General features: G+C 39.0%; 1 protein-coding gene and 1 pseudogene across 7 annotated transcripts; both read right to left on the bottom strand.

Annotated features, from left to right (window-relative positions):
• Positions 1 to 26,381: 26,381 nt before the first annotated feature.
• On the bottom strand, positions 26,382 to 30,925 carry LOC100730846 (serine/threonine-protein kinase PLK2-like; annotated as a pseudogene).
• A 30,959-nt stretch (positions 30,926 to 61,884) lies between these two features.
• Positions 61,885 to 141,977, bottom strand: Tbc1d30 (TBC1 domain family member 30). Of its 7 annotated transcripts, none has more exons than XM_063255074.1 (14): positions 141,452 to 141,972; positions 137,692 to 137,856; positions 96,257 to 96,318; positions 95,672 to 95,737; positions 94,196 to 94,321; positions 92,185 to 92,370; positions 88,546 to 88,714; positions 86,610 to 86,778; positions 78,909 to 79,014; positions 70,644 to 70,756; positions 68,668 to 68,807; positions 67,492 to 67,698; positions 67,279 to 67,338; positions 61,885 to 65,478 (listed from the first exon to the last, which is right to left on the bottom strand). In XM_063255074.1, the coding sequence occupies exons 1-14, from the start codon at positions 141,756 to 141,758 to the stop codon at positions 64,766 to 64,768; spliced, it is 2,589 nt and encodes an 862-aa protein (XP_063111144.1). In that variant the 5' UTR covers positions 141,759 to 141,972; the 3' UTR covers positions 61,885 to 64,765. The 7 variants fall into 7 exon arrangements, with proteins under 7 accessions (XP_063111144.1, XP_063111142.1, XP_063111143.1 ...); XM_063255072.1 differs by having other exon boundaries at positions 61,885 to 65,550; positions 141,452 to 141,971; XM_063255073.1 differs by lacking the exon at positions 67,279 to 67,338 and having other exon boundaries at positions 61,885 to 65,550; positions 141,452 to 141,977.
• Positions 141,978 to 144,179: the final 2,202 nt, after the last annotated feature.

The raw sequence follows: 144,179 nt of genomic DNA, 5'->3' as shown, positions 1-144,179 counted from the left end.
CGTTAAAATGATTCTTGAACGGTTCTCAGAAGCCATTAATATTGTCTCCGATTCTAGGTATGTGGTCAATGCTATGCAAGTGCTTGAGACTGCCGGTTTAATTAGATCCACTTCCACAGTGGCTGGGCTGTTCCTGTCTATCCAGACATTGCTTCAGAACAGACACCATAAGGTCTTCACCACCCACATAAGAGCACATACATCCCTGCCAGGGCCTATGGCACAGGGGAATGCGGCTGCTGATACTGCCACTCGCCCGTTATGGATTTTTACCTTACTAACACCAATCGAGCGAGCCCGTGCCTTCCATGATAAGTTTCATGTCAATGCCAGGACACTAGCAAACCATTTCCATGTTTCCAGAACAGATGCACGAGATATCGTGCGACTATGTGACTCCTGTGCCACATACAAACCTGCCATACCGATGGGAGTAAACCCTCGAGGTTTGATCCCTGGTGATGTTTGGCAGATGGACATCACACATATACAGGAGTTTGGGACTCTTAAATATGTTCATGTTTCCACAGACACCTGTTCTCACGTCATATTCGCAACAACAGAAACAGGTGAAAAAGTGTCTAATGTGATCAATCATTGCCTGGCGGCTTGGGCCGCATGGGGCAAACCAAAAATATTAAAAACTGATAATGGACCAGCCTATATAGGCAAAGCCTTCAATGAGTTCTACAAAATGATAGAGGTTCAATTAAAACATGGTATCCCATACAATCCCCAAGGTCAAAAAATCATTGAGAGGGCTCATAAAAGCCTCAAAAAAATTTTACAAAAACAAAAAGGGGGAGTAGGCCAAGGCCTGGCCCCAAAGGCACGATTATCCATGGCACTATTCACACACAATTTTTTAAATTTAAATAATGATAATTGCTCCCCAGCCGTGGAGCACTGCAACCCTTCCCCCAACCATAAAGGGTGGGTGAAGTGGAAAGATGTCCTGACAGGACAATGGATGGGCCCGGATCCAGTGGTCAGCTGGAACCGAGGCGCGGTTTGTGTTTTCCCACAGGAACCGGGACGAGAACCACTGTGGGTACCGGAGAGACTGACACGGGCGACAAAGCCCTCGACTGAAGATCAGACCTGCCCTACCGGAGATCCATCACAGACCAACCAACAAGATGAATAGAAATAGCGGTAGCCCGAAATGGACAAAAAGATCCTCAGGCATATACATGGCTCGCTCGCCTAGCCTACGACCGAGTCTAGGGACGGTGAGCTTCCCACACTCCTCCTCTAAAAAATTATGACATAGCTGGGTAGGAGAGTCAATGACGGGTAAGAGCGTACTCCCCCGGTGCGACTCAACCTAAGCCAGGCCCTACCCCATCCTGCACGTAAGCCGCAGGACTGTTAGATGCTGCCCAGGTCTAAATTTCTCTCCGAGGGGATTTCTTTACGGAGAGGAAATGAGTGCAAGCTTGTGTGCATCCAGGTTCCGTCCAGTTTGTGCCTGGCCCTAGAAAAAGGACGAGGGCCTCAGGGCCTTGGCAGACCATGGGATGGCCGACCAGGGTCTAAGCCAAGGACCTACGGTGGGCCTACGCATAGGGCATAAGCCTCTGCACCCAGTCCAGAAAGGGCTACGATGCGCACATTCATAAAAAATAAAAAAGGGGGAGATGTTGGGAGCCGCAGCCCCGAGCCCGGTCGCCTCACTTGGCGGACGTGAGGCCTGTAGTAAAGAGTAAAGCCTGAGGTAGATTACCCCTCCCATCGAGCACGTTAGTTTCCTGCTTACTGCGTAAGCAACCCGCTCAACAATATAGTCTGCCTGGCAACTGATGATGTTAGCCAATCAGCTTGCCTTGCTCACTTTAACATGATTGGACACTGTATCCGTATATATACTGGTGCCACCCCTGGGGGGGAAAAAGAAGCCCGGAAGTAGAAGCCCAGAAGGAGCCGCGGGGAGCGGACCAAAGGAGGCTTCAGCTGGGAGCGATCCCAGGGCAGGCTGTACGGAGAAGGAAAATAAAAGAAAAGGTTGTCCACTGCCAGACTTTGTCGTGTGTCCTTCCTGCCAGCCGGGAGCGGACATCGACAGGTTTTTTGAAGGATTCTTTTTTTCAACTTTATTGACATATAATTGGTAGATCAAAATTGTACGTAGAGTGTACAAAATGATGTTCTGATATATACATTATTGAATCCATCTCCTCAGATAGTCACATTTGTGTGATGTGGTGATAATACTTAGGATTGACTTTCTTAGCAAATTTTAAGTATACAATAAAGTACTATTAACTAGTCACCATGGTACACATTAGATCCCCAGAAATTATTAATCTTATAATGACAAGGCTATGCCCTTTACCCCATATCTCATTTCCCCCTCTGCCTCTGGCCCTTCTATTCACCATTTTACTGTTTTCATAATAAACTCAGGACATGGTAAGTAAGTAGTTTTCAAGTTTTAAGGATTAAGTGGCTGAGTTTCGTCTAAGAATTGATATGAAATGAGACAGAACAGCCTCCACTAAGACAAAACATTTTTTAAAAAACAGTGATTTCAACAGCTTTTCATACTTCCTTTAAAGGTCTCATCTCCAAAACAAAACACTGAAAAAATTCCTCATGTGTTGCCCCATTGTCAACACTCAGTGATGGAGGCACAAAGGACCTGTTGAAATGACCAAGGAGATGTGACTACCATTAACTACATAAAGATTTTATAGTTTATTCTGTATTTCAGATGCTACAATGTAATACAATGTCCACAAGAGAGCCTCACTTACAGAACCAGGGCTTTCCCTCTGTGACAGTTGAGCTCAACTGTCAACGTTACTGGCTTACTGTGAGCTGCCTAGGGAACTAGCAAAGCATACTTCTGGGTGTGTCTGGGTGGGTCATGGCAGCATGACCTTAAGTACTATCATCTGGCCCATGGCCCGATGCTCTCTGACTCCGTTTCTCTCTCTGCTTCATGGTTGCCATTAACTAAGCAGCTTTGCTCCATCCGCCCTTCCACCATGATGTTTCTGGCTTTGAGTCAGCTGACCGTGAACTGAAATCTCTAAAACTGTGAGCAAAAACAAACCCTTCCTCCTTTACATTGTGTATGTCAGCAGCTGTCTGGTTCCAGCAACAGGAAATGCAACGAATACACCTGCCTAACTCACCATGACATCAAGAGTGGCTGTGGCTACTACATGGACCAGCACAACTCAAGGCCTTCTACTATAAGTATCCCCTGGCTGGGCTGGGGCAGAGAAGGGCTGGGAAGCTCAGGCATGACCTGTCTCGCAGGATAAACTCAGGTTCTGAGCAAGGACTCCCAGACTTATGGAAAAGAGAATGACAGAGACAGAGCTACAAGCAGCAGGCCATTAGGAGATAAACGATATCAGGAATAGGAACAGTTGAAAGAACAGGAAATGCTTAGCCAGAGATGACAAAGTATAGACTGAGAAAGGTGAAAGGAAAGAGAGAGAGAGAAAGAGAGAGAGAGAGACTAACTCATTACATCTTTGAAGTTCTCCCATAAAGCAAAATGAAATGTGACCTATATATCATTTAAAGGACAGAGTTAACATTAATGAGTAGAAAGTTTAAAGAAGCAAGATTGGTCTTATAGGAGGAAAAATGTGCCAGATGTGTAGTTTTCCAAGATAATAATCTTGCCCCCTAGGGAATGTTTACTAAATTGATAGGGGCTTTTTTTGATTTTTAGTAATTACTGCTACACAAGTACATATATAAATACACATTTTTATTGTAAGTTTCTTTCCTGTTGCTTCTCCCTTTATATTACAGTTAAAATTACCACTTTTTAAATTATGTGTATAGTTGTTAGTTATCGATTTCATTTTAGAATAGAAAAGAAGTTGTCACCAACTATGTTGTGAAAATGGAACTTTGATTTTGCTCGCCACCGCTCTAGCAGAAAGGTAACAACCCATACGGTCGTGGTCAAATCTACTCTGCAAACAATTTGTTCACTGTTCTTCAAAATTTTGAATGAGTTGCTGACATTTGGACACTGAGAAATGCAAATGGGCTTCACTGCTGTTTGGGAAAAACTTGGACCCGTTTGGAAAGGAAGTTCACTTCTGTGGTACTCCTGATGTGTCCAGCACCTCTCTTCCTTCCCCCACTTACACTACCTGCTCAAGCTTTTAGAGCTCTGCATGTGATCCTTTCTCTCAAGCTTACAATAAATCAAACCGTAATCAGCCATGGGCTGGCATTCCACCCTGGGTGCCTGCTGACCTGGGCCACAGTGCAGGGAAGATTGAGTCACTGACTTAGGAAAGAGTTCTTCACTTTTCAGGGTTGGGCTGTTTGGTGAATCTCATGAACCCTAATCATGCTCTCCCCAGAAAATAATAGCCACACAAAAGATGCTACTAATTTCAATAGCTTTAGATCCCTTGTATTTTATCATTTCATTCAAAATTAAGATTCCTATTCTAATATGTAGTCAAGCCTATTTCCCACTCCAAATGTAAGTTAGGGAATTTTTTCTATGTGTACTCAAATAATTTTCTGATAGATTTCCTATAAGAATAATGAAACAGTGTGCTATACTTGTGGACAGTCAGGCAGCTATTGAACTCTGATTAAATAGCTGGTTCTTTGAATAAGACAAGTAAGTAACATCTAAAATCTGCTATTATGGGAAACTGCCTGCTTCCCAGAGGTCTCCAGCCTGACCACAGTCAATAAATAAAATCCACTGTAAAACCAGATGCACTCCCTCTCTAGTGACTTCTTAGGCCTATAATCAAATAATAAAGATAGAGATATCAACTATGCTAGACAGTGGACTTAAAGAAATGAAATTTGGCCACTTTATTTCTGGAGAATAAACTCCTTTAAACTAGTGCCCAATGATATTATTTCATTTTTATGTTTCTCTTACAAATGATCCCCCAGCCCTCTCCTGAATTGCCCCTTCTGATTTCTGAAGTTATACATAAAAGTGTTTTTAAATACACATTCTTATAAAAGCTATTTTTTTTCTCAGCAAGAAGAGAGGATTAAAAATACAGCATCAAGAAAATTACCAACAAGCCTTTAATTTGGCACATATTCTTCCTGTGATTTCAACCCATCAAACTACTATAGTCCCTGGACAAAATTAGAATCAGACATAACAAAAACAGAATATATAGAAGACTGCTGGGAACAGTCCTCAGAGACAATAAAAAATAATGCAATAGTAAAGATGAAAACTAAACTTTAAAAGTCATGCAACTCTATGCACAGAGCAATATAGTAATACAAAAATGGAAGAAAGATAACTACAAAAATTGGTTAATATTTCCTTAAAACAAAGCAGTGTTTTCACAAAGCACCTTTCATCAAGGCAATCTTATGACTTCAGAAAACACTGGATACAGAAATATTCTCCAAATTCAATAAAACTCAGTTGTGCCATTTAAAATAACTGCCAAGAAATGGGACATTCTGGGACAGAATCTTGGATCAAGCTACAATATTGTTATATCACTGTTTAGAAATAGAAAATTCAATTATGTTGCTGAATGGCTTGCCTGTTTGTGAATTACTAAAAGGTTTTTGGAATAGATGAGAACTTTCCTCTCATATCCACTCTCACCAAGCATGGGCACTTTCTCCATTTGGCACTCAGACACACACACTCCTTCACACAGAAATTATTCTGGCCAGAAATGCCTGTGCATGTGGTAAGACACAGAATTACAGCTTTTATTTTAAGCTTAACCCAATACCAAGTTTTATAGTGATAAGAATGTCCAGCAGTGGGTCTCAGGGAGACTCTATTTCTTTGTTGTTGTTAAGTTACATAAGCTTTGTGTTTTTCAAAAGTCAAATCAATCACATGTAAATATACTACAAAGAGAAGCAATATATTGATGAAATGGTAATCCACCTCCTGGCTACTACTAACTACTATGTATTCTAAAAGAACACAGTAAAATGAGACTCCTGTCCTGGAACAAATCAAAATTAGCCAAATAAAGTTAATGAGCTCTGTCCATCCAGTCAGGTTTTAAAAGAACTAATTTTACTTCCTTTCTAGCATTAAGGAAATAAAACTTTCTCCTTTTCTTGTGGATTTCTTTTGGACAAAGATATGGATCCAACCAAGATTAGGTCCTCCCTGGGTACACCATCTCCAGTGTCAAGTCCTTCTATTCTCTATACCCATAGATACAAACACCCATAGGATACAATCACCCATAAATGTCTGCAGCAAAGGTGGACTTAGAAGACACCATCTAGACGCTACACCCTCCTTTGTAGCCCTGTCTCTTGCACAAGACAAGTTAGGCAGTGGCTCTGAACCCCACATGTAAGAGAGGGAGGAGGAACAAGTCTTAGGGTACTGCATCATATCCTCTTTTCTAAATACCACTACCATCTATCTCGAATTTTCTACCTAAATGAGCTATAGGGGAAAATGACTCCTTTCAAAAGTGCAGATTCCATATAGTATCCCCAGTCCCAGAACCCAGACCCTTTCTAAGTGTGGGCCTGATTTAGGTGCTTTTCAATGGTGCTCACCACCTCCCCACTCCTGAAACCTGGAAAGTGGTTATGGGAGCCCTGTATTTCAAGATGGACTCATTCTACTCCCCCGTGGGGCTTCAAAGAGGAAGAAAGTCTCTAGAAAGGAACAGGGTGCAAGTCAGTATTTTGTCTCCATATTAAGCAGTTTTAACTGCCAAAGATGATTCTGGATGTTTTTTCTAAATCTAATATCCAACGAATTGATGCCTCGAGTCACACTTACTATGTGGCTTTATTTTGGTGAAGAGTACTCTGTCTCTCAATAGAATTCTTGGTGCCAGTAATCAGTAAGCAACTGGATAGAAGTCCAGGAATGACAAGATCAGACAAAAAGTCTATTTTGTGCCTTCCTTCTCCTCTCTTAGTCCTAGGTTCATTGGAATTGTGTTTCTATAAGGCTGGTGCTGCTGTGGATTTTTCTTTTAAAAATTATGCAAACTGGAAAAAAAAATCTGAGGGCCAACATAACTTCTTGGGAAGAACAAGGAAAAGACACAAAATCCTAGTGGTGCCGGAAAGACTCAGGGGCACATAAACTTCGAGGTCAGTACTGCCTAGAAGCTAAAAGAAATCATAATAAGACTTAGTTTCTTTTCATCTTCAAAGTCCTTCGTAAGCTCTAAATCACTCATCCTACCACACTACTGTAATCATGCAATTTGGCAGAAACAGAAGACCTTTAATCTCAGGATCACAAAGCAGTCTATAAATGCCAATTAATCCTTACAACTTTCCTGGGAGGTGATGGAATATCAACTAACTTACTTCATACATAGAGAGGTTAAGTGACTTGGTCCAACTCACACAGCAAATTGGCAGCAAAAATGAGTTGAGAAGTTGGTATGGAAATTCTGTTCCTTGGTTTGGACTTCTGAGGATCAAAGCCAAATCTTTATTTAAAGCACTTATGTGGTAGCTAACACATAGTGGATGATAACTTTTGAATGAATGAAGTAAGTTGGATATCCATATTTCCAGTTACCTGCTGAATATGTCTGAGTTCTATTAACAACCTCAACTCAGGCTCAAATTTCTTGTCCAGACTGACTCTCTGCCTCTTAGGTTTTCATTCATTCATGCTCTAACCAGAGCATTCACTCCAGCAAAGGCCTTTTTATGCTGTATAGATGCAGTAGTTTAAGCTAGGCATTAGCCTTCTCATGCGGAATTTACATCCAGAAAGAAGAAGACAGACAATAATCAAGAACACAAATAATATTGGTAAGAAGGATGATGTGACAATAAGCAAAGAGCAGTTGCTAAAAGTCAAATGCCCTTCTGTTGCCACTGCCAATACAAAGCAAGAACTGTATGCCAAGGCCAAGGACACTGAGAAGTAGTTTTTAATATGCTGGCAAACAAGAGAATGAAATTTTCACTGTTTTTACCTTCCCACAATAGACATAAAAACCCATAAGTCAAAAAAGATCTGGGGGCTGGGAATTTAGCTCAGCAGCATAAGCACCTGCCTTGCAAGCAGGCGGTCGTGAGTTCGATCTCCGGTACCGATAAAAAGTTTAAAAAAAGATCTGATCATTTGTCTTCAGTGATAATGAGAGAGAAACAAGACAGTGGTTGATGCTTCAAGGAGTTAAGCTAGGAAGGATGATGGTGGCCACTGAGCCCAAACAAGAGAAAAAGCTGGGCCCAGAGGCAGCCATCACCTGAGCATTGCCCAAAGGCATAGCACAACCCACATGTGCCAACAAAAACTGCTTCCTCCTTTATTCACTTGTCTGTCTGTTCATTCATTATAAATTACTATGTATTATGGGTCAGGCTCCAGATCATTCATGAGCCGAGATATCCTCATATACTCTCTTACCTCATCCATCTCTCTCCCCTTGATCATATAACTATCTGCTTCATAAAAGCTAATAAGACTACTAAGTATTAACCTCATGCTTTTCAGATCTTTCATCAGATCTCTCATCAGATATCAAGCCAACAACCCTCCTTCTTCTCTCCCTTCTTTTCTCTTCCCCTCTCTTCTCTTTTTTCTTGTCTCCTCCCCTCTCCTCTCTCATGCTTTTTAATATGAAAAGAATTAAAATGTGTTACATACATGTGCCAACTCACCACAGTGAATAAAATCATTATGTACTACAAACATGTACCAATAAAAATTTAATTTTTAAAAAAACATAAAAATTATTTTTATCCAGTATTAATGAAAAATGGGACAGATATGAATAAATTTTCAGTAACTATTCAGCACTGATTGCATTTTTTAACTAATAGTCGTTATCTTATAGCAGTTTTGGGGACATGGAAAAATTGAACAGAATATAGTAAAAGTTCCCACATAGTCCCTTAACATCCATCTCTCTTCCCTTGATCATATACCTGTCTGCTTTCATACAGAAGCTAATAAGACTACTAAGTATTAACCTTATGCTTTTCAGATCCCTCAGACTGCACAAAACCATTTAATAGAAGAACTCAAGTTATAGAAAGTCTAACTCCTGCTTCTCTGGCTCAGATTTCAGAACCAGCTGCATCCATACATGATCCCATTCATGTTTCCTGAGCCAAAATTGGCAATACTATAGGAGCAAACTTTAACATTCTTCTTGGGATCACTTCTCTTCCATCCTGGGCTTACCTAAGGGGTTTGAAGAAACAGTAGAGGAGTTGTCCCTCCAAGCTGAACTTCCTAGCAGTGGTACCAACAATCACTGGAGGTGTGCACTGCTGGTAGACTCAACTGTTGAATGATTTGATTTTTTCAAGGCACATAAGATTACCGCAGTGGACACAAGGTGTGGTTTGGGGAAGCAGCTTTGTAAAGGCAAACTCTAGTCTTGTACTCTCTTTACTCCTTCTCCAGCTCATTGCAGTCTCCTCGTTGAACCTGCCCCTCCTTTCTGGAATGTCTCTTTTTTTTCAGGTTCCTGTACAACTGTCCTAAGCCTGCTTTCTCATCTTCCTACCCTCACCTGCCATGGGACTTACTCCAGCTCAGTCTTTCTCACACTTGAGAAATACTTGAACAAATGTGGGGCTCATCCCCCAGTCTGAGGCAGAGCTGGAAACTGTCACCTTCTGTGATTGCATAGTATTAACACAGTTATGAAGCAATTTGCTTGGTTTTAGCATATTCACTCATAGGATAAAAACTGACTCCATGTTTTAAAATATTAAAACATTAAATACACTCAATATTTTACAATTAATAATAAATAACATTTTGAAATTAGAAAATCAAATTTTTAAATCTTTCACTGAATTCATGGATCTCCTAATAACTCATGGCCTTCAATTCTCTATGAAGTCCTCATAGAAATGAAGATGTGTTTCTCTTACAGATAACTACAGGGAGTCCCATGCTCTGTAGGATAAGAGTTACTCTGTGTGGTGGGGGTGTGCATGAGGAGGAGAAGGTGTCTGAATGCTTACTTTATCTAAGAATGGTTAAGCTGTGATATGTTTGTATGTTTTATGTATTAACTCTCCCACAAATTCTAGAAGCCAAGTACTATATTGTCGGTGCTTTCACTGATGAAAAAATTAAGACTTAGAGAAGCTGGGTCATTTGACCTGGGTCACAGTAAGCAGAGAACTCTTCTCTATGGCCGAAGTCCAGGCTCCTAATCTGAGCATTACAAGTGGTTGTTTCTGTCTCTCACTCGTGCCTAAATGAGAGACATTAGCACACTCGGCCTTGATTCTCCCTACCTTTATATCACCTCTAATCACTCCAGCAACAATTCTGAGCACCACACAAAAGCCCGGTTGGTGGGCAGGGTTTTAGGCACTTGATAACTGCTAATTACACATTTGTTGGCTTGTTATGAAAGGGCAAAATGTTATAACAATAGAAATGAGTGTATTATTATTTGTTTAAATTATCCTTATTGCTCCATTTTCCATTTTATGGATAACTGAATACTAGCTGAAACAAATCCAAGAAAACTGACTTTCTACTCTAGAGAATATAACAAAGAAATACAAAATAAGACCCATATCCACAAATAGACCCTCATGTTCATTTTCTAGCTCCCCTGACATCTGCTAACCTGGTAAATTTTTTAAGAAACTAATCTTCTACATTCTGTTGTGGAGATAAACTTTGGGGCCAAAACTGAGACTGATGAGAGGCTTCCCCCCTGGCTTGCAGTGGAGGGCTGCTCCTGACTACTCGGCTCCTTCCTGTGCTCCAGAGGTTCAGCAGGTGCTGAGGGATACCACGGATGCCCCCAGTGTGCCCTGAACAATAGCCTCCGCATCCCCCCTCTATCACTTGGACACCCTGCAGAGAGCCATGATTAGAAAAGCGTATGTTGCAACATGATTAAACTTGGTAACTTAAAGAGGCATTAAAGTCAGGAAATGAAAAAGAGATGAGCCGCCTTACTCTGCCTTTGGGACCCCAGATAGTGTATTTATATGGTCACCATGAGGTTAGCAACATGGAAGCGCTCAAGAGTTTGGCGCAGTCTAACCTGCATTTATCTCTTTTCCTGTTTTCCGGTCTAGAATCCTCTCTTTGGGGATCTCAGTGCTGTCTGGTGCTAAGGTTTCCAGTCAGAGAACTTCAATCTTCTCCCCGGAGATGCTCCTAAATAAATTAGGAAGTCCCATTCTCTGTTTTTACTTCACCTCACTGCCCCTGCCTGATTTGGGTAGAAACTAAGTATGTCCCTGCTTCGGTGGTTTACACCTTTGAAATATTTGTTGTCTGTTGTCATGTTCCCTGGAGTCATTGCTGGGTCCTGTTCTGGTTTTTTGGTTACTTTAATCTCTCCTCATAAATCAGTCCCTCTGTTCCCTTCATCATTTTTATTGCTTTTCTCTGAACTCTCTCCAATTTGTCTACATATTTCCAGTGTCGGGTGCCTGAATACAATTTGCTGGACTAAAAGCTATATTAGGAAGGACCTCATCAATTAATCCCCTGCCCTAAATATTTTCAAAGGGTCTTAGGCGTAGTTCTAAATATCATATTTTTTCAGCCCATTAATGCATAACAAACGTTGCTAGGACAACTTCATAATGTCATGAGGCCACATGTCTCAAGACACTCTTAAAAAAGAGGGTAACTTTTCACAGTCTTTTAGCACACAGTAATTAAACCAACTTGGAGGGCCCTATTTCACACCTTGGCACATTTTCTAATGCATGGGGTTAAAGGAAGATTCCAAAATATTTTTCACAGGCAGCCACACATTTAGGGAGGAAGACTGTTTCTAAATTGGCCCCTTAGGTAGGGTATACTTTCCCAGCAAAATTGCTATCTGTGTTTAAGGTCTGGTGTGAGTCCACAAAATATACCTAATCAAGTTATAAAATATCCATAGGAGTGGCCAAGAAAAGAGTAAAAAGGAAATCCTCACCTACTAGTAATAGCTGTATGAATGTGTATGGTAATTTGTCAAATGTGTATCCAAAATTTTTACAAAATACATGCTTTCTGGCCAATGGATAACCACTGAGGTTACTTTTACAAAGTTATCTTAAGAAAATAATTAAATAAGGAAAAATATGCACATACAAGATGCTTATCCAAGGATTATTTATTTATACTAGTAGGAAAATACTGGGAACCAGCTAAAGTTTTTTTAAAAGAGTAACATGGGTAAATATAATTAAAAAGAAAAAGTATATGAGTTGTATATACAAGGGCATTTAGCCTAGCATTATTTATAGCAATGGGAAAATATGAAACTAAAATTCAACATAGGGCAACTAGTTAAACAAGTTGTCACCTAGTTCCATATTTACCCAATAGGAAGATGCATTAAGTGAGGTACCGAAATATTCCCATAAAAATCATCAACCTCAGCCCTTGACCACATTCATACTCTCACAGATACTCTTCACCCACACTGAGCTACTGCCTGGTAACTGAGTGTTGATAAGTTCACTTTGGTGCCATTATGAAACACTGAATCATAGCTGGTGTTTCCACCACTTTTCCAGATTCCTGGCTCTGACAGAGAACAGTCATCTCAATTCCAGATGCCCAAGGCACACATCATCAAACAAGGAAATGGTTCTCTATTGAGAGATGATATTTCCTTCTCTGCGCCAGTGAAAGGTGCATTTCCATGTGGACATTCACTGCTATCAAGTGAGGCTCTGGCTCCTTGTACGGGCTATCAAAAATTCTTTGCATACGAAGTACTTGGTTTACCTCTAGGGAATTTTCCTGACTTTTCTCCCAAGTAAAGCTCTTCTCTCTTATCAGAACAAACAACTAAATTATGAAAAAGCTGAGAAGAATAAGAATAGAGAAACCAAAAGAACCATGTTGCTGCACTCACCTCAGAATGTAAATTCAAGAAGTGATATATTGGTTGGAATATACATCCCCACTCTTATAACATCCAATAAAGAGAACCAAAATAGTAATCAAGATATGATAGAAGAGAATTTTCTTAAACTAAAGAAGAAACAGTATCTTAGGTAAAAAGAATGTGCATAGTACAACAATATGACTTTATTTGGTGTCATGGAACTGTACACTTAAAACTGTACACTTTAGGGGAGAACATGGCGGACAGATAACAGCAACTACCGGAGGCTCTCTGAAAGACTCGGCTCAGAAGCCAGGAATGGTGCGGACTAAGGAGACATAAGTCGGTGGAGATATGCTCTGCTGACTCAGGAACGAACTGGGCTGAGAGAAGCCAACTTGGAATGCAGTCCTGGTGCTAAAACAGGAACAGAAAAGACTTGGTGTGGAGGCTAGAACCGCGCCATTGTAAGCCACGATTTGGGTTTCCCGTCGCGCGGCGGCTGGCTGCCTCTACAGCGGCTCGGCAAGGAGAGAGACGCGCGGAAGCTCTGAGAACGGCAATCTGCGAACGGCAGGGAGGTGTGCACTGACTTGTGGTGAGGTGAGTGAGAGAAACTGACACTCTACCACAGTTTGACTCCAGCAGAGGACTTTCTGGGCCCGGGCAGTCCTGCGGGAGCAGGGCACGGTGGGACTCCAGCCACACATCCCCCTCTCGGGCGGGATTGGTGAAAAGTGCCTGGCCTGCATGACGCTGCCGGCGGACCTGGTAGACTGTCCCAACCCAGATCCCAGAGCCGGGAGGGGAGACGCGTAGGCTGCCTGGTCCGTAACTCCCTGGTGCACAGCGGTGAGCGGGAACAACTAACTGGCGCAATTCGATCAGGCTGTGGCTGACTGGGAGAGAAGCTGGGCCTCTTATATAAGCTTGCATATATAAGGAACAGAGAAGAAGAGGCAGCATGGGAAGAGGCAGCAACAAGAAAGGCTCCTCAGCCCCCAATTCTGAGAAACAGGCAATAGCAGACACCACACCAATACACATAAGGCACCATATAGAGAGCCTCATAGACCAATTCAGGAATGAAGTTATCAATGACCTGAAGCTAGAAGTATGCAGAATAGTTAGAGAAATGCTAAGTACCACCCAAGAAAAAACAGGTGGTGGAATGGAAGAACAGAAAAAAAGGGGAGAATTGTTTGATGGAGAAAACAGAGAAAGCATAGAATACGTGAAGCAGGTTCAAAGGGACTACCAAGATACTAAGAAGTCTATAGAAGACTGGCATAACAGCTTGAAAGAAACTAAGGACAGACTATCTGAACTGGAGGGCAGACTTGTAATATGGGAGAATGAAATGAAAAACTTCTTAAAAATAACAAAGAAACAAACAGCAATAATACAAAGACAAGAAGATGATAAGAGGATCCATAACTTAAGGATTAAGAACATAAAAGAAGAAGTAGGGACACAAACAAGTGAACTACAAAAGCTACTCACAGAAATAATCCAGGAGAATTTTCCTAATTTAGCAAAAGGTAAAGATACTCAGATGTATGAGGCATACAGGACCCCAGCTACCTACAACCCAAACAGAGCAACACCCAGGCATATAATAATAAAAATTCCAGAAATTCAATACAAGAACAGAATATTAAAAGCTGTAAGAGACAAGAAACAGACCACCTACAAGGGAACACCCATCAGAATTACAGCAGATTTCTCTGCACAAACCATCAAATCACGAAGAGCGTGGGGGGAAATAATTCAAGCATTGAAAGATAATAATCTCCAGCCAAGATTGAGATATCCTGCACAACTGTCCCTGGAAATTGATGGAAAAACAAGGTGCTTCCAGGATAAAGAGGAACTGGGGGAATTTGCAACCACCAATTCAACTCTACAGAGAGTATTGCAGGATATTCTAAAAAAAGAAAAATACAAAGAATCCAGAAATAATGGCAGAGAGGCCACAACGAATGGAGCAGAGAACAAAATGAAGAAGACAAACTGACAGCTACGGACAGAAAAAGAGCTTAACAGAAATGAGGCAGAGAAGATTGGATGATAGGAACAGCTATTTTGGAGAAAATGACATCTTAATAGGTAATACAGATTTAGTATCATCTTGTTTTGAAGTCTCATCTAGCTTTTGTCCTTCTGTCTCCAATGGTCTAAATAGGCTGTATCTTATTGGATTTTATTATGTACGATAGTATAAGCAAAAACCTTTTAAAGACAAGGAGATTATACAGAAACCATTGTTCATTTTGTTAGTCGATTCTAAATACTCTGTAATGCTGTCATTCTCTTGAATGGTTTTACATTGTTTTGATATACTTAATGCTACAGTATACGAAGTTGTACTCAAGGATTTCAAAGAAAGAAACAATATGGTAACTACTTTTAGGTTAGGATTATCTGGTGGTGAAACACTATTCTGCTTAAATGGTTATGTTTTGATCTGCGCTGTTTCGTTGTTATGCCCTCTTTTATCTCAATCTCCACTCCATTATTTACTTTTTTATCTTTATCCTTTTAATTAAAGGAAAAAAATAGCAGGATATATTATAGTAACCCACTTTGACTTTTCATTACCTTGATTTAAAGCCCTGTATTACTCTCACCATCTGGTTTTTAACTGATGTTCCCCTATTCTGTTTTGCTGGATAGTATCAGGTTCGAAAGTTTAGGCATCAGCTGTGAAGATAATGAGATTCATTATGACGCCCATTCTTGTTGACTTTTGTCTACTTTTGAAGACCTACAATGTCTCCAATGTTTTGGCTTTGTCGGTTTTGTTCTTTACTGTTTTGTTCAATTGTATTATAACTAATGATATAGGCAATTCTATTAGAGATAGCGGGAGGCATTATGGTAACCATTGTTGATCACCTTGTATTATGTTTTTACATTATCTATTATGTCCACCCTTTTGACTTGACCGATTCTGTTCTGTTATGTCACATTTGGTTTTACTCTCTTCCAAAAAAGTAATAAGAACCGTGGGAGCAATGAAACCCAAAATGTGAAATAGTCATGGTACAAAAGAGAAGAAAAGAAAGTGCTCCAAACTATATAACTGCATGTATATTTAAGTGTATAAGATAGAAAATGATATCACAGAGTTTTATTGGATCAATGAACAGAACTGTTTGCAGTATCATTGATGGAATGTCCACTTTACAAGCTCTAATTTTGTGACTTGAACAATTATTTCTAAGATGACAATATGTAATCCATTAACTAGTGATTTCCTACTGTTCATTTTTTTTCTGTAAATCTGTATAACTTGTACCCTTTCCCTGCTTTTTTTTTCTTTTCTCCTTAAATAAAAATTAAAAAAAAAAAAAAAAAAAAACTGTACACTTTAAATGGTATGATTTGGGGCTGAGGATATATATAGCTCAGTGGCAAAATGCCTTCCTGGTAAACACAAGGTTGTGAGTTTGATCCTTGGTGCCAAATAAATAAATAAATAAATAAAATGGTGTATTTTACATTAGGCATATTTTATTGAAGCTTAAAAAATAGTACCAGGAAAAACTGTATAAAGTTGGATCCTGATTATATAGAATAGATTTATAATTCATTTGACCATGAAAAATATGCTAAAAAACTATTGCATAATATGAGTAGGTCTATTTCTTAGACATTAAAATTTCTGGTAATTATTTTTTTATAATTCTCTATATTTCCAAATTTCGTATAGTGAACATGTACTTATTTTATAATCAGAAGAATGCTATAAAATAATAGTTCTCAAATTTTGTGCCATCATACACCAGAGCCAAAGTTAAATTCACCATGGCATAGTTAAATTCTTCAGGCAAATAGAAGAGAGGAAGAGAAGTATGAAAATTGGCTTATGTAACTATGAAAGTCAAGTTCCAACCTCTACCATTTGCAAGCCAGAGACCCAGGAAAGCTCATGTTACAATTTGGTTCAAACTCCAAGTCTAAAGGCCTAAAAACTTGAGTAGCAGTGGAGAGTGGCACAATGAGTTAAGTCCTTAGTTCAAGTCCAAAGGCCCAAGAACCAAGAAATCAGATGTCTGACAGTAGAAAATGATGTCCCAGCTCAAATTCAGAGAGTGAATTTACCCTTCCTTTGCCTTCTTGGTCTATCTGACTTTCAGTGGAGGGATAAGCCTCCTTGATGAAGTTAATCATCTTTACTCAGTCAGCAAGACCTTCACAAAGACATCTAGAAAATAATGTTTTACCAGCCATCCACATATTCCTTAGCTCCATCAAAATGACACATACAAGTACCATCACAATGGCCCCTACCAAGACCCACTTGAACCATTTCCATAATTCCTTGACTAGTGGATACGATCCTTCCCACCCACCTTCTCTGTGTACTACCACTGGAAACAGAGTTCTTCTGAAGTATAATACAGAGGAGACATGACTTATTACCACTTAACATATGCAACACATAGCCCACCCTATTCCTGCTCCTTTCTCATATCAAAGCCTCGGTATCCCCTGAACCCTGCCATGTCCTTGAATTCCACCCACCCCACATCACTTTCTTTGGATGAGTTCGCGAATGATGTTGATTTGTAGGCATTAGAGATGAAGAAGAGTTTGAGATGTGGAGAAGGGTAAAGGATATAAAATCTTTCTAGGAGGGAATCTCATTAAAATTAGAGAGCATATATATTTGTAACTTGAGCTAGGAGTGATGAAGCTTAGGGGATGTCTTAGTTACTTTCCTCATTGCCAGGGCAAAATACTTGACACCACAAGTAAAAGGATAAGTTTATTTGGACCAAAAGTTTGTAGAGGTTTCAGTTCATAGTCCCTGGTAGGATGGCATGTGGGATAGTCTTTGGGAATTAGAGACATATCAAAGGAGAAGCTCGCACGCGCGCGAGAGAGAGATCCTTCCAGGTCAAACATTCAGCAATCCACCTCCTCCAACCAGGCTTACCTCCCAGTACCACATTTAGCTATAAACTCATTGGTGGGCTAATCTGTTGATAATAATCAAACCTCCATAATCCAATAACCTTCCACCTATGTAGTATACAAAGCTTTGGGAAGACATCTAGGTATAAATCATAACAGGAGTCTTGAAATAAAGTAGTGCTTATCTAGAAAGCATATTGTTTTCACCTTGATTGTACATTTAGCTATGGTAGTATGGGTAAGGTTGATAACAATACCAAGAAGTTCTAAGAAGCTGTCTTTGGTTCACCCCACTCTAGTTTCCTGCTGGCTGGTCATTGATTAGCCCAGGCATCACTTTTCCCTAACGTTTTTTCCAATCCAACCACTTGCCCCTCTTCTAGATTTCATAACATTTCAGGCACACCATGACCTAAGAACTTGTTACACTTCACTCTGTCACTTTCCTTTGCTACCCTGACACTAACCTGCAGCTTCTTCAGGACAAGGGATGTCTTTCATTCTGCATCCTGAACACCATGCACTGTGGGTGGAAAATAACAAGGGTTTAATAGTGATTTTTAAACAAATAAATAAATGTTCAAAGAAGAATTAATGTTGTAGCTGATTCATTTCAGGAACCCACTGGTTACAAAGGTCTGCTATTCTTAAAATTCCAGCACCAGAAAAACAACAGGCTTTTTAAGTAATAAAAAGTTACCAGTGAACAAGCACGTGAACCAAACAATCATTAAATGAATTAATTTAAAACAAGCCTTAGGATAAAAGCTGAAATCAAACAACACAAAATATGAATATTCAGTTCCTTAGATCTGAAGGCACATACCAGGTAGCAACAACATTAAAGTCTCAAAACCTAACAAAGATGAGGATGGGATTTGTGGATCTCCATTAAATGGCTGTTGTTCCATGAGCAAATTGTGGACTCATCACACATTCTTCTCCATGGACTGCTCAATAGTTTTCTCTTCCCTGTTTTGAGTATTAGCACCACTGGTATTTATTGTCAAACAAAATTTAATTCTAACTTACACAGTTTCCGAAAAGTAATAAATCTTGAGCAGTGAGCAGAATTATCCATGCACAGAAAGTAGGTAAAGAGGTACAGTAGGTAAAGTGTTATAGCCAGTTTTAGAACAGGTATGGAGGTATGAAGCTGTAGGGTGGGTTGTGGAGGAGTGGACACAAGTTCAGTAAACACTGCAAGGCAGAGAAAAGCAGGATATGAGGGCGGAAGACCTAGGTAAGAAATAAACTGAGATAACATAGTATGCTAAAAAGGATCCTGAATTTCTACCTTGACAAGAACGGGGAAGCGTGAACGGCTTTTAGACAGGAAAATGATGTAGACAAAATGGTATCTAGAAATAGAGAAGGAAGTGAAGGAAAACAAGTTGGAATCAAATAAATGGCTGCTGCAGTAGTCCACCCATCCACTTGCCTTTGCTGTGAAACTTAATTATACTCTTACTAGTCAGCTTTCCTGTTGCTAGGACAAAATATCTAACACCAGAAATTTAATGGCACTGTGTCTTAGTTACTTTTCTCATTACAGAGATAAAATAGCCAACACCCATGGTTAAAGGGGGAAAGGTTTATTTAGCCGACAGTTCATAGAGGTTTCAGCTCATAATCAACTGGCTCCAAAACAGGGTGGCACATGTAAGGGGCAACAGTTCATGGCAATGGATGACAGCAAAAGCAAGCAAAGAGGGACAAGCCTCTTTTGGTCTCTTATATTGTATGCAAGCTACCTGCTCTAAGGCAGGTGAAGCACTCATACCCTTAATCCCGGCATTGGACCATGAATTAATCACAAACTCTAAATTCAGTTTCCCCCCAAAAAGCCTACCCCACTCATGACCACATGAGGCTTTGGGGGGATATCCAGACACAGACCATAACACATCCCCACAATCCAGTTACCACTCCAGAAGCTGCTTAGTCCAGTTAGGGTGACAATAAAGATTAGGTAAAACAACCTTCAAAGCAACACAAAATAAACTTTGTCCTAAAAGTTAAAAGTAACAGAATTTGTGTTGAGTTGTGCAGATTTGTGCTGAAGAATTCTCGGAACCAACTCTGGTCCTTTTTTGGAAAAGATAACACATATAGCTATCTTTTAGATTGTTTCAGTTTGGCTCAGGTCATCAGAACTACCTCTGGTTCAAGAAGCCAATGCCCTAAATTAATTGATCCCATGATCTGTGCCTCAATCTTGAATTGGATTCGGAATCATTTTGTCCTGAATCTGCCTTGTCCTTGGTCCTGAGGCACTTGATGTGGTCTGGAAGCACTCAAAACTTCTGTCAATTTTCTGATACTTACCCCTGTCTACTTTATTTGTAGAGGATTTTTCTCTTCAAATATATTTTAGTACTAGTTGTCTCCAGTCTCTTTCTATTCATTCTATCTTAAATCTGCCCATCATTTACTATACACTGAAAGTCTTTTATCAAGATGCATATTGTTGCATGCATACTGTTAAATACAATGATAAATGCTCAATTTCTAATTTATTTGATTAATCAGCATTTGATACACTGCCTCTTTGATACACTTTCTCTTGTGCTCCTTCTGGATCCCACCTACAAGTATTTTCCTGCTTCTATCTCTCAAATGCTACAAAATCCCATGCTCAGTGCCTGGTCTCCAGTTCCTCATTTGGAGACCATTTGGAAACAAAGTTTTCCCCCAACTTTGAAACTACTGATATTTTGGACTAGATAATTCTTTGTTGTGGGGACCTGGGCTATTAATTGGAGGATATATAGTAGCATCTCTAGCCTCTGTCCTCTAGAAGCCTGTAGTAGTGGCTCCCCCAAGCTGTGACAATCAAAAAGTGTCCAGATATTCTGGAGAGCATCACTATGCTCCAGGTCTCTAGGAAATTCTCCTTGAATGCTTTAGATCTTAGTGCCCTCTTCGAATCTCAAGTTTTAAAACAATATCTATATGCAAATGATTGCCAAATTTTAACATCCAGTTCAGATCACTCCTAAGCTCCAAATGAGAATTTCCTATCCAAGTATTTTATTCAAAATCTAACAGACATCCCAAACCCAACTTGCAATTTTGTCTCTCTCCACCTTTCTAGTTCCTCAAAATAAAAGTCATGGAGTCACCACTTGTTTTGTCTTTTTTTTTTTTTCTTTCTTAACATCCTGCCAACAAATCCTTCTAGCCCTGTCTTCCAAATACAGAATATAGACACTTCTCACCATCTGCACTATCATTTCCCTGGTTCAAGTCCCCATGAGTTCACACCTTGGTTTTTGTCGTAGCCTCCTAAAAGGCCTTTCTGGTTACATCTTGTTTATTCCCCCACAAAGTGGTCAGAATGAGCTCTTCAAAGTGTCAGATAATGTTACTTCTTGCTCACAACCTTTCAATGTCTTCTCATTTTGGAAAATACTCAAAGTTCACACAAGGACATGCAAGTCCCTATGGAATCTGGTCCCTTATTACTTGTCTGACCTTAAAAACTGACGCTCTTGATTAACATTAACTTCAATGAGAAAGATGAGGGGAGCAGTCATGAAAGGAAAGATCAGGAGCTCTCACATGTCCAGAGACATCATGTAAGCAGTTAAATCTGAAAGTCTTGAACTGAGAGAGAGAGAGAGAGAGAGAGAGAGAGAGAGAGAGAGAGAGAGAGAGAGAGAGTTGGAGGCTAAAAGTATATTAGAAGTGTTAGTGTAGCTATTGTTTTTTAAATGGGCCTGAAATTGGTCAGCAATGGAGTAGATATAGATAATACAGATCATGGGCTGAGCTCTGAGGTACCCAAATATTGAAAAGATGGGAAGAAAAGGATAAGCCAGCAAAAAAAGATGGAGGTTGGATAAAAACCAAGAAGTACCTTGTGCTACAAGCTAAGTGAAAACATTCTATCAATGAATGAAAATCTGTGAATCAAAAGTTTATCTGTAAATTTGAATTCTTCTTAGAGACTTGTGGATAACACATGCATAACAAAATATAGTGCAAGGTGTATTTATTTCATCAACATGCTTGTAATTAACCAAAACAAGTAATTAAGGACCAAAACTGAGGAGTGGAAGATAGCTGTCCCTAACCCTAAACTTCATCACAGCAAGATCTTTTCAATGTATAATTTAATTGTGTAATTTTAAATGTGTAATTTTCTATAACAGTACATTATTTAGTCAAATTAAAAGGTTTCACCCAAGATTTATTGAGTTGGTTAGTTCTTTCAGTGATGCAGGTTAGTGTTGATCTGGCCAGTGGGACATTCCTGGTTACCATACCAAAGCATAAACAAAACCAGAATTGGAACTTGGGTCAATGTATTCATAAAAAAACAAAAAAATGTCTAATGTATTTCTTGCTTACAGCAGGTAAGTGACTTCTTAGAAATATTTACTTCCCCATAAAACTGAGGCTGCCTAGTCTTTAAAATCACCTTTTTAAAGTAAGAGCTCCAAGAGATTATTACTCAGAAAGGACCTTCAATTCAAATAACTGGGATTGAGAAATGAAAATCAGCAGAGCTTCGTTTATGTAACACGCATATGCTTTCATACTGTTTCTCATTTCCCTCCCAAACACTATTATTTTGCAAACTCCTTGTACATCACCACATATCCATGCATACAAAATTATACTAAAAATTTGGAACTATGTAATCATTTTGAAATTTTTAAAAGACAATAAAGAGCCAAGCTGTTTTACTCATATTTCTTGATACTGAATCAGACTGCACAAAAATTAGTCAGAGCCATCTAAACTTCCTGTAGAACAAACAAGCACAAATAGTCACGTTTTAGCAATTAGTATGAAGTCAGAGCAGGCATACATTTCAAATCTGTGACTGATACAGCCCTGGAAGAGTCAATGAAACTCATGAAATGTGCATTGAGGAGTCTGGAATTTATATCAGGGGTGATTAAAAAACTGAAGGGAGACAAGTTGGGGCTTAATATAAAATGTATCTTCTGACACAGGCCAAGTAACCCCCAACTAGGGATCTTAGCACAGACAGTGTTCTAGTAGGAGAATGTCTTACCAAAAGAGTTCCAAAAAACTGCTTGCACTAAATGGGACTAAAATGATGACTTCTAGAGCTCTTTCAGTTCTGCGGCCCCTGAAACAGATGTCAGGACCTACAGAGGACACCTTCATGGCTATGTCAGGATACAGTAGGCTCTCCTGCTCTTCTCTCCCAAGCGAGCCACTACTCTGCATGCTATTCTTCACAGGGGGGTTATTGTTGGACCCAAGACTGTAACTTTATCTTTTGTGCAGCCAGGACACCCACCCCATGGACATCTTATTCTGATAGTGTGTCTTTCACAGAACATCAGTGTATATGCCCTAAATCACCTGTATCATTTGCTTTCCTTCAGCATGGAAACAAAACTTGCAGCTTGTGTTAAACAAAATGTTTCTGAAATCATCATTTAAAAAATACTGCTCTTTGGGATCTTTGTACCTGAGTGCTTCTTACTCAGTAACCAGGTCCATATACTTTTTTAAATGTAGAGAATGGACATGGTGGGACAGAAGCAGCAATCCGACCTTTCTCTTCACACACACACACACACACACACACACACTCACTCACACACTCACACACACACTCATCCTTAAAATGTTTGTCCTCCCTAGGACTAAGGCGTTTGGCAATGTTCACATGAAGCAACAGTGGCATCTAGTGGTCATGTGGGTCAATCACACACAGTTCAAGTGAGGAAAACAAAAAACAAACCTCTTGACGCTCCTTTTGTAACTCATACAATCTTATCTGAAGGAAAATAAAAAAATTGTGAAAAGTTGAAAAATATAAAGATTTGGAAAATAAAAAGCTTATTAAAACATAGAGTGCTTAATATTGTACATGCTGACCCCCGCCCCAAAGACTAACCTATACCAAAGATCTGACTATGGATTCATTCACCAATTATTTGATATGAAATCAGGGTTCCTTTCATTTTTGTGTGTGTGTTTTTTTGTATTCATTATTGCCAACAATTTAAAATGATTAGTATAAAAATATGAACATTTTGGTAATAAACATTGCTCTTTGAGCTGTAATAAATATTTATTAGCGAGGAATGCTCTTCTCCAGCCACAAATGTATCTAAAAATAAACAAACATATATATATATAGCCATAGTACACAGTTAAGCAGCCGCAATCTGCACCAATTACAGCCTTTATATTTTTAAAAATTTTTTATTTTAAAGAAATAAAATAACAGAGAACAGAACAGAGCAAATCAGAACAGAACAACGAAAACAACACAGCACTTCACAACCAGACAACCGGATATCAACAGTAGCTACCATAATGTCTCTTTTCTTTGACATACTTGAGCATACCTTCACACACAATAATATCAAACATAACAGTATAGTATGAAACCATTCAAAAGAATGAAAGCATCATAAAACTTCAAAACCAAATAACAGGAAATAAACAATGGCTACTATAATATCTCATTTTCCTAAAAAATTTTGTCTATACCATCACACATAATAAAATCAAAAATAAACCACAATAGGATAGAACCAATCGAAACAGAACAACAAAAACATGGTAGAACTTCAAAGCAAGATGATAGTAAATCAGCAATGGCTACCATACTGTCTTGTTTTCTTCAAATAACTATTCATAGCATCACACATAATAAAATCAAACAAAACAGAATAAAACCAAGCAGACTAATGAATGAAAGACTTCAAAGCAATGTAATAGGAAACTATACTTACCATAAAATATCCCATTATATTCAAAATAGCTGCACCTACCATCTGACAGCATAAAATCTAACAAAACAAGACAGAACAAAGCCAAACCTAACAAAATTATGTAAACAATGCAAGAGTTCAAGATAAGACAATAAGAAACTGACAGTAGTTTCCACCTTTCCCTCCCAGATATTTCCTCCCCTCTGCTCTTACATTGACTATTTGCTTTTGGATCCCTTTAACTCCTTCTGTTTCTTACGCTAAGGTTCACACATATGAGTTCAAACTGTTTCGGCCATGAACATGATCTTCAGTTGCATTCACTTATCTACAGGAACCTTGAGATTATTCTACTTTATAGCTGGGTAGCTTTCCACTGCATGGAAATACCGTATCTTTCTTATCTATTCTGTGGTTGACGGGCAAGTTACTCTTGCTTCCTTTTTCTCCTGTCACATGAAACAACTGTTTTCTCTCCTCTGATTTTCAGTCTATGAATTTCTTTTCCAGTTAAATGTGTTTCTTGTGTACAGAGTATTGATGGATCCTGTTTCTTGATCCACTTTCCGTTTCTTTTTATTGCTGACGTGAGGCCATCTACATTAATGGTTACAACTGCAATACATTGGTTTCTTATTTTCCCATCAATTTTGAAAGATAGTTTTTGCAGGACAGATCAATCTGAGTTGGAAGTTTTCTTTCAGGGTTTGAAACACTTCACTCCAGACTCTTGACTTAATGGTTTGTGTTGACAAGTCTGCTATGATGCAGATTTGACTGCTTTTACAATCTCATGAAGTGGTTTCCTTACTTCAGTTGCTATCCTCGCAGAGATTTCAGGTGTGTGACTTCCACTTTCTTCTATGATTGCATCTCCCAGACTTATTGTGTGTGGGCTGGAGGTCTTAGCTTGTCTTTTGCTCCTTTTCCTTGACATTATCCTGGATTCCTCCCAACAGGCTAGTTGTGGGGCCCCAAGCACTTCCCCTGTTGGCTGCCCCTAGGCAGTTTAGGGGGATGGGACAGGCACCTGGGTTCCTCTAATTCCAGATTTACAGGGAGATAGCAGGGTGTGGAGTATGCTTCTAGACACTGTGGCTTTGCCAATGATCAGGGATGCATGCTTCTCTCAGCCTGTGTGTCTACACTGGGACTCCCATGATGGTGACAGACACATAGGACTGTGTTTGTCTGATTCTGCTAGTGAGTGATGGCTGAGGGAACCAAGGGCTTCCAATGATGGCCTACAGATGCACAGGGCTTACCTGGCTGTGTGTCCCTGCTTCTGCTGGCTGCCTGCAGGAAGGAGCCTTCTGGTGGCAGCTTCCTGAGGGTAAAGGTGGATCTGCTGGTTCTCTCTGCCCACACTGGCCACCTGCAGGACATGGCCTTTTGGTGGTGGCACACAGCAGGCAGAGGTAGATCGGTCTGTCTGTCTCAACCTGCACTGGGTGCATGGAAGAAGGGGCCTTCCAGTGGCGGCACTCGGCAGGCAGAGCCAGATCTGGTTCCTTGGCCCATGCTGGGTGCACAGAAGAAAGGGCCTTCTGTCTGAGTGGTGGCGCCCAGCAGGGAGAGGCCAATCTCCTGGTTCTCTAGGCCAGTGCTGGGCACCCAATTACAGCCTTTAAACAAGAGGAGAGCCCTTCCCCTTCAGGAAGTATATTCACAGTTCCAAGTCTTCTGGCTGAAATGCTCTCAATAGAGAGAAGAGTCAAAGCACCTTTCTGCAAAATGATGTTTTAAAAAACCTTTTACATCAGGTATCTCAAGGAAAACTACACTTGTGGATTGTCCAAAGTGAAGACCTGTATATCTCAGCCTGCTCTGGTTCCACCAGCCCAGCAGGCCACAGAGGGACTGTTTTGTACCACCAGCTGTCTGTCTTCTTCAGTGTGTTCTAGATCGCTCCACTAGCTTCCCTGTTGATCTCACAGTGGAAAAAAGGGAGTCCCACAGCATCCATTTGAAGACTTTTTCTGTTATATCTCTATAAAAGTATGTTCTGGGCATATTCCACTTGAGTTTTTAATTCTAATAAACAGCCAGACATCAACAGAGTTGCCAGTCTGAGTTGAAGATATCCTGTCTTCACTGATCTAAGTGAGAAGGTATTCTTCATTTTGGCTGCAGATGATTATTTTTTTGTATGATCATGGTAAAAATTCACCTGAAAGGTGCCATCATTGAAGAGCATCATTAAGGCCTTATCAGATTTTAGCCACTGAAGCAGATAGAATTGAGGTCTTCGAATATCAGTAACACTTGGGAGATCACCACCATCCATGAGGCTCTCCTCCAATGTAATGTGAAAAGTATTTTAGTACCATCACTTGACTAATGAATTGTTTAGGGGCATCTGTTACTGGAAACACAGCATTGGCCAAGTTCTACATAATAGTGAACTACTTTTTGTCCAGAAGGAAGCTCATGTGAGCACCATTATTGAAAAGGACTCCAACTGTGTGGTTTTGAGAGCTAACAGAGTAGCTGACCCGTTTGGTGTACAAAGCTGTATTTGTGAAAGTAATTGACCTGTTTGGTGACCCACTGAAATGGTGTGCTCAGCTGCTCTTTGGGAATGGGGTCAGCTCCTAGCATATTTTCTAGACATCCCCAAAGGACTCCTGCCACCCTGTGTACAGTGCTTCCTATCGTACTATCTTCAAGGCATCCACTGCTGCTGCAGCAGCTGGCAAGCATCCTCTATCATCGAGTAGTGCCACCAGTCTGCTGCTTGTTTTCTACTGCAGGTGTTCCAGATCTGGCCACTGTAGTGGTCGGTGACTGTGGCTCCTCATCTGCCCTATGTTTGCTTGGTTGCTAAGTTACCGAAGTCTTTCAAATCATGCCTAAGTTTGTAAATTTCTTCATTTTCTTTAGACACTACTGTGTGTATCAATATATCTTGTCTTTCTTGCCACCAAAAAGAGTAGCAGCAGCTTTTCAAAAAACATTCTTACCTGGACTTTATAAATGAAAATCCAGAACAGTATGACAACAACTAGAAGAAAGTCTGTCTGGAGTGAAGCCCTGCAAAAAACAAAAACAAAAACAAAAAAAAAAAGTCATGTCAAATGATGTCATCCAAACTGGGCTGACCCTCTGAGTTTCTGGACATGCTATTGAGTGCTTAGCAGAAGCCAGCAATGAAAGTAGCATTGTACACCTTGCTTCTCTTAAGCACCTGTAAGTTTCTTTCAGTTTTGTAGTTTCAAATAGAGGCCTTCTCAGCAGCACTGAATGCATCACGCAGCCTAAAGCCCAAATGTCTGATTCCCAGTCGTGCCCTTGTTTGTTGAAGACTTTGGGAGAAAGATAATTTGAAATAATTTGAACTACCACATATTGTTGTCCTTCTGAGTTCCAAAGTTTGGGGTAGCTACCAAACCCTAAAGTCTCCAACTTTTGGTTCCATGGCTTCATTAATTTAAAACCAGTTCCCTCGTTTGATATCTCTGTGCAAGATTTCTTGGTCATGAAGGTGTTTCAGTTCAGACACAATTTGCCTGAGGTAGTATGGGACTTCAGGCTCTGTCACACCTTTCTTGCTTTTAATATGTGAGCTGTGGACCTTTTACTGCAGTATTCCAAGAGGAGGTAGATACTTACTTTGTCCTCAAAGCAGTGGTGAAACTGCCGACGTGTTTATGACGAAGAATTCTGTGAAGCTCTATTTCTTTGTCAATCTGTTCCCTTTGGTGGCTTTTGCTACTCTGCAGTGAAGAATAATTCTTGCAGTGTAGACTTTGTTGTTTGTCAAATCTGTGACTTGACAAACACTTTGCAAAACTACCCTTTCCCAGCACTTTACCTCGGCAGTAGCATTTCCTCGTCGTGGGATCTATGATAATCCGTGGGATCTCGGGTCCCGAGTGGTGGTGATGGGGTGCGGAGCCGCTGGGGGCACCTGGGCCTGCGGCTGCAGCTCCTGGGGCGCGGGCTGCTGCGGCTGCTTCTTCCAGCGCGCTCTGCGGTCCTCGCCCAGCGCCTGCTCACCATCCTGGTGCCCGCGCGCAGTGCGCGAGCCGCCGGCCGTTGGCCGTTGTCAGGTGTCGGTTGAACCGCACACGAAGGTCTCCGGGCTGCGGCACGCACCGTCCTAACCTCACTCTAGTCTAGCTGGGCCAGGCTTCCTCTCTTGAGTGCAAATCCAGTAAGTGGTTGCTAGCCTGCGCCACAAATAAAAATAATAATGATAATAATAACATTATCACACAGTGTTCAGTTTTTGCTTACTAAATGGATGTGAACCTTAAAATCTCATGAAACAAAATTACTTCCACTGATTATTTTTTTCTCTTACACTGATTTCTCTAATTCTATTCACCAGCCTCTTTTTAGTGATTCCGTTTTGTCAAGTCTTTCCAAAGCTTTTATATTTCATAGAGACTGCACTCTTGATACCCATATTTCATGTTTATGAAATATCTGGCACCTGATCACATATGAATGCTCTCAACATAAACTGGACCAAAGGAAATGGAAAAGTAGTCACTCAGGTAGCGCTTATCTATGCCCAGCTCCTTCTTAAAATGGGGACGGGGAAATTTCAAGGTCCTTAAATGTCTGCCTCATGCTGCCTGCTTCCTTTGTCCTTTCCTGTGGTCCACCTCCCCACACCCCCTCGTCTACGGCACACTCTTCCATTTAAGGAGAGCTGTGACAGACCCTCCCTTTGCTGCCCACTCCACCTCCCCACGCTGGCTTTGCATTTCTGCTTCATCTTTGCTCCACCCCCAAAATGGGAAATTCCTAAGTGACCACTTGCTGTACGTCTTGTCCACCTGTCTCTCTTTCCCTGCTGAACTTTAAGCCCCTTGAGGTGAGGACCCTGACCCACCTGAGAGGTGAAGCTGCAGAGAGCTTGCCTGCTGTGAGAGTGCTGCTGTCAGTGTCACCAAACCCAGCAGTGGTTCATTGCATCACCGGACCATCACAAAGGGGAGTTTGTGTCACTATTGGATCCACTAAAGGAGGATCTTCTTGACTGTATGTTGTCTTCCCGCATGAGAAACAGTCGTGTCGTCTTGGATTCCAGCTCAACTTTGTGAACTCAGCTGTAACTAAGATTTTCCAATTCCTAAATACCCCCTCAGGTCTGCTACCCCCCAGCAAGTGGCACAGCCCACACATTAACTACGGAAAGTGAAGGAGACAGCTCAGGCCTCTCTTACTTTGCCAGTTCGTGCACCAAAACACCCCTCCAGACTTAGGAACTGGAAATGTACCCTACATCTTTAAAATCCCAGCAAATGTGGCCATAGAGTTAGGCAGGTCAGTTGCCTTTTAGGAGGTCCTTAAGTGCTCTTGGCAAAAAGAATCAGACAATAAAAGAGCCGTTGTACTAAAGCAATTACTAAGGCAACAGAAGAAATTGAAAGGAGTTGTTTGACTTTATGCAAATATGCAACTATTAAAGGCTAGTCTGCCTCAGGGAAATAAAATTTGATTCCTGTTTTGGGCAGAAAGAAATACTTGAAAGTTTTTCTGTCCACCCAGTCAAATCCAAATCCGTGTGCCTACTAGGCCTCTTTGGCATTCACTTACTAATGTCCATCAGCATGTAAATTTTTCCTCAAATTAAAAAATCTTTTCCTTTTTAATTGAAACATGATTCCTACTCTTTTTCTTTTCCATGCCATTAGCTGTACCTCTTAGTGGTTTTTAGCTTTCATTTTCTACAAAGGTTTGGTTTCCAGGCTCCTCCCACTCTAGATTTTTCTAACGCACCCAGCTCTTACACTGAAGAAGTTAAAAGGGGAGTCAGCTCTCCGCCGGCTTTTCCAAATGTTAGAAACCCCACATAACAGTGACAAACATTGGTATGACATACCCCATCACTTATCGGTAATTCCAGCTGGGTTTTTTTTTAACTCCTGTTTAATTTCAATAAAGACAACTCATGTCTAGGGAAATTCAAGAGAATTGGGATCATAAATTACCGATAGGCAAACTTTACCTCTTTTATATGAGCCCAAGACAAACAGCATACAATCACAAGTACACTTTAATGAAAGTGAGACCTAGTCCTGAGGCAACACTGGGCCACGCCCCAACACCTACCAGGAATAATAGCCTCTTGGCCAGGAGGCAGCGGGGTTGGTCAGGGCCTTTCTTGTCAGCCTCACTCCTCTGGTCACCTTGGTCTAATTCTACCGCATTGCTCAGAACTTGTCTTTTGATAACAATGACATGTCGGCTCCTAGAGAAACATGAAGAGATTAAGGATGGATTGCATTATTCTAGAATCTAGTTGCCTAGGTGGAGTGTATCACACATGGAGGCCAGAAGTTGTCCTAGTCCAATCCTGGCTCAGAGATGAAGAGACATGGTCTATGGTACAGTATCTTCTCTGGTTGCTCCCATTTTTGCCTCCTCTGATTGTGTTAAACTATTAACTGTGGGAAGTGACTGTGTGAGTACAGGTAAAAAGGCAGGCTGCCAGACCTAGAATTAAAGGGTTAAGGTAGTGAGCTGCAGCCACATTCCCCAAAGCTTTATTTACCTTCTGCCCCGGTAGCTCTGTGACATGGAAAAAGTTATGTGTACTGTCCAAGTTCTAGGTTTTTCATTTGTAACATCAAGGGTATCGATACCTACTTCTATGAGAATTAAATGAGGTAACCCATGTAAGGCTGTTAGCACAGGGCCCCTGATGCAGGATGAACTCAATAAATACTAGTCACTGTTATCTTGCATATATTTTATCATTACTATCCCAGAGGCAAATGGCTCTCAAACTTTTTGGTCTGAAGATTTGCTTACAGATACACTTAAAAGTTAAAAAAACACTAAAGAGTTTAATAATGATGTATATTTTGATATTTGCCATATGATAATCAAACCTAAATATTTTAATTTGTAGAAAATTATAATTGAATACAGAAATGATGTTTTCCAAAATAAAAAAAAAATCAGTTTGATGGAAGAATGGTCATACTTAATATTTTTGCAAATCTTTATGTCTGGTTTACTATAATACAGTTGGCTTCTCATATCTGGTTTTGCATTCACTGTGCTTTGATATCATAAATCATGCAGCCTCTGAAAGACTCCTAATATGCTCATGAGAAAATAAGTACTCGAAAAGGCAATTACCATTTTCATGTTATTATGAAAATATTTATGACCTTATGGATTCCACAAGAGGCTTCAAGGATCTACCACACTCTGAAACATAATAGCAGCAGGAATTTTTCTGATGTCAGTATCAACAAGATTGTCACAGGTCCTAAATCAGCTTATTGTCAGAATCTAAGAGGATTTTTACAGACTACAAGACCAGTGAAATTGGATGTCAAAACACAATTGCTGGTGCAAACATGACTCCTGTGCTAAGGCAGGATATATACATATAATCACCCCAACCCCACAATGTGCTCTCTGATGCAGAACTCAGATCTAGGCCACACACAAAGTCAGATTTGTTTTTTGTGGGTTCAGTGTCAGCTTTGGGAGTCACCCAGGGGTTGGTAGAACACACTTCTGGGTGTGTCTGTGTGGGCTAAGAAGGAGTGGCTCTGGAGTCCATTTCTGGTCCCTCAGTCCTACCTCTCTGCACTGTCCCTCTGCTCTGCTTTCCAGCCACCGTGAATTCAACAGCTTTGTTCCACAGTATCCTTCTACCATTAGGCTTCTGCTTTGAAGCCACAGAATGAATCCCCTGAAAACGTAAGCCAAATTAAACCTTTCCTTCTTTACATTGTGGCTGTTGATTATTGTATCCTAGCAACAAAAAAGATGATTGATATAGTTGTAACAATTTTGTTACTGGAATCTACCCACTTTTCTGTATTTATGGTAATCAATCATTTTTGCTCTGTTATTTGTTTTCAGTTTTCAAGTTTGTTCACTTATTTCAATTTTCAAATTTGATAGCCAATTTATAAAAAATGTTTACTTCTTTAAATTCTTTTTTTAAATATAAAATTTTAAAATCTAGTTGTTGTGATAGTTTCTTTATTATTTTATAGCATTAAATATTTAGGAGTTTGTTTTGCTTTGGAAAACTTTAAAAACTTTTTTTGTTGAGTAAAAACCTCTGAAATGGTTTATTTGCCTTTCAAGATCCTTAAGCATAACATACGCGGTCACAATTACTATGTCTTCTGCTGACATTCAAAACCATATATCATGCAAACTTACAAAACTGTTCGTTCTCTACACCAACAGTCAATCTGAAAGTAATTTCCAGAGATTGTCTCTAAGACTGTTTTCAAAAAAGGATGAACTGGTATTCTTTGGAACTGGTGGTTTTTCCAATGAGAGTTTTGAGTGCACAACTGTGTTTTCCTTTCTCCAATACTCTCCAATGCAGACTATTCTTCCTCCCTAACCCCTAGCTAGTTCTAGAAATTTGAAGGAAGGTCAGGAATCTAACTCAGAAGCACAAACACCTGCCTAGCAAGCACAAGGTCCTGAGTTCGATTTCCCGTACAAAAAAAAGAAACTTGAAGGAACTAGGAAAAAACCCAACTTAGTAAAAGAAAATATAAAAAAAAAATCAGAGGTAGACATAACTACAGGATTAAATGGTTGCCCTAGTGGGTTTTGGTCTCACTTTGGTCCCTTTCCTTTCAATTTCCCTAGTTCTCACTTTTGGGATGGCAGTGTTTACCCTGTTAGATGGGAATGTTTGTACATTGGCAGTGTTTAACTTTCTTTCAGTTTTTACAGAAGCTCATAAATAAAAGCTTGCCTTAAATCTTGGAGGAGACTTTGGACTTGGCCTTTTCAGCAAGGCTGGAACTGTTAGGACTTTGGAAACTCTTAAATGTGGACTAAATGCATTGTGCATACATACTCATAAGTCTTTGGAGGACCAGAGGAAGACTGTTATGGTTTCTATCTAGATGTCCCCCCAAAGCCCAAAAATGGGCAACTGAAATAAATAAACATAGTGCTGCAGCTGTAAACGTGTACCACAGTGCCAAGTTTGTCTTTTAAAATCAGCTTAAAATTAGAAAGAAAAAACAAATGAAAGAAAGAGAGCGAGGGAGGGATGTTTCTCAAAAGAAGTATAAATGCTCAATATACATGAAAAATGGTCAACATCTCTGGCCATTAAAGAAACACAAAATAAAATAATACAGAGATTTCATCTTGCTCCATAAAGAATGGCTATCATCAAGAAACCCAGTAACTTCAGCAGCAAAGAATTCCCCTTGCAAGTGCAAGGTTGTGAGTTGGATCCCCAGTACCAAAAAAACCAAACATCCAGTAACAAACGCTGGCAAGCTTGTGTGATAATAGGGAGACAGATCTTTTGCAAATGGAAAAGGGAACAAGGGATGGAGGGAGGGGGAGACAGGGACATAAAAGGAATTAAGATATACTATGTACATGTACCAACCCTCCACTATGAATGTAATTACTCTGTATGGCAAACATGCACTAATAAAAATGAACATCTAAAAAATCTGAAACACTTGAAATCCTGAATTTCACAAAAGGTAGCCATTTATTATTATCAGCATATCCATATAATTAAAAAGTACAGATTCTAGAGTCAGGCTATCTAAGTCTGAAACTATCCACTGAACCTACTAACACAATGATTTCAGGCAATTCACTGAATTTCTCTGCACCTCATTTCTCACATCTGAACAATGAAGATAATGGTACATACCTCATTGGATGATGGAGAAGAATAAATAAGATAATAAACATGGAATACTTAGGACAGTGCCTATCCATTGCAAGAACTCAATGATTACTGGCTCTTACTTGCAGCTTTTACCTCAGAATGACATCCCTCAGATTACCACAGATGTAAATTCTAACCTCATAATAACCAACTGCTATGGTTTATGTCAGATGCCCCTCAAGTCTCATGTAATTATGGATGTGGCTGAATCTAGCATTTGTGATTGGTTCATTGTCTAGCCCTCAGATTGGTGGTATGAGTGCTACACCCACCTAGGGGTGGAGCCAGCATACAGTATAAGGATGGGAAGAATGCCTGTCTTTCTCTCTTTTGCTGTTTGTGCTTTCTGTTTGCAGCCACCATGAACTGCTGCCCCTCAGCCATGTCATTTTGCCTTGGAGCCAATTGTCTATGGACTGAAACCTCCAACTTGTAAGAAGTAAGTCTTCCTTTCCCTAAATTTGAGCATCAGATACTTTTTCTCAACAATGAGAAAGAAAAGTAACTAAGACACCAACAGATAGGGATAAATCCCTGGAATTAGAATAGAAATGATTGATAAATGTGTTTTACATGTTGTGATGGTTAATTTTGGTTGTCAAATTGACTGAACAGAAAGATGCCCAGATAACTGGTGATACTTCTGGGTGTGTCTGTGTGAGAATATCAGTATGTGAGTCAGCAAACTGAGTGGGAAGGTCCCTCCCTGAATATGGAGGGCTCCAAAAGGATGGGGTTTCAGGTGGAACAGAAAAAAGTAGAGGGAGTATGTATGCAATCACTGGATCAACCATTCTGAAGCAGGTATTTTTTACTATTGCTATTGCTTGTGGACTAAAACTCCAGATGATTCCTAGATTTGCACCAGCCAATCTCCATTTGGCTTTCAGGCCTTCAGCTTTGAACCAAGACTATACCATTTGTCCCTCTTCTTCTGAGACTTCCAGTTTCATATACTGAGTAGCTGCCAATTTTCATGATTCTCCAGTCTACTGATAGCCATTGTGGAACTATTTAGCTCCTAACAATGTAAGCCCATCTATGATATCTCCACATACCATTTATCATTAATAAATTAATCCACCAGAAAGTACATATATTCTATTAACCCTGCTCCTCTAGATAACCTTTATTAATTCAACAGTCAAAAGATAACTGACAAACCAATGGCTCACCGAAGAAATTAAACAGTAACTATAATTAAATGAGAATGCTGATACAACATATTAGAAATTATGGGACACAATGAAAGCCAGTCCTATGAGGGAAATTTATAAGGGTGAATACCCATATCAGGAAAACAGAGCGAGCTCAAATAAATAACTGAATGTTCAGCCTCAAACTTCTAAAAAAAGACAAGTTCACAGCTCATATGAGAGAGGAAATTATAAAGATCAGAGCAGAAATTAATGAATTGAAGACTAAGAAAACAATATGAAAAATCAACAAAATGGAGTTGTTTCTTTGAAAGATTAAATAAAGTTGATAAAGAGTTTACCACCCTTATTTTTAAAAAGGAAATAAATGACCCAAATAAATGCAATTAGCAATGAACAGGTTAAAATCACAATGAGTTCTGCAGAAATCCAGAAGATCATCAATGCCTATTTCAAGAACCTGTATTCTAATAAGATGGAAAACACAAAAGAAATGTACAGATTCCTAGATACATAAACATTACCAAAGCTTAATAAGGGGAAATAAAAATTATAAATAAATCAATATCAGTCAATGAAAATGAGGCAGTACTAAAAACCTATCAACAAAGAAAATCCCAGGTCCTCATAGATTCACTGTAAATTGTACAAGAAATTTAGATATCTACTAGCAGTACTCTTCCAACTTTTAAATTGAAAGGGAAATATGTCTCATTCCTGAAAGCAAACATTACCCTGATACCAAACCAGAGAAGGATCTAACCAAAAAAGAGAACTACAGGCCAATCTATCTAATGAACGTAGAAGCAAAAGTCCTCAGTAAGACACTGGCAAATGGAATGCAGCAAATCATCAAGGTTATAAACCATGACCAAGTAGGATTCATCCCCGTGATGCAATAATGACTCAAAACACAGAAATCAAAAAATAATTGCTAGGGGCTGGGGATTTAACTCAGTGGCATAAGCACCTGCCTTGCAAGCGCATGGTCATGAGTTCGATTCCTGGTACCAATAAAAAAAAAAGATAAGTGCTAAAATTAGAAGAATATCCCAATTCATATCACAGATGCTTTTCTCAATGCATAATGAATTCATTAATCAATAAGAAAAAACATCAAATGAGCAGATTATGGACAAAGGACATATAAATGACTTCAGTATATGTCAATCTTATACATATTTGAATATATATTAAATATCTTGTTTGTTTGTAAAATTTTTTATTTTAGGAGTTCCAGCATGCTGGTGCTGGCCTGGGGAGAGTTTAAGATCATTGCTCCCAGCAGTTAGGTGCCTGCCCAGCTTCCTGAAATACTGGACTAGGCTCGGGAGGTTTTATGGGCCTGACTGGACCATGCCAGCAACCTTCTTTCAATCTGGGGACCTGAGGCCACATGAGGTGAGTTCCAGAATGTCAGCGCTAGCTTGGGGAGAGCTTTGGACCATCACCCCCAGTGGTTAGGAGCCCGCCCAGCTTCCTACAACACCGAAGGTGGTATGGGAGGTCCTGCAGGCCTGACTGGGCCACACATGGCAACCTCCATTCAATCCCAGGAGCCAAGGGCACAGGACATGATTTGCAACACACCTTGGGGAAGTTTTGCAACATCGCTCGCAATACGAAAATATAGAAAAATGACAAGATGAAAGACTAAAATGCAATCTCAAACCTCCAACCCAAGAAAGCCTAGGAGCCATGTACATAGAAGAAAATATAAGCCATATACCTGAAATGATATCAACTGAAATAAAGAAGCAACTCCAGGAAGCTATAAAAGAACTCAAATCAGAAGTAATCTCCCAGGTAAAAGAAGAAATGATAAAAGTAGTGAAAGAAATGCTCAACACATCTAAAGAAGGCACAGTTAAAAAATTAGAGGAACAATATAAAAATGGAATCACGGAATCAACAGTATAAGAAACAACAGAATCCATAAAGAGATGCAAAGAGATATACAGGAAATCAAAAACTCCAATGAAAGTTGTAAAAACCACATCAATGAAAGTGAAGATAGAATTTCAGACCTCGAAGAAAAGATTGCAGCTAGTGAATAGGAAAGGAAAGATCTTTTAAAAATAACAAGGAATCAGGAAGTGACAATTCAACAACTTCAAGATGACACAAAGAAAAACAATATAAGATTGATAGGGATAAATGAAAAAGAAGGGGACAACATAAATGATGTCAAGAGGATATTTAGAGAAGTAATAGCTGATAATTTCCCAAACATGAGATTGGAAACTGATATCAGGATCAGTGAAGCATATAGAACTCCAAATAGCCAAATAAAACTATACCCAGATAGCCAAAATAAAACTACACCCAGATATATAATAATCACCATCCCAGAAACCCAACATAAGAATAGAATATGAAAAGCTATTAGAGAGAAAGAACAGAATGCCTGTAAATGAAAACCTATCAGAATCACAGCAGACTTCTCAACACAAACAGTGAAGTCAAGAAGAGCGTGGAGTGAAGTATTTCAGATCCTAAAGGAAAATGATTTCTAATCCAGACTGATGTAGCCTGCAAAACTGTCCTTCAAAATGGATGGAGAAATAAGATACTTCCATGACAAATAACAGCTGAAGAACTTCATGATCACCAAACCAACCCTGCAAAGAATACTGAAAGACATTCTAGGTACACACAGGTAAAAAACCACAAAGCAAGGCAGACAAACAGAACAAAAAGATAAAGATGCAACAGCAGAAAGATAACATGTCAACAATGAACCAACATATAACAGTTATAACCATTAATGTAAATGGTCTCAATTCACCAATTAAAAGAAACAGACTGGCAGAATGGATCAAGAAGCAATATCCAACCATATGCTGTCTACAAGAAACCCATCTAACCCAACAGTACACTCACAGACCGAAAGTCAAAGGAGGGAAAACAACACTTCATGCAACAGGAACCCCAAAAAAGTGGAGGTAGCTATTCTGTTTGCAGACAATGTGAACTTCAAACCAAGAATGATCAGAAGAGATAAAGAAGATCACTACATACTAGTTAGGCTAAAATTTCAAGAGGAAGAGATAACAGTCTTAAATATATATGCACCAAATTCCAGGGCAACCAGCTATACAAAGCAAGTATTAACAGAAATGAAAAATCAAATAAGCAATAACATAATTATAACAGGAGACCTTAACACACCATTGACACAAAGGGACAGATCAACCAGACAGAAAATCAGCAAAGAAATAATAGAACTGAATCACACCTGTGAACAAATGGACTTGATAGACATAGAGTGCTCCATCCAATAATATCAGAATATAAATTCTTTTCAGCATTACATGGAACATTCTCTAAAATAAATCGTATACTAGACAACAGAACATACTTAAGTAAATGAAAGAGAATTTATATTATCCCTTGCATGTTATCAGATCGTAGTGCCATGAAACTAGAAATTTATGATAAAAGGAACTGCAAAAGCTCCACAAACAGATGGAAACTGAATAATACACTCAAGCAAAAAGTGTGTCACAGAGTAAATTAAAGAAGAAATAATATCTATAAGCAAATGAAAATACAAATACAACTTACTGGAATATGTGGGATGCAATGAAAGCCGTCCTCAGAGGAAAATTTATTGCCACATCAGGAAAACAGAATGAATACAGATAAACAACCGGATGCTACACCTCAAACATCTAGAAAAATAAGAAGAGTCAAGCCCAAAGCCAAAAGAAGGGAGGAAATTATAAAGATCAGAGCAGAAATTAATGCAATAGAGACTAAGAAAACAATCCAAAGAACCAATGAATCAAAGAGTTAGTTCTTTGAAAGAATAAATAAAATTGATAAGCCCCTAGCCAACCTTATTTAAAAAGGGAAGAAAAAACTCAAATTCATACAATAAGGAATGAAAAAGGCGAAATCCCTACAGACATCAACTCCTATTTCAAAACCTCTACTCTCAAAGGTTTGGTAACACAGAAGAAATGGACAGATTCGTAGAAACATATGAACTACCAAAGCTGGGTCAAGAAGATGTAAAACTTCTGAATAACCCAATTTCTATTAATGAATTTGAAAATGTAATTAAGTCCTTACCTACAAAGAAGAGCCCAAGCCCAGACGGATTCACTGTGGAATTCCACAAGAAATACAAAGAAGACTTAATGCTGCCACTTCTCAAACTCTTCAATGAAATCAAAAGGGAAGCAATCCTTCCCAAGTCATTCCTGGAATCAAATATTACTCTCATACTAAAACCTGAGAAAGACCCAACTAAAAAAGAGAACTACAGGCCAATCTCTCTAATGAACACAGGTGCAAAAATTTTCAATAAAATATTGGCAAACAGTATACAGCAAATCCTCAAGAAGATTATACAACAGGACCAAGTGGGATTCATCCCAGGCATGCAGGAATGGTTCAACATACACAAATCAATAACTGTAATCCACATTATCAATAGAGCCAAAAGTAAGAATCGCATGATCATATCTACAGATGCAGAAAAAGCTTTTGATAAGGTCCAACACTCATTCATGATAAGAACCTTACAGAGAACTGGAATGGATGGTCTTTACCTCAATATGATAAATGCCATCTACAACAAACCAACAGCCAACATCATATTAATTGGCCTAAACCTTTACCTTAAAATCAGGCACAAGACAAGGATGTACCTTAACACCACTCCTATTCAACATAGTACTGGAAATACTAGCAAGAGCAATTAGACAAGAGAGAGAAATAAAAGGAGTAATGATTGGAAAAGAGGAAGTTAAATTATCATTATTCACAGATGACATGGTAGAAGATCCCCAAAACTCCATTGAAAGACACCTAGATATAATAAATAAATTTAGCAATATAGCTGGATACACAAAGTCAACACTCAAAAATAGGTAGCATTCCTGTATGCTAACAACAAAATTGCAGAGAGACAAATAAGAGAATCCACATTCTTCACACTACTATCAAAAAAATTAAATACTTAGGAATTAATCAAATGAAAGAAGTAAAAGATCTATTCAGGGAAAATTATAATACCCTGAAAAAGGAAATTGATGAGGACCTCAGAAAATGGAAAGACATCCTTGTTCAAGGATAGGAAGAATAAATATTGTAAAAATGGCCATTCTCCCAAAATTGTTATACAGATTCAATGCAAGCCCAATAAAAATACCACCAACATACCTCATAGATCTGGAGAAATCACTCCTAAAATTCATCTGGAGCCAGAAAAGACCTAGAATAGCAAAGACAGTCCTAAGCAGCAAAGGCAAGGCAGGAGGCATCACAATCCCTGACTTGAAGTTATACTACAAAGCAACTGTAGTAAAATCAACATGGTACTGGAATCAAAACAGAACCAAAGATCAATGGAATAGATTAGAAGATACAACCACAACTACTAACACACTTAACCACCTTATCTTTGATAAAGGGGCCAAACAGGTTCACTGGAAGAATGACAGTCTCTTAAATAAACGGAGCTGGAAAAACTGGCTCTCCTTATGCGGAAAACTAAAACCAGACCCATGCCTATCACCATGTACTAAAATAAAATCTAAATGGATCAAAGATCTAAATATTAAAACAAACAATAAATCTATTGGAAGACAAATTGGGTAAAAATCTTGAAGACATAGGAGTAGGTAGAGAATTCCTGAACAGGAATCAAACCGCATGGGAAATACTTCCCAGAATCAATAAGTGGGGTCACCTCTTTTAAAAAGTTTCTTCAGGTCAAAAGAAATCACCAGCACAGTGAAAAGAAAACCCCCAACTGGGAAAAAATCGTAGTGAACTGTCCCTCAGACAAAGGACTTCTGTCTAAAACATATAAAGAATTAAAAAAAATCAGACCCCCAAAATTCAAAGATCCAATTCAAAAATGGGCATCTGAAATGAAAAACAATTCTTGGATGAAGAAATACAAATGGCAAGAAAAAACATGAAAAAATGTTCATCATCATTAGTCATTAGAGAAATGCAAATTAAAACCACACTGAGATTCCATCTCACTCCTGAAAGAATGGCTAGAATCAAGAAAACTACCAACAACAAATGCTGGAGAGGCTGTGGGGAAAAAGGAAGTCTCCTGCACTGTTGGTGGGAGTGTAGACTGGTGCAACCACTGTGGCGGTCAGTCTGGAGATTTCTCAAAAAGCTGGGATTGGAAGTCCCATTTGTTCCAGCTATTCTACTTCTAGGCATGTTCCCAGAACTGAAAGCATCATACCACAGTGATATATGTGTACCCATGTTTATAGCAACACAATTTGTAATAGCCAGATCTTGGAAACAACCTAAGTGTCCATCAACTGAGGAATGGATAAAAAATTTGTGGTATTTTTATACAATGGAATACTACTCAGCTATGAAGAATGATCACATTGAGATATTTATAAATAAATGGACATAGCTTGAGACCATACTCATAAGTGAAATAAATCAAACTCACATATATGAATACCAAATAGTTTCCCTAGTGTAAGAAATGATATGAATACATAAAAGTATGTGGTTATCATGATTCCCCATTATATTGCTTTGAAGGCTTATAATGTTTTCACTCATTAATTGGAATGGTTTTATTCTGGGTTGTTTGATTTTATTGTCTGTGATGGTATGAACAGCTATTTTGAAGAAAACAAGACATAATAGCTAGTGCCAATTTAATATCATCTTGTTTTGAAGTCCCATGAAGCTATTGTTCTTCTGTCTTCATTGGTTTTATCGTGTTGTATCTTATTGGATTTTACTATATGTGATAATATAAACAAAATTTTTTATAGGCAAAGAGATAATATAGAAATCATTGTTCATTTTCTGTTAGCTGGTTCTAAATACCCTGTAAAACTTTCATTCTCTTGAATGGTTTCACACTGTCTTGATATGTTTGATGCTATAGTATATGAAGTTATACTCAAATACTCAAGGAAAGAGACAGTATGGTAACTACTATTATGTCGGGTTATCTTGTGGTGAAGCACTATATTGCTAAAATTGTTCTGTTCTGACCTGTGTTGTTATGTTGTTATGTCCTCTTTTATCTCAATCTCCCTTTTTAAAAATTTATTTATTTTTTTATTATTTTTTACTTAAAGGAAAAAATAAAGAAGCAGGATATATTATGGTAACTTTTTTGATTTCCTATTAACTTGATTTGAACCCCTGTATTGCTCTCACCATCTTGTTTTGACTGATTTTACTCTATTCTGTTTTATTTGATAGTATCAATTTTGAGGGTATAGGCAACTACTTTGAAGGCAATAAGATTCACTATGATGCTCATTCAGGTTTGACTATTATCTTCTTTTGAAGTCATGTAATGTCCCCAATGTTCTGGTTTTATTGGTTTTGTTCTGTACTGTTTTGTTTAATTTTATTATACCTGATGATATAGTCAACTCTCTTTAAGGTAGCAAGAGGCATTATGGTAACTATTGTTGATCACCTTGTATTCTGTTTTTACAGCATGCACTATGTCCATCCTTTGTTTTGACTAATCCTGCTTTGTTTTGTCACATTTGGTTTTATTCTTTTCCAAAAAAAAGTAATAAGAACAGTGGGAGTAATATAACCCAAAAAAGTATAATTGTTATTGTAAAAAAGAGAGGAAAAGAAAGTGCTCTAAAGGATACAACTGCATATATGTGTAAGTGTGTAAGATAGATAACCATAATACTAAGTTTTTGTTGGAGCGTTGAACAGAACTGTTTGCAGTCTCACTGTTTGAATGTCCACTTTGTATGCTTTAATTTTGTAACTTGAACAACTATTTCTAAGATGACAATATGTAATCTATTAACTAGTGATTTCTTACTGCTTATTTTTTTGAAATTCTGTATTACTTGTCCCCTTTTTCTGGTTTTTTTCTCTTTAAATAAATTTTTTTTAAAAAAGCTGTTAATTTAACATTCAGCATTTGACACACATGACAGTGAACTGTAATTTCTAGAGGACTTTGGCAGCACCACACTTATGTACTTGTTTGCTACCCAAGTGGCCTCTCTCTTGGGTTGGATCTAGTCATGGCCTGCAGTTTTTCTCAGTGGACAGTCTACATTCCTGGCATCTCCAACTTCCTGGGGTCTCCATCACATCTTTGGCTTTTTCTACAGTTTCACACACTGCCCTCTGGAGTTCTCTTTGCCTGGCTTCCCAGACCTCCTTGAAATCGGAGTGGAAGCCTCCATGACTCCACAGTTCTTACACTTTGCATGTCAGTAAAACTAGCATCATGCAGACAACACCTGGCTATAAGTGGGAACAATAGCCAGGCTCCTTTGGACCATGATTTCAGCAAGCTTTTAAATCATATAGTCAAGTATTCACAGCAACAACCTTACTTCTGTACTAATTTTCCATGTAAGTTAGCTACTTTCCCATCTTCAAGACAAAATACTCAACATCTGAAATTTAAAGGAGGAAAGGTTTGGCTTGTGATTCCAGGGAATTCAATCCATGGTTGACTGCTGCATGGCAGAAATAGCATGGTAGAAAGGCTCGGATGTGGAAATGCAATCATCTCATGGAAGCCGTGAACCAAAGAGAGAAAAACACAAAGAGCTGGGTACAAATATCTACCCTTACAGATTATGCCCACCAATGACCCACATCTTTCAATCAGGCACTACCTTTTTAGTATATTCAACTAGAAAACATCAGTAGATTTATACTCATGAGAGTATAGCACCCTCATGATCTAATTATCTTCTAAAAGCCCCACTTCCGAGTACATACAATTCTGGGGGAACATTTTAGATCTAAACCATATTATGCTACCACTTATGAAAACATATGTGTGTTTATGTGAATATGATTGTTGATTCATTAAATATCTCTGGAAGGATGTAGTAATAGTGATTTCCTGTGGGTAGGAAAATTGGGCTCCTAAGGAACAAAGTGTGGTGTGAGACCTAGTTTTCTCTGTGTGTTTTATGGGTACATTTTAATTGTTTTATATAAGTATTACCTATTTAAGGTAAAAATTGAGGTCTCTGGGTATATAACTCACTGGTAGAGTGCTTGCACAGCATGTGCCTAGTTTCAATCTCCAGTACTATATTTTTAAAAAGTAAACACTGAAATAACTTTTCAAATTTTTTGTTTCTTAAAAAATACTGAAACCACTTAGCTACATGATCTCTAAGTTTGACAGTGATTTTTAAAGTTATACCAACTCTACCAAAGTAACTTTGTATACTACAATATGTACAAATAAACAAACCAATATCCTTTTTTTAATTCCAAGTTTTATTTTTGCCATTTGAAAAATGTGCTAGAAATTCTGCTCCATAGCTGTACATGCAATGTGAATTTTAAATCTTTTCTGCATCTGTTAAATTCTGTTGCATATTCATGTGTGGAGTTTTTCACTTAAGTTTTATGTAACCCAATTTTTCTCCCAAACCTTAGCAACATTTTAGTTCAGATATGGTTCCTGCAACAGCAATGATTCAAACACTGTCCTCAGAATCTTTTTAAAATTTTATTTTACTAGTACATGTTAGCAATTCACACAGTTTGCAGTCATCTTGGGGAGTGCTACAGGCACATATTACAGCTTCTTTATTTTTCCAATCCCCTTCCCTTCGCTCCTCCCCACCACTCCAATTTCTCTATCACCTTTTACATACGTGTTGATATTATAGTCTTAACTCATGTTATAGCATATATCTACATTAATTAAAGTTATTAGAATCCTGTACACAGCACATCTTTATTCCTCTCATTTCCCTTCCCCCTCCTCCTCACCCATCATCCTTGTTCCCTTGGACCACCTCTCTACTGGACAAGATCCACCCCCTTGTACCTTTCTATCCACCCTTTATCATTTTCTTTGTTTGTACTTTGCCTCAAAGGAGAGATACTACATGGTATATGATATTTCAGCTTGTGTGTCTGATTTATTTCACTCATAATTTTTTTAGGTACACCCATCTTCCTAAAGACACTTTAAATTTGTTGTTCTTTAGAGCAGAATAATATTCCTTTTTAATAGAGACCACATTTTGTTATTCCGTCATCAATTGGGTATGCAAGCTGCTTCTTAAATTTAGCTATTACAACTCGTGCCGCTATAAATATGTATCACTGTATGACTCAAACTCCTTGGGAAAGATATTTAGCAGAAGAATAGCTGGGTCATATGAAATTTTTTTATTTTAATTCTTTGTTTTCTCAGAAATTTTTGAAACAAGACCTATAAAGTCCCATTTTGACATGGGAAAAACCAAAGAGCTGTCCCACAGCTCTGCCCAACACTGCAAGTCCCTGTGGGACTTGTCCCTGCACTCACCATCACATGGCCCTAGAGCACTGGTGGTGAACTTGGCCTATGAGCCAACCAGCTGGGTACCACTGAAAGCTCTGAAAGGTTCATCATCATTGCCCCAGAGCCGTCTCTGTGGGAAAGCTGCATGGCTGCCCAGAGAAGGCAGAGCAAGCACCACTCTGCTTCCATTACACTGTTAGGGAAACACCACCTCGGCGGTGAAGGATGAAACAGTGCTTCCTGTTTGCTTCCAGTCACTCTCCTCTCCTCAGCCCTGAATGCAGATGGGACCAGAAAAGCAACCAAGGCTAGAGCAGAGACTGCTGGAAGATGGCAGAGTGTTAAACAGCAATAAGTCAACCTCTCCATGACTCAGAATCCAAACACTGGAAAATACCAAACTGGAAAAGAAAAAAAGGAGGTAGATTTCTGGGAGCCAGGAAGGATCTGAAAGGAAAATCGGAGACTACAGACAGACCCCAGTACATACCAGGAAGGACCAGTCTGCACTTTCTTTCTGGCTGCTGACTCACAGTAAGAGAAGGGAAGGTCAAATGTACAGAAAGGCACAGTGAAAGTGGGTACCTCCAGAGTCTGGGGAGAAAAGCACCAATGGAATGGAGCAGAGGATGCTGTGAGCCACAACAGCTGGTGAGTGACTCCAGTCCAAGCAACTGGAGGGTCCCCTGGAAACAGCACTTGGTCAGACAACGTTTTAGGAATAGGCCAACTGAGCTCAGGTCTCAGAGCAACCCCGGCTTGGATTCACCTCAGGTTTCCCAGGGTTAAACACCCACAGTGACTGGTGAGGGACAACCCTTGGAAGATGTCCACAGTCAGGCATTTTCTATCCAGCAAGAGAAACCCAGAGTGCTGTGTAAGATAAACCACTCAGGCCCCAACCCCAAAACTAGAGGCCATGATCAGGCTGATTTGAAAGTACCAGAATCAGAGCCTTGCCCTCATCCTGCTGCCATTTTGCTGGGATTATATAACAACCCACCATAATCCTACTGCAGGCATGCTGGGATCATCCAGGATGTAGTTGGGCTCTGCCTGCCTCCTTTTTCAACCAATGAGAGCAGAGTCACATCCTGAATTAGGCACTACCATAAAACATTAGGCTCCAGAATATAACTACAGCCTTGAAATCACAGAGAAATGTCTTTTTATTTTGTTTTTGAGATTTTTGGGGGAGTTGGGGGTTGTTTGGTTTTTGTTTTCATGAGTGTGAACAATTTTTAGGTTTTGTTGTATTTTCCTTCTTTCTTTCTTTTCTATCTTCTTAAGATCTGAGTAATTTTTTTTCTTTAGAGTCAGGGTCTCACTATGTCGTTCAGGCTGCCCTCAAACTCGCTACATAGCCCAGGCTGGCCTTGAGTTTGCAGCAATCCTCCTGCCTCAGCCTCCTCAGTGCTGGGATTATAGGCATGCACCACCTTGCCCAGCTGTGCATCTTGCTTTTCCTTCTGCCTTGCTTCTAATCTCTTTTTCTTCTTTTCTTTCTTTATTTTTTCCTCTTTTCTTCTTTAAAGTTTCTCCCCTTAGGGTAAAGTCACTTTATTGAATTTTTTTAGATCTTATACCAGAAGCTGAGGGCAACAAATTAATAGTGATCACAGTTTTCCATTTTATTATTTGTGCTTGATGTTATTGTTATTACTGAACATACTATTTTAGCCGGAGTGACATAGTTATGATCAATTGCTCTTCCTTATATGCCAATACCTAGATGATCTGGGAATCAGAAATAATACTACAGTCTAGGACCAAAGAACCAGGCCAAACAAGCCTAATTTCTTAATAAATTGAACCTGTCATCCATAATAAATTGAAGGGGCAAGATTCTGGGACACACTTAAAAGCCAAAAACCAGCCATGCCTAGAAGATACCTCTGAAAAGTAGTCATTTCCTAAAGAGGTCTCAATATTAGGAATAAAGCTATCTACCATAAGCAATTTACAAGCCTCAATGCAGAAAAGAAACAAAGAAATAGAAAATGAAGAAACACAGAAGCAAGATGCAACCAATAACCTGCAACTCACCCAAGACAAATCAAGGGCACATTGAAGTGGAAAATATCAAAAGCCACCCAGCTGTAATTTATGAAATAGTAGCAGCAAAATAACAAACAGATGAATGTGTATCTGGACAAAACCAAAACAGAGATAATTAAAGACATGATGGCCACAGGGAAGGAAATGGTTAGTGAACCCCGAATAGTTCAGATTTTTAAAAAACATAGGGGTTTGGAAAAGACATGTAAACCATGTATGCCCAACATAGAAAACAACTAGATCCCATAAAACTGACTCACAGAAATCCAGGAGATAAAAAATTTCTACTGAAAGTATATGTAGTAGAGAAAACTAATATAAAAATAGATCAGATCTAGAAGACAGGGTTGTCATTGGGAATCATCAAATGAAAGACTTCTCAAAAATAGCAAGTGACTACCCCCCAAAATAAGTCCAACAGTTGCTACATAATGAAAAGAAGACTAATACAAGATTAACTGAAATCTATAAAGAATCAGAAAATAGCACAAAAAACATAAGAAAATCTGTCATCGAAGTAATAGCAGAAAACTTCCCAATAATGGAAAAAGAATTTGAGATACAGATAAGTGAAGCACAGAAATCCAAATAGTCATGATCAGAAAAACATTATGCCAAGGAATATATAGTCAAGATTCCAGAAATTCAACACAAGAACAAAATACTAAAAACTGTTAGAGAAAAGAAACAAATCACATGTAAAGGAAAAACCATCAAATCACAGCAGACCTCTCAACACAAACCCTTTAATTAAAGAGAACTTGGAGTGAAGTGTTTCAAACCCTGAAAGAAAACAACCTCCAACCCACACTGACGTACCTTGAAAAATTATCTTTCAAATTGGAGAAATAAAATACTTCCACAATAAAGAACACCAGAAGAAATTCATGACATCAAACCAACATTCCAAATGTTCTGTAGTATATTCCAGAGAAAGACAACAAAGATAATTCCAAGAGTCCCAACAGAATGGATCCACTAGGCAAGCAAATAAACAGAGGAAAAAGAAAAGGAACAAATAATAGGAATATGTAATAATGATGAGTCAAAACACAACAATTATAACTATCAATGTTAATGGCCTCAATTCACCAGTCAACATAAATAGATCGACAAAATGGATCAAGAAACAAGATCCAGCAATATGCTGCATACAAGAAATACATTTAACTCAAAAAGAAATGCATAGACTAAAAGTCCTATTCCATGCAGTAGGAACCTGGATAAAAGGGGTAGCTATTATACTTGCAGACAAAGTGGATTTCAAGGCAAGACTGATCAGAAGAGACAAAGAAGATCTACATACTTGTTAAAGGAGCAATCCAAAAGGAATAGATAATAATCATAAACATACATGTGCCAAATATTTACACATCTAACTCTATAAAACAAACACTAATGGATATAAAAAATCAGACAAGCCCTTATACAATTGTAATGGGGGAACCTCAATACCATGCTGCCACAAGTAGATAGATCAAGTAGACAAAAAAAAATTAACAAAGAAATATCAGAGCTGAGTCAAACCTTTAACATAGTTATAGTATTCCACTCTACAGAAATAAAATACACATTCTTCCCAGTGGCACACAGGACTTTCTCCAAATAGCCCACAAATCAGCTCATAGAATATGTTTTAGTAAATGCAGGGAAATTATAATTATTCCATGCATATTATCAGATCATACTGCAATGCAATTGAAAATCAATGTCAAAAGAAACCATGAAATCTGAATAAACACATGGAAATTAAAGAACACCCTCCAGAACAATCAATTGGGTCATGGATGAAATTAAAGAAGAAATTAGACAGTTTTCACAGTTAAACAATAATGCTAATGGGACACAATGAAGGAAGTCCTATGAGGAAAACATAGCAATAAACTTCCATATCAGAAAAACAGAGTGAGCTCAAATAAATAACCAAATGGTGAATCACAAGAGTCTCGAAAAAGAAGAACAAATTAAACCCAAAGCATGTACAAAGGAGAAAATTGAGGGCTGGGAATTTAACTCAGTGGCATAAGCACCTGCTTGGCAAGTGCATCGTTATGAGTTTGATCCCCAGTACCAAAAAAAAGGAGGAAATTGAAAAGATCATAGCAGAAATTAATACAACTGAGACTTAAAAAAGCAATAAAAGAATCAACAAATTAAAGAGTTGGTTCTTCAAAGAATTAAATAGACAAAACTTTACCCAACCTTATCAAAAGAAAGAAGAAAGAAAGAGACAGAAAGACCCAAATCCATGCAATTAGGAATGAAAAGTGCAAAACTCACAATTGATCCTGCCAAAATCCACGAGATCACCAATATCTGCTTTGAGAACCCATACTCTAATAAAACACAAAAGAAATGGACAGATTCCTAGATATATATAAATTGTCATAGCTGAATCAAGAAGATATAAAAATTCTAAATAACTCAATATCAGTCAATGAAATTGAAGTAATAAATAAAACAAAGAAAAGCCCAGTGCTTGGTGGATTCACTGCTGAATTCTATGAGAAATTTAAAGTTAATCAGTGTTCCCAAACTCATTCCTGAAAGCAAACCTTCTCTGAGAAACCAGAGAAGGATCCAACCAAGAAAGATAACTATAGGCAAACCTTTTTAATGAACATAAATTCAAAAACATTTAATAAGATACTGGCAAACATAATGCAGCAAATAATCAAAAAGACTATATACCAGGATCAAGTAGGATTCATCCCAAGGATGCAGGGAGGATTTGACATACACAAATCAATAATATAATACACCATATTAACAGAACCAAGGACAAAAACCACATGATCATCTAAGTATACCCCCAAAAATTGATAAAGTTAAATACCCATTTATAATTTTTAAAAACTACAGGTAATTGGAATGGATGGTCCTTAACTCAATTTGATAAAGCTGTCTATGACAAACCAACAAGCAACATCATACTAAAGGGTCAAAAACTGCAAGCTATCACTCTAAAATCAGGAACAAGACAAGGATACCCACTATCACCACTCTTTTAAATGCAGTTCTGGAAACATTAGCCAGAGAAATTAGATAATGGAAATAAATAAAAGGAACATGGATAAGAAAGGAAGAAGTTAAATTATCATTCTTTGTGGATGAGGTGATACTTTACATAGAAGACCCCGAAAACTTCACAAAAAGACTCCTAGAATTAATAAACAAATTTGGCAGTATAGCAGAGTACACAGCCAACACTTAAAACTGAAAAGCATTCTTGTATACAAATAACAAATTGACCAAGTAAGAAATAAGACTTTTCATAATAGCATCAAGAAAAATGAAGCAGGAATCAATCTAACACAGGAAGTGAAAGACACTAAAACTACAGTACTCTGAAAAACAACATTAAAAAAGATAAGGGAAAATGGGACGTATCTCCTGTACTTAGATAGGCAGAACCAATTCAGTGAAAATAGCCATACTTTCAAAAGTGATATACAGATTTAATCCAATCCCAAAGAAAATAGCAATAGCATACCTCATAGAACTAGAGATTTCCTAAAATGCATATGGAATCAGAAGAGACCTACAGTAGTAAAAGCAATTCTGGGCAATGAAGACAGGCAGGGAGCATCACAATCCTCCAATGCTATTTTGACAAAACAGCTTAGCACTGGGAAAGAAATGGACCTGAGAATCAGTGGAACAGAATAGAAGAGGGAGAATCAATTCCAAGCACACTCAGCCACCTTGTCTTTAACAAAGGGATTAAACGCCTTCACTAGAAGAAAGATAGCCTCTTTAAGGAATGGTTCTGGGAAAACTGACTTTTTACATGCCGAAAATTGAAGCCATACCCGTGTCTCTAATCATTCACTAAGCTAAAATACAAATGGATCAAAGACCTAAATATTAAAACTAAGACAATCTGCCAGAAGACAGAAATAGGTAAAACTCTTGAAGGTGTAGGTGTAGGCAAAGACTTTTGAACAAATCTCTGATCACACAGGAAATACTATGAATAATCAAAAACTCGATTCATGTCAAATTAAAAGCATTTGGATAGCACAAGAAACCACCAACAGAGTGAAAAGACAATTCACAGAATGGAAAAAAATTTTTACCAGCTATTCCTCAGACTAACACATAGAACTTGAAAAAAATCAGACCCCCTCAAATTTAAAGACCCAATACAAAAGTTAACATTTGAAATGAATAGACATTTTTCAGATGAAGAAGTACAAACATCAAACAAATATATGAAAAAGTGCTCAACATCACTGGTTATTTGAGAAATGCAAATTAAAATTCTATTTCACTCCAAAAAGAATTTTTATCAAGAAATAAGCCAATAACAAATGCCAAGGAGGCTGTAGGAAAAAAGGAGCCCTTTTCCATTGCTGGTGGGAGTAAAAACTGGTACAATCACTATGGAAAGCAGTATGAAATTCCTCAAAAAACTAAAAGTAGGTTCTGTTATAAATTATATATTCCTTTGCACCCCCCCCCCATGTAATATGGATGCAAACAAATCTAGCACTTATGATTGCTTTGTTGTCTAGCGCTGGGATTGGTGATGTAAGTGCTCCACCCACCTGGGGGTGGAGCAATGATATGATGTAATGGTGGGAAGAAAGTGTGTCTCACTCTTTTGCTTTCTTCTTTGTTTTCACTTTTGCTGTTTGCAGCCATCGTGAATGGCTGCCCTGCCAAGCCATACTGCCTAGGAGCCAACTGAGTATGGACTGAAACCCCTAAGAACTGTAAGAAATAAACCTTTCTTTCCTTCATTTTGGGCATCAGATATTTTGTCTCAACAACTAGAAAAAAGTAACTGAGACAGAATTTGGTCCTGAGACTGGGGTCATTGCTGTGCTGTTCCCTGGCCATGTGGCTTAAGAGTCTTGGAAATTAATTTGGAAAGTTTTTGAAAGACTGGCCCAAAAGACAGTGTATGCTGTTAAACTATATTGGAGACTCTGGTCGGGGCCTGGAAAATCAGAGTACTGATGGAAATGTGCCAGTTCAGATGACACTTTACTGAGAAGGACTGTATTGGCTGCCGGAGTCCAGGTAGTATATTGTGCTTTGGCTGAAAGTTGTTCCGCATTTTGCTTTAGAGATATTACTGGGTGGCAGGAAAATTTCAGTGCAGCCTACTGTTGGGACGTAACACAGTTACGTCCGAGAGCTTTTGACCAGATCTATGTTGGAAATTTAGAGCAGAGAGCCAATAAAGTAATTTAAAATATTTGTCCAGAAAAAAGGCTGTAGTGGAATGGTGGATTGCAAAGATGAAACAGAGAAGAACATAGTTGTTTAGAAGAACAGGACAATGGAAAAATGAATTGAAGTCTTTCACCTGAAGGGAAGAGTATATTTTAATTGCAGGAGATCCTTATATTTTAGTCTTGCCACGCCATGTTAAAAGTTAATTGGAAGTAAGCACTGTGATTGTATTCTTTTAATTTGATTTTAATGTTCTTTTTATGTTTGTAACCAGATTAATTAATCAAAGTATTGTGTTTTAATGTTGACTCTTGGTCACCCTTCGAATATTTTGTTTTGGGTACAAGAATAAGTGTAAAAAGAATTGTACATATGTAATTGTTGTATTAATGTAAATCTGAATAGACCAAGATATGTTAACTTTTACAAATCTGCCACTAAAGACTATTTAAGGAAATGTGTATTAAGTTGATCAAGGGTGGATTGTTATGGATTAAAAACTGGTGGTCAACTTAACACCAGCTGAATGAAATCAGTATGCAGCTACATGTAGACAGCCCACCTGAGGAAATTTACCAGCATAAATAGAGATGTGGAGAAGGAGAAGAGAGGCACTGAGACCTTGTGGGTTCTCCTACATGTTGCTGTTTGAGCTGCTGGTTCTTCTGGAGGAGCTCATCATGACTAGCTTCCCCAGTGTGTGTTCGACCATTGTCATCAGAGGAGCTCAGGAACTTGTTGGTGAGAGTGGCTGTGGTTCACTTTGGGGAACTCTGGTCCTTATATTGAGCATCACTTCCTGGCTCTGGAGGGGAAGACATGTGCCTTTTAATCCCCAAGACAAACGTCATGCTGGCTTTCTGACTTATTCAATTGTTCTTACCGTTGGAGGAGCTTGGGACCTCTGTGTCACTGAGGGTGGCCATGGTGCTTTTCAGGACAGCCCTGGTCTTTATTATGAATATGACTTCTCAGCTCCAGCATAGAACCTTCAACCTATCAGCACAGCTCTTTCACCCCACTGGCACAGACTTTTTAGCTTCCGCCTCTGACCCTTAGGCTTTCCCAGATCTGTAAAACAGATTATCCTTCTCATGGACTCTAGACCTTCAGTTGGACTTGTGGGAGGCATTATCATAGGCTCTAGGTCTTCATCTGGACTCATATAGGACATTTCTATGGTATGCAGGACCTTGGCTGAATATTCTGAGTCTTTAGTGTTGTGGACAGATTTCCTGCACTTTCTTGTGTTTAACTCTGGGTGACCATCATAAAATAGTATTATAAATTCTGTATCCTGATTGTAATTGTTCTCCTCACAAGCCCTGACTACAATAGGTTCCATTTGAACTAGCTGTTCCCCTTCTAGGTATCTTCCCAAAAGAGTTAAAATCATCACACCACATAATATATGTTTACACATGTTTATAGCAGCACAATTTATAGCTAAATCTTGGAAGCAGCCTATATGCCCAACAACAGATGAATGGATAAAGAAAATGTGGTATTTATATACAATGGAGTACTACTTTACTATAAAGAAGGATAAAATTGAATCATTTGTGGGAAAATAGATGCATCTTGAGACCATAATCTTAAGTGAAATAAATGAGACATTCAAATTTACATATTGCATTGTGTCTCTTGTGTGACAAAACCAAAGGGTAAGAGCACAATCAATAATAAATATTGGGAAATAGGAGTAACATGTTCAAATGGAAAGGGAACCAAGAGAGAGCAGGGAAGGGGGAGAAAGGAAAGGGAAAAGTAAAAAAGAATAGAAAGAAAAAAAGTGAAAAAACAGCTTTTGTAAATGGGAAGGGAAGAAGGGTTATAAAGCAGAGAAGGTAATGGGGAAAAAAGAATCAAGATATATCATGTACAGGCACGTATTCCTTATGATGAATGTGATCTATAAGTATGATAAGTATGTACTAGTGAAAAAATTAAGGGGCCAGGTATATAGCTCAGCAGCATAGTGTTTGCCCAGCAAGCACGAGGTCATGAGTTCAATACTCAGGAACCCCCCCCCCAATAAATAAAGCTTGAAAATACTAGTAAAACAAATTTCAAATTACATTTAAAAGAAAACATGCCATAAAAAAATAAGGCTGGACCATTTCACCCTCAGAATCATCACTCCTTGTGGGAAAGGAAGATAACAAACCAAAGAAGACACCAAGAGCTTTATGGAGGAGCCCACTTCATAAAACCAAAGCAGTTCGCTGAGTCTATCATTGCTCTGCACCTTGTTATCACAATGAGGAGGATAGAGAGAAAAATGAGAGAAACTCCATAACGTTTACTGTAAAGCAAAGATAGCACTGGCTCTTTGTTAATGATATATTCACTATTTTGTCTTTTAACCTGTAATCTTTGTAACACTTAGTGCCATTAAGAATTATTTTATATTAATGATAGAAAAATTTGACCAAACTTACTCAAATCAAAAACTGGAATGTTAGCTGATACTGTATATGGTAATGAGATGAATTAGCTTCAGACACCCTCTGTACCAGGGTTCATGTGTCATGAAGAAAACCTGAATTCTCTATTTCTTATCTATAGAAGTCCAGTGTTGACCCTGTTTTCCAAGCTCTTCCCTCATGGTTATAGGATGGCTGCCAGCAGCAATTCTGGTGGTGTTATGGCTGGATGACCCCCCACCCCATGCAGTTATAGGGTTTTTTCAGAGGTGGTTGAATCTAGAATGTGTGATGCTGGGATTAAGGGTGTGTGATTAGTAAATCACCCACTGATTGGTTTGGCACAGTTCTAGCTAGGATTAAGAATGTGAGTGCTACCCTTAGCCCCCCCTGCATACACTGTAAGGGCCAGAAAGAGTCTTGTCTCTTCCCCTCATTGCTTTCACTGTCCTTCACTGCCATGAATGGTTGCCCCTCTGCCATGTGCCATGATGCTTTGGAACCAGCTGATTATGGACTGAAACCTCTACAAATTGTGAGCTAACCTTTCCTCCTTTAACTTTGGGTGTTGGGTATTTTGTACCAGCAACAAGTAACTAGAACAGGGATCTTTACCTTCCCAGTTCAATTCCAATAGCCATGAGTCTGCTTCTCTGAGAGTTCAAAACAAGAGCCTAAGAACTAAGTTTTTTTTACTTGTATGCTGTCTGAGGGGGAATCACAATGGCTAGGAGGAAGAATGCAGAATGGCTGAGCTCAGGCACACATTCTAGGGCTCTCAGTCTCACAGAAGTAAATGAACAGAGGCGAAGAGCCAGATCTCCAAGTAAATGAGAGCACTGTTACCAAAGGAAGGTAGTAAATGCTAAGCAACAAAGATATCAGATGCCAACAAAGAACATGGGATCAACATTATTCTCGTTGTACAGATACATAAAATCAAGGTTCCAGGTGTTAACTGCTCAAAGTCACAAAAGGGAGGATGGTCATGAGTTCAATGTATCTCCTTGTTAATGTGTATAGTAAGACTGAAAAAATAGGTACCTGTTTTCTAGGAAGAACAAGGAGGTGCTCTAAGCAAAGACTTGTGAATACACAAGAGGCACAAGGATGTTGGGGGAGCATGGAGCTCAGAGAACGTCAAATTACAACTCATATATGCCAAGTGCAATAGTTTGAATATTAAATGGTCCCAAAAACTCATGTGTTAAAAGGAATGACGTTATTGAGAAAAGGCAGAAAATTTAAGTGGTGGGACCTTTTGGGAGATCTTCAGATTACTGAGTGCATATGCTTGAGGGATCTGTCTTTCCCTTTCTTGCCTTCTTGAGCTTTCTGGCTATGAGGTGAGCTCTGCTCTATCACACAATCCTTGCCAAGATGTGCTGCTTCAGTTCAGGCCCAAAATCAATTATGGACTCAAATCTTTTAAATAATGAGCCAAAATAAAACTTCTCATTTTTGAAGTCAATTACTTTAAGTCAATTTTTATTTAAGGGATTTGTTGTAGTTATGCAAAGCTAACATACAAAGCTATAAGTGAACATCTCAAGTCCGATATCAGACAGGTTCAGACTCAGCTATTTACCAGCTAAGAGCCAGTGATAAAGGACCACTCATCTCACCTTCATCATTTCTCATGCTCATGACACAGTGCTCTTGAGGGAGTATTACAGTATATATAAAGGAGCTGTACAGTGCCAGCATAGAGAAGCTCAGCAAATGTTTGATGCCATAGTTCCAATGTTCACAAAATACAGTGATGGGAAAAATGGAGAAATAAACTGGGAAGTGATCCATAAGACTGATCACGCTGAGAATTTTATCTTTTATCCTGCAGAAAAAGATGATGAAAGAATTCAAGGGATAACCTGATCAACTGTTCATTTTTAAAAGAAATGTGAGCTCTCTTCGCTCATTTGAGGGAACATCAACTTGATCTTGAACTTTTCAACCTCCAGAAACGAGAAAGAAATGTCTTTTGCTTAACACTCAGTCTATGCTATTTGGTTGCAGCAGCATAACTAAGACACTCAGCATTAGGAAATGGCCAGCAAAAAAATGCATGAAAGCTGATTCAGCACCTCGTCTTCCAAAATCCATGTAGTCCCCAGCTGAAAAGACAGGCTGCCTGTGTGAAAGAACCAGAGATAAAGCTCTGTATCCAGTCACCATCTAGAAGGAACCTCTCATCCACAGCTACATGCCTGTAATTCTATGACTCTAGATTTTGCTGGTTTAATAAAATTTATGGTATTAATAATTTCTATTTCAGTGACCCAAACAGTCATTGCATTACTATCTTGTAGATAAACCATTATTCACTTGACCATGTTCCCTGTTCTCAGATGTTTACTTTATTTCCAAGTTTCTACTAGTAAATGTAATACTTTAGTGAACACTTTGAACTTAAAATTTTATCGCAGGCCAGGGACATAGCTCAGTGGCACAAGTGCCTGCCCAGCAAACACAAGGTTCTGAGTTCAATTCCTGAGACCAAAAATAAATAAAATAAATTTTTATTGCTATCATTTCCAATTCTAAAAGATCTAGAATTCTTTGATGGAACCTAATAATGCCCATTTTCTTGAGTTCAAGATAGCAAATCTCAAGCACTGGTCACAACAAGGTACAGGTTATGTGAATTCTGACAAGAACACAGGATGGAATACCATTCTCTAAAAATGGTGGTGTAGAAGTGCATTTACTAGAGAGACAGCTTAAACTAAATATATCTATACCATTATGTAGATAACAGTATATATACATGCATGTATGAATATACACATGTATAAACAAAAGAACAAATTAAAAGGACCTGTGCCAGAATATTTATGCGTTCTTGTGTTTTCTAAGTGTTCTAAACCATGTTGCTTTTCTAATTAGGAAAGATGTTTTAACCCAACCTCAGTTGGGTTCTGGTAAAGATGGTGGATAGATAACAGATAGATAACAGCAGGCTATAGAGGCTCCCTGAGATAGATTTCAAAATAACACAGCGTGGGGAGTCCCAAACAGAGGGAGATGAATATTCTCGATCCAGAAAGAAACTAAGATGGGAAGAACCAATCAAACATACAGTCCTGGTACTACTATTGGGAACAGCTAAAGGCTCAGTGCCCCTGCTGCAGCACCCCTACTCACGTGGCAGCGACTTACAGAGCTGCCTGAAATTCTACCACTTCAAACCACTGGAAACACAGTCACACTGAGGTTGGAGGTCAGTGAGCTGAATGGAGAGCTGAGCTGGTGGGGAACCTTTATCGATCTGCGGTGAGGACAGGAATAAAACCATTCCACAGAAAAAGGGGCTCCAACAGACGATATTCTGGGACCAGGCAGACTGGCAAGAACAAGGAGCAGCAATGACTTCAATCAGTTTCTCCCTTCTCAAACGGGATTGGTGGGGTGTGCTTGACCTGGGGTCATGCCTGGGGCTGAGAGCCAATAGTTTAGCCCAAACCAATTCCCTACACCCGGAGGTGTACACTAAGCAGTGAAGGCCTCAGCAGGTTGACTGACCCGGAGAGGAGGGGCCAGCATATGCTGCCCGTTTGCACCTCAATAGCACCCTGCAGTGGGCAGGTCCATCTAGCCAGTGCACTTCAGAAGAAGAATTATAACCAACAAAGAAAGAAACTGGGGCCTTCTACATACACCTGAGTGGGAGAAATAAAAAATATGAGAAGAGAAAGCAACAAGAAAACCAACCCTGAGAACATTGATCCAGGAAAGGTAAATACAAAGGAGATTGATGACAGCAAACATACAATATCAGGCACAGCACTAGTGGACATAAAGAGATATATTCAGGATCTCATAGATGAGTTCAAAAGTGAAATATTTAACCAAGTAAAGCAAGATATAAATAGAATAATAAAAGAAATGCTAAGCACATATCAAGAAGACACAGATGGAAGAATGGAGGAGCACAACAAAAGAGAATTGTTTGATGAAGAATATAAAGAATACATAAGAGTATATGAAGCAGGTTCAAAGAGATTATCAGGAAATTAAAAACTCCATTGAAAGTTGGAAAAACTGCTTGAAAGAAACTAAGGATAGATTATCCAAACTGGAGGAGAGGTTTGCAATGTGGGATCATGAAAGGAAAAAATTTCTTAAAAATAACAAGAAAACAAGCAGTAATAATACAAAGGCTAGAAGATGGCAAGAGGATTTATAACTTAAGAATAAAGAATGTGAATGAAGAAGCAGGGGTACAAAGGAACTACAAAGGCCATTCATAGAAATAATTAAGGAAAACTTCCCAAACATAGGAAAAGGAAATGATATTCACATGTATGAAGCATTCGGAACTCCAGCCACCTACACCCAGAAACAGATCTACACCCAGGCATATAACAATCAAGATCCCAGAAATCCAATATAAGAACAGAATATTAAAAGCTGCCAGAGACAAGAAACATTACTTACAAGGGAAAGCCCATCAGAATTATGGCAGACTTCTCAACACAAACCATCAAATCAAGAAGAGCCTGGAGTGAAGTATTCCAAGCCCTGAAAGAAAATAACCTCCAGCCCAGATTGATGTACCCTGCAAAACTATCTCTAGAAATTAATGGAGAGACAATATGCTTCCAAGACAAAGAGGAACTGAGGGAATTCACAACCACCAATCCAACTCTACAGAGAATACTGCAGGACATTCTAAAGAGAGAGAAAAGCATCAGGATTCCAGGAACAGTGGAAGAAAGGCCTCAGTTAATGGAGCAGAAAGCAAAATGAAGAAGACAAACACACAACTAATAATGGAAAAAGAGCACAACAGAAACTAGGCACAGAAGATTGGCTATAATCTCTAATAATCTCTAATATAGATGGCCTAGATACACTAAATTTAAAAAAAGGAACCACACGTAGAGTAGATCAGGAGGTAGGGTCCACTGAGATGCTATTTATAGGAAATATAATTAACATGAAAAAGAGTACATGGACTGAAAATCAAATATGAGAAAACAATGCTCTATGTGACAGAGAACCAGAGAGTAATATGGGCAACTAGACCATTATTTGTGGATAGGTTGGAAAGACAGGCTTTAATAGGTAAAGGAATACAACTAGAGATCAAGCCCAGGAGAGAGGTTTGGAACCACTTAGGTAAATAGCAGGTTGCCTCAATTTAAAACCGAGGGTGTTGGGGAGACTCAAAAATGCACAGTATTCCCTGGGGGAGTGGAAGGAGAGGAACAGTCTTTAAAAAGACAGCAGAAGATACAATTAATAGTGTATCAAGAATCAAAACCCATATTACTCATACCACTCTGCTTAGATAGAACTTATGCTGTCCCAGTTTGTCTACAAACCCTAGATCTGATGGCACAGACAGCCATCCCAAAAATGTCAGGATATAGCACAGTAATCATCTTTAATTTCCTATTAACTTAATCTGGAGCCCTGTATAATGTATACTGTTATATCATGACTGATCTTAGTTAAATCTGGTTTGATTGCTGTTTGTTATCGACAGATTTTATTCAAAACTGTTATAATTGATAGTATCAAGTCTAAGCGTATAGACAACTATACTGAAAATGACAAGATTCACTATGATACCCATTCTGGTTTGATTACTACCTGTTTTTGCAATTTAACACTATCTACAAAGTTGTGTTTCTATCAATACTGTTATATACTGATATATTCAATTATACTATATCTGATAATATATCCAATTCTGTTGAAGATAACAAGAGATAACACAGTAACCATCGTAGAATGCCTTGTACAGTGGTTTTACATGTCTTTTTCATTTTATGTATCTATAGGAATATGTTCTGTTCTTTCCTACTTGGTTTTGTTTCCCCCTCTAATATAGAAAGAATAGAAACACATGTTAAGACTCATGCATTCGTAGAGCCTATGAACAGTTTATGAGAACTGATATTATGACACGTGATGAAATGAACAAATACTTTGAAGGAAAAAAAGGGGCACTGCGGTACCCAGTGCTGACTCTGGAGTGTTACGATGTGAAATCCAGCAATATTATTAATCTTCATTCAGAAGGATTTTAATCTAATAAGTTTTGTTAGGTCTCAACATAAATGAAGATATGGATAAATGCATATATAAGTGTACAGGATAGATAACCATATTACTAAGTTTTTGTTGGATAGTTGAATAGAACTATTGGCAATCTCACTGTTTGAATTCCCACTTATATGTTCCACTTTTGCATCTTGAACAATTATTTGTAAGAGGACAATATGTAAACATCAACTAGTGATTTATTAGTTTATTTTTTTCTTTGAAATTATGTATTATATCTACCCATTTACTGCTTTTAGTCTTTCTTTAAATAAAAAAAGATTTAAAAAAATAAATGTTACCTCAATTGATTTCTGTAGACAGCATAGAAAGTAGTTCAGAACTGTATATACGAAGGGAGACAGTACCAACTGTATGCTTGATTGCAATTCTCTATTCATGAAGCTAAATTGCATTTATTGGTCTGTTTTATCAAAACAAAGGAAATTTAGATCTAAAAATTAGTTTATATATATATATTCTGTTTACATTCAGGAACCAGCTATTCTGCCTCTTTCTGAGCAGGCTGTAGGCCATCCTGCAAGTCAGTGATCAAGTTGGGGGAGACAGAGCTTACTGGATTGGTTCCTTGGTTCTTGTGACCAGGTGGGAGCAGGGCAGGGAGGGACAGACAAGAAAAGGAAGAGGGGAATGTCTCAACAGTGTTTCATGCATGTGCTTGGATATAAAATAGCACAACCACCACATTGAGAATCTTTATGCATATATTTTTGTAATCAGTACAGTTCTTCAAAAACAATGACACACACACACACACACACAAACCAAAAAACAGAATACAATGTTTCAAACAGTTACATCCCCATGGTCAACATTACAAAGTAGATTTAGATTATCTAGCAGCTTTTAAAAGAGGATTGAGGTGCAGAGTTGACTCTTGGAAAAAAAGTGCCGAGAGGGTACAGACCTATCTAGAAATAAACTGCTACTTGTTAAGTATTTCTAGTGTTTTCACACAGTGTCCAATACACAGGGAAGATAGCAAATCCATACTGGCCTTTGTACATGCTGTGTGGTAGATGCTACTCATATTTCTTTATTTTGTAAAGTAGGCAAGGCTCAAAATTTGATCAATTCACATTGATTACTTGGTGCAGTGCATGCATGTGTTATTGGTACAGACTGTTTTAACAGGAATTAGGTGGAGTCTAAAATTCTGACAAAGTCATTTTTGTCTTCAAAGGCCTTATCTTTTTCACTTGTTCCATTCAACCAGGACTTACTTATTCCAAACCACATGTCATCTCATCCATCGCTTTCTCAGGAAGACCTATTCTGGGAAACAGAAGAAATACTGACAGGTCACAGCATGTGGTGGCAACACTAAGACAGCAGGCAGACAGCTCCGTCTCATTATCCACCTCCTACATTCAGACCCTCAGGGAGCCAGGGGAGCTGCCTCTAGAGAGGAGAGAACAAAACTCTTTTGAGCCAGATATCCCTCAAGGGAAACATGACCAGTCTGACTCACTAGGATGGGATAAGGGGTGCAATTATGAGGTGAACTCATTCTTATCTTAAAGGTTAACAGATGGAACCATGTCATTTGCTTAGCTTTGGAAAATGCAGCCGGTCTCATCTTGTGGGGGCAGTATGAAAAGTGAGCCCACCTCTAACTCCCACACCCTTCCCAAAAAGCAGGCTGTGGGTGTGGCTGCTCGCTGAGAAGCTGCACACTGACTTCAGATAGCACAGAACTCAAGGCCAAAACTGTAATGGCTTATCAGTCATACTTTCCATCTTCCATTCCTCTAGAGGTAAAAATACCACAAAGAGGATAAAATGGCTTTTCTCAGTGTATATGTCACTTTTCTGTTTTTCTGTTCAAAAAAAAGCCCACACAACCACATTCTATTTTACTATTTTAAAAATGCCTCTCTCATAGTAAAAGTCCCTTCTAAAACTATAGCTTTGGCTTCAAAATTAACAAATCAATTAGTTCAAATCAGTATTGACTGCACTGACAATATTCCTGTAAGCAATGCCAAGGTCTTCCAGAGATGATGATAAAGACGTGAATCTATTCCAATGATGGTGGAAAGAAGACAACTGAAGAGTGAGCCTTTTGTTCAGCCAGAGGACAAATGAATTAAGTGATTTTAAAATGAACTATCTTTTCAGGACAAGGAGGTCAGAGCTGGTTTTATGAAATGCTGTCACAGGATTCTGTACCATATGGAGAAAGGTCCTTTGAAAGTCAAGGGGGGTGGTGGTGTGGGGATGGCTTCCCCGTCTTGGTTTGTACAAGCTCTGTAGTCAGTGCATCTGTCTACAAAGAGCAATAAACCTGCCTGCTGAACTGCAGGAACCGTGGCTGTGTCACATGGGAATATCGGGAGTATTGACCTTGAGTAACTCAAGTGCTACTTCACTTCTGTGTGGCTCAGAGTTCCCAACTGCATAGTGTAGACAAGAGGTGCTATCTCTGACCCACTGGGACCAGGACAGGAGTGGAGTGGGTGAGAGAGAGCTAGAAAGCACAAGGCCTTCTCCGGAGAAAGGCAGTGTTCAAGTAACAAAGTAATCCACTCAAAAAGCACAAAATTCAAGTAACAGAGTCGCAGTGCTGTGTTCTGGCTTTTGGGCAGAGACAATGCACATCTGTCTTAGAGAGCTGGCAGGAAAAAGAGCTGCATGGCTGAGGATACAGAAAAGGCTCTGTGCAGAGCCTATCCAGTCATCTGCACCACCGAGGACCAATGTTCTCCTTGAGAGGAGAGAATGAATCTTGGGAAAAGCTTAGTGGAATTAGCAAGCCATCCACAGCAAGTACTTAATGCATATCCCATTTATGATCTTCAATATGGTTATCAACCTAAATTTCAACAGTTGAAAGTCTTTCTTCATTTTGCAGGTAGAAATAGAAAGTTTTTAAAAAAGCTATCTTGATCTTTTCACCTACATTTTAGCAGAAAAATAAAAATCAATTTGGCAGGGGATATAGTTCAGCGGCACAGTGCCTACTTGGCAAGCATGAGGTCGTGAGTTCAATCCCTGGTACTAAAAATTAATAGATAAATATCAATTCGGTGACAGGTACTGAGGGAAAAATTCACACACGCAAACAATCACCCCACTAACAGTGCAGGAAGAGAAAAACCAGGAATTTTTTGCATCTAAGAAACTTACTTTCTTTTTACAGTTTAAGTTCTAGCAAGCTGGTTTATACATGCTTAAGTAGTAATAACACCAGAGAACTAGAAGGTTTGGGAGGTATTGTTACAGGGATTCTCAAAGGTGCTCAGAACAGAGGGACAGAAGAGCATGTAACAGTCTGGACATAACCTTTTCTAAATATTTCACAAGGAAGAATTGGGAAAACTTCACACTTGAAAACCACAATATTTATTTCTCCTGGAAAAAATAATCCAAGAATCCATTTTATCAAGTAGATGTGAAAACATCTCTAATTTAGCTCCCACTATAGAACTTCCAAATCCTGTTTCAGAGGGCTATTGTTGCTCATCTCTGAACCTCTACTCATGTTCATCAAACAAATGAAACTGCAGCTGGAACTCCCAGGTCCTCGTGCCAAGGTAAGTCCAGCCTCAAAGTCGCCAGGAGACATCATCGTCTCTTAGTGCCACTGCTTCCACTACTGGATTTGCTGAAGCTCCTGCTCATCTGAGGAAAGTGCACAGTTGGAGTTCTTTCTGTAGGGCCATATAATCCCAAATTCCTGGCGGTGGCTGATTTCCGCAGTGGTTTGACACTAGGAAAAGGACTAAAGATGGGTGTTTTTGAATGACTGCCATGGGAAGGTTTGCTGGTAGCTTTATTTTCTCCAGGGGCACTGTATGGCTCTGGAACATTCTGCTGGCAGAGCGGGTGCACCTTGGCTTCGGTTTCAGCAGGGGCATCTCTTTGGTTCAGTTCCAAAGCTTCTAACTTCACCTGAACTGCAGACACATCAACACCAGCATGCCCAAACGCTGGCTCTGGAGACTGCCCTTCAACTGTCCTCATGGTGCCCTCAGAATTACTGCCTTCTCTTTCAGCGGTTGCTGCACAGCTGGAGGAGAAGTCTTCCCCTGTCCCCAGGCTGTTGGTTTTGCAGCCCTCATTCTGCTCCTCTATTAGCCCTATGGTGTCACCACAGCCCAGGTGGCTCTTGGTCCTTGGCATGTTCTTTTTGTGAACTCGGATGTGAGTTCGCCATGGAGAGTTGAGCTTCGTCTTAAGGTCTTCATAGTGGACAGGAGACCCTTTGCCTCCTGCATGGCCAGGAATGTGGATGATTGCATTCTTGGCAGCTCTGTTTGTCATCTTCATCTTCTTCCCTAAAAGAAGGTGGTTTATAACCGGAGAATTGTTTACCTGAGAAGGAAGAATGCTGGTCACTGGCCCTTTGTCTGAAAGAAATATTGAAAGGTTGTTATGAAACATACCACAGAGAAACATGTCCACCTTGAACCACATGAAGATCCCTGTCCCCTCCCATATTCCTGCCCATGTACTCTCACATTCCGGTAGGCCCATGTGACTGAGGACAGCAGAACTGAATTCAACCCTAGCACTGGGAGAACCAAGTCCCCTCTCTTCAAAGAGGACACTAGGAGGGGAATTAAAAGGGAAGAGGGACTCTGACTTCCTTATTATTTTAACGGAAGCCCACACTCCTTAAACATTTGTTTTCATAGAAAGCCTTTGTTTTTTATTGACAGAAACCTCAGAGGTCCGTGTGTGTGTGTGTGTGTGTGTGTGTGTGTGTGTGTGTGTGTGCGTGTGAGAGAGAGAGAGAGAAGGTAGAGAAAGAGAGAGAGGGGAGAGGGAAGGAATAAGGGGAAGAAAGAGGGGGAGAGAGAGAGAGAGGGAGAGAGAGGGGAGAGGGAGAGAGAGAGAGGGAGAAAGGGAGAGAGGGTCTCAATAGGTAGTTTCAGCTTGCCTCGAACTCATGGCAATGCTCCTGTCTCAGCCTCCCAAGTTCTGGGATTACAGGCATGTGCCACCACTCAGGGATCTTATATTCATAAAATTCTTTTGAAAATAAGATGATAGGGCTAGAGATATACCTCAGTGGAATGGTGCTTGCCTGGCAAGTGCAAAGTCTTGAGTTTGATTCCTAGTTCAAAAAAAAAAAAAAAAAAAAAGAAATGACCAACACTATGACCTAGGGCTACCAGCTGTCAACTTCTAAGAAATAAGATAAGAACACACCAAACACATGTTATGAAGTGAGAGACAGCAGAGATGGACAATACTGAGAAACTCAGTGGAATCATACTGCTCAGTCCTAGAACTAAGCATGGAAAACCACTTCTGTGTTCTCAATGGATTTTGGAAGTTAGTTGACAACTGGAAATCACTGTGGTTCTGATGATTTAATGACAAAAAAGGAAGTGTATGTGCAAGTGCTTTAAAATTAAAGTGTTTCCACTATTTAGTTTTTTTGTGACTGTTTTCCTTTTAAAATACATTATTAGCCTATATCAATTTTATAAAAGTCTGAGTATCAATGCAACATTTTCATACATGCATAAATCATCTTTTGATCTATAATGGCTTTTTTAATGATTCAGGATAAAGCCAGAACCTTCAAGAGTTACCTATTTCTCCTGGAAAGTGAAAGTAAATTCAGTTTTTATGTCAGATCAGTCACATGCTCACAAGCCACTTAAAAACATGTCAAATTTACGTCTTGGTTAATTTGGACAAGTATGATTTTCATTAGGATATTTAGTTAGAATAAGAATAATCACTCCCAAATCAGCATATATTCACAATAAAGCAGATTATTCAGAGATTTTCCAAAATAAAAGAAAACATACGCTTGTAAATCCTTGGAAAAGAGCATTTCCAACTGCATTCTAATTGTCTTCTTGGTACACTCCCAGAATACTGCTAACCATCAGTGAGCACAAGCTTTTTAATGTTTTTCCCCCATTTTCCCTGCTCACAACATCTGTTATATTACTCCCAAGTGACTAGTGTATAGTTTAATTTACTAGTGCACAAACAACTAAATTCTACTGTCAAATGCATGAAATTTCTCAAGTCCAAGGATTGTAGGGCTTTCCAAAATTCTACATCATTTGTCAACCCATCTCCACAAGCACACAAAATAAGTATGTGGTTAATACCATTGGTTGACTGGTCCTTGGGCCCTATAAGGAACCCATGAGTTTTTTCTTCTTTATAGCCTAATAAAATACAATTTTAAAATGAGATGTTAAGTGCACTATGATCTCATGCCAGCTGAATTTATGGATGCTGAGCTGCAGTTGGTAATCCTGAGGCCTTCACTGCACAAGCCGAAATCAGGATGAAATTGACTCACACAAAGAGTCCATTACCTGCCCTGATATAGACCTGATGGACCTGCTGCTGCTGCTTCTTTTTAATTCGCGAATACTGCCGCTTCAAAGCATTGATGTCTGTGGTCATGCGTTCCATCATCATGCTGTTGAATGCTGCGTGGTATTCACTTCGACAGGAATTGATGGCTCCTGGACTCAGCTCTGCAATGTTGTTGGATGTCAGACTCTGGTCTTCACTGGCCTCTGCACTCAGGAAAGAGTGACAGGATCAAACAGGAGTTAATTACACTATAACCCAATGTAATACCTTAACCTCCGAGAATTCAAAACCACAAAAATGTCCTCTAGAATTTGTCTAGTACCTATTTGGATTGGCTTCCATATTTTCATATTAGCCTAACTGTGGGTCACAACTGAGCTTTGTTGGTTCACTGATTTTGTTACTTCTGTGTTTATTATATACACATAAGATCAACTGCTTCTAGACAAAATCAATGCCATTTCTGAAATTCCCTTAGAAAAACACCAGATGTCTAAAATTACTGTGCAGATCCTCATACAACTACGTGTGGATTTATAAAAAAAACTGGCAGTTTGTAGACGTTAGACAGTCATGAAAAGTGCACTTTCCTTAAAATAAAAATACTGACACATTTTATAAATGTATGGAGCTTTAGCACACTGTATCACAGGAAATGGATGTTTTTATTCATTTAACCAACATTTCCTGGCTGCTTCCTACATCTGATATGGTTTATGTTCCCGTGACATCAACAACTAGTAGATTCGTCCCTTAAATAAAATTGTGATTACATCCAAGAAAAGAAATTATTACTGTAGTGAGAAATAATTACTGCACAGGACAAAGGGCAGAGGACCAGGCTTCTCAAGTACAATATGTGAATCTGGCCTGGACCCAGCTAAAAGATTAAGGGATTTCAATTATTCAACCTCTGATAATATCCACTGTTCAGATAAAAGCTGAACATCTCAAAAATATACTTCATTTGTTACTAAAATCACTTCTCCCCAGAGAAGAAAATAGAAAGAGGAATGTTACTTTATATAAAATCAATGAGAAAGACTAATGCTCAGATGTATAGAAGTGATGGTGCCATCCCGGAGCACATAATTTCACAGGATACAGGAACAATATCTTGTTATAATGACCCAACACATCCTGATGATCTAAATTTACAGCCTCCAGTTCACCTTTAATCTGTTTTTGGTACTTCTGAAGTTCAGGCACCAGGAGCCCAGTGAAAGGTCCGAGACACCCCACCGCATTAGCAATTGCATCTTCATCCTCTGGCTCATTCTCTTCATCACTATCTCTGACCTTACCACGCCGCCTTGGAAAATAAGAGGAAATAAACAGTCAAAAAATAGCGATATTTTTAAAAAATAATTAATACTGTCACCTGGTTTAAATGTCATAGTTATAAAATTTTAGGACTTATTAAAAGTCTTACATCCTGGCCAAATTCTGCCCCGTTTTTGCCCTACCTAATTCCAGCAGGTAACATTTATTATCAAGTTCTTAGGTATTCTGCAGTTTATCTATGCACAGATAAGCAGATATATCGATATAGCTCTTTATCCTTGATTTGCATAAGTATTAACATATTATGCAAACTCTTACATTTTGCTTTTAACCTTTCCGTATTCATAGAGGTTTCTTACCCTTTTCTATGGTTGTATTTTACTTACATAACTTATATATGGAACCAGGCTATTAATGGTACTTACTTAGTTTCCAACATTATTGTAGATAACACAACAATAGATAACCTTATGTATACTGTGTTTTTTATGTGTAAAAATAAATCTGTGGGATACATCATAAAGATAGAATTGCTGGGGCTGGAGATTTAACCCAGTGGCATAAGCGCCTGCCTTGCAAGCAGGCAGTCATGAGTTCAATCCCCGGTACCGATAAAAATGAAAAAGACAAAAAAAAAAAGGATAGAATTGCTGAGACAAATGATATCTGCATTAGTAATTTTGGTACATACTATTCAGATTGCCTGTCAAATCCTTTAGCAATTAACCTTAATGTATAAGAGTAGGTATTTCCTATAGACTTTTTTATTTGATGGTGCCAAGGATTGAACTCATAACCTTGTGCTTGCCAAGCAGGCACTTATGCCACTGAGCTAAATCCCCAGCCCAAGCTTTTGAATTTTTGCCAATATACAGATAGTAAAACAGAATCTAGTTTTAGGCTACTTTTCAGTACTGATGATGTTGCATTTTTTTATGCTGCTCAGTCCTATTCTTGCATCACTTTTCCATTGGGTGACTATTTCCTCATTGTTTTCTAGGAATTTTGTACATTAAAGATATTGGTTTCTATTTTGTGTATAAGTTAAAAATACTTTTCCACAAATATTTTTTAGTCTGTTTATAGAGGTTCTGTTTCGCTCTGTTTTGGCTTTGTTTAGGTAGAAAATTATTGTTAAGTACTTGAATTTACTATTTTTCCTTTATTTTTATTTTGAATAATTAGTAAGGTTACTCAATTTTTTTTTCACCAGGAATTGAATTCAGGACCTTGAGCTTCTCAGGAAGGCACCATGCCTCTGAGCTACATCTTTGATCCAAAGGCCACTCGATTTCAAAGAACTAGAGGAAGTTTTCCACATTTTTTTTCTATTCATTGTTTCATATTTTCCATTTAATACTTTTACCCATATATGAATATAGAATGTGAAGAATTATTCTTTATAATTAATTCTCATTGGCCCAGTGCTAGTTCCTAAATTATACATTTTTTCACCACTGATTTAATATACTAATTTTTCATTTCTTAAATTGTATATATTTGTCAATTTCTGATCTTTACAGTAATTTAAATTAGTTCATCTGTACTTTTCAACACCAATTCCACATAATTTTAATTATTGAGATTTTAAATAGTTTGTGGGTTTGCTAAACATTCCTTCAATTTATGTTCCAAACTTCTTTGGAAAGAATTTTGGTTTTTGTTTTAGGGACGTTTTAGGATTTTGTTTTGTTTTTTAAAATCTCCCTTAAGTTTAAATCAAGACATTTGGAAAAGTTATTCAGCTCTTAGGTACCAAATTACTTTGCACATATTTCTAGGGCTTAATACGTACTAACTTACAATAATAATCAAGACATTAACTCTTCCCTCATGAAAACAACAAGGAAAAAGAAAATCTTACCCAGAAACCGAGGTGGCTTTCACAGCAGCTGGAAATGGTGTGATGTTGTAGGTGTACTTTTCCCTCAACTCTGCCAGTTGTGGAAAAGGGAATGGAGCCATTGAATACACAGTCTGAAAAACAAAAGTAACATCAAGTCTGAAAAAGGAGCCCTAAACCACTCTTATCCACCTCAAAAGATAATTAAAGTGCATAACGTTGAGGCGAAGAGACAGATACACAGCAATTGAGAAAAATTCCATACACTTTAAAGACAAAAATAACATTGAAGATTGAGCATCCCTAAAGCAAAATCCAGGATGCTTCAAAATCCAAAATTTTTGAACACTCATATGATGCCAAAAATAGAAAACTGCACACCTGACCTCATGGAAGAGATCACACTCAAAAATCAAGTGTATTAGAGATACTCTTTAAAGTTACCATCAGGCTATTTTTCCATAAGGTGTGCATGAAACATAAGTGAATTTCATTTTAGATCTGGGTCCTATTTTCAAGATTTCTCATTGCATATAGGTAAACATCCTAAAATCCTAGCTCTGAATGACTTCTGGTCCAAGGTCTTCAGATAAAAGATACCAAATCTGTACAAACATAACAGGGAATCCTCAATCAATGCCCAGTTTAACATGACTGGGCTAATGAAACAGTCTGGCTTGTCCCAGTCATTTGAAAGATGGGGGAACTCAGAAATCCACAATGCCTGTCACCAGTCTAACGAACAGTCCACAAGTGTCCCTCAAATATAGTCCTTGTTTTTCAGTGTCTCACTGATTTTTACAGACATTTGTGTCAGCTTTCTGAATAACACTCTCTCATGGATGATCTTGTGATCAACTGTTAAGTTTTCTCCAAAGATATCGCCTTTCTACATGTCTGTAAATGAATTCTAAGTGAAAATCGTTTGCTGTTATTTTTAAAGGAAAAGAAAAAAGTGACAAGGTGTAAAGCACAGGCTGTCAAAAGACATAATTAAAACAGGGAAAGCATCTGCACTTAACACTAACACTTCAAAACCATGTATGAATTCATCAGTTAGAAGAGAATAATCCTGCTTGCTCTTTTGTGTTTATAAAAATTTAATAGCCCCAAACAAATTCCTACAATCCTTCAGTTTCTTGCTGACTAGAAATGCATACTAATCATACTCTCATTTTGTCTGTGAAGCCAATTAATTATCCTAACAGTTTTTTGGGAAAATACTTTTAAATGGTATTTTTTTCTCTTAGCAGAACTGTGTCTCTGAAGGCTTAAGACATCTAATATGTGCAGGGATAGGACCAGGAGGGCTCTGCAGGGACTCTTCAGTCACTTTGCAGGTCAACATCACCACTGTGACAATCCAGCCCAACTCTGATTCTATAACATCCTGAACATTTATCTGACTGTCCCCAACTTCGTAATAGTTTCTTTTTGGGGAGGAGGGTCTTTTTGAGACAGGGTCTTGCTATGAAGTTCAGGCTGGCCTTGAGCTCACTTTGTAGCCCAGGCTGGTCTCAAAGTTGCCAAGAGTGTGCCATCATGCCCAGCTTTCTCACTTACCATACCACTTACCACTTTACCATACCACCACAAAATTCCAAGCAAGTATTGGCTAATACTTGCCAATTCCTTTCCTTCAATTCCTCATGCTTATGGAAACAAAGCTACAGTTCACAGGGACCACAGATCGTCACCTCTGAGCTGTCTTATCACATATGCTACATACTTGAGTAAACCCCAAATGCTGAGAACCAGTATAAATTTACTAACACTAAAGTGTGCCTCCAACTCACAAAAAGAAACATCCTGTGACTCTCAATAGCCTGAAGGGTGAAATTACATCGATTTCCACTCCTCCTGACTTCCTTTTCCCCACCCGAAAAACGAAAGGTGTGAAAGTCCAGGGTCATAGCCACTTCTGAGAGGAGAGAAGCTCGTAAGATCAGAAAGAAGAGTATGAGTGTGTTCACTCATAGTGTTAATATTTTATTTCTTTAGCTTCATGGTGGTTATAGAGGTTTTGTTATGCCGTTCTTTAAGAATTTTATTTATTTACTTGTTTGTTTATTTGTACTGGGAGTCAAACTCAAGACTTCACGCCTTGAGGCAGGCGCTGTGCCACTGAGCTATATCCGTCAGCCTTGGTATGCTACTCAATAAATTCTGTATGCCTGAAACACTTCATATAACTTTATTAATAATGTTGTCAGAGTGAACTCTCATGCTCTGAGTCTGCAAAGCTATCCAGTGGCTGCCTTGCTATCACTGCAGATTTCTTCTCTCCTTCCTATGACCAGTCTTAGCCGTACCACACCCTTTGGAGGGGAAGGAAAAAACTTTAGAAACAAACCTCAGTTCCTCTCCTGAATCGGCAGCATGGGCTCGAATGGATTGACCATCATACATGGAATGTGATTCCACAGCTGGACCAAGAGTCAACCCATTCCCTCACTCATGTGATTTCTTTTTTCTTAACAGTTGAATAACTTGGTTCAGACATTTAAGAAAACCATATGATTTGGATCAACTTTTAAAAATGAGAAAACAAAACAATGAGACTACTAATGCTAGCAATTTAAAAATTCCTTATAAGTAAGATGTCTCACTAAAGACAAAAACATGGAGTGTCCAGCAGAAGATGCACCTGTGTTTTAGATTTGCTGGTTTTGAAACAAGGCATTCAGATAATTTCTTTGTCCCAGCTTTGCAATGGAAGAATGAGAAGCACCCTCGTCCCTTTTTACTCCATTCTTTCCTAGAGCAGACAGCCTGGGCTCTAAGCACACTCAACTTAAGACCCCGATGAGACAGAAAGAGAAAACAAAAAAGCAAGAGAGAGCAAGAGATGGTGAGGGAGGGAGGGAGGGAGGGAGGAAGAGAGAGAGAGAGAGAGAAAGAGAGAGAGAGAGAGAGAGAGAGAGAGAGAGAAAGAGAGAGAGAGAGAGGAAGGGAGGAGACGGCAGGGGAGGTGGGGGCTAGCTCCCTTTTCTACTTCAGGTCTTCTTTCCTCTGTTGTTTACTTGTGGCTAGTCCTTCAAAGAAGCAATCAGTATTTCTGAAACAAACTTGTTTATCGTTCTTCTTTGCTTATATTCATTCACTTATTCAAAGATCTCACATGTCTGAAGCACATTTGTTCTATGTAATTTAAGTATCCCTAGTTCACCATGACAGCACTCTGGGTACATAAAAACCTCTAGGCTTCCAACTTACAAACTGGAGATTTATAACAGATTCCAAGAAAGAAATTTTACTAAGCTCTTAGCGCCAAAATGGTACAGTAATAGAATCTTAGGGTTCCAAAGGAATTTAAACATAATTTAGCTCAACCTCTCTCCCACGCAAGAGCCTTTTCAAGCACATCTCTAACAGATGGCCTCAAAGGCGCTGCCTAAACACTTACAGCTATGGGCACACACTATTCTGCAGGGCAGATGGATTCAATTTTTGACTGAACTAATTAATCAAACATTGTCCTTGCATTGGACAAGCATCCACCTCCTTGAAATTTCCAACTCATCACTGATGGAAAACTGAAGAATTGGGTCCAAGGGCAGCTCCTGTCCCATGGCACATAACAGCTGCTTCCAGAAAACAGTAAACTGTGCTTTTAAGGCACATGTGATCCTTCTCATAGAAACTTACAAATTTTTCTCAATATTGCCCTCAAGGAATTTATCAAAGATGTCAAAGATCCTGCTGAAGTCCAGATACACTACCTCATCAGTGTTCCAATTTCCTACTTAACACTGCTGGTTTTTAAAAGCAAAAATTGGCCTCTATTAATTAGAAGAGTTATGTGATTCATAGCGAGCAGCACCGTATATTATTAACTTGTGTATGTCACTCAGAAGACAGAGAATCAGGAAAAACTGAAGAGGAGAGCCCTTTCATCTCATCAGCTTGAAAGTACAGACTTTACATTCAGCCCACATTTTTCATCTGGAGTCATTTCAAGTTTGTTGACAGATTTATGGTCCACCATAGCCAGAATACAGTCACTGAATTGTTTTTTTTTTTTTTTTTTAAGAATGAATTTGGAAAACAGTGGTTTAAAATGGCATTCACAATTTCTAGTATTCTAGATGCCAAAGAAAATGACAAGTCTATTTACTATCTGCAATTCCAACATACATTTAAATAGACATTTATATTTAGGCGCTGTTGAAAAGGATTTATATTTTTTTTTTCATTACTGGCACGTTTTACAAGAAACAAAAATATACATTGTAAGAAAATTAGGCTTAGTTCATCTTCATCCAGATGTTTTCCTTGACACACTTTAGAAATGCTACTAAAATGGCATCTAACTAATTATCCCACAGCCCATAATTCTCTCTCTAGAATTCTCTTAAAGCAGGGTAAAGAAGTCGTTCTTCTTCCTGATATCTAATTAGAAACTCCTGGAGAACAAAGATAGTAACCAACATCTCATTAATTCTTTTTGCATTGTTTAAATTCTAAGTGAACTGAGATGTTCCTTATTCTTCTAAGGAGGATTCCTTCTTTTAGAAAGACATCATTGAGTAAGGTGGAAAAGTACATTGCTCAGTGGGGAAAAGCATTACCCCAGGAGTCCTGGACATAGGTCTCAGTCCTGGGTCAGCTACTAGATAACTAAGAAACTGGAAGGATGCTCACTTCCAAGTCTGAGTTTCCTGTCTGTAAAGTGATAGAACTAGATGAGTTGACATTTAAGCTTTTTTAAAGCCAGTTTCTCTAACTGATGTAAAAGCACCTGTATCAGACATACCCATGGCCCAAATATCTACATTTCTGTATACTCCAGAAATATTATACACAGCTTGAACACCAATGCCTGAAAATCAAATGTTTTAAGATTCTGCATATTTACTGAGCAAGCAGTTATATTTTTAGCACTCTGTTGGGTGTTATAGAAAAAGTAATATGAAGCCCCTTTCATCAAGAAACTTGGGTCTTCTCAGAGAGAAAAAATTAACATACTTTGAAATTACAAAACAACATCACCAAATCATCTGCAGTTAGCATTAAGCCAGCTGTTGAAAATCTTTAGTCAGGCAGAGGCATTGTCAGTGAGGGCGGAGACAACGGAGGATGTAGGGGTGAGCAGGGACCGGGTGGGCACCTGGGGTTCTCACTGATACACCACTGGAGAGCACCAGGGCTAACAGCCCTGGGCAGGAAAAGAGCTATGGCCAGCAGGCTAAATTCCAGTTACGAAGCAGCAAGGGACACCTTTGGGTTAAGGAACAGGACAGCCAGAGAACACCTCCAGTGCATCCTGAAAACAAGCTCACCTGCTCCCCACAGTAAACCTCCTCTTACTCCCAAGCCAGACGTTTTCAGGTTTTCCTCAGCCCCCATTCCTTCTCCCACACCGGTGTATCCGGTTTCCATGACCACATCCAGTCAATTTCATTTTCTAAATATTGTCTCTGTCCTGTTGTTTACCCCTCACAGCCTCCTCACAGGCCTTCCTGCTGTCGGGCTGGACCTTTTCAGGCCCATGCTCCACAGAGCTGCCCCGCACAGCGGATATAAAATACCACTCAAGCCGAGTCTGGTAGCACACATCTGTAATCCCAGCATGTGGGAGACTGAGGCAGGATTCCAAGTTTGCGGCCAGCTTGAGCTGTACAGTGAGACCCTATTGCAAACAAAACAAAACACCACCTACAACATTTTCATCTTAAAAATATTTCAGATCCACAAGCTCCTCTTTTTTTCTTTCGAAGGGTCCACAGAAGCCCTAGAACACAGTTTCATAACCACAGCCCTAAGATCAAATCCAACCTGCCTCCAGTGGGCTTCAATCTTCCCTAACCCAAGCCCTGAGAGCCAGACTCCTTAGGGTGTCACTCACACACTTTACAGCATCCCGTCACTATGCCTGCACTCCAGCCGTCCCTTCACCACCAGCCACTGTCCCTGTGTGCTCTGCACCAGTGCCTCCAGCAAATATCCACATGCATGTGCATGCACACACATGGAGCCCCGGCAACTCCTATTCAGTTTTAAAGATAGAAACAGACATTAACTCCCTCCATGGAAACTTTCCATACTTCTCTCCATCCTGCCCCTCTCTCCCTGCCTCTTAGGCATTAGGTCCTCTTTCCACCTCGGCCCCCAGCACTTCCCTTCCTCTGTACATCCCACTCTGTGTTATGGGGAACTGTGAGCCCGCTGGGGGAAGGACTCATATCTTCTTCCCATGTGTATCCCCAGAATCTGGTTCAGCACCTGACATTTGCAGACGCTCAATAAATATTTGGAGAAGTTAATATAGATCCTAGAAAACAAAGCTGAGACATTTTATTTCTAGTACTAACAGAAGGCTTCCTTACATGGCACAATGAAAGGACCAAAGCAACAGTGTGCACAATGGCTGCCCCATCGGGATACTGACAGTATTAGGGAAGGGACAAGGAGGGAGGGCTGCCACCTGAAAGCTTCATGTAAATCAGCAAACACCGACTGAAAAAGAACAGGCAGAAAACTAACCAGAGACTCTCAATGGAAGTTTGCTTGCTGAATAAACTTAACGAGCTAGTCTCATAAAGACAAAGTCCGAAGGGCAACCTCTGCCCTCGAGGAAATTGCACTTTCACTGAGAGAATAAAATGAAGTACTGAATTGAGATAGAATATGACGACAGTGCTCAAGATATGACAAATAAAATATTCAGTGAAATGGAAGATGATTTTAGTTAAGATCATGAGAGAAGTCTGATGAAGGAGATAGTATCTGAACTGAAATTTTCCCAAGGAAGGTATTTAAAGGTAGAAGCTTGCTGAGAGCGCAGAGTATAAAGGAGATGTGTTTCTAGGTGTTTCTTCAAGCACGGAAGACAGTTTAGCTTGATAAGACTGGGACAAGGGTATGGGAGGAGGAACAGGAGCTACGGTTGGAAATGGAGATCAAAATGCAGTCAGAAGCACTATGTGGTTAGCTGAGAAATCCATGCTGCTTTGTACATAGGGAGGAGCCACGGGACTTTCATCTAGGAGGGACACGGTTGCTCTCTCAGAGTCCTACTTTGGGCATATAATTCTGGCAGTTCAGCAAGATATGCGGAAAATGCCAGGCAAATATGTAGGGCATGGAATTTTGCTTAGTGTAAGGCACTTCTCTCCAGGAGAGTATGCATGGAAACAATGACGACCCAGGAACTGCAGGAAGACTAGAACATAAATGCAGAGTCAGAAAACTTCCTCCCTTGAGACAGACTAGAAGGAAGAAGAGATGACAACACAAAGGAACATGGAAACAACGAGAAAGCTCTGGAAAGTTATGCCAGGTGGTTTTTCTTGAGACAACAGATTCTGAAGAGCAGCCAGGAATACCAGAAAGTAAGTGAAAGAATGAAGATCCTCCCCGCTTCTCAAGCCCCAAATCAGTACCTGAACCCTAGTTTTCGAGTTTGTTTTGACTGGACCGTAGCACTCAAAAATGACCTCAGGCATGAAACCCAGCATAAAGGTGAAGAAAAAGGAAAGAGATATCCCAGAAAAAGAAGTGGTCAAAGGTGTTAAAGGAGAATAAGGGCAAAATTATGTCTCAGAACCTAAAGGAAGGGTGGGCATGGCCGCCCATGCTTGTAATCCCAGCACTCCGGAGGCTGAGACAGGAGGATTGCTAGGAGGTCAAGGCCAGCCTGAGCTACATAAGCAAGTTCAAGGTCAGCCTGCATTACATAGCAAGACCCTGCCTCAAACAAACAAACGAATCAATGGAAAACAGAGTATTCATAAGTCTGCCATCTTTTTTTAATGGTCACTGTCAATTTCAGTGACTTGTTGAATATGATCTTGAGATATAGTAAAATCCCACAAAATAACAAAACTCTTCAAGTCTTCCAACTGAAATTTGTGATTTTTAGTAACCTGAGTTGAAAATAAATCAAAAGGCTGATTAAAATAATCTCCTCTTTTATCCTCAATAATTTCTTCCCAAAAATAATTGTTTTATCCCATAACTCTCTCTTTAAGGAAATTAACAATCAGATTGAGAATAAGCATCAAGTGATTTTATCCTTTATTTTTAGTTTATTTTTATCTTAGGCTTCATGATTTTTAAGCAACATAATTTGATAGAGAGTCCCCACCTGGGCATGATGGCACACACATGTAATCCCAGAACTCGGAAGGCTGATGCAGGAGAATTTCCAAGAGTTCAAGGCCAGGCTAGGCTACCTGGAGAGTTTAGGGCCAGTGCCAGCCTGAACTACAAAATGAGACCCTGGAAAAAAGAAGGTAAGTACCCAGACCTGCCACATCTAGTTTAGACACGCTGCCCACTCACCTGCATGAGTTCATGGCTTTGTAGAAGGTCATTCTCCAGCATCTCCTGGGTAAGGTGCCCCATAGTGCTATAGAATTCATCTGCGGTTTCACAGCATTCTATCTGCCTAGATGAAGAAAGGACAGAGAAAGGATTTGTTTAGGGCGCTCATGTTGTATAACACGTACATGCTGTAAGTATGAGTTGTGCTGTTTCCTGCCATCAAATCAATCAAGGTGGCAATCAATAAAAATCAAACTCCTGGTCACATTCACATATAGCATGCTATATCTGGAGAAAAGATCAAAATACTAAAAGCAAGCTAGGAGCAATGGTGCACATCTATAGTCCTATTCAGGAGGCTGAGCAGAGAAAGGGTTGATTGAACCCCCAGAGTTCAAGCAGCCTAGGGAACACTGCGATCTTATCTCAAAATGAACAAAGTAACTTGGAGATACTTGTTACAGAATGATTTCCCATTTTCCCCACGTAGCTCTCCCAGCCTCATAGTTCCACTGTGGTATCTTTATTCTTTCCACGCACACATTAAATACATCAGAATACCAACCACTGAACAGTAATCACATGCAAAGAATTGGCTACCAAAGAACAATTATCCCCCACAGTGAACCTGCTGGTCTTAATCCAAAGTGATATCATTAGAAGACTGAAATCAGACCACAGTTGAATTAAAAGGTGAAAAATACAAGAACCTTATTTGCATATATCATCAATTCACAGAATGTTTTCACAGGCAGAACTTTCTGAGTTCTTCTCCAGGAAAAATCTATCATCCGGTAACACTGTTAGACAGGTTTGACTTTAACCTCTCCTTTAAAGGAGGTTAAAAAAAAAAAAAAAAAGAAAGACTCCAAATAAAAGAGCACTAAGTATTTCTGCTTCCTCTATCACAATATTGTTTGCATAGGACATTTCTGTTTACCAACCAACCATAAAATATATGCTTTGACATTCACATTAGCTGGGTGATTTTTCAGTCATCCAAAAATAACATGGTGATGGAAAAACCTCTGGCTCCAAAATGTTTCTCAAACTCCAGTGCCACAATCATGTAAACAAATACAAGAAATAAAGAACTGAAGTATTAATAAAAAAAAATACAGTACAGCATGCAGAAGTAAATTAAAAGTGGTTACATTTACACCAAGGGGTGAAGAAGAGAAAAAATACTTGAGACAAGTTTTGAAAATTGCTCTTCAGGATGCAAGGAAGGAAAAGACACAGATGCAGACAACAGCTGACTTGTACTGGGCCAGCAAGTAGCTCCACAAGGCCTGTGAGGAATCACTGCCCAGCCAGAGGGAGCCAATGAGAGCTGAGGTTAGAGAGCTGCAGAGAGCAGATCACAACGGCCTCATCTACTAGCAGAGCCATGGCAGAACCAGGGCTGGAAAGGCTGTGCTCTTGGCAAGATCACTGGGAAGGTGACAGACTGGCATTTGGGGTGAAGAGTGACTGGCATTGGCATCCGCCCAGGAGACTGGTGGAACACATCTCTCCAGAGGTCTGGGTGGACCACTACACAGCCTTGGGGTCCATGTCTGTTCCTCATTCTTCCTCTCTGACATTGCTTCCATGCTGTGCTTCCCAGCTGCCATGAACTGAGCAGCTTTACTCCTCCAAAGCCTTCCACCACGCAGTTTCTGTCTTGGAATCTGCCAGCCACCACACGAATCTACTTAAAATATCAGCCAAATCAAACCGTTCCTTTTTAAGTGAGTGTCCAGCAATAGGAAAGCAGATAAATACACATGGCAAGAGTGGGGAACAATCAGGAGACCGGAGAGCACACACCACGATAGCGCAGGTATGAAGCAACAAAGCCATATGCCCAAAGAGTAGAACACGTAAGGGAAAAGGACATGTAAAATATGTTAGTGAAGAACTCACGGTCTACAACTCACAGTCCAGCGAAAGGAAGAAATTCCGAGCTGCAGATGTAAGGTGAATGAAGAGATCCCAGGTATAAGCACATGTAAGGTGCTTATATTATTCAGGCATACAACAATTAGAGATTATCTACATGATGCTTATGGTTTTCTAATAGAATTTTTGTGGGGACTATAACAACTTGGTGAAGAAAACAAGAAGTGAAACTCTAGGAATCAGGAAGGAGACGACAGAAAAACCGGAAGCTACGGAGAAGCTGGAGAAACTGAGTAGGAAGCAGAGAAAAGAACAAAGCAGTGAGAAAGGCTAACCCCAGATCCCAGGGAAGAGGACCTGCCTTCAGTAACACAAGGCAGAAGGGCAGCAGCTCCAGAGAGAAACAATGGGCCAGCAGCACTAGCCCCGAGACAAGCCCATGGTTATTACACACTGCAACAACAGTGTGGGGTTTTGCTCTCAAAGTGACTACTTCTGTGTGGAAGGCTACATTGGAGAGGAAATCCAGTGTAGCACCCACCATGTTTGAGAGTGTTTAATCAAGATCCATTTGGGGACAGGGTTATCTGTTTCAGATTGAGAGAAAAACAGAAAAATCTACACTTCAACATTTCTAGTCTCACCCTATCACCAAGATTTGGTGGAAGATGGCCACAAAAGACAGTCATGAAGAGGGTGCAAGCTAGACATAGAGTCCCTGAGAAGTTTAAGCTCAGGCTGGAAAGGCCATGAGGATCCTGGTCTGTGTGGTGAAAAGCCAGGACACTCCTGTGGTTTTAAGAGGAGGCTGGGTCTGCAAGCGCTGGCAGTAAGTCCAGATTCCCTGCCCCCGCCACACTGCCTACACCCAGCACGCATTCAGGGATCTGTCTGCTTGCTCCATCGGCCAGTGTAAACAAGGACACACCTCGGTAGGGATGGTTGCCATGGTCAGGGTGTATGAACAAGGGCGGGGCACTTCACAAACACACAGGCCACAGATAGGCAGAGAAAGCTGTGACGGGACACACCGGGGAACAGGGAGTAGCTACAGTGAATTCTAACCACACGGTGGACATCACTGACCAACCACAGCCAGGAAAGGCAGGGCAGGATTCAGCACTGACGCAAAGTGTGTCTTAGCAGAGCTTCACAGTCCCTCCCCGAGACCTTGGAAAGAAGCCACTCATTGAAAATCACAGAGAAATTATTTTTGCACTCCTCTCTCTATCTTCACTGGATTTTAAGCATTTAAAGTTTTATTGTTCTCTTTATTTGGCTATTTTTCTTGTTTGTTCTTTTTTGTTACCTTTATCTAATTCTGTCAGTTTTATTTTATTTAATACAATCCTTTATCTTACTTTACTCCTTCTAATATTCCTTTTATTTTTCAAACTTTCTTTCATTTTCCCTTTCCATTTCTTTGATCTTTAACAGTATTACTAAGTTTTATTAATCTTTAAATATTTAATTGTCTCTATTATTGAATCCTCTTATATGTTAATGGTGGTATAGTTGGTGCATTGAGTAGTTACTTCCTATATGTCAATATTTGGTGTATTTTGTGTGTATGTTATAATTACAGATCTCCTCTGAAGCTAAGGGATGTACAATGGTAGCTTCTATTGGCTCTTGTCAATATCCAGTTTGTCTTTGATCCTGCTCTTGCCAGGGTGGCATAGTTGTTCCTTAACTGATTTTTACTGTATACCAATATCTTGTTTGTCTTTGTGCCATTAACAATGCTGCAATTCATTTCCAAAGAGTTGGATGCTGAGCCAGTTACACTGCAACTTCCCCTTCCCTCCCGAAATTGATAGTGGTGGTCAGATCTTGGAACAGAAGCCAAGGCCTATGCTAGTCACACCTGCAGTGCATCACTGGAAAGCAGACACCAACCAAAAAGAACTTCACACTGGGAAATATCTTTGTCCAATATTACTGACCTCAATCAACAGAAAACAACAAAATGCCTCCCAAAACTCACAACTCCTCCAAAGTTAATTCATGGGACAGTGATAGGGAGGAAATCAAAATCCAAGCAGCTGAATTACATGAAATGATAAAAGAGGAGACCAAAAACAAATCAATAAGTTACTCAACAAGCTCCAAGATGATACAATTAACAGATATTGAATTTAATAACAAAGTGATGAGTTAGCTTATAGAAGAAGACACTAATAAAAAGATAGCTGAGCTAAATAAAATTAAACGAAATATCAATTACCAATTTAGCAAAGAATTAGAGTCCATAAAAAGGTACCAAATTAGAATGGCAAGAGATAAAAAATATTTTAAAATATGTGCAGCAGAAGTAACCAACACAAGAGCAGTATCAGAACTAGACAGTAGGACTGATGTTGGTGACCATACACCAGAGATATCTCTTTTTTTTTAAGAGAAAAAAAAAACAGCAGTAAAAGTGTACATTGTCATCCTAGAAACAGTTGTCCAAATTACAAAATTAAAGCATTCAAAGTGGACATTCATATAGTGAGACTGCAGACAGTTCTGTTCAATGATCCAACAGAAACTCAGGAATATGGTTTTCTATCCTACACCCTTAAATATACATGCTGTTATGTCCTTTAGGCCACTTTCTTTTCCTCACACCAGAGATATCTTAAGAACAACAAGAGAAAATATGGAAATGGATCAAAAAGTCGCTACATGATACAAAGAAAACCAATCTAAGATTAACTAGAATGAAAAAAAAAAACAGAAGATAGCACAAATGGCAGTAAAAGAAACAAAAAACGTATTTGCATAAATAGCAAAAAACCTTCTAAGTATGTGGAAACAATGTAACATACTGGCAAGTGAAGCTGTAGCCACAGCAACCAATCAAGAAAAAGAAACAAAAGGAATACATATATGAAAGGTATATAAACACTATGGGAAGAAGTCAAACTTTTCTTATTCATGAATGACATGATCCTTTACATAAAAGACAAAAGTTTTCACCAAAAGACACCTACAACTAATAAACAAATTCAGTAAGACAACAGGATGCAAAATCAACACAAAAAAATCAGTAGCATTCTTACCCATTAATAATGAACAAAATTAAGAAACCAGTACCATTCATAATAGCATCAAGAAAAATTAAATTCTTAGGAATTAACCTACCAAAGTGAAAGACCTCTATAACAAGAACCATAGTGCTGGAGCTGGAGATTTAGCTCAGCAGCATAAATGCCTGCCTTGCAAGCAGGCAGTCGTGAGTTCGATCCCCGGTACCGATAAAAAGGAAAAAGACAAAAAAAAAAAAAAAAAAAAGAACCATAGCGCTGTGAAAAAGGAGATGAAGAGGATACTAGAAAATGAAAAGATGCCCCCTGTTCCTGGGAAGGCAGAAACAACATTGTCAAATGGTCTACTTCCAAACTGATACACAAGCTTTCAGGCAATCCCAATCAAAATGCCAGTAGCATTACCCTAGAACCAGAAAAACACCTAAAATGTAGATCGCCCCAGAAGAGATCCAGAACAGCCAAAGCAATCCTGGGCAACAAGAGCAAAGCAGGAGGCATCACAATTCCAACTTTCAAGTTATATTATGAAGCTATGGTAATAAATGCAAACACACTAGCACAAAAATAGCAGCACAACTCGTAATAGGTAAGTCCTGGAAGAGGCCTATGTGTCCATCAGGGGATGAATAAGAAAATATGGCATTTATACACAATGGAATAGTACTCTGATACAAAAAAGGATAAATCTAAGTCATTTGTGGGAAAATAAATGCACCCAGACCATAATATTGAGGAAATAAATCAGATACAGAAGTTTAAATATCACATGATTTCTCTTATATAAGAAATCAAAAGTGCAATATAAAGAGCAAAATAAAAGATAATAGGAAACAGGGAGATAGATGTTTTGCAAATGTGAAGGAGACCAAGAGTAGGAGAGAAGGGAGGAGACAGGGACATAAAAAGAATTAAACTGTGTTATATACATGTATCACACCCCTATGATGAATGCAATCATTATGTGCTACACACATATAGTAATAAAAATTAAAAATTTAATGATATGAAACATTCGAAATCCTCAACTTAAGAGTAGCTGCATATTATCAATAAACTTGCACAGTTAAATGCACAGATTCTAGAGGCAGAATGTCTCAGTTCAAAACCAATCGATTCTACCTACTAACACAGAGACTTCAGGCAATTCACTGCACTTCTCTGAGCCTCAGTCCTTATGTCTAAAAAATGGAGGTTATAACAGTGTGTACCTCACTGAATGGTGACAGTGAAAAATAAATGAGTTAATAACATACAGGAAATGCTACGGGCTGTACCTCTCCACTGCAAGAACTCAGTGATTACTGGGTCTTACTGACAGCCCCCGTACTTTTACTTTAACACTCTGACATCTTTGGGATTGCCATGAAAGTAGATTCTGATCCTACAGATAACCAACAGGTATTAATAAGACCAGCCTCATCTCTTTCCTCCTCCTCATCAACTAACATACAGGGGACCATCACGGACCTACCACTCAATAGAGTGTTTTACTATTTTAATGTCATAAACTAGTTACCCAAAAACCACAGGAAATATCAAAGCTCAAGAAGTTTGCAATGTGCAGAACAGTTTTAAAATGTATAATTACAGAAGGATGTAGATATGGGAAAAATGAAAGAAGAAATAAATAGTCCCATACAGATGAATATATTGGCCTACCCAAACACAATATAAAATATGGTAAAGGATACAGATTTATGATGTTTAAGAATTATACACATGGCCGGGAGTGATCACATACTCCTATAATCCCAGCACTTGGGAGGCTGAGGAAGGAGGATCGTTGCAAGTTCAAGACCAGCCTGAGCTACAAAGTGAGCCCAAGGCCAGCCTGAACTGCATGGTAAGAGCCTGTCTCAAAAAGACCAAAGAGGGAAAAAAAGAATTATACACAATAGTGATTTTTAAAATCCCAAATTTGTATTTGGTGGATCTTTCTTTGTTAAAAAAAAAAAAATCCAGGTCTTCCAGTAAAGGAGTAATCATCAATAAAAAGACGAGTTAGAAAGTTTCTGAAACACCGTCAGTGCTCATTAGTTTCTGACATGTTGTACATGGGTCACTAGGAAAGAAATACTGAAAACTGTCTGCTTTTCAAGTTACTGATTCATTCCAGTGTATCTTCCATTACCCAAAATACACAAAGAAAAGTATAATACACGAGGAAGGAGTGGAAATGCCCTCTTTTTCAGCCCTGCCACACAAAGAAAAGTATAATACACGAGGAAGGAGTGGAAATGCCCTCTTTTTCAGCCCTGCCACTAGTAAAGAATATAAGTAAAATCTATGTTTTGGCAGAACCAGGTTTCAACATACAAGTCATTCTTGATGAAAAGAAAGGCGCCCATACGGTCTACTCCTAACTATGTACCAACCACTTCATACAGATTATCTCAGTTCTATCACAGCTCAAAGGCAGAACAAGATAAATACTAACGATCCATCAAAAATACAAATTGCATTATGAATCAACAAATCCACCTGCTCCCCATAACTTCCAGTTTCTCCTCCACCTGGGTACCCTTCTTTCTTCCATGAGTGTCCAGAGAGATACCAACAAGGACACAGTGAGCTACGAGGAAAGGGAGATCCTCAGGCCTGAAGAAGTCTCTCCCTTCCCCGATTCCCTCTGTCCCAGAACAAAGAGCCAGCTGAGACTGGAGGTTAAAGCAGTTCAGTAAAGTTCACGACTTTCTCTTTTCTTCACACTTAAATATCAGTGCTTTACACTTAAATGAGCACAAAAATCGCTTAAGGTTTTTGAGACCACAGAACACAACAGAAGTGGGAAATCACTTACTCTCCCAGTTTTGCCCAGATGGCCAGAGACACCCTTAGGATGATTTCTGAACCTTCAAAGAAGACTGAGTCCCAAATCTTTAATACTGTGTGATTCGGGAGACATGTGGCAAAGAGAGTCAGAAACCACTGCATCGTGAAGACGTTCGTGAGTGGGGGTTCGTATCCACCTGCAACGAAACAACACACCAAGTTCCTCCGAGTTGAGCAGCCTTAGGACATGCAAGTATTCTTGCTTTTTTCAGTCTCCCACCCACCAAAAATGTTGTATTTTACTGATTGTTTTCTTCATTCTAATTCCCAATTGCCCTCTTTTTTTCTTCCATATTTTTGGAAGAACATAGGCAGTTTTAATAAAATCTCAATAACATGAGCGTCACAGTTTCTTTATAAAAACTCAGAAATCTTAACCCAAAACATACTCTGGCTCTACCTATTATTAGATACTGAAAACCAAGAAGAAAGTTTTCCTCATCAAAAACAGAATAAAAAGACAATATTTTTAGCCTTGCAAAAGCCATTAGCTTTTTAAACTTTTTAAGCCTACTTTTATTCAAATGTGGCTGATAAGAATAACCCTGTTCACTATAAATTATCCATTTCTTAATAAGTGTACATAATTATTATATCACAATGGACTTTTAAACTAGAAATCACTAACAGAAAGTTAGCTGGAAAATTCCAAAAATATTTAGACATAAAACAACATTAAATATAAGACATCTTGAACTAAATTATACAGTTTAAACAGAAAGATTTGTGGCCCAATCCGTTTTGAAATTTCTGAATTCATTAAAGGCACAACACTGCTTCCCACTTCCTGTGATAAGTGAGCATTTTTTTTTTTTATTGGTACCAGGGATGGAACTCACAATCGCCTGCTTGCAAGGCAGGTTGTTATGCCACTGAGCTAAATCCCCAGCCCCAATAAGTGAGCATTTTAATGAAATAAAAAATTTAGCTTTTTAGACTGATCAGCCCTCTCAGTTATAATCAGTATGCACAATTACTCAAGTGGAAGCAAAAAGACCTGTTTTGCTGAACTCATTTTCTTCTTCCTTACCTTTGAACAAAAACACCAGCTCAGAGACTAAAAGCCGAGGTTATTCTCCACAGCCAAATACGTGGCGTTTGGGAGAAAATGTGTAACTCAGTAAAGTGTGTCTGATTATAGGACAGGTTAGTCTGGTCTGTCTGGTAGCATTATGAAATCCATGTAGCTATACAATTACACTACACACCAAATTAAAAGATATTATTTCAGTGGCTTCATAGAAATGTTAGAGACATCCCCCTGCTTAAAATTTCTGCTGTATTTTAGCCAAGGATTAGATCCTCAAAATCTTTTACTATGTTCCTACATTTAAATGTGTGGGTCAGACAAGACTATGAGCACATGGTCTACAACAGGAACTGGAAACCATGTACCAGAAATTTAGCAAACTTGTTTTTTAATTCAGAGCATAGCCACAGAAAGGCATGCAGAAGGTCTATTTACTTAGCCCAGTTACTCCCAGAGCTACTCTTCCATAACCTCAGTGGTTCTGGTAAAGCTGCAGTATAAAATGCAACCTGCAACTTCACTATAAAGACTTCTTGTCTGTGACAACTTGTCTGTGACAACTTAGACAACTATATAGTCAGACCTGTAAACCGTTCTTCTTCTAGGGTACAATACACCCTGTCAGTTTTTGATCTAGTACCAATGGAGTTTTAGGCTTTTGACCAACTTCCTACGCCGTATCCAGTTAGGGGTTCAACATGTCACCTTGTATATTTTCAGTTTTGTTTTTATGCTCTAGAGTTCTATTCACTGCACCAAATTCTTACAACAAAAATACTTGGAAATGTGTATTTCCATTTAAGTTTAAGCTTATGGAGTTGAATCAGAGAAGCCAAATATTTTCAAAGATATAATAGCAATGAATCATCTGTACCTCCACTTTCTTTGTTTGCAGTTCTTTGAAGAGTATCAAGGTGCTGAGATAACTCAGGGAGCTTCATTCTCAAGAGATCTCTGAAGACAGCCATATCCACAGATAATGCTTGGAGGTTATTGACAAAATAGCTTTCAGGAAGTACCTTGTCAATCAGGTAAATCATAATCTGAAGAGAGGTAAAGAACAAGACTGTTTGCCTTATGAGCACAAAGTCATGAGTTCAAACCCCAGTACCAAAAAAAAGAACAAGACTGCTTCATAACAACTAGGATCCCAACATATCCTAAAGAAAAAGAATGTATTCAAATACATAAAAGACAGTTGCCCAAAACACAGTATTCTTCAAATATGTCAGTACCAAATACTTTTGGATTTTTCAAAGCTTACCTACACCCTGTGTAAGCAACGGGAGGCATAATTATCTAAATAACTCAGACCTAAAGTCTGCTGCTGCTATTTAAAATTCTTAGATGAGCTGCAAGACCTGAGTTCACCCTGTATAGCTATGATTACACAACCCTCAGCCTCACTGAAAAGTGAGAAATTTCAAGCAGCATCAGCAGGCAGCAGGGGCTTCAGGACTGGCTCCTGGGTATCAGCAGTTCTGCAGCCTCCATGAGCTGGCCTGCCATAAAACACCCACACTGAGGCAGGCCTTGACATTTACTTCCCATCAACCTGGGTTATTAGTGCAACTGGGTTGGCCCCGTCCATTTTCCTCTCCTGGGAGAATGCAAATAGGCGTTGTTAACGGTGCTTTTTAAAATCTGCATTTCTTTCATAAAATTGTCACACAAATTCTTCAAACTGCTATTTTCATTTTGATTTTTTCTACTTGTGCTACCTTTTCTAAAATGTAAAGAACCACTAGAATGGTCTAGCAAAACACATGCCAGTTTTGTACCTTTATCCTCAGTCTTTTCCCTGTTAGCTGGCTTCCTCGGTCTGCCACTTCCTAAAAGACCAGATGACCCCAAAAGGACCAGAAAAAAAAATATGAGCAAAATCATAGACTGGGATATAGCTGTACGATAGAGCACCTGCCTAGCACGCAGTTGAATCCCCAACATCTCAAAAAAAAAAGAAAATCATAGCTGGCTCTATATGTTGGTGGAGAAGTAGCTGTCTCACAGTTTCTTACTCTCAGAATTCTACAAAATTCCATTAAAAAAAAAAAGTTATCTTCTAACCCCGCCACAGACCCATTTTTTCCCTCACTCAGTAGTGCATAATTTCTACTTTTAGGATCCTACATTTGTATATAAGGGCAGACTCCTGAGAAGGCCCTTCTAAGGCTTTTGCTCCAGGAGTGAGCAGATCTTAGCCTTTGGTTAGGAGAGGCTGTACCTGGCCCATGCATCATCATCACCTGGAAACAGCAGAGGAGGAGCACAGTCAGCACATGTAGAGGGAAGAGGTCCCCGGGGGGACACAGTAGATTCTCGGTAGAGAGCCCTGGTGGGAACCCAGTGCTCCCAGATCAGGAAACAAATTTATAGGATCATGAAGCAAAACTTCAAGGTAATGCTCTGTGGATTATTGCACTTTTCACCTAAGGAGAAGTTATATGGAACCATGGAAAATACTTTTTATTAAGGACTTATGAGCCCCTCAGAACTACATGAAAACAAGAAAAGTATTTCTCCAATTAGCTTAGTGATTCTTATGACACAATAAAATTCTCAGTCTAATGTCATCTCAAAGTCTAGCGTTAAGACCTAAGAGCCAGCTTGCTCACTCTACCCATTACTGAATTCCAAAAGTCAAATCTTATGTCTTAAAAATAATAAAGACATGTAATGGGAGAGCTTTAAATGCTTAAAAAGGAATTAGAAACAACATAGTTACTAAGGAAAAACAGTAAGTGCCAAAAAGCAGGAACACAGACAGCCAATAATTTCCTCAGCACCACAAGTCTCCTTTGCATATTAAATGTCTAACCACAAGGTCTATGCATTCCAATCCATGGTGCTTTTTTTCTTGGAAACAGAAAGAATATTTAGTTTCCCAGCTTTATCCGTCTTTTTGTGTGAATTTTTAGTTTCTCGGGTAGCACTGAGTCCTTTCAGGATCTGATTGGCACATACCCTTCATCCCCAAACTTCCTACCTCCTAACCTGAACCACTCGTGTCAATTTTTCCACAGAATAGCTCCTATTTTAAAGTCATAAAAGTGACACCTAGGAGGAAAAAAGAAGGCTAATGCTGATAGGTTGAATTTAAAAATTGCTTTCTTAACTTAAAATGTTTTAAAGTCATGTATTTGATTCATCACCGCCTTTCTCTCTTCCCCATCCCTGTTGGTGAACAAATAGCTTCAAAGCTGTTTCCGTAAATACATAAATAGGAAAAGTGAGATGGGGAAAACAGATTTAAATTATATCAGATTGTATTTACTTTTAAATCTATCATGATGTGTATAAAATCAGGAATAATATTTGTTTATTTTTCCATATCACATTAGTCAGTGGTTGAGACTATCACAGAAGTATTTGCTGTATTCAGAGTTGGGTCACAAAGACCAAATATCTATCCCACACATCACAAACATTGTAAATAACACTAGTTTAAAGGTTCAAATACGAATTGGCAACACACACTGCCCTAAGAAAATAAGGCCATATGGCATTGGAAAAGCTTTGTTCCTCATAAAGATTATTTTAGTGACTCACCAAATTGCCTTCAGACCTGTAAGCTTACATTACTAATGTTTCATCTTAAAGTGGTTTCAGAACAATCTTTTCATTAATAAAGGTTTGAGGCATCAAACAGTAACAGATGATATAAGTCACATCCGTAACTTTCCTCCATGTGGACATCTTCTATAGACACTCTCAGACCTCCTCCTCCATACCTTTCTCCAAAAGTGAAAGAGTAAAGGAACCAAATAGGACAGTCCCAACAGAATCAAAAATAACCAGCAGAAGAGGCAGGTTTTAAAATGACCTCCAGTGATCCCTATCTTCCAGTGGTCACAATCACATAGTCCCTTCTGATATTTGGCTACAAATTTGTAACAAAGTCTTCTGCACTGCTTGCTCCATTTAACTCTCTTGCTCACTCTGAGAAATTCCAGCCACCAGGTTTTACAGTGCTCAAGGGGCTTATGTGACAAGGATCTAAAGGATGCCTCCAGCCAACAGCCAGGAAAAAAACTGAGACTCTCAGTTCAACAGCCTGTGAGGAATCAAGTCTCACCAATAACCACATAAAAAAATTTGGCAGATACCACTCCCCGACACCAGTCGAGGGTTCAGATGAGACCATAACCAAAATTTTGAATGCCACAGTGAGGTGACCTTGAGCAGACTAAGCAGTGCCCAGATATGTGGCTCAAAGAAACTATGAGGTAATACATGTGTGATGTTTTAAGTAGCTAAACTGTTAATCCACAAATGGGTAATTAATATAATATTTAATTTGTTTTAAATAGCAACTTGACTGACAAGTGAGACTATACTGTCCTCACAGTTTGCAGCCACATCAGTCTTTATTTGATATGGTCTTAACTTAGGAGAGACGCAATCACAGGGAATCACAAAAGCTCTGAAGACACCTTGGGAAGGGGAGAGGCATATGAGCAGAGAATGTCACTGTAAAAGTGTTCAGTTACTTCTACCACAGCCTGATACTCACTTTCAGTGCATCCCCTTCGTTGCCCTCCATCACTTCCAAAATTAGTGCAGCCAAGATGTTAAAACCTTGGCAGTACCCAACATTCTTGTTCCACCGAGCATAAGCCAGAAGCACCCGCTTCAACACAACCCTGTCCTGCTCAGCCTCCTGGCCACAGTAAGAACTACAGCCTGTCCGATGAAGGTCCTAAAAAAGAAGGAAGCAATTTTTAAAAATAACTCTCAATACTCCCCGCAAAACAATAATACCTCCTGTTGTCTACTCATTTAATACAATTAAATTATCAACACGACTTTTAGTAACCTTTTTTTTTTTTTTTTGCTTTGATTTAAATTTTTCAGCACTGGGGAGTTCATGCTACATAGGGCCTTGTGCATGCTATTCCCAGCCTCGATTTTAGCTTTCAAAATGTATGTGAAAGTTATAGGCATGGGCCAAACAGTTTTTTATTTTTTAGGTTTTTTTCCTAATGTTTTTAATATGTTGAGAGAAATGTACAAGGAGTTCATTCAAGCTAATTTTCCACTTAGTGTTTCCAGAACTAACACAAAAAAGTGATTCGACAAAAATTACACCATAATTTACATACAATTATAGTACAGTACTGATATATGAAATATTTGCACAAATCATTTCAACATATATAGAATGTTAATATTATTCTTTTCTACACAATATGTATATATACATTTGTTTGAGACAGGATCTTACTATGTAGTTTAGGCTAACCTCGAACTTGCAGTTATCCTCCTGCCTTAGCCTTTTAGTGCTGGGATTACAAGCCTGCATTGCCAATGCCTCCCTTCAAAAATATGGTATATGTAGCTATTAAAACTCTAAATATTAAAGAACAAAATAAAAATAGCAAAAAGGTATCTGAACTATAAAGAGGCAGAAAAATCACTCCAAATTATTTTATAAATTTATGTAAGAAGAGAAACATTTGTGGGCTTTAATATGTAATGAGGGCAATATCTATAATTTAGTTACTGAGCAGACTCTATGATTTTCAGGAGCTGAAGTCATTTTACTGACATAGCATTCATCCCAATGAGCAAATAAGAGATCGTCTTAATAACATGATTATAAAATGTTCAGTGTTTTAATTTACAAGTTAAACAGAAAGAAAACACTTCAGATATGAAATACTTGTCTCTGTAAAACCTGTTCTGAAATTCCAAGTGAACAACTGAAATGTGAATAATGCAAAGGTTTTCAGAATGCCATGTGAAATGCTACACTTTTTTTAGCATTTGACAGAAACGGACCAAGTTAGACTGGAAAGTAGCTCATTTTAGTACTTACTCCTTTAGAAAGTATATTCAATTATGCAAAACATTAGCCATCGTGTGGCAGCCAAAATTTAGATGAAACAACTTTCCTTTTAAAATCTGAGCTTAGCATCACACTGTAATCCACTCATGAAATAAAAAACCATGTGCTAAAGCCTTATGTAAGAAGATTATTCAGGAATCAAATGAAATCTGCATCCTTGGCTTTTAGCACTGGATTCTAAGCAAATATAATATTCCAGGTAGGTAAAGCACAGCTGCCTGCACAGCTGACTAGAACGCTCATCCACCTGCTTTAAACTAGATCCATCAGTCAACCTAACTATATAAATTAGCAGTTAAAGAGTTATCAAATACCCTAGTAAGATCCAAATGATTCTAATATGAAGTATACTTAATTTCTCATTGACTGACTACAATGCAAAAACACAGTTGACAGCACTGACCCAAACTACATGGAAGAAAGGGGAGGGGATTTCAATCTTGTATTGTGTGAGGAAGACAAACTAAATAGAAATGGAAAAATTTCTTCTTAATTAAAATCATAAAGACAAGGGTAGTCAAGGCTTCCCATTTTAAAAAGTTCTTAATTAATGACATGAGGAGGCAAAAAACACATAGATTTCAGACCCTAATGCAGAGATCAGCTGATCCTCTGTGTTGGAATCATCTGACTCTCAAGGATGGGTTAGAACAAAAGACCAGGGTCGGGGTGTTACCTTAACTATCTGAATCCCCATGGAATCATCATCAGGATTACTCCTTTCATTGAAGGTAAAGCGCATGGTTTTGTCCCAGTCGATGGCTATACTGTGCAAATAGTGATCTGCCAAGGTCAACCAAACCTAAAATATTACACAAAGATGATTGCTAAAGTAGAATGTGCAGTTCCACTTTTATTAGCAAATAATTATTGCATCCAACAAGAAAGTGAGAACTGCTCCTAGACCAGAAGTAGCTTGTACATAGAGATCTTACAAGAGCCTCCTCAAAATTTTTACTATACTAAATTGTACCCTTTAGGGCTTTTCATCAATTCTTTCATAAATATTTGTTGAGTTCATACTATATGCCAAGTAACAATCCCACTATTATGAGTGCTACTGAGAATAAAATTTCAAATTTTATTTCAGCTCACTGAAATTTTATTTTAGCTGTGTTTTTTTTTTTAACTTGGCTTTGAATTGTTCTCTTTTAAGTGATGATATAGCTCAATGGCAGGCATTTGCCTAGAATAAATTGCTATGTTTGGGTAAAAGCCACTTGATCATTCATAAGAAATGGACTTTTTTCATCCTGGAGGTCTCTGCTGTTAATTCATCCTCCCTCACACACATAAAACTGACAGATGGACTTGCACAATGAATAATTTTTTTAAAAAGGCATTGGATATTTTTACTCATGTATCTTACCTAGAAAATCTGTTTGTGGAAAATGTATTTCATAATGCCATTTTTATTTTTAGGGTGCCTAAATACTTGAACCCCAGAAGCATTAAAACTAGATTTATAAATTAATAACCTAAGAAACACTCCAAGTCTTGGTATTTCAACATACCCTAGCAGAAACAGCATTGATATCTTACTATATCATTAATATCTCCAACTAGACCTCTAAGCATCAGAATCAGATTTCCTCTGTGACCCTCTCTCCTATGGCTTTTCCCTGTTGCTCTCTGCTCCACTCTTCCCCCACCATCACCACCCACTACTTGGGTTTCAACATCCCTGAGATCTCCCACCTGCATGCATCTCCATTGGCTCTTCCCAGCTGGCCTGTCTTCTCCCAGGTGGCTGTGTGGCTGACTTCTCACCCTTTTCAAGGCCCTACTCACATGTGACTTTGCTATTTAAAATTCCACCTGCTTACCCCATTCTTCCACACTCACCTTAGCTCTTTCTATGTTTTATTTTTATCCATGGCATTTATCACCATCTGACATGCTTTATATTTTATTCATTATAAGCTCCATGAGGACAAAAACTCCTGTCTGTTTTTGTTTTCACTGTTGCATCCCTAGCACCTAGAATAGCACCTAGAACAGTATGAATGGATCAGTATATGCTTAGTGTATGCATGAGTGATGAAGAGACAAAAGTCAGATTTCTAAACCTAGAATACACTTTGACATTCCAGACACTCTCAAGAAGGACACATGTGGACCCTTTGTGTTGCAGTCCTATGAACCCACCTACCTTTCTCCTCCATTCCTTTGGTATCCCTGTTGATAATCGGGCAACTGCCTTGAGGGCATCATACCACTGGGAACAAGAAGAAAATATCAGAGAATATTAACCTGGAGAAACACTTTTCAAACTTTTCTCTATCTTGACTTCCATAGAACATGATAAACTTGACTTCATAGAACAGCACACAAGAAAAATAAGTAAAACTTCTTTCAACCAGAAGTTATCAGTCTAGGGGCTGTAACTGGCCCCAAACCCCACCCATTAAGAATCCTAAAAACACCTGTGATGATACACATACAAGAGTTTGGAAGCTCTGGTTCAAAAACCTAAACATGTATAAAGAGTAACAGAAATCTGCTTATTAAAATGTTTTTCACTTGTACAATTTTTGGAAACTACAAAATTTTTCATAGCAAGTATAAACCAGGTTAGTTGCAGTTTCAAAAGTTTTTATCTGAAACTAAACAAAATAAAATGGTATCTTCTTATGCAAATCAAAATAAATAGCAATATTCTCACTTTAAAAATGTATCTCAGTGCACCCTGCTTACTCCCCAGAATGAGCATAGCCAAAGCCAAAAATAAAGTTACCTGCTGAAAACCATTTTGACCTAAAGATGGCTCAAGAGTGAACTTCAATTTTGTATCAACCCCTAAAAGAAAATACATAAGCAGTTATATATTTATAGAAACTATAACAAGTCAAAGTAAAAGCTTGATTCTATTAATGTATCGTATTTTTAAATATGTATTTTTACTAAATTTTAATTAGTTGTATTAAAATAAAAAGGATCTTTTTTTAAAGTACCTTGATTATTAAAATAAAAAATACCTTATGTTAATAGAATTGAGCTTATTACGTACGGTGACAGTTTGCACAGTCACAGAGACCTTCATTCAACTTTACTTCCTAGACACCAAAAAACTAACCCGTCTCATATGCAATTCTTTTATCTTTAAAATGAGGATAATATTAGGGGCTGGGGATTTAGCTCAGCGGCATAAGCACCTGCCTTGCAAGCAGGCAGTCGTAAGTTCGATCCCTGGTACCGATAAAAACGAAAAAGACAAAAAAAAAAAAAAAAAAGAGGATAATATTGTCTATCAGAGCGCTGGTATCGTGATTAATCATAAATCTCCTAGCATGGTATAGTTAATATTTATGAAACATACAAACAGAATTCTTAGCAGAGTTTGTTTTTCTAGTATATTTGCATAGACTAAGACTATTAAGGAAACTTCAGTATCAAAAGCTGTAAAATGGTATCATGGAACCATGGATGTAGTTCAGCAGTACAGCACTTGCCTAAGCATGCAGAAGGCCCTGCGTTTGATATCCTGCACAACCAAGGAAAGAAGGGAAGGAGGGAGAGAGGGAAGATGACAGAAAGAGAAAGAGGAAAGGAGATAATTGCCTCTCCTCTTATAATGGAATGATCCATTATAACAATTCCATTTAACAATTACATTTGGATATTTTCAAATGTTCTTAAATTGTCTTGATGCACTTATTGAAGACAAATCATGCGTGTCTGTTAAATTATAAACAAGCTAAAAGTACAACCAAATTCTAATCCCAAATAATCTACACTTTTATATTAAAATTATTTCATTAGAATCCTAAATCCAGGGAATAAAAGAAAACAAATGGGAAAGTGTATGGACATAAGTGTTAATACTTAAATTAATGCTTTTATTCAAAATTCCATAGAAGAATTATGCGCTGTTATTGCAGTGAAATTATGACAATTCCTATCCCTTCTTAAATCCTCTAAAAACTATAATCAAATCTGAAGTGTTATACATTCTTTTTCAATTTCTTTTTTTTTTTTTTTGTCTTTTTCCTTTTCATCGGTACCAGGGATTGAACTCATGACCGCCTGCTTGCAAGGCAGGTGCTTATGCCGCTGAGCTAAATCCCCAGCCCCATTCTTTTTCAATTTCAAAATCAATGACATTTTAAGTTACTTTTAAAAGACTTATTGTTTTAAAGTTCCAACACTGTCGACAACATTCAGTTTTACAAATTGCAAAAAATCAGAAGACAATATTTTTGCCCCAAAGATGTTGATTGCAGGTTGGGTATATTGAAAACTTCTCCAAAACCCCCAATGCTTAGGAACAACCTTCAGAGCTTATATAGAAATAGTGTTTAATTATCATTACATTATTGTTCACTATTATTACAAAGCAGATTAGTGTTTTAAAGACATATAGAGAAAGTGAAGAAACAGGAAAAAAAATGTGTCTGTTTTGCCCAAGTGTACGACAGTATTTAATGCTCTTCTTGGAGTCCTGGGAGAGAGCTCTGATTACACGTATTGGGACCTAGATTTCTGAAGTCAAGGGATGGTAGAGAATCCCAGGTATGCAGTCAATGCCTTAATACTTCTTTTCAAACCTTCTGGCTCAAAACCATACTATGCCTGGATAGATGACTTTCTTCTCTAAAGGAATATTAAATCTCCCATGGGGTGTCATCTCTGTGGGATCCTTTTAAAGCAGCCCTGCCCCTGGAGCGATAGAGGGACCCCAAGAGAGTCTCCAGCTTCAAGGCACGGATGGTAAAACCCTAAGAAATAGAGAGTGGCGAGGGTGCTGTCCAGGGTCAAAGTGCTGAATGGAGGAGCGTGTAATCCAGACGTTTGCTTTACCACAACAAAGACCAGCAACTCCAGCCTCCCGCTAATTTATTTCTACCACCCTAAAAACCTGCTGGGTTCTCTATGTGTTTGACCAAATATGCTCCTCTGACGTTCAGGGGGCACCTGTCTGGCGTCGTGTCGATTACCTGACTGCAGAATCGCAGCTGGGGTTAGCCAAAAACCGCAGCTACTTTCTCATGATTGAGAATGAGCCAGAGGATTTAAGTGGAAGCGATCATTCGCCGCCTGCGTGCAAAGCTTAAATCAGGTCATTTTCAACCCTTTTCTTCTAACTGAATAAGGGAAGGGAGAAGGCTTATGTTTCATCTGATAACCACAGCTGTTCTGGATTCAGAAATACAAAACACTGTTAACGTGGGAAGGAGATTCTTTAAAGGGGGGTGGGGGGGGGGGTTTAAGACGGTGAATAAATACTACAGTCTCTGCAACTAGACACTTCCAGGGGGAGAAAAACAAAGAAACCACGAGGTCCGGAAAGCAGCGATGCGTGCCCCCTTGGGGACTTGGTGCCTGGGCCGAATCTCCTGCAGCTGGGTAGGAGATTCGGTCCCAGAGGCATTAGGGTGCAGGGAGAAGAGGTACCCGCGTGCAGCCCAGCTGGGGCCACTCCGGGGAAAGGTAGGCGCCAAGCACCGGCGCGAATACAGCCGGCTCCCTGGGCTCCTGCAGATACCTGCGTGCGCAGGAGGCAGGGCCGGGCACTAAAACCCCCGGGAAGGATGCCAGGGGAGTCGGGCAGCCGGGAGATGCTGGGCTGTGTAAACACAGGGTAGCGGCGGAAAGGGCCCACCCTCGCCGGCCAGGCGCGCTCCCGGACCGAGCCACAGCGAGCTCTCCCGCCTCCTCCCCGCCCGAACGCAGAAACACAGGTCGGAGCCTCCAGGCGAGCTGCCCTGGCGCTCGCGCAGGGACGCTCAGGGAACGCACTGTAGTCCACTGTCTTCTCAGCGCTGCTTTCCCTTCCGACCTCCTCCGGGGCCAGTCCTGCGCCCTTCTCGGCCCTGCGCAGTGTTTTCACGGTCTGGCCTCCTGCGAGCCGGGAGCACAATAGGAGGCGCGACCCCTGGCTGCCGGGCAGAACCGCACGTCCCCGCGCTCGCAGCGCTCGGCGCTGCCGCCCACCCCGGCCCCGCACCGCGCCGCGCCCTCCCGGGCCGCCAGGGTCCTCCGGCACCACCGCGGCGCGGCCTGGCCCGGCCGAGCCCCGCGCCTGTGCGGCGTCCCCTGCAGCCCGGGTCCTCACCCGGCTCCAGCGTGCAGAGCAGCCGGGGCGCGGTCCGCGAGATGCAGCTGCGCTTCTTGAGCACATTGCTCAGGATGGTGCCCACGCCGCCGCCGCCGCCGCCGCCGCCCTGCCGCTTCAGGCATCGGCCCCCGCGCCGCAGGGAGCCGGTCAGCTTGTCCTGCCGCATCCGGAGCGACCCGGGCTCGGCGCGGCCACCGCCCGCCTCGGTCCCCCGCAGCCCGCCGGCAGAGCGGCTGTGCGCGCGGGCTCGGCGCGTCCCGGAGGGCGAGCGAGGGTCCCACGGGCGGGCGGGCGGTGCGGAGCGGCCGGCGCTCCGGGGTCACCGCGGGAGCCGCCGAGCAGGGGAGGCGGGCGGCATCTGCAGTGCGGAGCTGCGCTGCGCTGCGCTGCGCTGCTCGGGCGGGAGGAGGAGGAGGCGGGAGCCCGCGAGCGCGCCAGCGGAGGGAGGCGGCGCTCAGGCCCCGATCCGGCCTCGCCGCGGGCAGGCGGGGCGCCGGCCGGAGCCGCAGAGCCCAGGCGGGGATCGCAGGGACAGAGCCGGTCCCGGTGCCTCGCCGGAGCGAGCCTGAGTCCAGGACCACCGGCGATCTCCGCGGGCCCACCTCAGCGGGGCAGCCTGGGGCAGGCAAGCTGCCGGATGGTGAAGCACAAGCTTCGACCCCAAACTGCGTGAAACTCTTTACTCGCTGCTGAGGGAGGCGTGGAGGGCATGTCAGAGACTTGGTTTTAAAATGGTTGTTTCCCTTGGGGAAAAATGCACTTCTAAAAAAGCGTTCCGTTTTAAAAACAAGTGTCTCCGCATCTCTCCAGAGTTTCAGTAGTTCTGAATTAGCACTAATTATCACTATTACCATAAAAATGAATGAGAAAGGAAAGAGTGTAGGGGATATAAAAACATCTGAATTTGCTAACCGTTAGAAAAAGAAATACTAGTTTAAAACATTGTTAAACATTTGGGGATGAACCTACTAGAGGGGAAACTTGAAGCCATCCAAAGGCACAGGCAAAGTCTTGCCAAGTAGAATTTCAATAGCTCAAGAAATAGTAAGGATCCAAAGAGGCAGGCCTGCATCATATTAAAAAGTCCCTGCATAATAAGAGAAACAACCAACAGAGTGAACAGACAGCCTACAGAATAGGAGAAAATCTTTGCCCACTACCTTGCCAATGTAAGATTAATATCTAAAATATTCAAGACAATACCAAAAAAATCAAGGGCTGGGGACTGAGCTCAGTGGTGTAAGTGCCTGCCTGGCAAGTGCAAGATCATGAGTTCGATCCCAGGTACCGAAAGAAAATCAAGTAGCTAATCAATAAATGGGCAAATGAACTGGATAAACTGTTCTTAAAAGAAATACAAATAGCCAATAAGTATACAGAAAAAAATATTCAATATCTTTAGCCAGTAAGAAAATGGCAAATCAAAACTGCATTGATATTCCATCCCAATCAGAATGTCTATCCTCAAGCATACACACACACACACACACACACACACACACACACACACACACAATGCTTGCTGGCAAAGATGTAGTGACAGCTGGGGATGGAGGTGCACACCTGTAATTCTAGCATTTAGGAGGCTGAGGTAGGAGGATCGCTGCCTCATAATGAGTTCAAAGGCTACACAGTGAGTTCAAAGTCAATCTGAACTACGTAATGAGTCCCTGTCTCAAGGAAAAATAAATTAAAAAAAAAAAAGATGTAGGGGGGAAAGAACCCTTCCACATTGCTGGTAGGAATGTAAATTAGTAAAGCCACTATGGAAATCAGTATATAACTAAAGCTAAAAATAAGACTACCATATGACTCAGCTATACCATTCCTTAGCATCTATCCAAAGAAATTAAGTCGTAGTGTTGGGATACCTTCACACCCATGTTTACTGAGGCACAATTCACAACAGCCAAAATATAGGACCAGCCCCTGAATGCATCAACCAATGACTGGATAAAGAAAATAAGGCACATGTCCACAATGGAGTACTATTCAGCTGTAAAGAGTGAGAGTGTATCATTTGCAGGCAAATGGACAGAAGTGGAGAACATCATATTAAGTGAAACAAGTCAGACTCAAAAAGACAAGTATCACATGTTTTCCCTAATATGCAGACCCCTAAAAAAGATACAAGGGAGAGAGCTTGGACAAGAGGAAGGAAATGAGAGAGTAGAAGAGAGGGATATACAAGGATGGGTATGATCAAAATATAGACATGTGAAAACACCACACTGAAAACCAGTATTTTATAAAGTTAGTAAGCACCAATAAAAATATATTTTAAAAACCCATAGAGAAGAAAACCATGTGGAGACCAAAAAAACAAAAAACAAAAAACCTGAGACTTCTCTGGATTTGCCTTATATACATTTAACTGTATAAAAATGTCATCTTAAATGTGCTAAACATGTCCACTGGAAGGAGGACAGCCTCTTTAATAAATGGTGTTGGAAAAACTGGCTCTCCACATGCTGAAGACTGAAACTAGACTCATGCCTGTTAACGCATGCCTGTTAAAGTCTAAATGGATCAAAGACCTAAATATTAAAACAAAAACACTCAATCTACTGGAAGACAAGGTAGGTAGAAGTCTTGGAGACACAGGGGTAGGCAGAGAATTCATGAATAAAATGTAGACTGCATGGGAAACACTTCAAAGAATCAACAACTGGGATCTCATATTATTGAAAAGTTTCTGCACTTCAAAAGAAATCACCAACAGAGTAAAAAGAAGACCCACAGAATGGGAGAAAAGTATAGCCAGCAACCCCTCAGAGAAAGGGCTTATATTCAGAATATATAAAGAACTGAAAAACATCACGTCCCCAAATTCAAAAACCTTCTCCAAAAATGGGCATCTGAGATGAACACACAGTTCTCAGATGAAGATATACAAATGACAAATAAATACATGAAGAAATGTTCATCATCAATGGTCATTCAAGAAATGCAAATTAAAACAGCATTGAGATTTCATCTCACTCCGGAAAGAATAGCTGCCATCAAGAAAACAACCAATAACAAATGTTGGCGAGGCTGCAGTGGGGGGGACACTGTTCCACTGTTGGTGGGAGTGTAGACTAGTGTGGCCACTATGGAAATCACTATTGAGATTTCTCAGAAGACTAGGATTGGAAGTTCCATTCAACCCAGTTATTCTCCTGGGTATCCCAGAAAATCTGAAAAGGTCATATCACAGTGATATATGTGCATCCATGTTCATAGCAGCACAATTTGTAATAGCTAAATCTTGGAAACAACCAAAATGCCCATCAACTGCAGAGTGGATGAAAAAGATGTGGTATTTTTGAACTTCCGGGAGAACATGGCAGACAGATAGCAGCAGCTACGGAGGCTCTCTGAAAGACCCAGCTTAGAATCCAGGAATGGTGCGGAGTGAGGAATCCTAAGCAAAAGAGGAGATATGCTCTGCTGACCCAAGAATGAATTGGGCTGAGAGAAACCAACTGGGAATGTAATCCTGGTGCTATAACAGGAATAGATAAAGCCTCAGCGTGGAAGCTGGAGCCCGCGCCATTGGAAGCCGCGATTTGGGTTTCTTGCCGCCACAGCTGTGTCCCAATTGGCTTGGCAGGGAGAGAGACACGCAAAAGCTCTGAGAACGGGAATCGGTGAACAGAGTTGAGAGCTGGACAGGCGGGGAGCCGTGCATTGACCTGCGGTGAGTGACAGAAACTGGGACTCTTCCACAATCTAGGAGCTCCAACAGAGGACATTCTGGGACCGGGCAGACTTGCCAGAACAGGGCGCTGTAGTGACTTCAGTCACATATTCCCCTCTCAGGTGGGATTGGTAAGCAGTGCCTAGCCTACATGACGCTGCTGGCTGAGACCCAGTAGGCTAGCACGGCCCAGGTCCCAGCGCCTGGAGGTGCACCATAGTGGTGAAGCCTTTGGTAGGTTGACCTGGAGGGGTGGGCCCCGCATAGGCTGCCCAGGTCTATGTCTCCCTGGTACGCTGCAGTGGGCGGGAACACCTAGCCAGGGCAATTCAAACAGACTGTGGCCAACAGGGAAGGAAGCTGGGCCTCCTATATATGCTTGCATATATAAGGAACAAAGAATATGGGAAGAGGGAGCAACAAGAAAGGTCTCTTGGCCCCCAACCCTGAGAAACAGGCAATAGCAGACACAGCACCAATAGACATAAAGCACTATCTCCAGAGCCTCATAGACGAGTTCAGGAATGAAGTTATTAATGACCTGAAGCTAGACATAAGCAGAATAGTTAGAGAAATGCTAAGCACCACCCAAGAAAAAACAGATGGTGGGATGGAAGAACAGAAAAAGAGGGGAGAATTGTTTGATGGAGAAAATAGAGAAAGCATAGAATACATGAAGCAGGTTCAAAGAGATTACCAGGAAACTAAAAACTCTATTGAAAGCTGGCATAACAGCTTGAAAGAAACTAAGGATAGATTATCTGAACTGGAGGCCAGATTTGTAATATGGGAGAATGAAAAGAAAAACTTCTTAAAAATAACAAAGAAACAAACAGCAATAATACAAAGACTAGAAGATGATAAGAGGATCTATAACTTAAGAATTAAGAACATAAAAGAAGAAGTAGGGACACAAACAAATGAACTACAAAAGCCACTTGCAGAAATAATAGGAGAATTTTCCTAATTTAGCAAAAGGTAACGATACTCAGATGTATGAAGCATTCAGGACCCCAGCCAGCTACAACCCAAACAGAGCAACACCCAGGCATATAATAATCAAAATACCAGAAATCCAACATGAGAACAGAATATTGAAAGCCGTCAGAGACAAGAAATAGATCATTTACAAGGGAACACCCATCAGAATTACAGCAGACTTCTTGGCACAAACCATCAAATCACGAAGAGTGTGAGGGGAAATAATTCAAGCTTTGAAAGATAATAACCTCCAGCCAAGATTGAGATATCCTGCACAACTATCCCTGGAAATTGATGGAAAAACAAGGTGCTTCCAGGATAAAGAGGAACTAGGGAAATATGAAACCACCAATTCAACTTACAGAGAATACTGCAGGATATTCTAAAAAAGAAAAATACGAAGAATCCAGAAATAGTGGTAGAGAGGCCACAATGAATGGAGCAGAAAACAAAATGAAGAAGACAAACTGACAACTAATGATAGAAAAAGAACTCAACAGAGATGAGGCAGAGAAGATTGGATGATAGGAACAGCTATTTTGGAGAAAACAATGTCATCATAAGTAATGCTGATTTAGTATCATCTTGTTTTGAAGTCTCATCAAGATTTTATTCTTCTGTCTCCATTGGTCTTAACATGTTGTATCTTATTGGATCTTATTATATGTGATAGTATAAACAAAAACTTTTATAGACAAGGAGATTATACAGAAACCATTGTTCATTTTCTGTTAGTTGATTCTAAATACCCTGTAATACTGTCATTCTCTTGAATGGTTTTACATTGTTTTGATATATTTGATGTACAGTATATGAAGTTATACTCAAAGATTTCAAGAAAAGAGACACTATGGTAACTACTTTTATGTCGGGATTATCTTGTAGTGAAACACTATTTTGCTTAAATGGTTATGTTTTGATCTGCACTGTTTTGTGGTTATGCCCTCTTTTATCTCAATCTCCATTTTATTATTTACGTTTTTATTTTATCCTTTTAATTAAGGGAAAATAAATTTTAAAAAGTAGGATATATTATAGTAACCTACTTTGATTTACTATTAACTTGATTTGAAGCCCTGTATTGCTCTCACCATCTTGTTTTGACTGATGTTCCTCTATTCTGTTTTGCTTGATAGTACCAGGTTTGAAAGTTTAGACAACAGCTGTGAAGATAGTGGGATTCATTATGACGCCCATTCTGGTTGACTATTATCTACTTTTGAAGACCTGTAATGTCTCCAATGTTTTGGTTTTGTTGGTTTCATTCTTTACTGTTTTGTTCAATTTTATTATAACTGATGATATAGGCAACTCTATTAGAGATAGCGGGAGGCATTATGGTAACCATTGTTGATCACCTTGTATTATGTTTTTACATTATCTATTATGTCCACCCCTTTGATTTGACCAACTCTATTCTGTTATGTCACATTTGGTTTTACTCTCTTCCAAAAAAAGTAATAAGGACTGTTGGAGCAATAAAACCCAAAATGTGTAATAGTCATTGTATAAAAGAGAGGAAAAGAAAGTGTTCTAAACTATATAACTGCATGTATATTTAAGTGTATAAGATAGACAATGATATTACTGAGTTTTGTTGGATCATTGAACAGAACTGTTTGCAGTCTCACTGTTTGAATGTCCACTATATAAGCTTTAATTTTGTAACTTGAACAAATATTTCTAAGATGACAATATGTAATCCATTATCTAGTGATTTCCTACTGTTTTTTTTCTGAAATTCTATATAACTTGTACCCTTTTCCTACTTTTTTTCCTTTTTCTCCTTAAATAAAATTAAAAAAAAAAGATGTGGTATTTTTATACAAGGGAATATTACTCAGCTATAAAAAAGGATGATCTTGAGGCCTTCATATTGAAATGGAGGCAACTTGAGACTATCCTCATAAGTGAAATAATCATATTTATAAATAACACATTGTATCTCTACTGTAAAGAGTAATAAGAACTGTAGGAGTAATAAACCCCCAAAATGTGCAACTGCTATTGTAAAAAGAGAGGAAGAGAAAGTATTCTAAAGGATATAACTGCATGTATGTTTAAATGTATAAGATAGATAACCGTATTATGAAGTTTTTGTTGGATCATTGAACAGAACTGTTTGCAGTCTCACTGTTTGAATGTCCACTTTGTATGCTTTAATTTTGTAACTTGAACAACTATTTCTAAGATGACAGTATGTAATTTATTAACTAGTGATTTCTTCATGGTTTTTTTTTTGGTATTCTGTATTGTTGCTACCCTTTTTTCTGGTTTTTTTCCCTTTAAATAAAATTTTTTAAATATCATGTTAATAATAAATTTTTAAAAGAAAACTTAAAAACCAAAAATGAAATAAAAATAAAAATATTCCATTGATAGTGTAAGAACATAGAAAAAACAACTAAGTTGATTTATAACACAAATTTTTACTTTATATCAATGGTGCTATACATTCCCAATGGCAAATAAAGCTACAAAAAATCTTAAATTTCAGTAGTATTCTCATTACTAATCATATTGGAGTTTTTAATCTTCATATGCACAAGAGGATAAAACAAATAACTGTATTAATGCCAAATGGAACCAAGATGTTTTCAGGACAGTGAAAAATACAATAAAAAATTAAGTGCTCTTTAAAATACTATCATATTTACATTGAAAATACTAATATGAACACAATCTACTTCTTTTAAAAAATAAAGATAGTGGGGCTGGGGATTTAGCTCAGCGGCATAAGCACCTGCCTTGCAAGCAGGCAGTCGTGAGTTCGATCCCTGGTACCGATAAAAAGGATAAAGACCAAAAAAATTAAAAATAAAAATAAATAAATAAAGACAGTGAGTCAGCCTTTAGAGGAACAGACAACAGTGAACCAGCACCAGGTTGTGAGCCTTAAAACCATTCCTTCACTGACAGGAACAAAGGCTGTCTTGAGGAGTAACTGGACCCAGGCCTGGATCAGAAAAAGGTGACAGATGATCCTAAAACATCTTGATGAACTCAGGAAGGAAGGAAGTGCCTCAAGTTTAATGGCATCTTGTCCGAAGAACACAAAAGCAGCATAAAGAGGCTCCAGTTGGCCAAAGAGGAAACCATTTGAATACCAAAAACAATGATTGCAAATAATACTGAGCATTTTTTAAATGCTTTCATACTACTATTCTGAATAAGTCACATAAATCATTCGTATGATTCTGATATGGTTATTTGGTGATCAGTACATTTGGGGTTTTGTGAAGTACCCCCAGGATTTGAGGTCAATGTTAGAAATGGTTTGATTCTTCCAGCACTCAGGAAGCTGAGGCAGGAGGATTGCTGAGAGTTCAAGGCCAGCCTGGGCTACAAAGTGAATTCAAGGCCAAATGGAACTACATAGTGAAACTCTGTCTCAGAAAAAAAGGAAAAACAGTATAAAACCTGTTAAAAATAAATGAAATCAAAGATAATCCTTTAAAGAAAAATCTGTTCCATTAACTAGTGATTTCCTATTGTTTACTTTTTTTCTGAAATTCTGTATAACTTGTACCCTTTTTCTGCTTTTTTTTTCCTTTTTCTCCTTAAATAAAAAAAAAGAAAAGAAAAGAAAAGAAAAATGTGTTACAATGTGATTAGTCAACTGCCAAAGCAAACAAAGATATTATGGGCTATGTGAGCTATTTAGTTGTAGCTACCTGAGATAAAGAGGCTTGAAAAAAGTAGTACTCTTCGAAAGAGCATTTCTTTAGAAATGGTCATTAGTAACAGTTTGTGTTAGACTTCCCAACTTTTTGCACCAAGCTCAGATACCGAAGTCTATCCTTCCTTCATCAGCCTGATGCTTTTACAATTTTAAGTATGTGTTTGATATCCTTTAGCTTTCTCTTAATTTTAATAATATATCCACTCACAGTTCCAGCCTACCTCAGCTATGCTGAAGACAACAGAAAGAGTACTGATGTTTGCCTTTACCTGTCCAGTATTGTGGAAAACTCGATATGCCTTGGGACTGGAGATGGTGGTCAACACCCAAAATCAAAGGCAAAGACCTACAGGAGCAGAAAGCTCCCGAAGAACAGCCACTCGCTGCATGCACAGTCTTGTCTTCCAGAGGGGGTTGTGCTCAGTTTTAACAAGAGAGACTGTTCATACAGCATCTCCCATGGGTCCAGCTTGAGAGGCAGCCTCACCAGCCAAGAGGAGGGGTGATGAGCTCTGCTCCACGACACAAGCTGGTGAAGAGGACATCCAGCCTGAGGCCGTATGACACATGCCATGCAGACCACCCTGCTCCCTTTGGCTCTGACCCATGTCCACCATGCAGACCTCTGATTATTATTTTGCTTCCCACATAGGCTGCTGCAAAGGAGAGAATGTACAGACCAGCTAACATAGTCATTGTCCCTGGGTTCGCTCAACTGCTCGGGAGCTGAAGAAATCAGCTGGACTGCCACAGGCAAGGTCTGGATCATGGACAGCCAGGCCACCTGGATGTGTAGGAAGAGACCTGTCTATAAACTTCTTTTTTCAATTATAATACCTTTCTTCCTAGCAGTGGAGGAGCTTGTTAATCAGACATGAACATTCCATTTCATCTCCTTTAGATTTATTTCAAAGAAAAACAGATGTTCCTAAAAAAAAAAAAGGAAAAAAGAAAAACAACTTCCTTAAAGACTCCCATTCTAAAACTGCTTAGAACTTAAACTTAAACTTAAAAAAAAAAAAAAGGTTTCCATTATTACAACAATAAGTAGCAAAGGAATTAAAACAGCATTATTTTGTTTACGTTGGAGGGAAAAGCCAAAACTGCCAACTTTTGTAGCAAACAGATAATTAAATGAGTAGTAAAATACAATAGTCTAACAGCAACTATAGCACAAGTCTAGTATTATATTTATTGTGTGAGTCATAGCTTCTTATTTCATGTCTGGAATACTGTTTTCCAAAAGCAAAACATGTCATGTGACATCAGCTTACCCAGGACACAGGCCAGCATGGATCTGCCTGAGGCTTCCCGCAGCCAGGCTGGTGCACATTTACCCTTTACTCATTGGGCGATGGTTACTAATCAAATGTTACCAACAACTCATGTTGTGGCAAATCCCACGTTGGCTTGGTTCAGCACAGAGACGATTTAAGGTGATTTAGGGAAAGGAAGGCTCAGTGTAAATTTTACATTGGATAGGAAATTGTTTTTGTATTGCTAAAGAAGATAAAAGTTCAAGCCCTGAATGTCTGAATCCAGTCCCCAGTACCATGGGACACCCCCAGAGACACAAGCTCCCAGGCTGACACAGAGAATTACGGACCATGTGGCACTCCCTGCATCTACGTGCTGGGAATGAGGCTCTCTGGAAAGCAAACTTTTCCTTTAATAGAAGACAGGAAGCCGTCTGAAGGAAAAGAAAGTGCAATGTAAGGAAGCAAAGCTGTGTCCCCTAGGGCTTCCAGAAGGGGGTCAGGTCTAAAAGTTTGCAAGTATGCTATTTTTGTTTACAGTAAAGTTTTAAAATAAAAAAGGACTACGTGCTTTTCTTCAGGGAATGAACAGAACTTGCAGTGACAATTACCAAGAGAAAAAGCCCCAGATGACTGCTGCAAGGACAGAGAAAAACCACAGGGGGGCTGGCTGCTGGGAGGCAGCAGGCCTGCAGCTCATTCCCGGGGCTGCAGAGTTCCTGGCAGTTGTTCATGAGTTGTTCGCGAAAAGTTCATGAGTCTCTGAGGGTCGATGGGATCTTTCCAGATCATTAGATCCATGCTGTCTCCCTCTGAGCAGAAGATGGGTACATGCTGTTCGCCTAATAACTGAATGTGTGTAAGTCTGATGGCATAAAACTAACGATGCCCTTCTTCCCTCTCCCCACAATGTTGTGAAGATCTGTGAACTCCTGGGGAATAGAAATAACAGTTCCTCTTCATCTCTAGTACTCTACCTGGTGGAGTTTGGGTCTTGAGTATCCAGCAAAGGTATGACTGGGAGGTGGTACAACCTTTAAGGGGCAGGAGGTCTTTGGTGGGAGGTCTTGGTGGGAGGTCACTGGGGTACACCCTTGAAGAAGACAGGGGGGCCCTGGTCTCATCGTCTTTGTTTGCTCCTTAGCTCCTGATGAGGTGAGTGATTTGGCTTCATAGCAATAGGGTCAATGACCTCTTGGGGAAGCCTCCAAACTGAGCAAAAATAAGCCTTTTTATGTATTAATTACCTCAAACATTTTGTTTAGTGATAGAAAACCGAATAAAGCAGTATTATGGCCAGTTCCATGAGAAGTTAACATTCTCTGCAGACCTACGTAAAAGTAGGACCTTAATGAGTAGTTTCTTCAATTCATTATCAAGGGTGGAGCCCACACACTGTGAGCTCATGGTGATGAATATCAAAGCCATTTTTCCCTCATGAAAGAGATACAGCAGCAGGGCTGGGAGCAGCAGCAGGAAGAACTGAGGGAGAAGGAAAACTTTATAATCACCTGACAAGTCCCATTACGGACATGGAACAATTTACTTCTTTTTTATATGGTTTTTCTCCACTTAGCCATAAAAACAATTTCTCTGTTTAAAAACAGGCATCCTGTAGAACAGGTGTGGGTTTATAGTCTGTTAAATCCAGAGAAAGGGCTCTATCAAGCATGCAACAAAGAAGCTTTGAAATTTCAACCACAAATCACACTCAGTCTTTGTCTTGGTTACTTCTCTCATTGCTGGGACAAAATGCCCAACACCCAAAATGAAGGAAGGAAGCATTTATTTAGCTCATTGTTTCTGGGATTTCAGTTCATAATCAGCTGGCTCCAAGGCAGGGTGGCATGGCACAGGGGCAACACTTCAAGGCAGCAGCCAAAGCAAAAAAGGGCAAGAGCAAGCCTCTTTTCCTCCCTTATATTGTATGCAGTCCACACCCCATCACCCCAACCTCCAACCCCCAATCCCAAGGCAGATGTAACACTCACAAAATCTCCTTGGCCTCCTCCTTCACCAGATGAGGATATTTACAAACTAAGGATCCTGGCTCCCTGCTGGGTCTCTCAGTTAAACTTCTAAACTTCTCCAGTTGACACAATGTATCAACTATAAGTCTTATTTTTCTACCTTCTATTCTTTTTTAGGTTTTCTTAGGACTACACTCTTCAAGATATTTTCAAAAACAGAACCACTTCCAGCATTTCCTCCAAGCATATTCATCAGTTTAGATGAAAGATCTTGGGGGGGGGGAAAATCAGTTACATTTACAGACCACAAACTTCAAAATTAAAACTATATCTACATATGATAATTTTATCAAGAGTTGGAACAGAAATTCCATTTCTGAGTGCCATACTGGAAATGAACCTGTACAGCCAAATGCACAAAATCTCAGACACATAATTAACCTAAGATTTCAGAAATCATCATATTATTCTTCTCAACCTGTTATTTTCTATGAAGTAGTTTCTTGCCTCAAAATGACTGAAATTGATTCAGTACTACAGGATGAGATTTCTTGATCCATAAAAAGTCATATTTCTTTTATTCACTCATTCATGAAATAGATGCTTATTGATCGGTCAACTGCAGTGGCAAAGGCACCATGTGGGGACCTAGGAAAATGAAAGAATAAACAACATGCTCCACCCCGAGGAGCTTACAGCTCAGTGAGCATAGTGAGGACAGTGACAGGGCTCACTTATCATGCAGTGTGACTGTCTCTTTGCGCTTTGTAAAGGTAACATTATGTACCTTTTATATATTGTATGACCCAGTGCTTCCCCAGAGCTTTCACTGAGCTATGAAATTTCACCTGAGAATAAGACAAGACCTGCACTCATTTGTTCTTTTGATAATTGCAATCCCCTTTCACTTTAACAGTACAACTGCAAAGCTTGGATTCGTTGCTTTAGAAAACATGACCATCACTTAATCTGGCCAATTTAGATTCCCTGACCCTTAACATCGAGCTACTCTGTGATTCTTTTGACCCAGTGGAAGAGTATAAAAGAAGTTTCTCACATTGATTGTTGCAGATTCATTTGGCTAAAACTATACATGCCTAGACAAGGGTAATGCCTTTTATAAGAAAAGAGAAGCATTCAGAAAGAAGAGATTAGAATCAACAATAATGTGGACTGGCCAGGCTCGAAGTGTCACCCTTGCAAGCTGAGTGCATTCAGAAATGACACAAATGAGTGGGCGGACAAGGGCTATGTGATGGCACACAGGTGACAACTGCTAAGACCTCCAGGAGGCAATGGAGTGCATCAGAAAAGTGCTGGCCACCACCGAACAAGGCTGGAATTCCAACACCAGTTCTTACTAGCTTTATCTCTTTGTGCAAGAGACCTAACTTCTAGGTTTTGGTTTCTTCATTTTTAGAATAAACATTTGAGTTGTTTTGATAATTGAACAATGCAATGAAAGCCAGCAGTCTAGCCCAGGGCATGGCACAAGGCACACACTCAGCCTCCTTTCGTTAGTACGTGCTGTAACTGGAAAGAAACCGGCTCACATGGTGCTGCAAGCAGTCCACCCCAGCACAGCACCCACAAGACAAGTCCAGCTGGGCACAGGGTCCTGTCAGACCTCCTCTTTGCTTTCTTGCCCTGCTGCCCTTGCTCACCTAGTAGGAATCCTGAGATTAGCTTTGTGTTTGTCCACAGGGCTAAATTAGATCTGTTAAGTGGGTGTTGTAGACAGCCAAATGTCAGCAAACCTAAGACTGTACCAACTAATAAACACACAGCCTCAAGAAGATCCTAAATGCTCTCACCTGTCAAGCTGCTGGGCAGAAGCTGTACCAGTAAGCAACATATTGGGAAAAGACATTTAAAATGATGTGAGGATGGACTATCTGGGAGGAGAAACAAACAGCTTCCAACCCTATGATTCTCTGTGATCAATTTTTAAATGGTATGCAGAGATTCTATTATCCCATTAGAATACCTCAATCCAATATAAACTACATAACCATCTATAGCACCTACAGAACATAGTTTGGGTCGTTATATTTTCAGGTAAACTGAACTTTAAACAAATAAAAATCCTTTTGGTGTCAGTCTTTATTTAAAAAAATCTACAAAACATACTTGTTTGGCTTATAAAGAAGGATCACATTGAGATATTTATCAATAAATGGGCGCAGCTTGAAACCATACTCAAAAAGAGTATTCTGAACAAATCATTTTTTATGTATTCATCAAGAATTTTATATTATCTTTGGATCACTAGTCTCATTCTATAAGAGTCCAGGATAGGCATACATGTTCTGGCAATTACACTGAGCCCAAATCATCATCTGAAAGTTTTTAAATATACCTGATTAGGTATATGTATGTAAATTAAAAGCTATAAATTGTTTTATGAATTTATTTCCTTATTGTTGTATGATTAAATTTGTTGTGCTCCAATTCAATTAACTGCTGTACAGTAATCTTTCTTGTGAAACCAACATAAATTTTAATTTTAAAAAGTCTTAGCAGAATTTAATTTTGAAACATCTTTTTGAATAGCCATAGTTCATCATTTTTACCTCCATATGTACAACATTTCTGTGGCTATTTTTACCTAGAAAGCCCATAAAGCAGCTGTGAACACAGATTTTAAAAAAATACTACTCAAAATATTTATTAAGCAACTCCCACAAATAAAACCTAGACCTATTTAAAGAGAATTTGCATCGTATGTCAAAAGTCAATATAACTTTAGGGACTGGGGATTTAGCTCAGCAGCATAAGCACCTGCCTTGCAAGCAGGTGGTCGTGAGTTCAATCCCTGGTACTGATAAAAAAAAAAGTTAAAAAATAAAAAGTCAATATAACTTTAGAGAAATATTTAACAGAAATGAGCCATTTTTCTTTTCTATGTTCTCAACATGCAGGTTAGTGGAACATTCAGCTATAGTTGAACCATGTGGTAGTGAATTTAAAAGAATTTCAAATCATGTTAGAATCTATATTGAAAGTAAGGTGCCCATCTCTGAATCACGTAAGTGATAGATACTTAAAGGTAACATAAATTATATGGTACATCAGTCAGTATAGTCCAGAGCATTTCAAAGAGAGCATAGTTAGCTAGTGACTTGCATCTGCTTTTATCTTTACTGTAATAAACATATAGAAATCCACCAGTGTATCCTACGGCATATATGTATGTTGCTGTTATTTAAATTCAACCTAAATCTTTGATAACAAAGAAAATCTCCTAAGGAAGCAAAGATCTCTTAGTAAACACATTTTCTATGTTCTTCTCTTCTAGAAGCAGTACCTGCATGGCACATTCTACTCATGTACTTAATACCGCAGTGTTGTCACCTTTAATTATTCCTGTCTTTAGTCATTGTATACTACAGAGTATCACTTAGCAGCATGTTAGTCTGGCCTAATGCCAGCATCAATCAGATAAACCAGCTCTCAGGGAGAGAGTAGATTATATCCTCAAAAACCTATCTCTGGCTTTTCTAAATTTAAAACTTTCCTTTTACTTAAAAGCTAAATACAGATTTACTATTCCTTGGAATCAGAAGTATTTCAAATTTGAGGTTTTGTGTTTTCAGATTCTGGAATATTTGCACATACTGATGGGAAATCTTATGGATGGGACCGCAGTCTAAATATTAGGTACATCTATGATTCATATAGGCCTTATATTCCTGAAGATAATTTTATAAAATATTTTTAATCATTTTGTGCATGAAGCAAAATTTCATAGTATAGAATTTTGCACTTATGGCATCATCACGTTGACTCTCAAAAAGTTTCACATCTTAGAGCAGTTTAGGTTTTCAGATTATGGATACTCAATCTGTACCACAGTGTATTTTGGAAAAATTCAAAATAATTTTCTAGCACAGGGAGAAATACATCGTATATATTCAGTAAATGTCTTTCTAATTGTATCAGTGGCATACAAAGAATAGCAGATTGGGTTCCTGCTGGTTTGACATTTTAAAAGGTTACCTGTAGCTGGGCCTGGTGGTGTACTCCTATGATCCCAGCGCTAGGGAGCTGAGGCAGGAGGATCATTGCAAGTTTGAGAACAGCCTGGGCTACAAAGTGAGCTCAAGGCCAGACTGAACTGTATAGTGAGACCCTGTCTCAAAAAGACAAAAAAAGGTTACCTGCAATAACACCTGTATCCCATATGCTACACTTCCTATTCCCAACCCAGTTCATCCATACCCTTGTACTATTTATAGGCAGACTTTTTCCTCTCAGTAATCATAAACTTCTTTGACTGTGGGGACTATTTCTTATTAATTTTTGAGTCTCTCCCCTCCCCTGCTTGCAGCTAGCATGGGACACTGTGTGCTTTTGACACTCTGGGTATAAATTATTAAAAAGAAATGAAATCATAAATTCAACATATCAAGAAGAGAGTCATGCCCACTCAAAAATAAAATGACTTTCTATTCAAAAACAAGAGAAATAAGCAGAAGTGTTTACAAGTAGTTATTCTGACCGATATTTGTGCAATGTACCAAAAAAATCCAAATATTACTCTTCATCTCCCTGACAAATTTGCAAAATATGTGATACCCTGATGCCATGTATTTGTTCTTATCAGATCCATACATTCTTATAATTGCAGGCAAAAGGGCAGTTAGTATAGGGCAACAGCTAAAAAGCACACGCTCTAGAACCAACCAGTTGCCTGGTTGATACCTGCTTTACCACTCAGAAACTATGTAAACCTGGCTGGTAATTGTCTGTTTCCTCATCCACAAAATGGGCCAATTGAATACCTACTTCATAAGGATTATTCTACCGAACAAGTGATGTAAGTAAAGCACTTATTCTAGTGCCTGGAACACAGTAAATTCTCTAAATAGTATTTTTCTTATCATTTATACAATAGCACACAGGCACTTAGTGCATTTTTAAAGACATTTTAACCTTATAACACTTTTAAATATCACCAACAGTATCATGAGGTCGCTTTAAGTGTCTTTTCTCTTTAATTATACTTCCATCCAACTTGACCTAAACATGTAGTGCAAAACCACTCCAGGAAGCCCATAAAAAGGAACATTTATTTAAATTGAAAAATTGCCCACATTTTTCATCATCTTGATTTTTTTAACATATTACTTGAGAAGCATTTGCTACAAGCTGACAAGCCAATCCTTTCCTGCTCTTCAAAGATTAATAAAGCTCTGCATTAATTGCACAATAGCCATTGGCTCCAGATCAGTGCAAGCAAGAAATCAATCTTTCATAGCAGAATTTAAGTGAGCAATTTTCTTCTCAGTTTTCTATTCCTCCTTCATTACAACCTTTTAAATAATGCATGCAATTTTCTGAAATTTGGTTCAACTATTTCATTTCAAACTCAACCCATCATTTATTATAAAATTCTAGTCTTTGAACATATTTTCATTATTTGCTATGTAAATAAGATTGATGGCACATTCTATATTCTACATGTATTAACAGCCATTTCTCAAGTTAAGGGTTACAAATATAACCAACAAACAGAAACAGATTGTCAAAAATTGTGTTTATAAGTTTTTCAATTTACCAGGACTACATTTTTATTTTTTGGCATTACAGCATTATTAGCATGTTAGCACATAAAGAAGTGTGGGTGGGAGGAGGGTAACAAAAGCTAATCATGACAGCAACTAGCATCCTCCAGGGGTTTACCAAAGAGCAGGCACTGGACTATGTGCTTTAATTAGTTTATCTTGTTTAACACAACAAGATATTTCCCAACAAATGATGAGTAGGAAAAGGTATGCATACATTATTGGAGTGACTGTCTCCTAGGTATAGGAATAAATGACTAAAGGAAAATGTTAGTCATATAGGCATAACTAGTTAATTCTGAGTAGCGAGAATATAGACAATTATTGTATTTTCCCACATACTTCTCTGATTTTTTAATTCTGGGAGACAAAAAAAGGAAGGCATACACAAGTAAATTATCAAACGAACCAAAAGGTTAAATAACTTTCCCAAGGCCATACAAGTAAGTGGTGGAGCTGAGATTTGAACCAGGTCTGTCTCACTCTGAAGCCATATTGTACCCACTATGTCAGTAAAATATAGCTTGGTATTTTTAATCTGACTGGTATCAAAACATTTTAGGAGTTCTAAAAGTAGACTTGTTTACAATCCCATTTATATTATGAACTGAATGAGATGTCCAGCATTCTGCAAACTTACATTATTTACATATTAACACAATTAATTTCTACCTTCTGGTAGAAATAACAACTTCATCAAGGTCAGCGTAGTGCTGCCAGCTTATAACAACAACAAAGTCCCGTAATTCCAGAGGAAATGAGTGTTCTTGAGTGGGCCAACAACATAGGCTGGATCTTCTATGGTATCATGACAAGGCACGCAGGGTCACTCTTAAGCACACAGAGACAGGACTTGGAGGGTTCTCAGGGTTTCCTTTCAGCCTCCACCCACTCTATATCACATCTTGGAGGAATCTGGGCCACTTTGAAGTTTCTCAAGAAATTGCAAAATGATTTGCCTCTGAAATTCATTTGCCAAATGTGAAAAGGGAAACAGGAAATAAATTAGTAAGCTAAAAAAATAAAGCAAAGAATCTTTCCAAAAAGAGTTGTTAAATAATGCAAACACAGGATATAATCAGTTTTGAATAATTTTTGTGCCACTAATGCGTTTCCTATTGTGAGAGAGCTACTGTCATAATCACGGTGCCTCAAGGTATCTTTAGATGATTTTAACCAAATTGCCCAGTTTTTCTTAAAGTGTTTTAAAACTTTTGCAACTCACTAGGAAAAAAAAAATCTCATGAACCACTTATGATATTGAAGTTTTGAGAGTTAGCCAACACTTCAGATTTTCCCCTGAACTTTTATTATAAAATTTGAGATAGGGTTTGATTCGAAATCAATATTAGTAAAGAGAAATGTTTGGAATGCCTCCACCATCCTGATGTCACCCAGGTAAGACAGAGGAGGGATGTCACAGGCAGCAAATTTGCTTCTTTCTCACTCCTCCACATTGGGTCAGTGCTGTAGATTTACTTTCTAGGTTCTGAAGTCTTATTTCCTAACAGTATGAATGGATGAGCTGTAAAGTATATTAATAGGGTCTACACGAAAAGATTAACAAGGAATTCCTAAGAGAAGAACATTAAAGAATACTTGGGAACATTATTGGCTAAGATCCGACTCAGTGGTTATCAATTTCCCATTATTTTCTATTCTATACTTCCCTCTTTGTTACCATAAACCCTTCAGTAAATGTGCTACACTACATTACTCATGTTGGGCGTAATTCAGAGAGTCACAGAGAGATGGAGAAGTCACAGGCAAAGCAAGGTGGAAAAAGACAGTGTTGCAGGAACAAAGGACACGTGAATAGAGAAGGAGGATGGCCCAATTCAGAGCCACAAGAAACAAATCCTTCCCACAGTTCCACTAGTGCATCTGTTGCCTGTGTCTAGTACAATATATTCAGATACTCACTTTTCATTTCCCAAAAGTCTTGAGATCATGGAAGGTGGAGAAAGAGCCACAGGTGTAAAGGATAAGGAAAAAGCATTTTTAAAAAACTGCTAATCCTCTTTCCTCCAATGAAATGGCTAGAAATATAAAAGATAAAGTTTGATGAGAGGAAAAGGAGGAGAAAGTGAAGGAGGAAAATACATTGCTACCAAGGATCCCAAAATATAGGAACAATTCCATGAGATATAGAAAAAAGATAGGCAAGATCGATAACATTAGTGATCCAAAGCCATTAATACGAGGAAGAGCATAAGTGCACACAGATGTAGAGGGACACTAGATAAAACAATTTTAACTACGAAAAACAATTCATGACATAGAAAGTGGAAAAAGGGATAGGCCAGAAAACAAATGGATAGAAAAATGCTACAGAATGAGGACTATTGAGAATTCAAGTTATTAGAAGTATTCTATATAGCACTGGGCACACAGTACAAAGATAGACCTGCCACGTTTTAAAAACCAGAGGTGCACTCATGTTCATAGTAGCATTACTCACAATGGCCAAAAGGTGGAAGCAACCCAGGTGTCCAGAGATAAGAGGACATGATATATGCACAACATATATACAGACGATGAATACTGGCCTTCAGGAACTCAGCCTTAAAAAATCCATGTTGCAGGATTAGTATTATACAGCATTGTGCTACAGCATAGATAAAACTTAACGTGATTATGGTAACTAAAATAAGCTCATCACAAAAGGGTAAATGCTAAATGGTGGTTGATGGGGTTAGGAGGGAGAAGATGGAGACTTAAATACAGTTTCAGTTTCGTAAGAGTGGAATGGTTGGTGGTGATACTTGAACAATGTGACTATATTTATTGCCACTAAATTCTACACTGAAAAGGTTTGAGGGGGTAAGCTTTTGCTATATGTATTTTGCACAATAAAAATAAGAGATGCCCTTTTTTAGCAAGAAAAGGAAAAATTAGCAACTGGTATTGATAATACACAAATGTGAATGTGCTCTTAAAATATCATCTGCCAATATATACAGAGCCCACCAAAAACAGTTTATACACCAGGAAAAACTTGTATAAATATTTTAATACTAAATTTACTGAGATATCATGAGATTAATGCAAGTTTACCATTGGCTTCCGCAATTACAAAAGATGCTCAAACTGGTGGTCATTAGCTTCCAGCCATTTATTAGTATAGTGAACTGCTGAAGCATATATGTGTGTGTGTGTGTGTGTGTGTGTGTGTGTGTGTGTGTGTGTGTGTGTGTGTATTTGGTGAGCTCTGCAGATCCTCTTCAGCAAATATTTTTTCTTGACTAATTGGTCTGGCTAATGTTTCCAGAACTATACTGAATAAGAGTGGTGACACTAGACATCCTTGTCTTGTTCCCGATTTTAGCGTGAAATTTTTCAGTCTTTGTCTGTTTAGTATGATGTTGACAGTTGGTTTGTCATAGATGGTTTTTAGCATATTAAGACCAATTTTCTATAGGTTTTTTATCATGAATGGGTGGTAAGACTTGTCAAATGCTTTTGCTGCATCTAGTGAGATGCTCATATGGTTTTTGTCCTTGGCTCTGTTAATATGGTATATTACATTTATTGATTTGTGTATATTGAATCATAGTGCATCCCTGAGATGAATCCTACTTGGTCATGGTATATCATCATCTTGATTATTTGCTGCTTTCTGTTACCCAATACCTTATTGAGGATTTTTGTCTTTATGTTCATTAGGGAGATTGGACTATAGTTCTCCTTTTTGGTTGGATCTTTCTCTGATTTTTGGTATCAGGATAATTGCTTGCTTCCAGGAATGAGTTTAGGGGTATGGCTTCCTTTCAATTTCATTAAAGAGTTTGAAAACTAGCAACATTAGGTCTTCTCTAAGTTTCTTGTAGAATTCAACAGTGAATCTGTCAGGTCCTGGCTTTTCTTTGTTGGTAGGTTTTTAATTATATCTTTAATTTCATTGACTGATATCGTTTTTTGGGGGTTTTTTTGTACCAAGAATCAAACTCAGGACCTTGTACTTGCCAGGCAGGCTCTTATGCCGCTGAGCTATACCCCAAGCCCATGATAATGGTTTTTCATATCTTCTTGATTCAGCTTTGGCAATTCATATGTATCTAGAAATCTATTTCTGTGCTTTCCATCTTATTAAAATACAGGTTCTCAAAATAAATATTGATGATCTTCTGAATTTCTGAAGAGTCCATTGTGATTTCACCTTTTTCATTCCTCATTGCAAATACTTGACTCTTATCTTTCCTTTTTATTGTTTGATACAGTTGGCTAAGACAGTGTCGATTTTATTTAATCTTTCTGAAAACAAACTCTTCAATTCACTGATTCTATGTATTATTTTCTTGGTCTCCAAGGCATTGATTTCTGCTCTGATATTTATACTTTTCCCCCCTCCTACAAGCTTTGAGCTTGACATGTTCTTCTTATCCTACAAGTTTGAGGTTCAATTAAGTTATTTGAGCTCTGTTTTCCTGATGTGGGTATGCACCACTATAAATTTCTTTTATAGGACTGCTTCCATGTTGCCCCGTAAGTTCTGGTATATTGTATTGGCATTATTGTTTATTGTATAAACTGTCTAATTTGTTAATGTTATCTGTAACTTATTGGTTGTTCAGGAGGGTATCATTTATTTTTCATGTGTTTATGAAGTTTTAAAGGTTTCTTTTGCCATTAATTTCCAATTTCATTGCCCTATGGCTGGACAATATACACAGGATAATTTCAATTCCCATGCATTTACTTAAGCATGTTCTATGAGCTAGTTTGTGTTCTGTTTTGGAGAATGTCCTATATTAGCTGAAAAGAATGTATATTCTGATGTGTGATGGGAACACTCTGTACATGTCTGCTAAATCCAGTTGTTCAAATGTTTGGTTCATTTCTGCCATTTCACTGTTGATTTTTTGTATAGTTGATCTATTTGGACAGTGGAGAATGGGGATCCCCCAGAACAATTCTGTTAGTGTTCATTTTCATGTCTGCTAATATTTGTTTATATAGTTGGAGGTGCTGGTATTTGTTGCACATATATTTATGATTATCATATCTTCCTCTTACATTGCTCTCTTTACAAAGATGTAGTGACTTCTTTGTCTCTCTTAATCGGTCTTGGCTCGAAATCCACTTTGTCTGCAAATAAAGTAGCTAACTCCTGCTTTTTGCTGGGTTCCTCTCACATAGACTATTGTTTTCCATCTGTTAGCTTTCGGTCTATGAATTTCTTTTTTAATTAAGTGTGTTTCTGTATGTAGCACATTGTTACATCTTGCTTATTGATTCATTTTGTTAATCTATTTCTTTTGATTGATGAATTGAGATTAACATTGACAGTTATAACTCATATGTAATGACATCCTTGTCATGTTATTTTCCTGTTGTGGGCTCTCCTTTTTTCCCTCTGTTTAACTGTTTGCTTTACCTACTGGACTCATTCTGTTAGAGTTCATGGAATTGTAATCCTTGTTATCTTATTCTAGAATGTCCTTCAGAATATTTTGGAGTACTGGTTTGATGCTCACGAATTTCTTCAGATGTTCTTTGCCATGAAAGTATCTTATTTCTCCATCAATGTTGAAAGACAGTTTTGTGAGGTATATCAACCTAGATTGAAAGTTATTTTGTTTTAGGGCTTTAAATACTTAAAGCTCTCTTTGACTTGAGGACTTGTGTTGAGAAGTCTGCTGTGATTCTAATGGCTTTTTCTTTATAGGTGATTTGTTTCTTTACTCCACCAGCTTTTAATATTCCATTCTTATGTTGAATTTCTGAGATCTTGACTATTGTATGACTTGGTATAGTTTTTTGGTTTTGTTTTTTGCATTTTTTTTAAAATCATGGCTAATTGGAGTTCTATATGCCTCCTGTATCTGTATGTCAAGTTCTTTTTCTCTGTCAGGGAAGTTAACTTTTATGACTTCTGTGAATAGGTTGTTTTACATCACTTGTGCTATCTTCTGCTTTTTTCATTGACTCCAGTCAATCTTATGTTATTCTTCTCTGCATCATCTAGCAGCTGCAGGATTGATTTCTCATGGCCCCTTACTATTTTTAAGAGATCCTTCTTTCCATGATTGCTAATCAAAACTCTGTCTTCTATGTCTAAATTCTCTGTTCTCATTGGCTTATTCTGCTGCATATACTTTCAATGGAATTTCTAATCTCCTGGATATCTCTTTGAATCTGTCTTAGGGATTCCATTTCTTTCCTATGTTGGGCATTCATGATTTCCATCATTTTCCTAAACTCCTCTATTTTTTAAATCTGTATTTGTTCTAAAATCACTAAGCATATATTTTATTATGGTCATCATTTTTTTAAAATTTTATTTAAGGAGAAAAAGAAAAAAAAAACAAAAAAGGATACAAGTTATACAGAATTTCAGAAAAAAATAAACAGTAGGAAGTCACTAGTTAATAAATTACATATTGTCATCTTAGAAATAGTTGTTCAAATTACAAAATTAAAGCATGCAAAGTGGACATTCAAACAGTGAGATTGCAAACAGTTCTGTTCAGCAATCCAACAAAAACTTAGTAGTATGGTTTTCTATCTTACACACTTAAATACATATGCAGTTATATCCTTTAGATCACTTTCTTTTCCTCTCTTTTTTACAATAACATTTACACATTTTAGGTTTTATTATTCCCACAGTTCTTATTACTTTTTTTTTTAAGAGAAAAAAACCAAATGTGACAAAGCAAAACAGTCAGTTAGAACAGAAGGATGGACATAGTACATGATGTAAAAACACAATACTAGGTGATCAACAATGGTCACCATTATGCCTCTTGCTATCCTGAAACGAGTTGCTTATATCATCAGGTATAATAGAATTGAACAAAATCGTACAGAACAAAACCTAAACATTGGAGACCTTACAGGACTTCAAAAGAAGATAATAGTCAAACCATAATGGCTATCATAGTAAATCTTATTGCCTTCAAAGTGATTGCCTATACTGATTTATCTTTTTTCCACAAAATAAAAAATTAAAAATTTTTTAAAAGCTTAAGAGAAAGAGCTCCCCCTGCTGGCTGTAACTGACAACGAGGGCACCAAGCCAGTCAGAACTGGCTGAGTCACCAACCAGTGCAATGCTTTCCCACTGTCATTCTTCATAGTGCTCAACCAAGTTTGTGGGTAAATAGAAATCATTTTTAAAATGATCTATTAACCCTACATCGCCTGGGCTGATATTCACAATTTTTTCTAAAATCAGTTCCTTTTGTATGAATCAAAGTCTCACTAACTGCAACAGTTAGAGGCTGAAAGCTCATATTAAAGCTGGATGTAGCTCAGCGGTACAGTGCTTGGCTAACAACGCACAAGGCGCAGAGTTCCATCCTCACCACCAGAGCAAGAACTCTGATATTATGTAAGTCTGTGGCATATCTGTAAATTTATTATGATGAAAGGAGAAAATAACAGCTATAAGACACTCAAGTTCCCCCTCCCCTGCAGGAAACTATTGCTAAAATACATTGTAAAACATTTTTTAGACTCTGATTTCTCTTCAGACTGTATATAATATATTGTAAAAGTTTTAGTCAGTCTGTTTCATCTATGCTGGGTATACACCCGTAATACCAGCACTGGGTTGGCTAAGGCAAGACGATCACTATGAGTTTGAGGTCAGCCTGGGCTACATAGTGAGTTCAAGGCCAAGCCGAACTACACAAACAAGACTCTGTCTCAAAAGAAAAAAATATTTTTTCATCTAGTCATAGTCTTACTCAGTGGTTTCAGGGTAAATCAAGCTGCTAATTATATGTCAAAAACATACCTAAAATTGTTATCGGTATTGACAGATTTGTGATGAAATTCACAATTCTGTAACCAAATTCTACATTTAAGGCAAGTCTATCTTAATCTAAATTTTAACTTCTTTTCATCTGTCAAAATAAATGAATTTATGAAAAAGGAATAAATAGGGCTGGGGATTTAGCTCAGTGGCATAAGTATCTGCCTGGCAAGCACAAGGTCATGAGTTTGATCCCTGATACCAAAATAAATAAATAAATAAAATAAGTAAATCATATTATGCTTCAAAAAAAGAATAAAGAACAAATGCATCTGTGCAATGGAGAAAAATGCACCTAACTTTGGTCCCCAGCAAAGGCACACTAAAAATGCAGTAAAGAGTTTTTAAAAAACAAAAGCCCATAACCAGCAAGGACTAGGGGGGAAAAAAAGTAGCAGAAACAGCAATGGGTTCTGCACTTAGCTGATCCCAGAAACCCAAATCTCAAGCTGCCTGAGGGAAGTTGCAATCCGTCCTGTTGTATCACATGTTCCACCAAAGACTCAGGGCTGGCAACTCTTCTCCAGGAAGCTCACTAAGGAGAACTGTGAGAAAGCTGTTGAGTAGTTGGACGCCTAGTTCCCCTTTTCTGTTTCTTGAGTCTGGGCACCACTCCCATCATTGCAAATCCTTGGACCAGCAGCTGAAGATGAGTACTGTGCCATTATAAAATAGATGTTTTGGTTTTTATCCACAGATTCTGGCTCACAACCACCACCTTCTTACTTCTTACTTCTTAATGACTAGAACAATAAGGTTAAAGTGTTTGGTCTTTTGTCCTTGGCTTCTGAAGCAGTTCTATAACAAGTTTCAGAGCAGTCAAGATGAAAGACTTTATTTGTATGTATGGAAATTTTAGGCCTCAGAAAGCAAAATCCCAGAAGCAGCTTCAGAAAGCAAAATCAATCTGTTTTTCCTCTCCCTGACCTTTTCCTGTTCTGTTTTCAATAGCTTCTTTTTTCTCCCCAAGGAAGACCATAGAAACTAGAAAGTATATTCTTATCTTTCTCCCATCTTTCTGTCTTAGAGTTGGCCATAAGGAATTTCTGACCTACATTGTCTGGTATAGCTCACAAGCCCCCCTCCCCAAATCCTGGCAGCATCGCACCCCATCCATACCTAGGAGAAAGGAATGCTGTACAGACAGGCCAAGAAGAATCTATTATTCTGTCTGTGTCTGCTCTAACATCACTAAGCATGGTGTGTATTTTGGTAATCTCTGTAGTTATCTGAGAGATTATTTCTGATTTCATTTTTTCCAGAGCCTCATTCAATTGCTTTGCTGTTATCATTTCAGAGAGGTCTGGTGAGGACTCTTGGACTGTGCCGCCTCATTGCCCTCTGGATTTGCCTTTGGTGAACTAGATGTTTGGGGCTGCATTTTGCTTAAGTGTCCTCTCATTTTCTTGCTCTCTTTTTTAGCTTAATTCCTAGGACGATGCTTGTAAGTTGTAGTTGTAAATTGTAAGGTGCCTATAATGGGTTGCTTTATTGCCAGTGTTTTGAACTGTTAGGTGATGATACTTCCCTGAGGTATCTTCCAGGTAGCTGGTTTTTGGGTTCTGAGCCTTCTGGAAGATCTACCTCTTCAGTTTGTTGGAGATGAGAAGTTCTTGCTTGTTTGGCCTAGCCCCTGGTTTTTGGAACTGCACCACAGTATTTTTTGTGACCCTCAGTCAATTTCAGTCATGGAATACCAGGACCAACAGCTATTTAGAACAATTATGTCAATTTTAGCTATCGTGGTACTAATAGCATCAAACACAGCCTATAAAACAACAAACTGAGCTAATCTTTAATCTGCAACTTTTAACCATATAAGCTAGATTTGTGATTATATATAAAAAATATAAAACAAACCAGAAAATTATATGCAGTATATAAATCCTTAATGTGTCAATTTTGCCCTTGGAGGTAAAAATTTAAAATGGATTAAACAAAACATAGAGAAGTGGAAGAAGAGGAAGAGATTAGAAGTAAGGTTGGAGAACAAAGGGAGATCGTGCCAATTTTGAAAAACTGGTGCAGAAGACAGAAGGAAAAGAGAAATGGAAGAGATAAAAGGAAGAACAGAACAGAATCACAACCACAGAGGCTAGGAACCACCTTAACACTCATATAAAAATAATGAAGGAGAAAGAAAAAAAATAGTCTACTTCCAGGATTCTCTCTAATTTCACTAGTAAACAACCTGTGGAGGTAAGAATATCAAATTGTGGTGATCTCTCCCAGCAAGCCAGCAGTAGCTTTTTGGTGGGATAGTGGATAATCTCAGCAGGCCTGACCCAAAACCAGACATATTGGGCTCACTGCCACCTGAGCAATTCTGTGGGTCTGAGCCCAGCTGGGAGCTGCTGGATGGAGCCAGCAGTTCTGGATTTTGAGCTCAGCTGGCCCGTCTTTAAGATGGCTGTTGGCCAATCTCTCTCTCCCACAAGAGGACTAAGTCCTCTACACTCATCAGTAGTCAGTGCAGTTCTTCACATTCGTGGCTCCCCTCCACTGCCACATCTCTCTGCAGAGGTTTCCAGGGTCACCAGCTGTCACTGTCACCATCACTGTCACCATGCATTCACAGGTTCAAACAGCTCCTCAGTGAGTTCTGATTCTAGGTGAAGGTGCTGCTGGCTACTTCCTTCTTCAGTGAAGTTTTTCTCTTCACTCTCTCCATGGGCTTCGATTTGCACTTTAGATTCTTCCTGGGTCCAGTGGACCCACTTCTCTCCTTCTTGTCTTCCTTGATGTTATATTCCAATGTCTGGATTGCAACTCACAGAGACTGTTTTCTCTGCTGCTCATCACTCCACCATCTTGGTCTCCTCCTCCAAGAAGAATCTAAATAGACAGGCCCTTCTGGGTTTCTCTCTTCAGAATGCTAGCATTCAGTCATACCCTTTTGGTCCAAGCACCTTTCTACATGGTTGTCCACACTTCAATAAACTTTCCCCAAAAAAGGACAAAGTCCAAAGAGCTTCAGTGTAACTAAATGTGTGGCAGTTCCTAAAGGGAAATGTGGCCATAGAGGTCATGGAAGCTCCACTTTTTCCCATATGCTTCGACCTAGGCATATCTTCATCTATATCCTTTGTAATTTCTTTTAAATAGGAAAATGTGTTTCCCTGAGTTCTGTGAGCTGCTCTAGAAAATTAATTAAACCATCCCCAGGTAGAGACGTCAGAATTGAACTGAATTACAGGATACCCACTTGGTGTCCACCTCAGAACTGACTGCTTCCTAGTGTGGAGAAATTCCATACTTTTGGGTGTCACAGAGTTCATCTGTTCTGTGAGCATACAGGACAAGAAACTAAGTTTGTTTTTCCTCTATATCCTCAGAGAATGTTACCTAAGATGGGACATAATCATCATACATATACTGAATGCTAAATACATAGATTCCCAGCTTTTTTCATTCTACTCAGCTCCAAGAATGCCAGCAGCCAGACCTAGAAAGGAGATCAGAAGAACTGCCTGGGGACTCTAATCAGCCCTATAGGAGGAAGTGAATGTCCTGATTTGGGGTCTACTCAGAGTAACTTGAAAGAGGCTCAAAGTCAATAAAACCTATCAGGGAGCTTAACATTCAAGTTTCTAATTTAGAGTCCCAAATTTAATCTGAACAGCTAACTAAGGATTATCAAATCTCTGAGAAAAGGCTCAAATACAACAATAAAATTTCTTTCCTTCTGAACAAGTTACCTCCTCTAAAATGACTGATTGCAAGAACAGGGTGCCATATAAAACCAACATTCAAATAGCAATGCCAAAAAGAGTTCTCAATACAAGTTTGGGGAGTAAGTTAGAGGTAGTCTCTGAGAAAGTTAAACACAAAGAAAACATATGGGAAATAAGAACATCATAGAACTCATCCAGACATTTCAACTACCAAACAATAGAATCCCAGGGTGGGGGTGGGGGTGGGGGAGATAAAGGAAAACCATCAAAAAAAGTAAGTCACAGATGTGAGCTGGGAGAGAACCTAGAATCCAGTCCCCTCCCATGAGCCTGCAGAAGACATGTGAGCTGCAAGGAGAACAAGCCAAATCTCTCCTGTGAGCCAGCTGTTACATGGGCTCGGAGACCAAAAGAGTCTCCCCCATCATAAGCAACCAGCTGATTTAGAAGAACACAGGCTGAGAAGATAGTTAATGAAGTTAAAAAAAAAAAACACTTAAATTGTTTCACTGACTTTGCAGGCCTAAAGCCAGTAGTCTGAGCATCTATAGAGAGGATAACAACATGAAACACAGCAACTATGGGGATTTCCTTCTGTCTTGTTTTTGAAAATCAAATATTGTTCTCATTGTTTTGTTTGCTTCCATTTTATTGTTTTGCTGTATTCTCTTTAAAATAAAAAACTTTTTTAAATCCAAAAAAGAAAGGTAATTCACAGAAAATTTCTAAACTGAAACCTATAGTCACCTGATTGGTTGAAAGAACTTGGCTAGACCTGGTGAAAATTCCCTAAATCGGTGCCAAGAGACCTACACCAAGCAACATAACTATGAGTTTCAAGAATGAAGAGCTGGGCATGGTGGCCCCTGTAATCCCAGGACTCAGAAGGCTGAGGCAGGAGGGCCACTGTGAGTTTGAAGCCAGCCTGCGATACACAAGTGAGTTCCAGGCCAGCCTGAACTACAAAGCAAGACCCTGTCTCAAAAAAACAAAATAAAACAAAAGATTCCCCAAGCTTTCGAGGAAAAAGTAATTCAGTACAAAGGTTCAGGATTCAGAAAGGCTTGATCTCAAGAGAAGTGAGAAGGCAGTAAAGCAAGTATACAACTGGCCAATTCAGATATAATAAAGATATTTCCATACACGAACAGTTCCCAAAACTACTCTTAAGCTTACTCCCAATGCGATATGAGCAACTGAAGAAAAACCAAGGAAGAAGAAACAGGAGATACAGGAAACAAGAGGTCCAACAGAGGAGAAAGACGGAAGAGCCTCGTGAGAGTGATGGAAAATCATAGATTATCCAGTGCTTGCCAGATAGTCCACAGCTGGTCAGATTGGAGCAGCTCGGCTCGGGGGAACAGTTATGCAGAGGACAGTCAACAAAGATCGCTCCTGCTATTGGACCACTCTTCTAACTTAAGGCTCCCAGAGACCGGTTCAGTTCCCATCTATACTTCTTTATCTCACAATGTGTTAATAATATGCTTGCTCCTCCCTCCATACCCCGGAAATGTTGTACTTTGACCTACTTCTAAGAGCAGGAACAAGGCCATCATGAGCTGTGAATCAAAAATAAAAAGCAGACTACTTCCTAATCTATCTGATTATTCAGCAACTGGTACAAAGAATCACCTGACCGATGTCACAGGATTCATTTATAACCAGGCCCTCTGACTCTCCCAGAAAGAGTCTTCTGAATTCTCAAGAGAACCCAACACCAGACCAGGACCCAAAGACTGGAGTTTACCTTCTGGGAGTTTTTATCTAGTAACAATATTACTTTTTCCTACACAACCAGGCTTGGGCTTGCTATTCAGTTTTTAGAACCATATATTGCTTGCGAATGGAGAAAGTATAAAGAAAATACCAGGGGAAAATGTATAAAGAAAAGCAAGGTGGTTATTGTTAACACAGAGGTAGAGGAGAAGAGAGATTTCAGCCAAGGAGAAGCATGCAGGGGACTTTCAATGTACCAATAATAGTTGTTACTCAAGCTTGACAAAGAAATATCCATATTCATGGACTTTTATTCCTGAATATAAAAGTGCAAGTTGTTAAATACTCTTCATTATGATGATACCAATAAAATATCAAGTAGCAAGTGACTTTATGTTTAAATGAATCAAATTGCTTTGACATCTTGAAACATTGAAGGAACCAGAAACAAAAAAATGTGGAGAATTGTGCTCTACCACTGAGCTATACCTCAAACAATATTTTTTAACAATATTCTTAATAATTGTTTATGCGAAAAAATTTTATGCAATGACAAAGCCTGATACAAGAACTATAAAATGCAAATAATCCTAAATTATTTTAAAACTTGAGTCCAAAAGACTTTACTTTAAAGAAAATTCCAAGACCAAGTGTGTTTGGCAATAAATTCTATTACATATTTATAAGAGAATTAATATTCTTATACAGTGTCTTTCAGAAAAGGTAAAAGGAAGGAATATGCTGTAACTTTTTTATAAAGTTTCCAAAAACTAACAAGAACAGTTAGGAAAATGAGAATTATAAGCTAATATCACTCATGAATATATATAGATGCAAAAATCATAACCAAAATGTTAGCAAATTGGACCCAGCCAACTTATATACAAAAAATATATTAGAACCTCATCAATATTTTTCTAAGATTATAATATTGCTTTAACATTCAGAATTTATAAAATTTGACATATCATTTGAACACAGCACATAAAGTATGTAACAAAGTTCCCCATATTTGCAAACTCAATAAAAGAATTTCCTTCATTTGGTAAGCATCACACAGAAAACTTTCAGCATGCATTATACTTGATTTACAAAACTTTACTTTTGCAGTTGAACATTAAAAGATTCCTACCCCATTATCACTACTGCTATTAGACATTATAGAGGCCAGGCAAAAAAAATCAAAAGAAATATTTGCAACACATATATATCCATAGGGGCTGGGGATTTAGCTCAGCGGCATAAGCACCTGCCTTGTAAGCAGGCAGTTGTGAGTTTGATCCCTGGTACTGGTAAAAAAAAAAAAAAGAAACTACATATCACATATATATTCATCAAAGTTTCAAATCTAGAATAAAAACGTTGACAAATGTATAAGAAAAAGAAATCCAGTAGGAAAATTGACAAAAAGGGCTTGTATAGGCATTCAAAAAAATGGATACTGGAACAACCAACAAACATACAAAGAGGTACTGAATCACATGAGCAAAACAAAAACAAAAATCCCACAGCCATCATATACTCAATCATTAAAACTTAAAAGACTGTCAATACCAATATCAATGCAACTTGAAATTAACCTGTTCCTTCTTTTCCCTGATGCTTCTCTAGTATTCGTTAGCTCCTTGAATAAGAGTTATTTATTGATTCCTAGAGAGCATAGGATTCAAGATGGATGAGGAAAGTGAATTACAGAACTTTTCTGGAACTAAGGTAAAAGAAATCTGTTCTTTCCATAGGATTGCAGAATTGGAGCTGCTGCTGGTCAGTTATGGTGTTGTGCAATAGAGGAAAGCAAAGGTAAGAATTCCCTATCCCTGAAGGCACAATCATTCAGATGTAAGAAAATTCTTCACTATTACAAAGTTGTAACAAAACAAAATGATATACTGAGAAAATAACTAAATTTTTAGTTTGCTCATTAAAAGTTATGCTTAACAAGGGGCTGGGGATTTAGCTCAGCGGCATAAGCACCTGCCTTGCAAGCAGATAGTCGTGAGTTCGGTCCCCGGTACCGATTAAAAGTAAAAAGACAAAAAAAAACAAACAAAAAAAAAAAAGTTATGCTTAACAAGTAATATGTACCAATGAAACCAGCTTATGATATGTTACATGAAAAAGATACAGAAATGTTATAAACCACAGTGACTTTTGAAACACTGCATGTAAAAACTTGAATGTTCTATAATATGAAAGAGTTGTCTTTAGAAAATGATTTCTCTTTTTACATTTCTGTGTTTTTCAAAGTTCTTGTATGCTGTGATTTTAACATTGTTTATTAAAATGTAATTCAAAGGATAAAATTCAACCCTTGTAACTGTACATGCTAGTGATGGTGTTCAAAGCATCACCACTATATGATTCAAGCATAATCTGAAACCCATACATTAGCAATCACTCCCCATTCCTGGGAACTAGTAATATGTTTTCTGCCACTATGGCTTTGCCTGCTCTGGACATTTCAGATAGAATCATAACAGTATATAGATTTGTGTGTCTTTTTTCACTTACAGTATTTTCAGTTTTTATCCAGGTTGCCACATGAATCAGTATTTCATTCTTTTTTATGGCAAAATATAATTTTGCTGTGTGAATAATACCATATTTTGTTTATCAATTTAGCCACTGACCCATTGTTATGGTTGATACATTGTGGCAACTTGAGACATTTAGACTAAGAGATTCAGCAGGGAGCCAGGATCCCTATTTTATAAATATCCTCAGCCTATAAAAGGAGGGCACAAGATGCTGTAATTTCTATATCTGCCCTGAGGAGGGGGGTTAGCCTGCTTACAATACAAGGAACAAAAAGAGGCTTGTTCTACCTGCTTTTATTCTTGTTGCTTTGCTGCCTTCTGCAGTCTTGAAGTATTATCCCTGTGCCATGCCATGCTGCCGTGGAGCCAGGTGACGATGGACTGAAACCTCCACAAACTGTAAGCTAAATAAACTTCTCCTTCCTTCATCGTTAGTATTGGGTATTTTGTCCCAGCAATGAGCAAAAAGTAACCAAGACATCCATTTATAGGTATTTGATTTGTTTGCACTTTTTGGCTATTATGAATGATACTGCTGTGAACATTTTAATACATATGTTTGTAAAGACATGTCTTCAGTTCCCTTGAGTAGATACCTAGGAATGGAATTGCTAGTTGGATATATTTTATAATTTAAAAATACATAGGTAATTCTTTGTTAGTAGAAACTGTTGACTTTCAGAGTCACCAAAGGCACAAAGAAGCACAGATTACCACCTATCTGACAAGGTACTAGTCTTGGAAATGCATTTATAACAGATTCAGTATGCCAAAATGTACACATTAATAAAATGAAGTTGTAAACTGTCTACAACCACTGCATCTATTGGCAAGACTAAAATGAAGATAATGTTTTATGTATATTTATATTTTGTTCATAGTTTCTCTTATTCCAATTTTCAAGAGGCAACTAGGTTTTAAACACATGTGGCATAATATCATTTTACAAACTCAATCAATACAACTTAAATATTTACTATACCAAAGCAGAAAACTATAAAACTACATAATGTTAATAATTAATATGGTATTTCTCTGCTTTCAGGAAAAACAGGTTAAGCAAAACTCTTAACATCAAAATCAATCTCCTAACCAAATATTCCTTCTTTCTTTTCATTGTCTTGAATCCTTTGGGTGGATTTTGCCACACACCTTGTTCAGTGTGTTCAATATACAGTTGTTCAATATAATCCATTTAGCCAAGTAAAGATAAAGTAAATGAAGTACATCTAGCTAAGTAAAAATAAAATTATATTACATAAAAGTAATTTTATATGCAAACTATGTGAAAGCAGCCCATTCTAATAAACCTGAAACTCTATTTTATCCTTTGCATGTTATCAATTTCTTAATTGCTCAGTAATATGCCAGTAATATTACAGAATAACACAATTATTTAAAAAATTAGAACCTTTTATGTCATAGTTTATAGTGAAAGGGATGGATTTTTGAGACTCTACTTATATTCCTTCTCAGTCTCTTATTGACTGTATAATTTTTGACAGTTTACTTAACCTTTCTGAATCTCAATGTTTTAATAAAATGTACCTAGAGATACATGTTTTGGGAATTACTGAGAAAAGAAAGCAATAATTTGACTTAAAGCATGTACTCAATAAATTGTAACAGCTGCTGCTATTCTTATTCAACAATTACTCTTAAATGAATAGAGAAATATACTCTTCCATAAGACAAACACATCCTCCTTTTCTTAGTCTCACCTCAGTTTTGTTTTTGTTTGGTTTTGGTTTTGGTTTTTGAAGTACTAGGGATTAAACCCAGGGCCTTTATATCATGCTAAATACCTAGCCCTTTTTTTATTTTATTTTGAGGCAGGAACTAGCTAAGTCACTAAGTTGCTGCGGTGGACTGACAACTGGTGGGCAACTTGTAACACCCAGCTGAACTGAATCAGTGTGGTGCTGGGCGCAGATGACCCACCTGAGGATTGATGCTAACAACGTGAGAAGGTCAACTGGAAGGAAAGCAGTGGTGGTGTTGGTTCTCCTGTTGTCATTAGCTCTTCTGGAGGAGCTTGTGGAGCTTCTTTCCAGATATGAACTTGGCTGCTCTCATCATCAGAGGAGCTTGGGACCTTGTTGCTGAGAATGGCTGTGGTTCATTGGAGAGTTCTGGTCCTCACTTGGAACATCACTTCCTGGCCCCAGAGGGGAAGATGGTACGCTGTTCAGTCTCCGGGAGAAGTTTTCATGCTGGCTTTGTGATATGAACCCAGCTGTTATCATCAGAGGAGGCTTAGGACTTTGTTGTTGCTGAGGATGGCTGTGGTACTTTTCAGGGGAGCTTTGGTCCTTTTTTTTTGTACCAGGAATGAAACTCACAACCTTGCACTTATCAGGCAAGCATTTGAGCCAGTGAGCTAAATTCCCGGCCTCTGGTCCTGACTTTAAGCATGACTTCCTCACTCCAATATAGATACCTTGGCCTCATGGCACAGATCTTTCATCCTGCTTCCACTACTGACCTTTGGGCCTTCCCAGTACAGATCTATGAAACAGACTTGCATAAGATACTGTTATGGGCTCTGCCCTCCAGGTGGACTTGTGGGAGCACTGTTATGGGCTTCAGGTCTTCAGCAGGACTCATGCAAGACACTGCTGTGAGATCCAGGCCTTCAGGTGGATTCTTTGAGTCTTTAGTATGTGGACAGATTTCCCGCACTTTTTTGTGTTTGACTCCTTGGGTGACCACTATAAAATAATTCTATAAATTATGTGTCCTGTGTTACTGCAACAGTTGCCCAGGTTGGGGCTGAACTTTCTATCCCCCTATCTCAGCCACCCAGAATGCTGCAGGATGACAAGAATGTGCCACCACACCCAGCCCTACCCTAGTTTTAAAGCAAAGAGATACTACCAGAAGGCTTGGTGTAAGAACCCATAAAGTCTAAGCAGTTATATCATTTGTGTTAGAAATAAAAATGATTTAGTCATTTGATTCATAACCCACATTTATGATTTCTTACTTCAAAATTATCATATTCCCTCTGGTATATTAATAAAAAACCCATTTTAATAAAATCCTTAAGACACTGATTTTATTGCATATGATGGAAGGGCAAAAGTCACTTAAGCAAAGAATTTATGAGCATCAAATTCATATGGAAGGAGAAATAGAGATTATCTTGGTTTTTTAATATTAAATACAAACAACTCCACATGTTCTATTTGAATACATCATGGCCAACCACTACTAAAAGGAAAGGCCAGTTATTAAGTGTTAGAATAAAGTTTCAATTTTTTAGAACTCTCTATATATTTTAAAAGTATTAATTGACTTTAAGGAAAAAAGCAAAATATGCAGCTAGTAAAATCAGGCATTTAGGGACAAGACATCTAATCTCCAGAGTTCTAAATTGGATAAATAACAAACTTTTGATGCCATCTATATCACAGTACACTACTACATGAGAATAATAATTCTCATGTAGTTGTTCATTAACAACTGTTCAATTTAATACAATCACATCACCAAGGTGAGAATTCACCTCTTAAGAAGACAATCTTCTAGACTCTGAAATGTAAAACCCTGGCTGGAATTGGAGACAAATCCTAAAATACATAAGAAATCTACTTTACAAACTCAGTGAAACTGAGCACTTCTGGAAATAATTGTATAAAAAGACATAAATGCCGGTCCTCTCATCAATCAAGAAAATTTAACTCTAAATGATTGTCAGTCCCTACTGGCCACCAATAAAATCTAGTGATCCATGATCACATGAATGCCTGATATTCCCCTCTGTCTTCCAATTCCTGCTCAATCCTCTCTTATAAACTTTCTCACACATCAAAACTCCATGCATTTACTATTTTGTGCTTTTAACTGCAGGTACAAACAATAATAATAGCAGTACAGAATATATTTGAAGGAGAAAAATCAACATCAAAGAATTTCATGATAGAAGGAAAAAATGATTCTCACTTGATGTCTGAATCAATCAGAATCTATGAAAAACTATCAAATACATGTAGCACACTTTTATAGGTAGATGTAAATTTGCATGTAAACATATACACACACACATGCACTTCTTTCTCTAGCTATGTCAGACAAGTGCCTGACTCCGAAGAACACCCTATTCACAGACAGTTTAATCTACCACATTCCTGCTTGGTATAGACAATAACAATAATATTATTGATAATCAGTTGCATTCTAGTAAACATTATGCAACACTTCCTTTATTTAAAAGCATAAAATAAAATTTTGAGAATGCCAAATAGTAGTATAATAAAAGAAGAGCAAAAGACACTTTTCTTTTAATGATAAACATTAGAATAGGGGGCTGGGAATTTAGCTCAGTGGCATAAGCGCCTGTCTTACTGGTCGTGAGTTCCCAGTACTGATTAAAAAAAAGAACAAACATTAGAACAATACAGTACTTAAGACATTAATCTTATTATCTGAAACTAATCAAGCCCTGAAAATTCTTTCATGAAAACAAACACATCTTAACTTGCAATATTTTAAAGCTATAGAATGTATTAATTTTCATATGAGAGTAAAGGAATAATAAAGGGCAACTTTTGCATGCACTTGAAAAGCCACCACAGGCATTTTATCAAAACATATCACTTGTGCCTACATTTACCATACCTGAACACACTGATCTGCCGTGCTGCGTGTTAATAAAGAATGCAAAACAGAAATAAGGAAATGTTAGCAGAATAAAACTCAAAACTGTTGCATGGAGAATTATAAAAATTAAGTCACAAGTTTTTATATCTAGTCTTTGAGATGAATAATTTAACTATTTTTTACTCAATATACAAATCATGCAGCTCTTAATTATAAGTGGATTGCCCAAGAGACAGCTTTCACTGTTAAAATATTTTGCCCTTTTCAAGTTTCACAGAAAGTTACAAGATTCTATTACAAAAGACTCCTTCAGGTCAATTGGTTACTTCACTTATTAGAGCAACATAGAGATTAAGATTATATCTTAATCCTTTAGATTACATATTTTCAGTGCTGCTTTAAAAAGAAACAATTTAGTTACTATTTAGCATGAAGCAAAAATAACCATTGTCAAAAGGAAGCACTCCCTTAAAGGTAGGGTAACCAAACAAAGATTGTAATATTAAAAATTAAGTGTTTGTTTTAACTGAAAAAACAGGAAGCTGTCTGAGTTGTTCTTAGTTATGAGGGTATGAGCTTCCTACAGAACTTTTCAAAATATTCAAAACACACTGTCTATTGATGGCTCCACTGGCATTACAGTGAAATGTGGCAAAAGGACTAACCCCACTCCAGTACTTACTTCTCTTCTGTGACACAGCCTGCAAGCAGGCAGTCACGATGTCACAGTTGGTCTGCATGTTATGCAGAAGCCTATCTTTCTGCTTCAACTGCCGGAGTAACTTTGCTGACTGAATGCCAATTCTATACTTCAGCTCTTGGAGGATCATCTTCAACTCATCAGAGTCTGTCAGTGAAGATAAGAAAAATAAAATAATAAATATCCCAACAGGAATAAAAATCCCAATGTGACACTAGTAAAAGATAAATATCTAGAACATCTGTTTAAATCACTCAACTCTAGGCTTGTTATAGTTTGTGTTCAGATGCTCACCACCCCAAGCCTCATGCAATCATGGACACAGCTGAGTCCGGTGATCATGACTGGTTTGTTGTCTAGCACTGGAATTGGTGGTGTGAGCGCTGCATCTGCCCCGGGGGTGGAGCCAGCATCCACTGTAAGGGCAGGAAGGAGGCGTGTCTTTCCTCTTTTATGCTGTTCCAGCTTGCTGCTCCTGGTGGCCATGAATGGCAGCCCCTCAGCCATGCCATCCTGCCTTGCAGCCAGCTGAGTACGGACTGAAACCTCCAAAAACTGTAAGAAATAAACCTTTCCTTGCTTCACTTTGGGTGTCAGGTATTTTGTCTCAACAAGGAGAGAAAAGTAACTAAGACAAGGCTTTTGCCTTAGATTACATGTAAGTATTCAGTTCATACATTCTGAACAAATAAGTCATCCATTCAGTCCTTTCCCTGTCTAAATATTGTAAGACAAATTAGAGTAAAATACTGTAAAACAAGTTTTAATCCTAGTGCTATCTGTAACATGTCAGCAAAAGTTAATTTGTCTGTGTCCAGCTTCTGTTGCACAACTACTTTTCACTGCCTAAAAACTGGCTTGTAAACCTTGCATTATTAAAGTGCACCAGTGGTCAGTTTGCAAGACAAGAATCTTTTAAAATCTTTTACATTAATGATAAACTTAGCTGATAATTTGTTTTGTACTGGGAATCAAACTCAGGACCTGTATTTGCCAGGCAAGTGCTGTGCTGCTGGGCTATATCCTCAACCCCAGCTAATAATTTTTAAAGCATTCATCTTTGTAAATTACCAGTTAAGAGTAAATAATTTTACCACATTTTGTAATGTAGGTAAATGCAATACTGATTTTGCTTTAAGTCTATGTTCTCCCAATAGTCTTATTACTACATATAATACTTCATTTTGGAAGCTCAGTTCTTTTTCATATGTAGTGGAAAATACATTTCCTTTAAACAGATAAATTAGAATGTCTGCATTCTTCAAACTATCATTCATAGCAGTATGAGATGATATAAAAACTTAACTGAATGCCAGTGGTTTTCCACAACTCATAAGGTACAATGCCTATGAATCTGTAATTCTCTGAATTCAGACTGTAATTCTCATAATTTTCAGACTTGAGAGTGTAACTGTCCTCACAGCAATATCTGCTAGGATATAAATGTCCTAGGGGCAGAAACAAGATTACTACATCTTTTATGCTCCATACCAGCCACATTCTCTTGCACAGTGTTAACTGAAATTGTCATCTGAAAAAGTGACCAATTTACTCTCTAAGGAATTCCAGGTGTATGATAATAATAATCTTTAAGAGCCAGGCATGGTGATGCAAGCCTGTAATCCCAGCACTGGGAGGCTGAGGTAGGAGGAACATAGTAAGTTTGAGGTCAGCCTGGGCAACACAGTGAGTTCAAGGCCAGGCTAAGCTACATAATGAGATTTTGTCTCAAAAAAGTATTTTTTTCTTACTTTTTAAAAACTCTAACATTCATTGAGCAGTTCACATAAACAGCATATGTGTTTCTCATCACAGTCCTCTGAAGAAGGTGGTATTATCCCTCTTTATAAGAAAATGAGACATAAGGACATTAAATAGCAAAGTCACACAGCTAATAAGGAATTGTGGCAGGATATCAACCAGAAATCCAACTCCAAAGTTCATCCTATTCACCATGCAAACACTGCCGGCCCAGATTTCCCGAGAAATCATTTCTATACCTCACCTAAACAAAGGACCCACACATGTTAAGTTTCTAAACAGGTGCCACATTAGTGCTACAGCAAAATTCTTAACAGTGAAAAGAATTAATACACAGGTCTTCTGTATTATATAAGACTCTTGCTGAACACAGAGTGGTTATTGGGAGGGGTCTCTCAACATTGAAAAAAATCACCTAATAAGCAATATTATTTAAGCAGAAAACTGTATCTATCACCTGATTCTTTAATCTTAGCATCCTAGTTATGTTTACAATAGAAATCCCGTGCCATTAGAATATGGCATTTTGTTCATTCTATTAGGGCTGACTAGGAGTAAAGAAAGGATCAGCTAGCAACTGGGCCTGGGGCAAAAATGGACTCATAGATCTTGTCAATGATTAGTAGAATGATCATTTATATAAAGCCCTCTTACAAAGCTTCACTATTCTCTTCTTTCTAAATTTTGTCTTGCCAGTTTTTCTCTTGGAAAAGGAAATTACTAATCCTCCAAATCCCTCAGTAATTAAAAGTGAATAGCCTTTGAAGAAAAGTAAATCAGTTCTTTAGAACTGCTTCTGTTGGAGTCTGAAAGAACTGTCACCCTATGGAACTTCTGGCATGAACACACACTATGAGAATAGTCCAATAACCGTATAAAGTGAAATGGCACAACTCCAGTCAAAGTCCTACACAGAAGGAGGAAGGTAGAAGCCACTTGCAACAATCACCTGGGAGAAACAAATCTTCATCAGGAAGCCAAAAGATAAAGCTAAAAACCGTTTGCATAGATAGGCTGGAAAAGGAGACAGATTTATTTTCCCTACTCATCCGCTACCATCAGCAGCTAGACTGATTTTACAATGAGAAGATAGGAGACCATTGTACAACACCCTCTTTTCATCTCTCCCCTGGTGATTTAGCACAAGATCATTATTTCCAAGAAATGTTACTGTGGATTAGCTTCTATTTCCATACCTCACTAAATTTTCTAAATTGTGGTCATGTTTTTATCTATACAAAAAAAGTAATAACTGTGATAGTGTTTAAAAGAGAAGCTATGAATAGTTGAGGGAAAAAAAAGATCTCAATCCGGACATGAGCTTCAGAGTTTGATAACAAAAGAAACACCAAATCGGCCCCTCCCTGGTGAAAGCCAAGGCTATTTTCTCATCTTAGTGTCTCCATACATACTGAAGTTATCAGCACATAAATTTTGTAATGAAGCCAGTGCTCGGAGAGTCTCCAGTAGTCCACAGAGAGAACATAACACATAGTGAGCTGCTTGAAACCTTAAACTCTAGCAGAAATGGAATTCATATGCTGTGCCTCGAAATTGCATTACCGAATCATCGTGCCTCATCAAACGCTATCCAGTGGCGTGGCAAGGTAAGGAGGACTATTAAAAAAACACAAGCAAACAGAAAATAGCCCTAGGAATCGCCTCTTTTCTCCGAGCCTCCTATGGGGAACCTCAAGTACACGTGTCAGAAACCACAAAAAACTTCAAAGGGTTCGTAACAGCTGTCAGCTGAAACTGGAATCCCGACCGCCTCTCCCCTCGGGGCTCCAGGCGCACCTGGGGATGAGGAAAGGAAAAGCCAACCATTCCAACCACTGACGCGCGAAGCAGCCCTGGAGAGGGGATCCGATCTAAGTGCAGTCGAGAGCAGCGGGCAGTGCGCGCACCCGCGTCACATCCAGGGGGACTGGGCGTTTACACCCTGCGCGCACCGGAGCCCAGGGTGCCCCTCCGACCTCACCTTTCTGCCGCAGGTGCTGCACCTGCAGCCGCTGGCTGAGGCCCGTCGCCGGCCGGCCGCCCAGGAGCGCGTCGGGGCCCGAGGCCTCGGTGGAGCTGTCCAGGCTGTCGCGGTGTCGCTGCGTGTCCCCCGGCCCGCGGCCCGCGGCCTCGTCCTCCTCGGCGCAGCTGTACAGCTCGGTCAGCAGCCCGCTGACCAGGGACACCGTGCGGCTCGCGCGCCCGCCGGGCTCCCGCTGCTCCTGGCGCTCCCCCGCGTCCCGGGCGCCCGGCTGCCCAGCGCCGCCGCCCGCGGGAAGGACCTCCATGGCCCGGGCGCGCCTCGCGGCGCCGGCCAGTTCCGGGAGGAGGGGCGGCCTCGGCCCCGCGGGGAGCCCTCGGCGGGGCGCGCCCCGACCTCCCCCCGGCCCCACCGGGCTCCGGCCGGGGGACACCGCCGCTGGCCACCTGCGGACACCTGCGGCCGGGGGACCGACCTCCCCGAGCTCTGTGCCGCAGCGGCCACGAGCAGGATGTGGCCGGGCGGACCAGGATGCAGCCGGAGGCGGGGGAGGGCGCTCGGCGGCGGCTACCACCTTCACTTTGAAGCACGTGATTTAACTAGGGAAAGAGGACAACTCTGTGCCCTATTCAGCTAGAAATAATGCCAGGGAGGGTTTTAAACGCCAACCAATAGGCCGAGGCCAGGAGCGCTTTCTTCCTAATCCGGCACCTTGCCCAGCCCGGCTCACCTTCCCGCAGGGTCTGCGCGCCTCTGAGGCCGTTCTAGTTCAGTGCTTTGACAATAACTTTTCTAAAACTCAGAATACCTGGCATTTAATAAGGCGGTGAACTTTTCTCTCCAATGAAAAACAAAAGTGCTGAATTAAAACCCACTAATCCCAACACAGGACCTAACCCAGAATGAGGGTTTAATAAAGGTTTGTGAGTTGAACAAAATATTAACCCTATGAAGCTTTTACTGACAAGATCAAGTTCACAAGTGATAGATCTACAATGTAGGTCTCAGTAGAAGAATTTCAAGGTAGGCCCTCTCCATAAATATTTTTGTAGACTTACAATTCTGAACATTTTTTCACGCTGTTTTGCAAGTGAGGTCCTATTTTTAGTGATTTAATGTGTTGTCCCACTTAATCCTCACTTAACCACATTATGGTTTAGCTATATCCCAAGCATCATGTATTCTGAGGTGGGGTTTTGGGAGGTGATTGGCTTATAGGGGCGCTAGAGCTGATTTCTTGTTAGGAGGTGTTATGGATTAAAAACTGGTGGCCAGCTTAACACCAACGGAGTTAAATCGCCAGCGCAGATGTTCTACCTGAAGAAAGTTGCCAGCATAAATACAGACATGGAGAACATGAGCAAGGCCTTGTGGGTTTCTCCAAGTGTTGCTGTTTGAGCCGTTGGTTCTCCTGGAGGAGCTCATCATGACTAGATTCTTCAGTGTGAGTTCAAACATTGTCATCAAAGGAGCTCAAGACCTTGTTGGTGAGAGTGGCTGTGGTTCACTTTGGGGAAGCTCTGGTCCTTACATCGAGCATTGCTTCCTGCCTCCAGGAGGGGAAGACGTGCACTGTTCAAACTCCAGGACAAACTCATCATGCTGGCTTTCTGGCACGTACTCAACTTCTTATCCTCAGAGGAGCTTGGAGCCTCTGTGTCGCTGAGGATGGCTGTGGTGCTTTTCAGTACAGCCCTGGTCATTATTATGAGCGTGACTTCTCAGCTCCAGTGTAGAATCCTCAATCTACCAGCACAGCTCCTTCACCTCGCTGGCATGGACTTTCTAGCTTCCACCTCTGACCTTTGGCCTTCCCAGCACAGATCCATAAAAGACACTGGCATGAGTCCTTCTTGTAGGCTCTGGACCTCCAGTTGGATTTGTGGGAGGCATTGTCACGAGCTCTGAGTCTTCATCTGGACTCATGCAGGACATTGCTGTGGGTTCCAGGCCTTGGCTGAATGTTCTGGGTCTTTAGTGTTGTAGACAGATTTCCTGTACTTTCTTATATTTAACTCTAGATGATCATCATAAATTATGTGTCCTGATTCTAATTGTTCTCCTTACAACCCCTAATTACAATAGGAAGTGTGTCATGAGAAGCAGCATTTGGAAGGGTTTCCTCTTATCCTCAACTTCACTGCTCTCTGCTTCTTGACCGCCATAAGCTCCTTTTCCTCCACCGTGTTCCTCCACCATCTTGTTTCTGTCTTGGAGTCAGTGACTGTGGATGGAAACAATGAGCCGAAATAAACCCCACTCCCCTTACATTGCAGGTGTTGGTATTATGTCCCAATGATGGAAAGTAACTAATACAAACACTGTAAAGGAAGGAAGTACTATTTTATCCTCACTTTTCAGATGAGGGAGCTGAAGTGATGAGGTTAAATAACTTGTCAGCTTTGGAAGAATAACTTACATTCTTCCTTCACCCTGAAGGGTCTAGCTTTCACTATGGATGAGTATTTGTTAGTCTAATCCAGTCAAATAGTTGCCCAAATTTCTAAAAGAGGCAGCAATGGCCTACTAAACAATAGTGCTTCATGTTGGTCAGGACACTTTTTAAGAATCAGGGCACTTTCATAACACAGCCTGGCGCTTGACACCACCATGATAGGATCCCTTTTGAAACTGGAGTTAATATGTGGAAAGCAAAAGTTTCATAATTTTTTCCCAGAGCCATAATTTTAAAATTATAATGGAAATACTATTTTATGGTTTTCTAACT

This window comes from Cavia porcellus, unplaced genomic scaffold (assembly GCF_034190915.1).
Source record: "Cavia porcellus strain 051 isolate PalLab524CR breed Dunkin Hartley unplaced genomic scaffold, mCavPor4.1 scaffold_8, whole genome shotgun sequence".
In the NCBI taxonomy this organism is placed as follows: Eukaryota; Metazoa; Chordata; class Mammalia; order Rodentia; family Caviidae; genus Cavia; species Cavia porcellus.
Note: the sequence above shows the minus strand (reverse complement) of the source record. Positions and strands in the feature narration are given on the sequence as shown.

Coding starts and splice junctions, on each gene's coding strand:
- Tbc1d30 (XM_063255072.1), bottom strand. CDS start 141,758: ATGGAGGTCCTTCCCGCGGGCGGCGGCGCTGGGCAGCCGGGCGCCCGG. Junction 96,319..137,691: donor GGCTGTGTCACAGAAGAGAA/GTAAGTACTGGA, acceptor ATTTTCTTTTAG/GGGTTGATACAAAATTGAAG. Junction 67,699..68,667: donor GTACCAAAAACAGATTAAAG/GTGAACTGGAGG, acceptor TCCTGAGTGCAG/AGGCCAGTGAAGACCAGAGT.